The sequence below is a fragment of the Silene latifolia genome, chromosome Y (assembly GCF_048544455.1).
Source record: "Silene latifolia isolate original U9 population chromosome Y, ASM4854445v1, whole genome shotgun sequence".
Taxonomy (NCBI): Eukaryota; Viridiplantae; Streptophyta; class Magnoliopsida; order Caryophyllales; family Caryophyllaceae; genus Silene; species Silene latifolia.
Genome location: NC_133538.1, coordinates 103,501,438 through 103,624,193, shown reverse-complemented (window position 1 = coordinate 103,624,193; position 122,756 = coordinate 103,501,438). Strand labels below are relative to the sequence as shown.

The following is a 122,756-nucleotide window of genomic DNA, read 5'->3' as shown; positions in this document are numbered from 1 at the left end:
TATAATTCAGGTTATATCCATCCAAATCTGCGATGGTCGAGTCAAAATGTCCTTAATCCTACTCCTCCACCGCAGCAACAGGCTTATGTACCACCGCATAAGCAAGGATATCAAAAGCCTCCGCAATATCCGAATCCGCAGCAAGGAAGTTCTTCATCTGGAGGAATTTCAGAAGTAGGAGAGCTGAAATCCATGATTCAAGCTCTCACTACACAAGTGAGTAGGTCGGACCAAGCAACCAATGCTACTATCAAACTGCTTGAGTCCCAAATAGCTCAAGTCGCCGCAAATTAATCTACGAGGCAACCCGGACAGCTGCCTTCTGAATCTGAAAAGAGAAAAGAAACGCTGAACATGATAACATTAAAGAGCGGACTGACTTATTCTGATGCTGATATTGCTGGTACTGATGTTTCTGGCACGAATTCCAATACTACTGCTGCTGACAATACGACAGCCCTCGATCGAGAGGTTTCTGCTCCTCGATCGAGAGGAAATGGAGAGATGGAGCTCGATCGAGAAGCTGCTATAGCTCGATCGAGCACTGCTGCTGGCGAAGTCTCTCGATCGAGTGAGAACTGTGCTCGATCGAGAAACTCTGATGATGAAAATGGTCGATCGAGACCATTGAGCAAGCGTATGATTAATAACGCTTGATTCGTGACACGCATAACGGAGCTCCTATTGAAGATGCTCCATATCCAGGGCGCTTGAAGAGGGTCAAGAAGACGGAGTCTGAGTTCGCTCATTTCGGTGAACTTGTGCGAGGATTGAACGTGAGTGTTCCGTTTATCGAGCTGCTAAAAAAGGTACCTTCATATTTAAAATTTATGCGAGAAGTATTAACGCGTAAAAGGACCATAGATGATGTTGAGACAGTAGCTCTGACGGAGGGGTGTTCTGCACACCTCCAAAATAGAACCCCACCTAAGCTTGCTGACCCTGGTAGTTTTTCGATACCGTGTCACATTGGAGTTCAATTAATTGATAATGCGTTGTGTGATTTAGGAGCAAGTGTTAGCGTGTTACCCTTGTCTTTGGCCAAACGGTTAGGATTCACTAAGTTCCATTGCACTAACATGACGGTCCAGATGGCTGATCGGACCTTGTCACGACCTTTAGGAGTACTGCAAGATATTCCTGTGCAAATAGGAAGATTTCTTATTCCTGTTGATTTTGTCGTGTTAGACATACCCGAAGATAATCACACCCCAATTATTTTGGGAAGACCGTTCTTGCACACTGCGCAAGCGGTTATAGATGTTGGGATGCGCACTCTTATGTTTAGTGTCGGTGGTGAGGAATTGGTTTTCGCTAAACCCGCTACTCATAGGGGTTCCATGCGTGTTTTAGAGTGTCATGCTATTCCTGCGGTCGGTGTTGTTACGCCACCCATGATTGAGTCACCTTCCATCCTCGTTGTTGATGTTGAGCACCCACGTGTTGTTACTCTAGCTGCTACACTTACACCTCCGCCTCGGAATGAGAGCGATAAGGAGGACCGTGCTATTGTTGTTACTTGTACAGGACCTGGATGGGGAGCTTTGGCGCTTGACCAAGGCGAAATGAGCTCCAATGTTGGAATGGGAAAGGGCGACGGTGGCAATATGACTCGTATTCTAGCGGAAGAAATAAAGCTGGGACATTCGTCGGAAAGTGGTACTTATGTCTGGAGAAGGAAGTTGGAAGTTACCGCAGCTGAGGGTAACTCCGTTAGCCAGAGGCCTAGCAGAGGCCTGAAGGACTTAATTGAGCTATAGCCGGGTTTGCAACCCCGTGCAAATTGTAATAGACAATAGATTTTTGAATTCCTTTTTTTTGTTTTTTTTAAACTTCTTTATTTACGCTGGACACTAAGACTATAGACATTTTTAGCGTAGAAGACAATTGTGAACTGTAGACAGTTTGCTGGTATTTTTGGGATGTTTTTACTGTCAATTTTGCAGGGACAGAAAGCCGCACTCAAAAGATGATACATTAATATGCGTGCTACCAGGAAAAGACCTCGATCGAGGGAGTCATATCTTGATCGAGGGGATTTTTGAAGAAAAAGAGCTCGATCGAGGGAGTCAATTCTCGATCGAGTGAGCAGAAGACCAAGGGACAGCCACCTCTCGATCGAGAGGTATGAATTAACTCGATCGAGAGGATCTGAGAGCTAAAGCTCTCGATCGAGAGACCTGAAGCTCGATCGAGAAGCTCCACGGGTATATAAAGGGAGTTCCTTTCTCGATCGTCCTCTTTATTTTACTCGACCCCGATTTCTTCACTCCTGCAATTTTCAATTGATCAATTACCTTGCAAATTTGATTTTTCAATTTTTCAATTGATCAATTACCCCCCATTTACACCAGGTGCGGAGGATGTGGCTGGAGACGACGATTAGAGGTTCCCCTAATTTGTTGCTGGTTTGGGGAAGCCGTCTTGTGAGTACCGTCTTCCTTTCTTTTTCCATCTTTGTATTTATTTATTGTATTTTAGGAGCATGTATTAGGTTTGCGTACCCCATCTCCCATTTTGCTGCTGTTAGTTAGTTGTGAAGACAATGAGGACATTGTCTGTTTTGGTTTGGGGAGGGTATATGCATCCTTTTGCGTCTGCATTTGCATTTTGTTTTGCATTCACGTTTACTGCTTTATGTTTTTGCTTTTCATTTAAAAAAAAAAAAAAAGAGAAAAAACAGAAAAATCAAAAATATCACGTTTACTTTTGCATATAGTTGAGTCGGATTGGAGTTCTTTAATGATGACATTGCGCTATTGGTCAAACGTGCCATTCCTTGCCTTTTCACAGTTGCTTAGCAAGAATAAAAAGTGATTTCTCAAATTTTGTTGTGGAATTTACTACGGATTATTAGACTTGACTCGTAATTTTGGCAAACTACTTATATATTCTGAGATTTAGAGCCATAACTGGTGACATTCATGACCAGTTTTTATAGGAATTGAGAGTAGTTACTCCCCACACTTCATTGTATTGCATGTATATGAGTTTTGATTTCTTTTTGCCTACACGCATGGGTTTGTGGTCGGTATCACGTGTTTTGAGAACTATTGCATCTCCCCTTTTCTCGTTTTGCCCCATTAACTCCACATTAAGCCATATCTGCCAGTTGCCTTAACTACACCCCATACTTAGCCTACCATTGTGCCGAGCTAGGTAGTAGTAGAGGAAATTGTTATATTTGTACAGTTTATGGCTCGTTTTGTACTGTTGGAGTGAGTATTGATGAGAAATGTTGGAGTACGCTGAAGTTGGTGCTCGATCGAGAGCTTATATGGTCGATCGAGCCATTGATGGTCCTAATAGTCCTCGATCAACATGTCCATGTGGTCGATCGAGTGGATTGGAGTTGGAACCTCTCGATCGAGTGGCATCATTCCTTGATCGAGAGGGTTTGTCCTGTGTCAGCCTTTAAAAAAAATCGAAAAAGAAAAGAAAAAAAGAAGAGAAAAAAAAAAGAAAAAAAAAAGAAAGATGTTTCACTCCTATGCTTTATTATAATCATATGAGGAGTATTTTCAGTGAGTTTTGTGCCAAATGAAGAGCACTTCTGCTTAATTTTGATGGATAAGAGATGGATATGTTCCATTTGGTTCTGTTAGGGTGCTTGCTTGATCACCTATACCTTCACATTTCCGAAAAATGTTTTGCCTATTCTTACCCATTGCCTCACTTTACCATAATTTTGTAAGCTCTCGGCTGTGACGGACCTCGTTTGGTTGGAATGTATGTGTACGGTAGCTAGAATTGTCTATCATATTAGTTGCATGCATGTTTATATAGGTCGTAGTTTAAGTGAGCGTCTATTTTTCTTTCTCTCTTACATATAATGCTTACCTTGTGCTTAATTGAGAGAGAGTGACCCGGGAGAGTCCAGTTTTGAAAGTCTTGCAAGTTCAAAAGTTCAACTATTTATGAGATATGTATAAATTCGTTTGCTTTGTTATTGCGCTATTAGTAGTTGACTCTTTTGCATTAAATCGGTTTGAGTAAACGGTTTCAGCTTGTCCTAGTTTTTGTTCCTTTCCATTTAGCTCATTAGTTAGTTGCATTTAGCTTGCTTGAGGACAAGCAAAGGTTTGGTTTGGGGAAGTTTGATGTGTGCATTTTACATAGTCTTTATAGGCCATTTATGCACACATTTCTATGCTATTTTAGTAGTAATTTGCTACGAATATGCCCCGAATAGTCTACTTTGAGTTCTCTTGTCATATTTGCAGGTATGAGCCAGAAAGGAGTAAATCAAGCCTAAAACATGTCCCTAGGCATGCATTTAGGAGATGAGTTGAATTGGAGCTTGGGAACTATTGATTTGAGATGCGCGCGGAAGTAAAGAAGCTAGGCGAGCAAAACAAGAACTCCAAATTACGAGTGCTTAATTCAAAGAGCCATATCTAGAGTTCTACAAAATATAATCAGGTGATTCCAGTTGGATATGAAAGCTTATCCTCTTAGCTTTCTAACGCCGCAAAAATCGCTTGTTTCCGATATGTAACGAAGAAATGGCAGCTGTTTGAAGTTCGGTGCGCGAAGCAGGAATTACGCGCTGAGAAGTGCTCGATCGAGAACTATTTCTATTCGATCGAGAGCCCATTTGATCGATCGAGCAACAATCTTTGACGGGCTTTGCCTGTTTTGTTATTTAGGTTTAGCAAGTCATTATTTTGTTATAAATAGGCTTGCACGCCAAACACATGAGATACACATACGGGACTGGAGCTCTTCTCCAGTTTCGACCCTTTCTTATTCCGGATCTTGAAACTCTATTCTATTCTTAATTCATTTCGGTATTTTCTTCCCCTTCTTTTATGATTTATTCTTTAATTATGCATTGCTAATTCTCTTGCTAAGACAATAGGGGATCCATGATTTTGTTAGATTAGTAATCAATTTATTATGATAATGCTCGTATGATTTATGTTGTTGTCGCTACATTTAATTGCTATAGTTTAATTGAGTCGACACAATTAGATTATAAACCCTAGTAAACCTCGTCCTAGATCGAAAGATTGGATAGGGTGAGACTCGTAGCGATACATTAGGGCACGGTAGTGAGGGCGAAAGCTAAGCTATTTGTGTTTTAGGGCGAATTAAGGACCGAAAGGTGACGTTCGTTACCCCTTAAATCTATTTGCTTGACCTTAGACCTAGATTGCTAAACTGATTAATCATGGTGAACCGACTGTCTTAGCTATCCCTCTTCCCTTGCTTTTCTCTTACTCTCTCGAACTCGTAGTTTAGAAAACCAATTATATAAAACCCCCACTTGTGACCGAATAAACGAACCGTTAAAACAGATATCTTGCCTCCCTGCGGATCGACCATTATTACTACCTTTTAGTAATTTGGTTTTATAAATATTATTTTTGATACTAAAACGACGGTATCAGCCAGCTAAATTGAGAGATAAGTTGGGTTATAGAGCAAGAAGATGTTTGTTTTTGGGCTATCCTTTTGGGAAAAAGGGGTATAAACTGTATGATCTAGAGAAGCACATTGTCTTTGTGAGTAGAGATGTGATTTTTAGAGAACATATTTTTCCCTATAGACAGTCCATTCTCCATGATAATCTTGCTGCTTCTGATCTTAATAAACCTCTTTCTAGCCCTGGCACTGTCCCTCATAGAGTCAAGTCAGGCAGTTCACTCCAACAATTCCAAAATATATGGAGTAACCAAGGACCTGACAATGAGGATCCTGCTGACATACCTGACACAGCAGATACACAAATGCATAATTTTTTGCATAACTCAGTAGATACTGAAGAACAATTACATAATGTTCCTTCTCCTACTCCCGATACTGGTTCTTTTAGCCAGATTAATGGTCAGTTACATTCTGATCTGCATAACACTTCTGATCATAGTCAGTTAATCTCTGACAATGACATACTCAGAAGGTCTGACAGGGTCAGAATCCCTTCTTCCAGATTCAAGGATTTTCATTGTCCTGTGAACAAGAAGGTTTCTAGGAACAAAGATAAACACACTAGTCTACATGCTAGTGTTCTTGAAGAGCTTCCTATTTTTGATTCCTCTTATTTGGCCTCTCTATATAATGTTCTATCTGAACATGAGCCAACTAGTTATACTCAGGCTAGTAGGGATAAGAGGTGGTTAGAAGCCATGAAGAAGGAATTGGATGCCCTAGAAGCAAATAGGACCTGGGTACTTATAGATCTCCCTCAAGGAAAGAAAGCTATAGGATCCAAATGGGTGTATAAAATCAAGCATAGAGCAAATGGGTCAATAGAGAGGTTTAAGGCAAGGCTTGTTGCTAAGGGTTATACACAAGTGAAGGACAAAGACTACAAGCACACTTTTTCTCCAGTAGCTGTAAGGACACTCATTGCTTTGGCTTCTGCTAAAGGCTGGTTATTACATCAATTGGACATAAACAATGTCTTTCTTCATGGCTACTTAGATGAGGAATTTTATATGCTACCACCACAAGGTTACAAAACTGCTCATTCACGCCAAGTTTGCAAATTACAAAGATCCTTATATGGGTTAAAACAAGCATCAAGGCAGTGGAACATTGAATTAACCAAATACCTGTTAAGTTTAGGCTTCATTCAATCCAGACAAGACTATTCCTTGTTTACAAGGGCAAATACTGATTCAAGCTCTTTTCTGGTTGCCCTGGTATATGTATATGTTGATGATGTGATTTTGACTGGAGACAATCAACAAGAGATTCAACAGGTGAAAGATGGACTTGATGCCACTTTTACCATCAAGGACTTGGGTTTGATGCGCTATTTTTTAGGTTTGGAGGTTGCAAGGAATGAGTCAGGCATCACTATTAACCAAAGGAAGTATACCCTTGATATAATCAAGGATTTACATATGGAAGTATACCCTTGATATAATCCAGCAAGCTTTCCTTTACCAAAGGGTCTCAAGCTCAGCAAAGACCAGGGGGAGTTACTTGAGGAACCAGAATCTTACAGAAAGTTGATTGGACGTCTGTTATACCTCAATTTAAGCATGCCAGACATCTCCTATGCTGTACAGCATTTAAGTCAATTTCTGACTGAACCACGAAAGCCTCATATGCAAGCTGCTATTTATGTGGTAAAATATCTCAGACACAGATAATCCAGGCCTGTTCTGTCAACAATCTTCACCTTAAAGCCTATAGTGATGCAGATTGGGGTCAATGTGTGTTTAATAGTAGATCACTAAGTGGATATTGCATTTTTTTGGGAAATTCTCTTATTTCCTGGAAAACTAAGAAGCAAAGGACTGTCAGCAAAAGCTCTATCGAGACAGAGTACAGATGCATGTCATACACTGTCAAGTGAGATGGTGTGATTGGAAAGGCTTCTTGCTGATCTGGGTGTCAAAGTACAGCAGCCAATTGACTTGTTCTGTGATAATGTTGCTGCTGAACACATTACCAGAAATCCAGTGTTCCACGAGAGGACTAAACACCTTGACATAGATTGTCACGTACACAAGAAGGGTTCCTCACAACTAAGCATGTGAGATCAAATATGCAACTAGCTAACCTAATGACCAAACCTTTGGGTACTCAACAACACTCTTATCTTTCAGAAAAGTTGGGTATGCAGTTTCTTTCCCCAAGCACAGCTTGAGGGGGGATATTGAGCTAAGTGTCATCTTGAGCTTATGTCCAACTTGAAGGGGGCGTGTTGAGATAGTCAAGCTGGAGTTAGTTACACTAACCTAGTTAGTATTGCTTAACTATAGTTAGTGAAGTACTTAGAGTAATAACAGAATTGTGTATATATACTCAACCAAACTCATAATGTAATTTAACATAACTGAATAATAACAACCATATTCTATTTACTCTTGGTGTATTACTCTCTAGATATTTCTAAGTTTGCATCAATGGTGATCAAGAAGTTCATCTTCTTCACAGTCTCAAATTCAAATTTTGAAAGTCTCTTTTATAAGCCCAATTTAGCAATCAATATCTATATATCTATCTATCTATATTAATAAAAAAAACTTTTTTTCAAACGATTACAGAGAATCCAACTTTGTCGAAATACCTTCAAGTCATATGGATAGATTTGTTAAAATAACTAGATAGAATTTAAGTTAGATCCCACGATTTATGTAAAAGCTTAATAACTACTCCTATGATAAGATAAAGTTTGATTTGTGTTTTTATGCAACTATGAAGCTGATATAGACAATAACAAGTATACATTAACCGTAACCCTTGTATAAAGCCAACTTCTTATTCTCTTAATTTGCATATTCTAGATCTTCCATATTTTTTGTTTTATACAGAGTAGTGATTGTTTATTCTGTTATTTAATTTCTTGACCTGCATAATTTATTTAGCAATCTAATATACAATTCTACTTCTTTAATGTTATTAATTTAGTGAAATTTATATGTTTGATTACAGGAAAATTTGAATTGATGCCCACATCAATATACTCAGCTATTAAGGTTTGTTACTTTATTCATGATTATGACACCTTTTTCAATTGTTCAAATAGTTGTTTCTCATGAAATTATTATAGCGTTTTACACAATAAGACGGTCTATTTTTATTTAAAAAAAAAAAAAAAAGATTCATTTAATACATATTAAATGAGTTTTCATTCTACGCAATGAGACCGTCTTACCGGGTGAGACCGTCTCACACTATAACTATTGTTGTATTTCAGGATTGACTATATGTGTACTTATTTTTGATACATCCAGTTTTTATTAGTAGGTTGGATGGATGGAAGGAGTAACACTCAATATGATGACGTAGAGTAAACAAATGGAATTATGCTAAAATACGGGATTGGCCATGATTTTGAGAATTATTTGAGATATACGAGAAGCGAGAAGTCGAAAAAAAATCATATTATTGCAATCTTAATACAAGAAGGAACTTTTTTTGCCTTTGGGTGGATATTTTAGTAACACTTTCTCTAATTCTTCAATGAATAGGGTAGATTAGTAGACTTATTTTATTGAGAAGATATTGTTGCTTTTAATTGCTTCCTTTTTATGCAGTGCAGATCTTCTGTCCTATTTTGTGTCTCATCTTGTATTTCCATTTCTATTATCTTATGTGTGATGTGTCAAGATCTTAAGGTAGTGGGTGGAACAGGTGATCTCAACTGCTTTTTATGTTGGTCATTGACTATTACGGAGTACAATATAACCAAACCGATTTAGCTTTCTCAGTGCCAATTTGCCTATAACTACGATTAATGTCAATTTCCCATAAAATAGTTTATAATTTAATTTTTTTTATTTTATATTACAATTTGCAAGATGATAATTGTTTTCAAGCGGTCTACTCTCAAACAATAAAAGAATCCAACTACAATTAACTACACTATAAACTCGAGAATTATATTGTTAGCAAACCAATGTTAAGAGTTGTACACAAATCAAGTGTTTTCTCCGGTTTAGATGTTGAATCTTCAGTGGCACTAGGTTCAGTTTTAAACAATATGAAGAAAATAACTTGCAAGTATAATGATCAAATCCCTACCCTTTAAAAAGAGAGGACTTGGTGGTACTGTAGCTATGAATAGTACCACCCAAATTTTCCCCTTTGCCATTGATCTCGCCCCTTCAAATCTTATCCCTCCATTTATCTATCATTCACAGCCACTCCTTTATATTTTTCTCTGCTAACTCTCATCCACTCACAAAGAAAAAAACTCAACTAAAAAAACCAATCTAAAATCTCCTCTATGCACAGGCACTCCCGAGTCCTCACTCCTCAAAAATTCATCGACCTCTCCAGCTAAACTCAAATCGAAAATATCTTTCAAAGGTATGTTCTCTTTTTGCGATTCGAATTCCATTTTTTGTTGTTTATCAGTTTGATTTCGCTATTCATAGAGTATTATACTGATTTTTTTCAATTTTGGTTGTTTATTCAGTTTGATTTTGTTAGTTTTAGGGATTTTTTGTTGTTTATCAGATTGATTTCGTTATTCATAGAGTATTATACTGATTTTTTTCATTTTTTGTTGTTTATTCAGTTTGATTTTGTTAGTTTTAGGGTATTGATTTACACATTTGTTCTGGATTCCTTTATTTGTGGGTGGCCAATATTAGCAGTTATCAATGATTTCGTTTTGGGTATGTAGGCAATAACATCGCATTTCGGCTCGGGATCGTCATCACACTTCAGCTACAGGTTTTATTCTCATCTCGAATGAGAGGTATTAAATCCATACCCTAATTAATTACTATATTCCTTTTTTAATTCCTTTTTATTTCTATTATTGTTGTATCCTGCGGTTTTTGGTTGCTTATCGGAGGTGGCTTTGATAACTAGGTTGTTGTCGTTGTGGTTTAAGTTGTCTCGGCTATGCAGTTAGAGGTTGAGCTCTTAACAGGAGGTATTGGTTCTAACCCTACTTAATTATTGATGTATTCCTGGGTTTTTTGTTGCTAATCAGAGCTGGCTTGGATGACGTCGTTTTTAAAATTGTCTTGTAACCCTTCTTAATTGTTTGGGTTTTAGAGTTTTTGTAAGCGTCATTCCTATTGCGTATTCCCGTCTTATCGTTTACTGTTTTGAGGTTGGTTTTCTAGCTTGGTTGCTTACAGTTTGCAGATGTTCATATGGAAGGCTGTTTTCCATTTCCTGGAAATACCTAGCTCTTGTTTTTTGACGCCTCTAGACTGACTGGGGTTTTGGGTTGACCGCTTCCCCTAGAATAGGTGAGCCATTTTATAGCTGTTGTCTTCCTTTTACTGCTTTTATGGATTTTTAGTTCTCGAAGTGGTCCATGAGGTGGCTGCGGTTTTGCGGGTCTTATCTTCCTTTTATTGCTTTTCGATATTTTCAGGTTTTTAGATTGACAATGCTGTGATTGTTGGTCTATTGGCTGTGGCAGTGAGTCTATCCTCCTTTTATTTCTCTCTCTTTTATATATTTGTTAGCTTGTCCGTGTTGTGTTTGCAGTGCTGTAGAGCGGACGCTTTCGCTGACTTTATAATTTAGGTATAGTGTTTATTATTGTATCTCGTGGATTTTGTTACACAACTCTTTTTCATTTGTCTTTTATTTTATGAGTGTTGGTCTTAGGTATTACGGCTTTGTTGCATCCTTCCACTTCTTTTATTTTTATGTAGATTGTTGTGGTTACAGTTGTTTACGACTGCGGAGTAAGAGCTCAAACTCGGGGCCAACCCTCTACGTCGGTGCTCTACCACTTTCTTGACTAACAGCAGCTTCAGGTTTGTTGCTACTTGTTGTGTTGATTCCCGCGTCACTTTAAAGTCCAAGCTTTTTACCACCTCTTATCATGTTTTATCATGTTTTGCGGCACAGTTGTTGTTGCTTTTCAGGCCTTGCATGAGTTGACTCTCCATTAAAGTTGTTCGTTTGTTTATTTGTATTTCCATTATTGTTATCTTCCTTCTTACTGTATTCCTGGGTTCTTTTGACTCCTAAGCGAAGTTGTAGGCTTCCTTTTATGGCTTTTATATAGGTACATTGCCATTGTTGCGGTTGCAATTGCCTCGTGCTGCGGAGTGGGAGCGTGCCCTTAGAAGACGAGGTATTGATTCTAACCCTAATTAATACGAGTAGTGTTCTACAAAATTACTTTGCGATTTTACGTCTTATCATTTATTTTAGTCTGAGTTTGGTTCGGTGGTGTTTTTTTGCATCAGCCACTGCTCATTGACACACAACTATACACGGACACTCTTGCTGCTGGGATTTCATTGTTGTATGCTCCAAGGCCATTTAATATGAGTATTGTTTAACACGACGTGCTAGAGATATACCACTCACTGGTAAGCTAGCCTTTCCCCATATGATTCTAATTACCATAATCACATATAGTGATGAATATCTTCCTATGCAGAAATGAGTATTTTTTTTTTTCCTATTATGATGCTTATTCACTCTGGTTTTAATTTGCAGCCCTCCGTCATACCCCGTCAAAGTGAGACTCGACTATCAAAAACTATGAAACAGTGTTTTGTGCTTAACGGACTTGATTCCCCCCCCCCCCCCCTCCCAAACTCAGAAGAATTAACATCTTTTCAGATCTCTTGCAGCTACCAAGTTTTTCCAGAGTACAGAACTTGATTGGGCCGAAGCTGCTCTTCAGGTGCATGCAAGGGTACAGTTTGCTGATTCTTTTGATTCATAGAAAAAATATGAACTATCTGCATCTTAATTATAATTTCAATTTTAAACCTGTTTGCAACTCTTAAACCAATTACCACGTGGGAGAGATCGGCAGCTGCTGGTCAGGCATTAGATGGTGTATTACTAGGCGGATGAGGTTTGGCGCGGCGATGGAACCTCTTTTAAGTTATCTTGTATCAGAATATGGAACCACTTCTGCATTAGGTATTGATGCTTTCAAAGCTAAATGAAACATAGAATGACTATAATTTTATAGACTTGTACACTTCTCTGTAAGTATACTACAACGAGGATATTTGCTTTCTAATCTCGTGCTCCTGATTAAGTACTCCTGATTAAGGAGCACTGGCAAATTAGCTTTTCCCCATATGATTCTAATTACCATATTTATATTTAGTGATGAATATCCTCATCAATTACTACTTCATTTAGGTTCACCTTCCTGCAAATCTTACATCACAATCGGTTTTTTTTCTCTTTTTTTTATTCACGGAGGAAATTCAATAGGTAAGCCTATCAAAGTACAACCCGAGCGGATATATGGAACTTCCGAACTACTGCGTCTTTACTTGGTTGCTTTATGCAGATAGCTGCGTTTTGAAAGGTATGGATTACAATCCGAGCTCGTTAAATAAAATTAGTTGTTGATATACTGTTTTTACTTTGATTTTTCCTTTTGATTTCTTTAAAAAAAAAAATCGTTCAAATAGTTCATTGGATGTTGGTAATCATATAGGTTTTGTAAAGACCGTTATATGAGTAATTAGGTCTGCTCTGGTGGTTTACTAACATCATTATGTTTTGAATTCCCTATTATTATGCTTATTGCTCTCTTGGATTTCATCTAATCTTTTACTTTTGATCTTTGGCTTATTGTTTTGCTGAGTATTAGGAGTACTTATTTGTTGAATCACTGAATTAAATACTTAATTTTTTTGTTTTTTTTAATAAACTTAACTGCTTTTATGTTTTCTGATTTGTTTTTTTGGAATTCAGAATATTGATTAATAAGTATTAGCATAGTCGGATCTTGATGATGTTTGGAGATGAATGACAATTTTGGATGATTATCACGAATATTAGTTGGATTGATGACTATGCTTACGATAGCACAGTTTTTCCATATCGAATCGTATCGTATAATTTTTCTATATCAAACCGAATCTTAATTGATATGGTGATTCCTTTTCCAACTATATGATATGATGGTGAACAACTAGGCGTAAGCATAAGGTCTTAAACTGGGACTCTGATATTCCTTTCAAGTTTATCACTCTCATTGACTTTACCCCTTAGCCCTTACACTGCCATTTACATCACCCCCTTGGTTATGTTGTTATTCTTCCACTCTCATGTCTCAAGGTATCAACTTTGGAAATTGAGCTTTAGGATCTATGCTATTTTTCTTTGGTAATTGCATTTTTGATACAACATAGGGTTGATTTAAATGAATATCTAGCTGATGGTTTCATGAAATATACAGAACTAGCCTTTTTCCATTTGCCTCCTCCATTAATTGTTTGACAGATTTTTTTTCTTCATGTTATGTCTTTCGCCACAAACGAGATAAGGTCATTGCCAGGACAAACGTCAAGTATATGCTACACAGGTCACAATTCCAATTTCCAATTGGGTCATTGTCTCTGGTTTAGGATTAGTGTTGAATGTCTCGAGTAGTTAAACTGGTATATGTAAGTACTGAAAATAATGTTTCTTTGCTTTGTGTTTTAATGCTTTTACATTGGATCATGTCATCTTTTCTACTAGAATAAGCAACTTTTTAGAGTTGAAGGTTCTTGTAGATGTTTAATGATTGTGTCATAGAGTGTAAAATTGAAATTGAGGTTTAGGATTTGTGCATAACAAAGTGAACCAACAAAGGCCAACACAAACCAATAACCTAGGTTTTATCATTCTCAAATGCCTTAGTGTCCTTAACATTAGGATATACAGGTATTCATGGTGGATTGATATGTGTCTGGTGATGTTTGATTTGAAGAGGCTCCATAATTTGTGATGCACTAATTTTCTATTTGTCAAGATCTTTGGTTACTTTCTTCACCGTCTTTCTAAGGAGGTTTGTGGATGTTTATTTTCATTTCACTTTTACTCGCAGATACTCAAGTAACTTAGAGTTAGTCACGAGGAGATTACGCAAGAAGCTTTGAGGCAGGTAGTTTTATCAAAATTTATATTTTTCTTTTCTGAAATAAAGAGACGGTAATTGTCACACGTCTTTTTTATGATTGGCTTCTTAAATAGAATTTTATGGTTGATTTGGGTAGCAGTGGAGTCTACTCTACTCCGGTATGAGAAATTCAATGATTGTAGGATGGGCGACGAGTAGAGACCTTGTCAACAGTGTTGGTCAACTTGTATAACTACGGGGTTATCTAAAACTGAATGAAGTGGGTCTTTAACATACGACTAATGATGGGCCTTTTCATTCAAATTATCTCGGCTTTCTTAGATGTCTTAGATGTCTTGTGTCTGAAATTCTTGTTTTAGCTTGTTACGTGTGGAATGTTATGATCTTCTGTTATTTTTAAGGTTTGGTTTTCGGGTTTGGGTCTGATTGTTAAATTCTGAGATGCTTTGATGGATCCAGGATCAATCGAGGAACAAAGTTTTTGATGGGGTGGCGTAATAATTTGTCTTTTAAGACCCGGCTGTTGTAGTTTAAGGTTATAGTGTTTTTAACTTTAAATAGTGAAACTTTAAAAGTCGGGTATATCATGTTAAATGAATGTTGAGTTGTTGCCTATACACAAACAGGGTCTCCTCGTGACCCTTTAGTTTTACTTCGGTTTTCAAAATCTTTTTAATCTTTATTCTCGATTTAAATTCTAAGTTTTTATAAAAGGAATCTGGGCTTCGATTTTAAAACCTATAAGTTTACCTGGCTTTTGTATTATGTTTCACTCCCCTTTTGTTTTTCAATTTTTCTTTTTTTATTTTTTCGCATTTTGAGGTATGCGTTCACCCATGGAGGATTCTAAAGGATGATTCATGTCAGCCGACCGCAAATCAATTTGGAACTAAGGCTCTGATGTTGTTGTCGTTGTTGTTGTTGTCTATTGTTTGCCTCTTATCATGCCACCAATTCGCTTTACTTTTGAAAAATAGCTACTTGTTACTCGCTTAAGAGACGTCGTATCAACATTGTTCAAGTAAGTGTAGTTTCTTAGAAAATACGGTCGTAGCGTTCTTTAAAACTGATTTGTACCGTAGTTTTGTAAACCTCCACAATGTTAGATAAAGGTTGAGTGTTGATTTTTTCGAGTTATAACGGGTGCTACACAGTGCTAGGATGACAAGATACGAACACGTATGTTGTGTTGTATAATAAGAGGGGAAGTGAGATGGAGGGAGGCAGAGAGGAGATAGGAAGGGAGGGGGAGGGAGGTATTGACATGGCATAATGACGTTAAACCTCTCATATATCTGGTACATTTTTAGTTGGGAATAAAGGAATTATTATAAATATAATTTCGTGGCTGAAGTTCGATGGATATTTTTTTTCATGTTGTATATATATTTTGAAAAAATACTTACGATTTGGTGTTTAGAGCTTTTGACGTCACTCACATGAACGTCCCAAATTGAAGAGTTCTTGGGATTTGTCTCTTGGCTTTGTAATGCGCCAGAAAATTATCAATAGGTATGTAGGATTAGGACCCGCTGATGCTTATTATTTAAGTTATTCAAATCGCTCATTATGCATCCCAATGGGTTAGCTTATTGCTTTGTCATGTTAATTATAATATATTCTACTATGTATAGTCGGAGCTTCAGAGGGGCCTATGATATGGTAGGATATACTTGGGAGTACCATGTCAAAACAAACAAGTTAGTAAAAACCGAGCTCCGCTTGCCTATGACTTCACCTGGCATCAAATGGCATCAAAGGGCCTGGTTGTCGCCGTCTTTAGAACCGGAATCCAAGGAAGGCGCTTGAACTTTAGCGTAATGAACCAAACATGACGAACAACCAAATTGCGGGTTTCAGAAAGGGCGAGAGGTAGTTTTAGTAAATTGACCAGGGAGGGGTAATTTAGAATGGAGATCTCTGGGGTGGGCTCGAAAGGGGGAGGGTGGTGAGGTGTGTGTTTGGGGTGATCCGTGGCGTTCATTGTATCGATAAACTTGATTTATAAAAGAACGAATAAATTGTTCTTAGATGTGATCTTTACTTTTTTTTTTTTTTACTTCGCAGAAAGACTACTTACTACATTCAGATTTTTTCCATATCTCAAATTGTGGGCATGCCAATGTTTAAGGTTATCGAATACCAGGTTGTCGGCCATGGAGCACCTAAGAAGGAAAAAAAACTAAGCAGCGAGATTTCCCCCTTCATTTGAAAGTTTTTTTTTTCCGCTTGTTTTAATGTCTAATATTTCCTGCAAGTGTTATTTGTATAGTATTGTTATACGATATAACATTATTTTTTTTGTTTTAACTATTTTTTGTGTCTTAAAGCTGAAGACACATTATGGCACGACCAGTGGTGGCGGGTGGTTTTCGATGGTGGATTTTTGATGTTAATAAAAGGTTTAAGTTGTTTTGGTTTCAATTATTCTGATTCTATGTGTTTTTTTTTACTGTTGTAGAAGAGGCTGGGAGGGGATTGAAACACAAGCATATGGCACTCGCGGATTCAGTTGTCATCTTGAACCAGTCAAACAATCAGTCGCAACATTCCTTTCCTGTATTAAGGTTACTCCTAATTCTGAAGCCCTAACGGCGTAACCAATCTCCCTTCATCGTTAATAATAGCTTGCCCTTATTTTCGGAGTTTTTGAAGCTTCCTCTTAACATTTTTTTGTTGTTTACCCATCCTGAGAGCTGCAGGCAGCCTTCAAGAGTGCGAGGCTGGTTGTGGCAGCGCAACTGAAGATGGCGGTATTGAGGGTGACTTGCGGCGGAGAAGCGGATGCTAGATGTGCGAGTTGATGAGGGTGGTGACAAGAAGTCATTAGTTTCGAGTAGCGGAGTTCTATTCAAATCCAGTTAAGGTACTTAATCCCAAACTCCAGTTTTTTGGTATTATTTTCATGTGGTTTTGGTGTTCACTTGATAGAATCGAGGTGGAAAGATTACGATTTCGATTCGATAATCAGAATATGCTGATAGGTGTTAAACCTGTTCTCCCCTAAAAATCGGTATCACCAATGTTTATCTTGTATATTCATAGTGAGTTTGGTGAGTGATTTAATGGTCGTGAGTACGGGTTGGTGGTAGAGGTTCAGAATAGATGAATATTTTTGATTTGCGTAACTCCTTATCTTAGGAATTATAGCAGTCAGCCAATAGTTTATTAGAGTAGAATCGAAGAGGAGAGGCAAGGAGTGCGATTTTTTGTGGATTTTGTATTTATGAGTTAGAATTACCCTTCATAGTTATTATTACGGACTTGTAGTTAGATCAAGTAAAGCAGGTCCTTTATATCGGGTCCATTACAGTTTTCATTAAGACAATTACGCAAAAGAACTATGTTTTCAGTTTTTTATGCAGGCGGTTTCGACGGACATCCATAATCGGGAGGGTCTGTGTTTATATCGCAGAAGTCGTTTTTTTTACACCTGGGTTTCAGAGCATGAATATCATCAATATTTGCCGAACGAGTATGTGTGGTACCTTATTTAGGTTTTAAATGGCAAATATTATGATATTAGCTCAACTACCTGCAACATCAGAGTTGGTCTTTTTGTAGTACACTAGCATTCCAGGTAACAGAACATATTACTTGATGCATTGAAGTACATAGATATATTTTTTACGTTACTTTGTTATACAGACATTTCTGACCAGTTGTAAGGCAGTTTACGTTTCTACTTCGATGCCTACTAATGAGGTTTGGTAGACGGTTAGTCAAACTGGGGCGCTACATTCTTGATTATAGAGTACTAGACGCATACTTATCATATCATCAGACAATCACAACGGAGGGGGAAAGGCAGGGAGGGAGGAGGTTGTTCTTGGTTTTGCTCATTTTGAGAAAGAGATGTAGAGGGAGAAGGGGATAGGAGGGAATAAGACTGTTGTGGGTATGTTTGAAAGGGAGGGAGATGGAGAGTGGGGGAGTGGGAGAATAGGTGGGATAACATGTGTGCTTGGTTTCATTTATTCTTACTCATATGAGACTAACTAAACTAACTGTATACTTATACTTATCAGATCACTGGGAAATGACCAGTGGGAGGGAAGGTGGGATTAGATGGTGAGAAGCCAACCGAAAAATATAGTTCAGATGGTAGTCAGTTGACATTCTGTTGTGAATTTAGTGTAATTGCAGTTAAAGTAACTATGGTGCATAATGGATAATTCGTCCTTATAAAAGGCCTGGCTTTGCCACTAAATGTTTTTGCTCAGAAAGGTGAGAACTATGCCAAAATGGGTTGCATTTCCCAGTAACATGGAAGTCTGCACATAATTTCAATATGCTCTTTAACGAAATTAGTATGTTATTGAACCCCTGAATGTCCAATTCTTAGCTTAGTTACGGCCTAATACAATGTTGATTTTGCAGCAAACAAGGTAACCATGACATGACACTAGGGGTGTTAATGAGCCGAGCCGAGCCCGAGCTTGGCCTTGCTCGGATTGTGCTCAAGAAACAAAACTCGAGCCGATCTCGAGCTTACCCAAGCTTGAAAAAATGTGCTCGTTATAAAGCTTGCGAGCTTTAACGCGAGCTCGAGCCAAACTCGAACCCAAATCGAGCCTATATAAATATATAAAACGGTTTATTTTTATATTTTATTTCTTTTAATATTTTCAATAACAATTCTCGAAGGTTATATGTAAAAGTATTTGGCAAATCAGCGTGATACAAAATATAATCATGATAAAATATTTTTATAAAATATGAGCAATATCTTATTTAATCACATAAGTTCGAGCCGCTCACGAGTTTTTCAAGTCGAGCCAGCCTTTGCTCGGCTTGACTCGCTAAGCTCTCGAGCCGAGTCCGAGCCCGAGTCGAGCTTTGACCGAGTTTTGACTGAGCCGATCTCGAGTAGCTCGCGAGGTGTCTCGTCTCATTAACACCCCTACATGACACTTATCCCACTGGAAGAGAGCGCGGCCAACGACGTTTTTGATACTCTGGCTAATATCTCCTTACTTATTTAGTCATTTGTGTGTTGTTGGCTTGTTGGGCAGAATGCTTAATTGAAATGTACACATTTTTTATTCTAATAGAAATAGATAATGATACATAGCGAGTGTAATTAGTGGCATGTATTGATGTAGATCTTATGTTAAAAATTTAATAGCAATAGTTGCGCCATTTCCTCTCCTGTTTGTACAATCGTTTATATTTTATGGCCCACTTCGGAAATCCAAGTTATTTTATCTTTTATTTGATTTGTATAATTATCAGATGTATGGAGGATTTCATTATTTACTAGCCTAAACAATGTTATACCTATTTCACGAAGAAGTTTTCCATCTCTTTGTTAGCCACTTTTAATTCTCAACCTCGTTGTCTGTTTTCTACCTTTGATCTTTATTCAATTAAACACCAATATGTGTTATTCCAAATTGTGAGTGTCTTTCTTTTACGTGCTTGTCTTGCATGTATACTAACTACTATGGTCTTTTACGTGCTTGTCTTGCATGTATACTAACTACTATGTTCTACAATCATTAATACCAATGTGTTGACAATTTTCGTTTCTATTTCAATGCCTTCTACAGAGGTTTTATAAACGATTAACCAAATTGGGGTTTCGCGCCCGGTAGGGCTACCGGGCGCGGAGCAACAACTAGTTTAGATAAGTACGAGTAGTAGGATTCTAAAACTTTCTCTTCGATAAAGCCAAATTGCTATTGCTGGCTTGCCGCTAAACCATAAATGGAAATTAATATTGGATGACTTTATTCTAAACTACTAATAACCAGATTACAATCAATATTGGATGCATTTGTCTAGGACAAGAAAACTTATAAAGTGGGTTTATCGAGGTGATTATAAAAGATATGATAGATTACCTTGGTATTTGATGGAATATATGAATTGTGTTGTTTCTCTCATAGGTAAGTGATTTATCATCAAATGATTGTACAAAAATACATAAAGAATACGATAAAGTAGTGATCTCGTGTACGATAAAGCTATCAATATAATAGTAGTCAGTCATACAAGAAATTAAACGAAACGATATTATATCTAGGCCCGTACGACGTACGGGCATTAAATCTAGTCTATCTATATTATTAAAGTAAGCTTTTTTCGAGCGATTATAGAGTTTCCAACTTTGTAAAACTACCTAGAACATATATTTAAAGATAATAACAAAAGATGTACAATTAATTATCTACATTGTATTAAGAAACAATAGCCAAAGTGTAATTATCTTTTATACTCCCTCCAATTTCATTTATCGTTCCCCTTTCTTTTTTACATAAGAAATAAGGGAATCAATTAGGACCACACAATACACATGACCCCACATCAAATTGATTTTGGACCACACAAAGTTGTCCAAAAAAGGAAAGAGTAAACAATAAGAAAAATGGATGAAAAAAGAAAGAGGAACAATAAATGAAATTGGAGGGAGTAGAATATTAATCTATGAGTTTTAGTAGGATAGAATCGTAGAGAAAGTAAATATAATATACTATAAAAATAAAACCAATCACTATAAAAATATTCTATATATATACAACCCATCTTCAAAAAAAATTAAACTACACCTTAGATTGTGATAATATTTTTGTTTTGAGATGTTATTCTGTGCATTAAACCTAATTTTTGCTTTGTATTGCATGTTTGCATCACGTTAATTTTGTCACTCTTACGGTACTTTTTTGAAGTGAGATCTAATGTCCTACTTTTTATATTTTTTCCAGGAAACAATAAAGGGATAAGGGATAGACACATTTAAAAATCGGGAATTGAATCATTGCGACATTTTTTTTCTATCATGGTATCGATGAATCGATGATATTGACGGTAAGTCGATAACTACACCCTCTTATTAAGAATGTCTTTTAAATTATATCGACTTACATATGATTACTTTTGTAGTTGTTATCATGCCTATAAAGAAGTATATCGAGTGTAGAAGTTGGTTACTCTCCATGTCCCAGTCGATTGTTATTATCATGAGGTATAAAAGATGGTAGGAATCAAATTTTATAAAATATAGAAACTAATCTAAAATCTTAATTATCTTATGACCATAAGATTTTACGTAACCATTATGCCTACATGGCTACATCAATACCTATTGAAACTTGAGAGTATAGGGCATTAATGCAATATACGTACATTGCAATTAAGCACAATTCAATGATCAATTTTAGTTATAATAGGATTCAAACTATTTATTTGTTAAATTAAGGACTCTAGAAATGAGATTACTATTTGGTCGGTAGTTTCATGACTTTTTCTTGTGAACACAATTTTATATCCCGTATTTTTTTTTTTTTGTTTGTCGTAGATATTACAGTAGCACAATATGCTTGAGGAATTGAGGATTGATGGCCAAGAAGCAACATGAAGCTTTCCGCCTTCACCAAAGAACAAACCTTTTTTAATCTTTTATATACATATATTGTCCATTTAATCGTATTAGATTCTCATATATATATGTATTGTTCTACAATTAGGTGTTTTTATAGGCACTATTTTAGTCCTATTGTACTTATGAAAGGGATGGTGTAGATTTTAGCTGTTTGTTCTTCATGTTCATTCCATGATAATCATATTCTTCATAGCTAACTTTCTTAATATTCTACAGGAAACTATATTATATTACAGGGTTTTATGAGCGGGAATAACTAATTTAGTAAGTTAAAGTTTATGTTAAATCATGTAAACGGGTCTGGGACAACTTTAATCCAAACGATATAATTACAGTGTATTTGAATTGTTTAATTTTTCTTTTTTAATATGTGATCAGTCATATATTACATGGAATCAAACATGTACGATATTTTATAATGCTCTTATCCTTTTACATCATAACAAAACAAGAACTATATTTCATACTTTCTCCGTCATGGTCATTAAAATAGATAAACAAATGACCGGCACGGAGAAGTACATCTTTTGTCGATCGCTTTTAGACATTGAGATAAAATTAATTAATATAACACTTGATGGTGCATATAAACCCAAAGCATCTTCAAGTTTTCAATAAAAACTTACGAGTGGTATGTTAATTAAGGTTATAAGTTTTCTCACACGACGGGAACAAGTTCCTTTTGTCATTACTCCGTATAATTTTTTGGTTTATTTTTTTTTTACTTGCTTACCGACTATAAACTTTGTGTTTGCATTTCTCAAAGCAATATATATTCTTCCGAAAGTTTATTCTATAAAAGTGCATCATACATGGGTAAATAAACAAATTTATACTAATGGCTGCCTTATTTTGAAAGTTATATTTTGGTAGTATTTCCTTTAATTTTTACATTTCTCAAAGCATATATCTAATATTTCTTTGATTTCTTAGTTCGTGCGGAAAGTTTATGTAAAAATTGATCTGGACTAGACCTGTCAAATTCTGACTAATACATACAGTAATGTATTATTTGTTCTCTCTCAGTTGTAAACAAGTCATTCTTAATGTATAAATTATTAAATCTGTATTATAACTAAAAATAGTTGTAAGAGATTCTAACAAGTGGCCCGTGCATCGCACAGGCATTAAATCTAGTCTATATTATTAAAAGAAGCTTTTTTCGAGCGATTACAGAGTCCAAATTTTACAAACTACTTTCGAAAAATAGAAAATATAAAAAAGTGTGTTTTTATATCAATGGAATTACACGATAAGAAGAGTTTTTAAGGAGTTCAAACTTGTGTTTATCTTGGCCTATAAAAGGAAACTCCTATTAAAGTCAATCCCATCTAATTTCTTTGGGTTTTTTTTTTTCTTTCTACTCCCTCTTATTCCTTATAATCTTCCACATTAGTTTTAGACAAAAATTTAGTGGAATGGTAATATGTGGATGAAATTGAAAGTAAGAAAGAAAATGTGGGGTCATAAATTATTATGACGACAAATGATGGACAAATAAGGAAAATGAAAGATCTTAGTGAATTTGTCGTTTTAGAAAATGTGGAAGATTATAGAGAATAGGAGGGAGTATTTTTTTCGTTGGATTATTCTGTTTATTTGATTATTTGATTGATGGGTATAATATATATTACGATTCGTTAATTGCTATGCTAATATCGTGTTTGCTTATTGGTTACGGCTCCGTATTACGCTATATTACAGTCTTTCTTATCTATTACTAAGTGTGCAATGTGGTTCGAAATTTCAGGTACAATATTAAGTGAATGGATAGCTTGGTTGTTTAATTCATGGAGAGATTTTCATGTTATGGGTACGCTGAAGAATTGTATATCGTTTTTTATATCATAGTATAACGATAATCATAATTTATTTGTTTTATATAAATTTCATTGATAATAATATACTATTATAAATGTACTATAGATAATCATGAGAATTGTATGTCGTTTTTCAGAGTTTGGTTAATAGTATGATTATTATGTTCTTATGACTATATATATCGATTATATTACTCTTTACTTCCAACCTTATCCATCTACACTATTTTTAAGTTACGTTATTTTTATGCCCAATTTTATTGTAAAACTATTACTAATAATATAGTTTATTTTTCAAAGTTTGATAATGTATGTTGATGTTGATTGATTTTTTTTATACGTGTTCGTTATTTGATCATTGATTGCTCGAGTAAGCATGGTACTTGATCCATATTGAATGAAAGCACAAGCTATAGAAAAGAAAAGGTATGACACCAATATATGTTGAGTACTTCTTTAATAAATCTACTGATATACTCCGTTAATGTTTACGACTACGTCTTTAAGAGACTATTTTCACATTATAAAAGACTATGTGACAAGTGTTAACAACTTAACATATAGGGGCGTCTTAAAGTAAAGGGAAGTCCGGTGCATCAAAAAAAATGAGGCCCCAAATATGAATGAGGTTTGTATTGAATTTTATTAGTAAAACTTATAAATTCGGTGGCCGGTTATGCCGCTCGTGATCGTCCGGGGTATTAGACACCCCTTTTAACATGCATACATAATTATAAATCGATGTGCTAAATTATATGGGCAAAATATAGTGATCTACCGTCTTAAAATTGACAGTGTATTTGTTTTTTATTAGTTCCGTTCATGTGGTAGATATATGCATAGACAAAATTCGACGTATATCATTATTATATTTTTCTTTTATTTAATATTGTAAAGATCTTTCATGAACTTCTGAACAAAAATTATTTCGTATTACAATGGAAGTTAAATTCATATCAACAATTTGATGATATTTTATACTCTTTCTAAAGGTACCCATAAATGCAGGGGTAGAGTGTAAAGAATTTATTCATAGTCCATTCTCTACAAGATTGTTCTTGAAGAGGCTTAAATATGAAATCATTGAGAGTATCACCGAAATTTTAACCACTAGACTTCATCCTAGTGAATACGAGAAAAGGATCTTACTTGAACACAAACACTAAAATTTCAACTAACGACATAGACTTACTTTAATGGTGCATACCTTTGCTCTAATACGGAGTAGGTAAAAAATAGTTGTTGCAAATACACTTGCGTACGTATATAATAAAAAGAATGTATCATTTAATATATTAAAGCAGCTGCCACTAACTGCCAAATTTTACACAAAAGCTGAGTTGTCAGCCTCCTGTTAGCCCACCGTATATACCAAGTATAAAATACAGTACAAATACCACGTACAGAGTGTAACTTGACAGTACAAATCCACTAAATAAATATCCACTACGCCATGATGTGGAACTGCCGTACAGTAACTTCCCACTCTCCCTCTTAACTGCAACAAACGTGCATACTGCATCTGACCTAAATTTGCCCCTTCTGATGTTGTCAGGTACTATATATATTCCATCTTATTCTGTCACTCACAAATTTTGCAAAACACCTCAATTTCAACAGTCGACAAAAAATAGAATATGGCACTCCAACTTACCTCAACCAAAATCTCGAAACTGGCAAAGTATGTTCGCAATGTGGAGATCGGTGTTCGTGTTGTTTGCTTATGGAAACGTGAGAATCATAGGAACAAGGGAGAGATCTATGGTATTGAAATGATATTGGTTGATGCAGAGGTATGTACATCTGAATATTAGCAATTTACAATTGATGCGAATCATTACGGTACATCTGAATATTAGCAATTTAGATGCGAATCATTCCGATAAGTTAACGTTTTTGGTATTAAATATCCGTAATTTTCTTGATGAAATGCATCTTTCTAATTAATGTTGAAATAGATCAGTAAGTTCTGCTTATGGATATGACAGTTATAATTTAGCGTATGATGAAATAATGAGAAAAACATTCCATGGTTTTGATTAAATGTGAAAATCAAGTAGTGTAAATGTTTACACCTTTTAAAAAAATATTAAGTTAAGATGAGCAACTTTCAGGTTGCACAAGTAGCATTCATCATTAAGTTGAAAACTATTTGGCCGCAAATAGCAAAGGCTCTCAACCTGTTATAGGGGAACACTTTAAAACATGCTTCAACAAATAGTTTATATTTAGCTACTATTGTCTTTCAAGATAATCCATTATTACGTTTGTGGGAAGTTTTGCATTATCAAATTGTTCAACCCGCATTTCCTCCAAGGCCCTCATAACATCATTGGGCCTATACCAATTCTCATCATTAGATCATTGAATTGTAACCTTCTACCCAATCAATAGAATCACACACTGATTTACAGATCCACATTACCTATTGCATCCCTCTCCTTCGGTTCTGCAAATAGAACATATTAGTACCAGCTTTATTCAAGTCAATTTACAACACAGCATACAATATTTAATTTCTAACATTTGTTATACAATACAATAGGGTGATACCATTCAAGCAAGTATAAGCAAGGCAATGTTGTACAAGTTCAAAAGCAGAGTCACTGAAGGTCGTACCTATAGGCTGGGCAAATTCACTGTTGCGGATAACGTTGGCTACATGACTGGCACCAAAAACCCATTCAGGATTTGGTTCGAGTATTCAACATTTGCCATTGAGACAAATGATGAACACATTCCGAAGTATGGTTTTCAATTCACAAGCTTTGCTGACATTATTCATGAAAATGTCAAGCTAGATTCCTACCTAGGTAAAGATGACCTCTATTTATACTTATGATATCAGTCACTTAAGTTGTGTATCATCCTATGACAATAAATAATTTCATGTATTCACAGATATCATTGAAGAATTTGAGGCCTCACACCCGATTGCTGTATCGGAGAAAGGGAATGAGTGGACTCATATTGACTTAGTCGACAAAGAGTAAATAACTGATGCTGCTATGTTTGTATTAATAATTGAAAACCAAAATTTAAAGTAAATTACCTATGCTAATTTTCCGGTTTTGATAAATGCAGAAATAACATACTACCATTTTATGTATTTGGCGACTATGTCCGACAAGTGAAGAAGATCATTGCTGACTACGCTGGGGCAACAGAAAGGCCAGTGCTCGCAGTACAATGTGTTAGCCGTGCAGAATGGAAGGGTAATTACTAATTAAAAATATTCACTCAAGCCCATAAAAAAGATTATTGTATTAAAACAGGACTAAATGTTTAATGACTTATCTTATATGTCTATGTTTTAGGTGAGGTTCGACTTACTACCGCATTTGAGGCAACACGTATATATGTCAACCCTAATATTCCACAAGTACTAGAGTGCAAGGAGCTATGCAGATCAAGTGGGTCAAACTCAGATAACTCACTTATAACCCATCCAAGCACTGAGGAGGCAACCATTCGCCCAAGGATAACATTCAAGACAATTACTGAACTCAACAACATTGACAAGGTCATACAAACAGTATACTTCTCTACTATTTAGTTTTCTTAATTGCAATATTTAAGTGTAACTCAACTATAATAAATTCACAAATGTAGGCTGGCGTTTATAGCACACTTGCTACTATAACTGAGTTAGACGCCAACTTCAAGTGGTACTATTATTCATGCAAATTCTGCCGCGCGAAAGCAGCTTTAGATGATGATTTATTATGGAGATGCACAAAAGATTACTGCAAGGGCCATCGTGAACCAATGACTGAAGCTATACCTAGGTCCCCTATCATATCTTTCCATTTATGAAACTTCTTAAATTATTACAGAGTTAAATCCTATGAGCTAAAACTTACCTTTTATTTTGTAACTATAGGTTTCAGGTTAGATATCATATCTCAGATGAGGAAGATGCCGGCAGTGTCATAGAGAATGGTGATGAAAACAGTGCTAGGTTGTTGGTCTTTGAGACCCAGCTGGAGGGACATATAAAAAAGACTGCAACACAATGTCTTTCGGACCTGAAAAAGGCAAGAAATCAGACTATATACTTACTGAATGAATATAATAAATTAAAATATTTCTTCTTAATAAATTTATTGTTGAACTGTAGGCCGGTATCAAAGATGGTATTCCCGAGGAACTTGAGGTGCTAATAGGCAAGACGGTGGTGTGCAAAATTGAAGTGTCAAGACGATACAATATCGAGCAGAAATCCAAATGCTACACAGCTCTCTCTATAACAGATGAAAAGGAATCCATTGCATGGTGGAGGGCAAAGTACAAGGATACTAAGGTAAAATTTCTACTAATTTGTACAGCATAATAGTCAAAATTCGTCCTGTTTTTTTGCCGTGTAATCAGTTTATTCTATGTCGTAATAGGAAGCTCAATCTCAGCAAGGTGATACTGACAGAGATTGCATCACACCACAGAAGCGCAAAATTACCGAAGTTATCGATTGTGAATCAAGTGCAAGCATTGAGAAGTCAATTACGGCAGAAGATAATTCCACAAGCAAGGTTCCCGTGAAAATCAAGATAGAGAAGAACTGAAGGAGAATCTTCCCTAAACATGGCAATCACATCTATGCACCTACTTTAATATTTATTGATTAGACGTATTCTACTTAGTATTTACTTATGCTTATTTGGAAAGACTACTTTAAGTTTATTTCTCTGGGTTGTTTAATTTGTTGTAACGTTTCGATTGCCATGGATTAAGTTTATTTCCCTATTAGTTGTTTAATTTGTTGTAACGTTTCGATTGCCATGGATTAAGTTTATTTCCCTATTAAGACAAGTTCTGAAATTTATTAGTAATCTGCAAGTTATCCAAATTTCAAATTTGCACCCTAATCGTTATTTTTATCAATATCAACATTAACATTCGGATTACTTATCATGCTGTCAAGTCTCATAATATTATTAAAAGCTCCCTCTTTTTAAAATCAGTAATAATGTAAAATGCTATTAGTCCTGACATCACGAAAAAGTTGGTGTGACAGAAACTTTTACATAAAGTAGGATATCACGTTGAAATCACATTCAAGTTTAAATATCATAAAAATTATCCCTTAATACTGTTGGAAAACTTGATAAACCACAATCTATGAAATTAATTATTTCAGATTTAATGCATAATCGATTGAGTTTGATGGCAAATTAAAATCGATTCCGTATGATCCATCATAATCCAAAAATTAAAACCGCTTTCAAAACTGTTAAAATTATAACTAAATCGATTCTGTTTGACCTATCGTAATCCAAATAATTGATTTGTTAAACGCAATCTTACCCACAAACGAAATATAATTCCCCAAAGTTCTACGTGTAAAACAAATTGGCATCATTTATATGTGTTAAATGCAAAATTGAGTTTGTTGCTACATTAGATTCCACCTAAAAAATAGGCAAAAAAGAAGTCAAATTCGTCTGAATTTGTAAACATCTTTACTGCATTATTTACAAGCAAACAAGAAAAACGTCATATATTATATTTTAAAACAAAAATATATTGTTAAAATGAGAAACTTATTTTTTTTGTCAACATAGTTTAATTGTACAGGTCAAATAATTTCAAACTGACTTTGCCCTTAACACCACTCTCACATCCACTACTAGGATCCACTACTAAGATCATGGTTAGAAAAAAACTTCCCATCACCTTCCCACTCTTCTATAGTAAATAAAGTATAAATACAGCTATTGAGAAATCAGAAGTCACAAACATTTCAACATCAGTTTTTAAAAACACGAAAATGGCACAGAATATCACCACAACCAAAATATCAAGACTTACACAAAATATTTGCAATGTGGAGCTGAAAGTTCGGGTTGTTTGCTTATGGAATCGAGTTAATCACATGAACAAGGAAGAAATCTATTCAATAGAAATGATATTGGTTGATGAATATGTATGTCCATCTACTTTTTTCTGTGTTATTTTTTTTCCGTATATATATATTATAGATTATACTTGAATCTGCTATTATACATCATTTCATAGGGCCATCTAATTCAAGCCACTATCAGTAAATCACTGCTACACAAGTTTTTGGATACAATGATAGAAGGATGCATTTATAAGTTGGGAAAATTTACAGTATCGGAGAATGTTGGTTATATGACAGCTACCAAGAACTTATGGAGAATAAGGTTTAAGTACTCCACGTATGCTATACTGATAACAGATCCACTCATTCCTAAGTTCGGATTTAGCTTTACTAGCTTTCCCGATATAATCGATGAGCATGTTAAGCCAAATACATATCTAGGTAATACCTATTTATTTTGTTCCAATTTTTAGATTATCATATATATGAATATAAAGATGGAAAAAGATGAAAATTTGTAAATGTACAGATGTAATTGGGGTATTTGAAATGTTGCATCCAATAGCAGTATCTGAACAAGGAAATGAATGGACTCATGTTGATCTAACTGACAAAGAGTGAGTGCACTATTGCATGAATTATTGTATCATTAATATTAGAAAAAAAAATTATTTACAATTACTGTTATTGTTGGTTAAATGCAGCAACAACAGATTGTCATTCTATATCTTTGGAGATTATGTCAAACAAATTATTCAGATCAACAATGATTATGCCAACGGAAAAGAAAGGCCTATTCTGGCATTGCAATGCGTAATACGAACAGAATGGAAAGGCAAGTAATACTTCACATTAAGCGATAACATACAAGTTAAATGTGTGTACTTGCATTAATAATCCAAATTATTGTTTACTATATTTCAGGGACAGTGCGTATTAAAACTTCATTTGACGCGACACGTATTTATGTCAATCCTGATATTCCAGAGGTAATTGAATTCAAGAAAAGAGATGGTGCAAGTGGATCCAATTCAATTAACTCACTTATTACAGCCATAAAATATCCAGAAATTTTTGTTCGTCCAAGACTAATCTTCACAACAGTCACTGAGCTGAACATGAATCAAGAGGTGATAATATTTCTATTCATACTATATATGAAATAACCTTTTTAGTCATAATCACAATAAAATCATCTTATTATTTTATTTATTTATACAGGCTGGCATTTTTAGCGTACTTGCAACAATAACGAAGTTAGACTCAAGTTTCAAATGGTTTTATTATGCATGCAACTTCTGTCATGGGAAAGCAACACTAGGGTATGATAAATTATGGAGATGCTCAAAAAATACTTGCAAGGGACATCATGAACCAATGACTGATGTTATTCCTAGGTTTAGATATGTTCTTCTATTCAAATTTGAAGTACTGGAAATAAATACATATGACGAAAAATATTAATCAGTTTATTTTATGACAGGTTTCAGATAATGTGTCATATTAAAGATGATGAGTATACGAGCAGGCACCTTGAAAATGAAGAGGATAACAGTGCTAATCTGTTGCTTTTAGAAACCCAGCTAGAAGCATATATCGATACGACTGCTGCAGAATGTCTTTCTGAAATGAAAAAAGTGAGCAACTCATTATTTTCCAATATTATTATTTTACCATTAACATGATAATATTAAACAAGTTCATTGTTAAATGTAGGCTGGAATTAGGAGTGGTATACCCAAAGAATTAGAAGTGCTCATAGGGAAACAATGGGTGTGCAAAATTGAGAAGTCGGGCAGGTGCAACAATGACCAGAAATCTAACTATTACACAGCAGCTGTTATATCAGATGATGAGGACATAATTGTTTGGTGGAAAGCAAAATATTATGGCGCCAAGGTTTTACACACAATTTCTTTCACTTTGCTTTTCAAATCAAAAATTTTAAATTTCACGAGAACTAAATATTAACTATTGCATGAATATAGATGAATCACTCAGAGTATTATGAAAGCTACAGTTCGAATATCTCAGAAGTGAGAACCCCACCCAAGCGCAAAGTGTTAGAAATTGCAGATTGTGATGAGTTTGAAAGCAGTGGGAAATCATGTATTTCAAATGAGGTATCCACAAGCAACATCAAGAAACAAAGCAAGTAAAGGAAGAAGCCGGATTATATAGTTGTCTGCAATTTTAGTGACATATTTCATATTTTCAGAGACTATTTTTATGTTATTTTATTCAAGTACGTTTTAATTTAAACCTAGGTAGTTTCAATTTCCGCAATAGTAAGTTATGCAATGTTGCTAGCATGTTCATTAGGCTAATTTGATTTTCTAAGTGTAAGCGCATGTTTAAGACGCAAGCTTTCAAGTATTAAATGAAATTTGTTTTTGATCTTATTGCTTAGACTTCATATATCAGGATGTGGCTATAATTAATAACCAAATAAATGCATCACAGTCCATATGCAATAAAACTGACCATCAAAGCACTTATGCTGAAAAAAAGACTATGCAAGAACTTATGGTGTAAAACAGACCATCAAAATACTTATGTACAAGTAATATGTAATTTATAACAGACATTTGCATGTTTTATAAAACTTGGGAAACTACACAATTGTTTTCAATCACTTGACCAGAGACAACATGATGCATTCTATACACAAATAGATATTTAATAAACAGAGAGATAAGCGAGATGAAAAACTTACTCATAAACTTGAAGTCGATATACATTGTACACCCCAGTTGACAGTCACATTCATATGCACCGTCTGTTTAATAATATCCTTCATGAAAGACGGAATAATTAATACTTGCATTTTAAGTATCTGTAAACTATTTAATCGAAAGTGTAGAGTTCAGCTTAACTAACATTGGCTAATAAATTTTTTTACTTTGTTTAATAGGTAAGTATTGTATAGAATGAATCGTAAGTATACATCGATCCATGGGCCAACTTAAGCAACCCCACTACAACCTAAAACAATACAAAACCCGTGATTGAGCTTAGAGCCCACATCACCAACATTCTGGACAACAGACGCCTGTTTTTGAAAAAAAAAATTACTCAATAAATGCAGTAAAAGGAGAAGAATTAAATTTGATAAGTGCATATTATCCCAATATTTTAATTTGATATACATGAACACTGTAATATTTAGTGAAAAATATGTATTTGATCATCTATAAATGCATTTTTTAAACTAATTTTCACATTACATAAAAAAAATAGATAGTAGGATTGGAAAACAACAAACGCCTGTTTTATACTTAAAAAAATTAATCAATAAATTCAGTAAAAGGAGAAGAATGAAATTTCTAATAATTACCCCCACTAACGTTGATCAAGGCCCCTTATTTTCACAAATACTATCTTACAACCAGTTGTATATTAGCATTGTACACCCGCCTTAAAGTTGTTGAGTTCTTTACACAAAGTTGTCGAGCTATTTTATAAGTTATTGAGCTAATTTAAAAAGTTATTGAGTTTAATAATTATTCCTCTTAAGCTCAATAACTTTGTATTGTAACTCGACAATTTTGTTAGTAAAACTCGACAACTTTATAACAAAACTCGACAACATTGAAAAGGTTGTACATAAACTACATACAACCAGTTGTATAATCTACTAATTGCCTTATTTTAGGCTAACAGTTACAAAAAACCTCCAAAATAAATCACCCACACTCTCAAAATTACATTTTACAACAAATGCTCACATTAAAATCTCAGAAATTCAACAAACATAAAAGCTGAACTTTACTCATACAATCGAATTTGTCAGGTTATCAGATTGAGTTTTACAGTACAATTTAAATCAGTTCTTTGCAAAAGTAAGTATTTTTTCCATAGCTTATTGTGTTCATATCTAAATTTCAATGTTGTTATCGAATAAAGGATATTGAAAGCCTAATTTTCAATTTTATCATCTAACACATCAATTACTGTATGAAGGCAAATTGAAGTATGGAAAGGCGGAATTCGTCAAACTCACAGAAAAATAAAAGGAAGAGAAATTCTACAAACAACCCAGGTATAATCAACTTATTTTCGTTCAAATTTATCTAATTTTTTACATATACTATGTTCATAAAGATTATAAGCTATAAAACATGATATTGTGTTATTACTTATCTGTAATGCTTTCACATGTTGAGAAACCCATTTGCGTTTATGCGATTCCATTGAACTTGATTTAGAGATTGTAACTGTCAACAAAGCAAAATTATTAGACCAAGTTATACTAAATTATTGCACATATGTTACAACCATAATTTTTCCATCAAGTACCAGGATTTACTCATGTGGTTAGAGTACTTATCTTTTAAGCCTTATGGTGATTCCAGAATAAACGATTAGTCATCCGTCTTATTAATTGTATAAACAATTACACCTGCAGAAGACCAAAAACGTAGCCTTTAACAATTGATCTTTTATTAACATATACAATAGACACAAATTTGACAATATTAAATAATATAGATGTTGTTTAAATTATGTAAAATTACCTTTAAATTAAGGTATAGTTGTCAAAAAGCTAGAAAGAAACCAAAAATTCAAAAAAATTACAAAACATCACATATATCAAAAGTACGTTTTAATTTTCTACAGATAAAAACAAATTTTAAAATAAATCCAACATCTTTATAAAAAAAAATCCAACTCAACAGAAATGTCACCAAACCCAATACATCACAAATCTCAGTTAACACATAGATCCATCAAAACAAGCACATAGTGTTTTTTATCCTTCACTAAAATTCGGAAAAATTATAAAATCATCATAAATTTGCGTTTTTTACAATATTTTGTTACATGCAATTACATAATTTGACTTCCACATTCATTTAACCTCAAAATATTGACAAGTAATTCATAAATCTGCATAATTTCGTAATAAAAATGCAGATCCATCAAAACAACCACATAGTGTTTTTTATCCTTCACTAAAATCCGGAAAAATTATAAAATCATCATAAATTTGCGCTTTTTATAATATTTTGTTACATGCAATTACATGATTTGACTTCCATATTCATTTAACCTCAAAATATTGACAAGTTATTCATAAATCTGCATAATTTCGTAATAAAAAATGCAAAAAAAAAATAGTAAACAATGAAAAACAACAAGATGTTCACCTGACCTGATGTTTTTCGTCCATGCTTTATAAAGGAAAGATTGACCAATATTTCGGATTTTCTCCTTTTGATTATCAAATTAACAATGGAGTTGATTAAGAAACCCATTTGAAGATGTAATACTGATGAAATTATTATAAGATCGAGAAATGCAAACAATAAATTGGAGATGATCCGACGGATCTTATATAAGCAACACAAATCATTCGCAGTATTGATGATTTGGTCGAAGGCGAAAAGATATTATAGTACTTTTGAGATATGGATTGGTATGAAGAAAAGTTGGTAGTATTGATGATTTGGTCATATAAGATCAGTATTGATGAAGAAAAGTTGATAAATTAATAGAGTGACGGTCTGAATTATGGATTGGTAGAGAGATATGGGAGTAATATGAGGGAGGCGGTAGGAAATTTCTGGATGTAGTGACTAGGGTTTGTAATAGAACATGGAGTATATATAGTAATTGATATATTGGGCCATATTCATGTTAATATCGGAATGTTGTATGGTTTTTGGGCCAAATTTTTAATTATGTTTGGGCTAAATTTTCGTCTTAGACGATATTGTCTATACGTAGTACATATTCAACTATAACCCATTCGGTCCATAGGTGTACTTGATACATCTAAAGGTATAAGTAACGGTATAGTTCTATTACTTAGTATATTGGTATTGTCGGTATAGTTCTATTACTTAGTATATTGTTATTGTTTATATACAAATTGATGTGTAATTGTATTATGTTTAAGTAGTCTATGCAGGACCACAATCAGCAAGAGAAAGGCGAAAAGCTATTATGTCGGTAAAGAGAAGCAAGGGTAGATCAACAATAAGTGAAGCTGCTAATTTATCGACATTCAATGTTAATAATTCAAATGCCATAATAGAAGGTCAGTTCATATATAATCATTTAAAGACGTCTACTGCAAGTTATTGTTTTTTGTATATGATAATAAATATTTTTCATGTCCATTAATAGAATTTTCATACTTTCAGGTAGTAGCAGTAGTAGCAGAATAGTCGTCTCCAATGAGAACAACCAACAAAATATATCACCTTTTACTCTTGAGACGATAGATTTCACATGCACTGAAGATGAAATCCATATGTCTGAACCTAATGCAGATTCTGAACCAAATATTCCAGGTTTAATTTCATATATCTATGTTATTTAAAAATATTGAACTTACTTAAACAATGAATTAAACGTAAATTTTAACTTCAAATTTTTAACAATTTTATTTCTTTAGTGCATGAACATTATTGGGATATTGGTGATCCAACTTATGAGTGTAAATATTGTGGTGCACAAATGTGGTATGGTGAAAGAGTGCGAAAAAACAGGAATTCTTTGCATCCAACGTTCACATTGTGTTGCTTAGATGGAAAAGCTGAGCTTCCTTTCTTAAAAAAGCCGCCTCAATTGCTAGACGATCTAATTTCTAATCGTCATCCTTTAAGTACGCACTTCATTGATAATATTCGAGCATACAACATGATGTTTGCATTCACGTCGATGGGTGGAAAAATTGATCATTCTGTTAATCAAGGTCGCGGTCCTTACACGTTTAAAATGGGCGGTCAAAATGTTCATCGTATTGGAAGTCTGTTACCCGAAGGTCAAAGCCGTCCTAAATTTTGTCAACTATATATTTATGATACTGAGGAAGAGGTTCAAAATCGTAAGAATGTTTTCAGGTATGTTGTTTTTATTTAATTGTAATATTATGTACATTTTTCCCAATTGTTTATAAAATAATCTTATATTTAAATTAAACTTTGCAGTGATGGCGGTTCAAATCGGTTTAATGATGATCTCATACATTCGCTTCAGCGAATGATAGACGAGAAAAACACTTTGGCAAAAATATTTAGGATGGCTAGAGATAGATTGTCTACCGATGTTGATGGAGAAGTGAGTATTAGGTTGATATCCCGAAGGCAAACAGACGGTAGAACATACAATCTTCCAACTACTTCAGAGGTTGCTGCACTTATTGAAGGAGATATTGGGCCAACAACTGAGCAAAGAGATATTATTGTTCAAAAACAATGTGGCACACTACAGCGAATATCTGAGCTTCATCCTTCCTATTTGCCATTACAATATCCTCTATTATTTCCTTCGGGTGAAGATGGTTTTAGATTAGGTATACTACACAGGGAAAGTTCTCTCAAAGTCAGTAAAAGAAAAAACCCAAGGAATCAATTGACAATGCGAGAGTGGCTTGCATTTCGCATTCAGGATCGTCCATTATCCCGCGAATTTCCCATGATTATGTTGGCTCGCAAATTGTTTCAACAATTTTTAGTTGACGGTTATATGATGGTTGAGTATCAAAGATTGTCCTTCCTTCGACATAATCAGAAACTTTTGCGCGCAGAAACATACAATAATCTTGCTAATGCTGTTAATCAAGGAAATGTTGGCCCATCTTCTGTTGGGAGTCGTATCATTATACCTTCAAGTTATGTAGGAGCTGATGGATACATGCGAGAAAACTATCGAGATACAATGGCTATTTGTAAGTGGAATGGTTATCCAGATTTGTTCATTACTTTTACCCGTAACCGAAATGGTAGGAAATAACAAGATTGGTTTCTAAGAAAGGAGTTAGGGCTGAGGATAGACCGGATATTTGTTGTCGAGTTTTTGAAATTAAACTTCAAGAGTTGATGACTGACTTGAAAGATCGACACATATTTGGACGAGCAATTGGAGGTAAAATTTTAAACTATTAATTCTATTTATTTTACGATCTTTTAATATAATGTTCTCTTTATTTTTGATTCTTCCTAAAATACTGTTTATTGTAAATTAATCTGCAGCGGTGTACACCATTGAGTTTCAAAAACGTGGGCTACCTCATGCTCACATTTTATTGTTTTTACATGGAGATGACAAGTTTCCAGAAGCTTCAGATATCGACAGAGTTATTAGTGCTGAAATACCCGATCCAAATGAACACCCGGAGCTATATAAGGCTGTCGCAGAATTTATGATTCATGGTCCATGTGGCGAAGGATTTCCAAACTCACCATGTATGATTGGTAATAAATGTGGTCGACATTTTCCCAAAAAACCTAACGAGAGGACAACGGTTGATGGTGAGGGGTATCCTATTTATAGAAGGAGAAAAGAAAGTGTTTTGCTTGAGAAAAATGGGGAAACTGTTGATAATGGATTCGTCGTCCCATATAATGCGCAATTATTGTTAAAATATCGGGCTCATATCAATGTTGAATGGTGCAATCAATCAAGGTCTATTAAGTATTTGTTCAAGTACATAAACAAAGGCGTTGATCGTGTGACGATGCAATCCTCTCATAGGCGACGCAATGATGAGAACCCTGAGCAAATCGATGAAATACGAAGATTTTACGACTGTAGGTATATCTCCGCATGTGAATCTGTATGGAGGATATTTTCTTTTAATATTCATTTTCGCACACCTGCTGTTGAACGATTGCAGTTCCACTTGCCAGATCAACAAAGTGTTGTTTTTAATGATGACGATCCCATTGATGAAGTTCTAGACAGTCCGACAATCGGTATGTCTAAATTTTTAGATTGGATGGATTGTAATAAACGCGAGGCTGAAGCAAGAGAATTGACATACAGTCAATTCCCTACTAAGTTTGTATGGAAGAAAGAACTTCGCAAGTGGAGTTTAAGAGAACGTGGATTTTCAATTGGCAGGTTACAGCATGTTACTCCTAATTGTGGGGAGTTGTATTTCATGCGTATAATGTTGAATTTTGCGAAGGGCCCTACATGCTACGAGGATATTAGAACAGTTGATCGTGTTGTATACCCTACTTACAGAGAAGCGTGTTATGCGTTGGGTTTGCTTGGTGATGATAAGGAATATATAGATGCTATTGAGGAAGCAAGCGATTGGGGTTCCGGTGTCTATCTTAGAAGGCTTTTTGCAACTTTGTTATTATCGGGTACTATATCAAGGCCGGAATTCGTATGGGAAAAAACATGGCGTCTACTTTCGGATGATATCCTGCATCGTCAGCGTCGCATTTCAAACAGACCAGGTCATTTTCTCCCCTACTTCCATACATATGTTTATTACATTTTTTTCCGTTTACTTTTAAAAACAAATTTTGATGTTCTTTTGTTTCATTATTTTAATAGTATATAATATTTCACTCACAGAATTAACCCTGACTGATGCGGAGTTGAAGAATTATGCATTGTATGACATTGAAGCATCTTTGCAAAGAAATGGGTCCACCTTACGGAGGTTTGATGGTATGCCATTTCCTGATTCCCTTGCTGCAGTAAATCATGTTAATACATTGCTTGCGGATGAGCTATCATATGACAAAGAATTGTTGCATGAAGAGCATAAGCAACTCATATCCACGATGACGGATGAGCAACGTAGTGTATACAACGAGATCATGGATGCTGTTCAAATTGGTAAGGGAGGTATATTCTTTGTTTATGGCTATGGAGGGACTGGGAAGACATTTATCTGGAGAACGTTATGCGCTGCATTACGTAGTGTTGGAGAAATTGTTCTTCCGGTAGCATCAGTGGTATCATTTTGCAATATTGTTACCCAATGGACGACAAAGCGCATTCTAGATTTGGCATTCCCTCAATCTTTGTTGAGAATTCTACATGTTCTCGAATTAAAACTGGAAGCAGATTTGTCCGAGTTGTTAATTCGAACAAAATTGATAATTTGGGATGAAGCTCCAATGACTCATAAGTATTGTTTTGAAGCTCTTGTGAAGTTTAAGAGACATCATGCGATTTTCAAATAATGTAGACTATGACCACCATTCGGGGTAAAGTCATTGTATTCGGAGGTGATTTTCGACAATGCTTACCGGTTGTTCCTAAAGGTAGCAGGGCAGATATCGTGTTTGCTTCTTTGTGTTCATCTAATATTTGGTCTTATTGCAAGGTAATTCTTTTTTCATAGGCTTCTTAATTGACTACAACTTTTTTCCAGCATTTTTGTTTTCCTCATTATTTATATTTTTTTTGTCATGCAAGGTACTAACATTAACGAAAAACATGCGTCTTCAATCTGGAAGTTCAAATTCTAATGTTAATGAAATCCGAGAATTTTCTGAGTGGATTTTGAAGGTCGGAGATGGTATAGCAGGAGGAGAAAATGACGGAGAAGTTGATATAGAACTCCCCGATGATATCCTTATTAAGAATGTCGACGACCCCATTCTTTGCTATTGTTCATAGTACTTATCCATCTTTTGTTTCTTGAATACCGAAATTGATTATCTTCAAGAAAGAGCAATTCTTGCGCCAACTCATGAGATTGTGGAGACTATCAACGACTATGTGTTGTCCCTTATTCTCTTGATGAAAAAATTTATTACGGATTCGGATGAAATAAGCAAAGAAGAGAGCAATTCAGAGATACACGAAGTTTACTCTACAGATTTTCTCAACTCAATTAAATGTTCAGGTCTTCCAAACCACGAGTTGAAATTGAAGGTTGGGGCATCAATAATGCTACTAAGAAACATTGATCAAAAACAAGGCTTATGTAATGGCACAAGATTGGTCGTAACAAACTTGGGTGTTCGTGTTATTAGGGCAACAGTCTTAACTGGCAGTAATAAGGGAGATAGAGTCCATATTGCTCGGATCACGTTAACTCCTTCTGATTCAACAAAATTTCCAATTAAATTTGAGAGAAGACAATTTCCAATAAGTGTTTGTTTTGCCATGACAATCAACAAAAGTCAAGGACAATCATTATCCCATGTTGGTCTTTATCTTCCTAGACCTGTTTTTAGTCATGGCCAGCTCTATGTTGCTATCTCGAGGGTGACAAGTAAAAAAGGTTTGAAAATACTTATTTGGAACAACGAAACCGGCACATGTAATTTAACTTCAAATGTTGTTTACCATGAAATATTTGAATATTTGGAATAGTATTTGTTGTAAATATATACTATATTTTATTTTCGTAGTATGTAACCAAATATCTGTATGAAATTGCCAATTTTCATAATGTTATTTATGTTACACATCTAATTATTTAGTTATGTACTCATTTAAATATTTATACTAATTATTCCCATAACTTATATTTTGCCTGTGTAAGTAACCGTTTATACACAAACTCATATTATACCCGTGCATTTATGCACGGGTTACACACTAGTATATATATATATACTATTTGCCCTCGGCTCATTATTATTGATATTGCTTTCCTTATTGCGTCCACAATTTTGCTACATTGACTCTCTTATGAATGCTTTGACTGGTTATCTCCTTTTATAATTTAATGTGTCAGTTACATTAGCTACATTATTTATTGTATGATTGAGTTCTTATTACTAGAGATGAATGTCGGAGAACGAAAAGATGCAGTTAAAGAAAATTACAACAATATCAAGTCATTTTGTAAAGTTTATAGTAGCCAGTGAGCATTTGTAGTGTGTGGCATCTAAGAATGTGAATGTATAAGTGTAAGTGTAAATGAGAAACTTTTAGGAGATCTGATGTAAGGAAGTCTAAGGTGGGAGAGTATTAAACAACTCATTTAATTAGAAAGTTTAATTATGTTTAAATTTATATATGTAACTTAAGAGTAAACCTAAATTTTAGGTTTAGAAAACATACCATGCAAAAAAAAGAAGTTAAAAACAAATACACAAATGCATTCTTCTTTGATAGTTAGTTACCTAGATTTCTTGCGATTTCGGGTGAAATTTCATACTTCGTACAAGTTAGACGAGAGGTTAGTAACAGCATTTCTCCCTCAAGCTATTTGGAAAAGCAAATACCATAATTTGATAACACTACATACGTATGTTGCATACTTGCATAAACGTTAAGTAGTACTTCATTTGTCTCCGTCATTTATTTGTTTTTTTATTTGTTTTTTTTTATTTAAGAGTAATATTTAATCAGAATTAAACAAATGGTTAACACAAGACGAGTAATAACTGCGGTACTACTTTATGGAAACATTAATATAGGTTAATAATCAATCTATTTCTCACTTTTGAACTATCTTCTATAAACAGTTTAGTTAATTGATCATTGAGTTATATACATTTTCTTAAATCTTTTCCATGTATAATTTCTGACAGACAATTTAAATTAAGCCTAACTTCACTCCGCTATCACCTACCATTTCATACATGTCTAGAATTATCTTAAAATAAATGGAACAGGGTTACATGCCATTTCGTTTCGCATAACTTATTAGTGGGAGTGAATACGGAGAACATAATTTTAAATTCATGTTTTCGAAAATACTTTGTAAATAACTTATTGTCTTTAAATCCTTATTATAATGCAAAATTGTTATGAAAGATTTTACAAGTGGCCCGTGCATTGCACGGGCATTAAATCTAGTATCTATCTATCTTCTATCTATATTAATAAAGGAAGCTTTTTTCGAGCGATTATAGAGAATCCAACTTTTGCAAACTACTTTCGAGTATAAAAATAAATAAATACACAAATATTATCTTATATTAAGATGATAGAATCTAGATTGGCTACAAACACTATGGAAAACCGAAAGCCTATATATACAACTCTTTCAATCAAAAGCTGAAGGTCATACGGACTATGTCTATTATTATGTGTATAACTCGTTTCGATTTCAGCATTATTTTTATACTATCTACATGAATTATACTATCAAGTTGAGTTTCAGTTATTTTGTGTGGTTTCACTAACCTGATTGTATCGTTGTTGTGTATTTCTGCAGGATTATATAGGTGCATGCCCAATATTAAACATTAGGAGTGGAAGTGTCAAGTAGAGATGTCAATGGATCGGGTTCGGGTCGGGTGAAGCCTCATCCGTCATCCATCCGTCCTTTTAAAATCTCATCCAACCCGTCCGTCATCCGTGAAACCTATCATCCGTCATCCATCCATCAATCATCCATGGATGAAACGGGTGGATCGGGTGATAAACGGGTGTTGTGTATTTATATATTTCAACTTAAAAAAAATGATGATTTTTTTTTCTCTACAAAAATAAAGTTAGATAATTAGTTAGTTTAACTTTTTAGTGGGTAGGTTCACAAAAATATCTATATTGAGAGTAGACAAATATGAAAATTTAAATATTTTATATCTTAATAATGTGTTATATGTAAAAAAAATTAAATAAAAAGTAATAAAATCGGGTGATGGATGAATGTCGGGTGGATGGCGGGTGGAATTTCTTCATCCAACCCATCCGTCATCCATCATCCGTTTCATCCGTCATCCATCCATCATCCATTTAAGTCGGGTTTTCATCCATCTTTTAGGATCGGGTGGATCGGGTTTTGATGGATGCGGGTGAAATTGACATCCCTAGTGTCAAGGGTGAAACATCATGGTATTATTTTCCCTTTATTTACCCATTCATGTTATTTTAATTGGTTTTAAGATTTAGATGTGTATCAAATTAACATTCTTTTTCCTGATTTATTTTTTCGTAAGAGTCTCATGCTTGATGAATTCCTATTAAAAGCAAATTACAGAGTATAAGTTAATGGTATATATATATATATATATATATATATATATATATATATATATATATATATATATATATATATATATATATATATATATATATATATATATATATATATATATATTTAGGATCCGGTGAGAACGAACACTCGGTGAGAACGGTGAGAACAATTAAAATAAACAAAATTAATAACAGAAACCAATGCCCAGACTATACTCCCTCGTCATTTTCCTTTCCACTTAACTCCCTCAACCCAGTCAATTAACCTCACATAACAAACTCCAATTTTCAACAAACCCAAACTTCCCTCACCTACCATCAAAATTCGTGATGCCTCCCTGAACGCCATCGACGACTCCCTGAATGCCGGCGACAAGATTAGTCATCATCAAGTTCCGGATCGTTTTTTAATTCGTATGCTCTTTATCATATAAACATCGTCGACCTATTTCCGAATCACGATCGGCGACCAGTTGCGGCGCCGTTTACAAATTACAATGACCACCGTCGCCACCCTTATTCCCATCCCACATCACCCATATTATGCATCCCAAATCACCGGCAATAACTGATTGAGAACGAGAGAATCGTCGGTCTTAATTCGATTTAAAGCAGAACTAGATGAAGATTGGGGATGAGTTGATTTTGAGGTATGATAGATTTGGAATGTGTAATTAAAAAATGGTTTGGGCGTGCTTATCGTGGATTTGAGAAGTTGGAGATGCAAGATGGTGGTTGTTGCCGGCAATGTCTCGCTCCAGATGTTCCTATAACATCATTGTCGAGTTGTTATTCTTCAATTTCAATGTATGTATCTACTCAAATATTTGATGTACCTAGCCACTGTTTTAATGTATCTAACATAGATACACAAAATTAGTTAATAGGTACATTAAAATTGGTCTGAGATACATCAATATTGACACCAGATACACTAGTTTCGTGTTGCTCAAATTGATTTTGCAGCGAAATCGCTCCACGAAATGGGTCGTCGCCGAACTCATGTATGTTAATGATGGTTCATTAGTTTGCAAGGCTGAGAACTGATTCTATCGAAGGAACGTCTATGTATTTCGGTGACGATACCAATGAAATCGCTGACTAGCTTCTTGCGAATGTTGAATTGATTGGTGATGGTGGTATCGGGGGAAGTTCGCCGGAGATGCTGGGTATCCGCGTTCTCCTTCCATTGATTGGTGATGGCGGTGGTTTCCGGAGGGGAGAACGAATAAGCTCCACGAAACAACGTCAAGTTCACCGGAGAGAATAGGGTGCCGTGATTCATCGCCGACGTAAGGTGGTGATTACTGCTTGTGATTGGTGGTGGTGGTGGTTACTTCCGGCGACTTGTGATGGTGGTTGTTGGAGATGAAAGAGGATGAGGGAAGGTTGGGACTTGGATACAGGAGAATAAACATTTGCGTTCTTGCCTCATACTTCTGATATAGGACGCTTAGATTTTATTTTAATCCTATGGTTAGTGTGTGTTCTCACCGTTCTCACCGAGTGATCGTTCTCACCGGATCCCACCTCTATATATATATATATATATATATATATATATATATATACGCGCACTGGACCTGCATCTTACGGAGTCTTACATTCCGTCAAGGAAGGGAATTCCACCCCTTAAATAGGATATGGGGACAAGCCCAATACCTCTTTCCCAGCTTTCGAATGAAATATAGCCAGATATGTCAAATTTCAGAATAACCAACCTGGCTAACGAACATCATCGACTTCAAAAGAGAAGGGAAGGTGCCAGACGGTATGGCGGTCCCCTACCCGACTGCCTGAGCAAGAGACGACAACAAACGGGCGGCAGTGGACAAAGTACAAGGGGCAGCTGCTTTATTGTATGAAATAAGATCGGGAAAACGTAAGACTCGGCATTGGACTTGGCGCGAAATGCCCTGCTTGGTCCTTGCTGATTCACACGGGATTCCACCCGTTTAACAGGTAGCCCATAAAGCAACTGAAGTACGTACTTGGTGATGGAAAAAAAGAAGATAAATAGATTTAATTTTTCATTATCAAAGGTAATACGGAGTATAAAGAACGGAGTTTGTGTATATTGTTCTTGTGACCATTATCTTTTAGTTACAAAACGCAGTTCATCTTATAGGAACTTCTCGACTTATTGTTATGAGGACTGTATCTTGGCGGCAATTCTAAAGTTTAGAATAGAACTTATTTTATTTAATTTTAATAGATTTATATTCGGTTAAATTTGACATATTCTTCTAAGCAGCAAAACTTAATGTTGGTGTTGGCTCCCAAAAGGACTTGCAAAAAAAGAACTCTTCGAGTATTTGAGTACAAATATTATGTAGACGAATAGACGATTAAGTATTAATAAGGTCGTTTTATAGGATGACAAGTTTCACCTGTATAATTTCCGTCCATATATAAGTTCATGGAAAAATTAAACCATACGAAGAATTTGTGTTAGTTAATTTGAAAGTTTAACTTCGTATAATAACAAACTTACATTGTTAACACATATGTAACAATATAATATAAATAAATAGAAGGGAGAATGAATTTACTTAAAAAAAAGGTTATACAAAGAGTTTTCAACAAGTATGTTAGATATTACACTAACATTACAATTTTACAAATACACATATTATATAGTTATAGTTATATGCATGTACACCATGGTGAACTGATGGTGGGAGACTTTGAGTTGGGATAAGTTTCTCGATATGTAATATTTTACGTAGAAATGTCCAATACTATTTAAAATAAAGTGATTTTAACAAATTAAATAAATAAATGAAAAGATATACTCCGTAATTAGTTTTTAAAATAATAATAGTAATAGTAATGATGATCATGTGTAAGGATAATAAACGGTTGTACAAGAGTCCTAAATATTGTTTACCTAGAGGCTAGATCAAGATGACTAAGTTTCCTCTACCAACTATAAGTCTATAAATATCCATCCATATTATCACACTTGAACTAGAAAAAAATATTTAGTTGTAAATTTTGTATATTTTATAAATGGCATAATAATTACTCCTATCTAACTTGTGCATATATATAGTATCTTTGTAGCCCTTTGTCAAGTGACCATTAATTTGAATCTCTATTTCTTACCAACAAACCCAGTTGGACAGGTCATCCTACAAACGAACAAAATTAGAAAGATGGTATTTAAGGGATGTGGCTATTATTTTAGGATTCTGCCTTTTCGGATACGCATTTTACTCTTTTTATCTACGCCATTAATCTTAAGGTATAACAAAAGATCATATCAAGTGCATAATCAATAACGTTTTCAATATACTTAAAAAATTATGAAAGACTCTAACAAGCGGCCCGTGCATCGCACGGGCATTAAATCTAGTATAAATATATATTTGAGGTTATTTTCGAGCGACGTGGTAGTCTCCAACTTTTTTAAAACACTTAATTAAACTTTAAAATTAATTACTTAAAATTTTTTCGATTAGAATGAGGAAATAATTAATGATTTGCAATTTTCCTATTAGAATTAGAAAATTATTTTTTTAATATTTATGCACTTATTATTTTAAAATAACTTTTCCAACTTTTCTATTAGAATTATAAGATTACTAGGTAGAATCCCGTGCTTCGCACGGTCAGCTTTTATATGCTATTTTTATATCTTTAATTTTAATATTATTAAATCATCATTATATACCTAGAAGTACATACAAATTTATAGATTTAAAATTTTATCATATCACACTATTATTTTATATGGAGTGTATGACAATTTTGATTTATCATATAAACTACTTCATGAATTTTAAATTTATCATATAAAATCTTTTCATATTCTAAACATTATAAACTCGGTTAATTTTGTACCTTTTTTCGGTATCTCATTCACTTTTGTACCTTTTCGTTTTTTATATGTAAAAGCTATCTCATTTTTCACAAATGCATAATATTTTCTCTTTGTTTCCATTACTTAAAGCACGCATCTCTTCTTTTCTTTGTTATTTATTTAAAAAGTAGCGATAAATGATTGATTGGAAATCGACACTCAAAACGTAAGCGTATAAATATCATCAATGTAAAAGCTATTAGTGACTACTGATTACTCCTAAATTCTAGTGACACTGTTTAGAAAATGTCTCGTCAATTTACCTCTAATTGAAGTTACATGACTACTTACTGTAGAGAAGTCAAAACAGAATAATTAGAGTCCTAATTATTCTCCTCTAATTGTGCTAACAAATCATGTGTATAATATCTTTAGCTTATTCCTCTCCTAACTTGTAGAGATTAGTTATTGCATTCACACATTAGCTTGTATTATAAATAGCAATGTAATCCTCCTAATGTAATCATCACAAAATATATACAATTTACATTCTCTATATGGTATCAAGAGAAAGGCTGTATCCTGCCTCCTAAAACCCTCCATTTTTTTTTTTTTTTTTTTTTTTTTTTTTTTTTTTTTTCCGTCCTTCCTACACTCGATCGCTATGTCGGGTGCCACAATCCCTAATCCAAACGATTCTACACATCCTTTTATCCTCATCAATGTGCACTCCATCGTCAAATTTGATGGTACCAACTATCGTCAATGGCGCACCCAACTAGAGTCGCTGTTCGACGGTTATGGCCTTACCTCATTTATTGACGGGACTGCACCACCTTCCAAAACACTTGCTGCCACCGCTGATAAGCAAGCTGCCCCAAACCCGGCGTATGCCACCTGGTACCGGCAAGACCGTTTGCTCTTTTCGGCCGTCTCTAGCACCCTTACCCCCGCTGTCTCCCCTATACTCAACCGTATGGCTACAACTCGTGAAGCGTGGGATGCCATTGCATCATCCTATGCTCGCCCCTCTCGTGGCCATATAAAACAACTCCGCCACAAACTTAAACACACTACCAAAGGATCCTCATCCATCTCCGATTATATGAACCGCATCAAGACTACTGTCGATGAACTTGCTCTTTTGGGTACCATTATCCCAAACGAGGATATTACCGATCAAGTGCTCGAAGGTCTTGATGACTCCTATCAACCGGTCATCGATGCAATTAACGCTCGAGACACTCCAATTCCTTTCCCTGATCTTCTCGAAAAACTAATCAATCGAGAACTCACCCTTGCTCAAACCACGACCCATCCTTCCCCTTCTCTCGATTTTCCTGCCGTCGCTCATCCCACTTACACCCGACATACCACCTACACCCGCCCTAACCATTCCGCTGCCTCCACCAATCCACCAACCGCTGCCTCCACCAACCAAAACCCTCGCAATCCATTCAAAGGCAAATGCCAATGGTGCCATACTCAAGGTCATACCTTAGCCTATTGCACCATCTTTAAGAACCTATATCCTGATATAAAGGTTCCCCCCTATCCTCGTACCACCCCGTCCCCTGCACAAGCCAACCCTACGGCCCTCACCTCCCCCCCTTCCTCCCCCTGGTTGTTAGACAGTGGCGCGTCGCACCATGTCACATCGGACCTTGATAACCTTGCTCTTCACCAACCGTATGATGGTACCGATGAGATAGTCATAGGCGATGGCTCCGGTCTTCAAATTCTCCACACTGGTTCCTCCTCTATTTCCTCTTTTAAACTTCACAATATTTTTCATGTTCCATCAATGCACAAAAACATTATTTCCGTCTCAAAATTTTGTCTTGATAATAATGTAACCATTGATTTTTGTTCTACGTCCTTTATTGTGAAGGATCGTAAAACTGGAGCTGCTTTGTTCACGGGACCAGCCAAGGATGGAGTTTACTATTGGCCCATGTCGTCGCCGCCGCAAGCCCACGTCACTTCTCTTACCACGGCTGACCTACACCATAGATTTGGTCACCCTCATTTCTCTATTTTAAAGAGTATTGTTTCTAGTTTCGATTCAAAAACAATTATTACTAATAAAGATTGTTCATCCTGTCATTTGTATAAGAGTCACAAATTACCGTTTAAACAATCATCACTTAAATCCGATTCACCACTTCATATAATATTCAGTGATTTATGGTCATCGCCTGTCCACTCAATTAACAGCTTCAAATATTACGTCATTTTTGTTGATCACTTCACTAAATTCACATGGTTATTTCCGCTAAAGAAAAAATCCGACACTCACTCTACTTTTCTCGCCTTTAAATCCTTAGTCGAAAAACAATTTAATTCTCCGATTAAAATTTTTTATTCCGACAATGGTGGAGAGTTTGAGAAATTAAAACCCGACTTTGCTAAATTCGGCATTCAGCATCTCACCTCTCCCCCTCACACACCGGAACACAATGGCTTCATGAACGCGACACGGCACATAGTTGACACGGCCTAGCTCTTCTCGCGCACGCCTCCATGCCTTTGCAATATTGGTCGTATGCCTTCCAAATTGCCACATATCTAATAAACCGTATGCCCACCCCCACTCTCAAAAATGACACTCCCTATTTTCGCCTTTTTCGCCAACATCCCAAATACAACAATTTCCATAATTTTGGAAGTCTTTGTTTCCCTTGGCTTCGCCCGTACACCCACCACAAACTCGAGGCCCGGTCCATCGCTTGTGTGTTCATTGGCTACTCCCCATCTCAACACTCCTACCTATGTCTCGACCCTTCTACAAACCGGGTATATAGCTCTCGTCATGTCCGTTTTGTAGACACCACCTATCCCTTCGCCACCTTGTCACCACCCGCTGACCCTCTCCCCACATCAGCCGAATGGTGTGACATTCCCGTCCCTGCCCCTACCCTCTCTGACCCTCCTCAAAACGCACCCGTCACTCCCCCACCTGAACCCACCACCCCTGCCTCCCCGCCTCACCCATCAATTCCCTGTCTCCCCGCTACACCGCTCTCCTCTACCCCACCACCTCCACCACCGCCACCTCCGCCACCTCCCCACCATCATGGAACCCGAGCCTCCCATAATATCTTTAAACCTATCAATAAACTTAACCTCACCGCTCAACTCCACTCTCCCGAACCTACCAACGCCAAACAGGCTCTCCTCGACCCCACATGGAGGACCGCCATGGAAACACAATTCCAGGCTCTCCAAAACAACCGCACACGGGAACTTGTTCCCTCATCCCCGTCCCAAAACATTGTGGGTTGTAAATGGGTCTTTCGCACCAAATACAATCCCGATGGCTCCATCCACAAACACAAAGCCCGACTCGTTGCAAAGGGATTCCATCAACGACCCGGACTTGACTACTCGGAAACCTTTAGCCCAGTCATTAAGCCTGTCACGGTCCGTCTTTTGCTCAGTCTTGCCGTTACCAATGGTTGGCCGCTCCGTCAATTGGATATCAACGATGCCTTTCTTCAAGGCACCCTCCCCGATACCGTTTATATGGCGCAGCCACAAGGTTTTGTTGACCCATCAAAACCGACCCATGTCTGTAAACTTCGCAAGGCCCTCTATGGACTAAAGCAGGCCCCACGGGCTTGGTACAACGAACTACGCTCGTACCTCCTAAGCACTGGTTTCACAAACTCGATTTGTGACACCTCCCTTTTTGTTCTCCATGGCTCTAACCCTCTTTTTGTACTTGTATATGTTGATGATATTATTGTTACAGGTGCTTGCTCTACCAACGTTACTGCCTTCATCTCCGCCCTCTCCGCCAAGTTTTCCCTTAAAGATCTTGGCCCACTCTCGTACTTTCTCGGTGTTGAAGTGCAACCCAGTCCTCACGGCCTGTTTCTTAATCAACATAAGTACACACTTGATATTCTTGCTCGAGCCAACATGTCCGATGCCAAATCGGCTACCACACCAATGGATGCCTCGGTCACTCTAAGTCTCCGTGATGGCCCGGCTCATGATAATCCCACTCAATACCGGACTCTAGTTGGTGGTCTTCAGTACCTCTCCCTTACTAGACCGGATATCGCGTATGCCGTTAACAAGCTCTCTCAATTCATGCATGCCCCTACGGTTTGTCATTGGAATGCACTCAAACGACTATTACGTTACCTAGCTGGCACTCCCTCTCATGGCATCACGATCTTTCGTCAGTCCCCCCTTACTCTTCACGCCTTTTCTGATTCAACTTGGGGTGGTAATCCTAATGACCTCACTTCGACAGCTGCTTATGTTGTTTATTTGGGTCGCAACATTATCTCCTGGAGCTCGAAGAAACAGAAAACAGTGGCCCGTTCCTCTACCGAAGCCGAGTATCGTTCAGTTGCTAATGCTACTGCTGAACTTATCTGGCTCAACAGTCTGCTCACTGAATTGCGCCTCAAAATTCCCCGCTCCGCGGTGGTGTCTTTGCGACAACATCGGTGCTACAAGCGGTGCAAATCCCGTATTCCATTCGCGAATGAAGCATCTTGCTCTTGATTATCACTTTGTCCGAGAAAAGGTCCAAGCTGGTTCCTTACGCGTTGTTCCTATCGCTAATGATGATCAACTTGCGGACGCACTAACAAAACCTTTACATCGGATTCGGTTCGATATGCTTATGTCCAAGATCGGACTTTCCCCGAGGCCGTCCATCTTGCGGGGGGATGTAGAGAAGTCAAAACAGAATAATTAGAGTCCTAATTATTCTCCTCTAATTGTGCTAACAAATCATGTGTATAATATCTTTAGCTTATTCCTCTCCTAACTTGTAGAGATTAGTTATTGCATTCACACATTAGCTTGTATTATAAATAGCAATGTAATCCTCCTAATGTAATCATCACAAAATATATACAATTTACATTCTCTATACTTACTTCACTTATGAGTAATACCTTTGTTCGACAAGCTACATGCAAATCAGAAGCATATATAAAATGCATATCTACATTCTACATTTAGAAAGTTTCTAAATGTTACTCGTAGTTCTTAGACTTTATAAAAAGCATTAGACGCCCTAATTCTGCATTAGGACACACTAAGATTGTCATTCATTCTCTCCCTCAACTAATAATTACGGAAAAGTAAAAAGTCACCAATGATTTTTATGTAGACGCAACAATGCAGGTATTCGTATAGTACAAATAAATACTCTTTATAATAAGTTGGTCAAAGTGTGTGGGATAAAAAATTTATATAAATTAATTAGTTGGTGTTCTTTAACAGATCTTCAAGAGAATTTGCTCATTTCTTCGTAAAACCTTACGTTTTTGTGTTCAGCGACATACTCCGTATTTAATTCGAGTCCTTTTGTAATCTATTAAGTTGGACAACATCGACTGTGAGTGAATTGCTTAACAACGGGTAAACGCTCGCATGCATTCTTCACGATTGAACAACAAAAATAAATGTAATAAAATATTGATGTACTCATTTCTAATTGCAAATTAAAAGGACATAAATAATATGTAGACATAAAAATTTTGTGGTATCCAATATCTCAACTTTTGTTCTACAACATCACTTATTTTTACAATAGAGAATACAAATCTACACATACTCAATATAATTGATATAAATAATCAACAAAAAATCACCTATTTATATTTGGCATGGTAGGTTAGGTCATGTGAATGTGGATTATATTAAAAAACTTAGAACTATGAGTTTAATTCCGAGTTTGACGAGTCAAGATTTCTCTAAATGTGCTAGCTGTGTTGAGGCTAAGTTTACAAAGAAACCTAGTAAACCTGTGACTACTAGGAACACGAGTCTTCTTGAATTAATTCACACCGACCTAGCTGACTTCAAAAATGTTGCAAGTAGAGGTGGCAAGAATTATTATGTTACGTTTATAGATGATTGTTCTAGATACACCCGTGTCTATTTGCTTAAGACTAAAGATGAAGCTGAACACTCTTTTATAAACTTTAAGAATGAAGTTGAGTACCAACTTGTGAGAAAAATTAAAGGGTAAGATCGATAGAGGTGGTGAGTATAAATCCAGTTATCTAGTGACTTTTGTCTCATAAACGGTTTAATACATGAGACTAGTCCACCTTATTTACCCCAATCCAATGGTGTAGCTGAACGTAAAAATAGAACCTTAAAAGAAATGATGAATGCTATGCTTTTAAGTTCTGGCCTATCTGACGATATGTGGGGGGAAGCTATACTTTTTCGCTTGTCACATTCTTAACCGTGTACCTCATAAGAAAATTGACAAGACCCCTATGAGATTTGGAAGGGCTATCCTCCTAACCTAAGTTACCTTAGAGTGTGGGGGTGTTTGGCTAAAGTGGGCTTACCTGATTTTAGGAGACCTACCGTTGGACCTAAGACCTATGATTGTGTGTTTATAGGTTATGCTCAAAATAGCTCTGCTTATAGATTTATGTCTTTGAGTGACCGTTCTATATCTGAGGCTAGAGATGCCGAATTTTTTGAGCATGTTTTTCCTTTTCATAAAACTGTTGTACCATCTCCTAGTTTACCGTTGCATCTTCGATATGTCTTCACATGCTAGTGCTAGCACTTACATTGATGTTTTGTTGAACCTAGAAGAAGTAAAAGACCTAGATGCCCAAAGAACTTTGGTGATGATTATGATACAACTATGTTGTCTGAACTAGGATACACTGTTTGTGCTAGTGATGAGTTTGTTTGACTTTTTTAATAGAAGATGACCCAAAAACTTATAGTGAGGCAATGAAATCCATTGATGCTAATTTTTGGAAAGATGCTATTAAAAGTGAACTTGACTCTATTGTGTCAAATCGGACTTGGGAGTCGACTCGATTTACCTAAAGGTAGTAAACCCATTACGAGTAAATGGATCTTTAAAAAGAAAATGAGACTTGACGGTACAATAGAGAGGTTCAAAGCTAGACTTGTAGTTAGAGGCTTTACACAAAAGAAGGGTATTGATTATTTTGATACTTACTCTCCTGTGACCAAAATTTCGACTATTAGGACTCTTGTCGCCTTAGCTGCTATTCATAACCTTGTTATACATCAGATGGATGTTAAAACTGCCTTTTTGAATGGTGAACTAAGGGAAGAGATCTATATGTCTCAACCTGAAGGTTTTGTGATTGAGGGTCAAGAGAGTAAAGTGTGTAAACTGAACAAGTCACTCTATGGACTGAAACAAGCACCTAAACAGTGGTATGAGAAATTTAACAACACTTTGATAAGTAATGGCTATGTGGTTAACAATTCTGATTCATGTGTTTATTCAAAAGTAATAGAATCTGATTGTGTGCTTATATGCCTTTATGTTGATGACATGTTAATACTTGGTAATAATTTAGAGGTGATAATTAGAACCAAAGATTTTTTGTCATCACATTTTGAGATGAAGGACTTAGGAGAAGCTGATGTTATCCTAGGAGTTAAGGTCATCCGAAACCCCAATGGAATCTGTCTAAGTCAATCTCATTATGTTGAAAAAGTGTTGAGAAAGTTTAACTGCTTTGATGATGTGCCTGCTAGAACACCCTATGATCCTAGTGTACACTTGTGTAAAAACTTGGGCAAGAGTGTTTCCCAAGAAGAGTATGCTAAAATCCTAGGTAGTGTGATGTTTTTAATGAACTGTACTCGACCAGATATTGCTTATGCGAGTTAGTAGATCGAGTCGTTATACACATAACCCTAGTAATGAACACTGGAATGCTCTTCGTCGTTTACTAAAGTACTTAAAAGGAACAGTAGACTTATGTTTGCATTATAGTAAATTTCTTTGTGTTAGAGGGATATTGTGATGCGGCGGGTTGCGGGTAACGATGAGATCTGTTCTACTAGTGGTTATGTCTTTACCATGGGTGGAGGTGCTATATCGTGGAAGTCTTCTAAACAGACTTGTATTGCACGCTCTACCATGGAATCTGAGTTCATAGCTCTTGAGTTGGCAGGACAAGAGGCTGAATGGTTGAGAAACCTTTTAGCTGATATACCAGTATGGGGCGGACGGCTAACACCGGTCTCCCTACACTGTGACTCGCAGGCTGCTATTGGTGTTGCAAAGAATAGTGTCTACAATTCAAAGAAGAGACACATTCGAATAAGGCATGCTGCAGTTAGACAACTCCAAGACAACGGAGTGATTGCTTTGGACTATGTGAAGTCCGAAAACAATCTTGCTGATCCCTTTACTAAAGGGCTGGCTAGGAGACTAGTCGTTGATACGTCGAGGGGAATGGGGCTTAAGTCCTTAGGTCAAGAGTGAGACTTGACTAAGTCTAAAGCTTCTATTCCTATGGCGTTGTATGATTCATAGCCTTAATGGTGGTGCTTTTGAGACGCACTTGATGGATCATACACCAGGTTGGACTTAGGTCCTTAATGACTCACGTGAGAAGTGCTGTTGAGAAGCACTTGAGCCACCTATGCAGGTGTGATGATCACAAGACTATGAGAAGTCATGTGAACATGTCTGCCAATACCAAGTTAAACGCATTACTCTAAAAAGAGCGCGTTGCACTTTCGTGAACGATCTTAATCGAAGGTATGATATGTGTTGTGGGGGGTATCGACTGAAGCTCAGCTAGGAATTCAAATCGCAAGATATTCTCTCGCTGTAAGTAAGTTGTTTCCTCATTTCACTAAAGTGTCAATTCAAATCGAAAGATATTGATACCTAAGTATCCAATCCTTCCTTTACCCAGGAATTTCTTTTTCTGTCTCGGACGCCCCTAGTGGGGGATTGTTGGAAATAGGGGCTATTTTAGCCAAGAGTGTTTTTTCCAATTGTCCCACATTGGTGAGGAATGGAGTGATTTATGTGTTTATAAGTGTACTCACTCCTTACACTATCACTAGTGGGTCAAGGGAGCCTTTTGTAAAGGTTTGCGAGGTGCTTAATTCAGCTCGCACACGCGCGCGCGCGCTGGCCCGTGCCCGAGCCCGGCCCGGCCCGGATCCGGATTCGTGATTCGTGATTCGGGATTCGGGATTCGGGATTTGGCAATCGCCTGCGGCGGGCTTGGCCTATCTTTTTGGGCCGGATTCCTTTGCAGTTGTGTTGTGAGAATAAACTGTCTAAGTTCATTCTCACATGTGTCTTATTGATTCAGTCAATAAGACTGTTTAGTGGGTGAGCCTTCTGCTCCTGGTTTTGTGCGGTTGACTGCTGCATTCCAGGGAGCACGATTTTGCTCTTAACCGCCTCTGCTTGGCTATATAAGGGCCTCACTTCCTCTATCAGAAAACACAAAAACTCAACTCTCTTCTCTCTCGTCTTCTCTGCTCTCTCATAAAATTCTGGGTACTGATATTTTCTTCGTTCCAAGTCTCACGCCCGAGTGGGCGGAACTGCGTGGGGACCGTAGTGTTAACCTTGGGAACTACCGGCACTAGCCGATCGCCACCACGGTCGTACCGGAGAAATAGTTTTCAAGGCAGTGGTTTATACACGGCACTACATTCGGTTTTTCTCATCGCTTATTTTTCCGTCTTCGACTTGGTATTTCCTTTCTCCTTCCGTTTCGCATTGTTTGAATAACAATTTGAAAACTATTTAGTTCGTTGTAACTATGTCTGGTTATATCGAAAATTGTTCTGATATGTCGAAATCGGAGTCTTTAGACGGTCACAATTATAAGCGCCGGTCCCGAAATTATTGATGTATTTCGAGCAGCTAGAAATTGATTACGTTTTATTTAGTGACCCGCCTAAGCCTATCACCCCTACTGATGCTGAGAATACCCCTCCTCCCTCTAAAGATGTTAAGTCCAATGAAGAGGATATTGCAAAATTTGTTAAGGACAACAAAACTGCTAGGTGTCACATTCTGAATAATATGACAAACACCTTGTTCGATTTATTTGCTGTTAATAAATCGGCTAAGTTTATTTGGGAGGCTTTAGAAACCAAGTACGGGGCTGATGACGCGGGGAAAAAGAAATATGTTGTGGGAAAATGGTTGGGATTTCAAATGGCTGACGGGAAACCTATCATGGATCAAGTCCATGTCTATGAAAACTTATGTGCTGATGTTGTGAATGAGGGCATGAAACTTGATGACATCTTTGTAGCTAATGTTCTGCTAGAGAAATTCCCTCCCTCCTGGTCTGATTACCGAAACCAACTTAAGCACAAAAAGAAAGACCTGTCCCTTAAAGAACTTATAGGACATATGAGGACCGAGGAGGCTAATCGCCTTAAAGACCTTCCTGCTAGCTAGTCAATCGTGGACTGTTTCTTCTTTATTCTTCTTTGTAAAAGCTAATCGGTTGAGTATGGTGGTCCGTCTTATCTTGAGAAATATAAGGGTAAGGGTAAGGCCAAGGTTGGTCAGGGTAAGAACCAGGGTCTGGCTAAGAAGAATGGTCCCGGGAAGCATACCAAACCGGTTCCTAAGATTGAGAAAGCGCCAAGGGTCCTATTGTCTGCTATGTGTGCGGAAAAGTGGTCACAAAGCCTGCCAATGTTCGAGAAGAAATCTGCTTGAGGCCAATGTTCTGTGATCTGATGATGTTATTTTGTGGTTGTGGAAGCTAATCGGTGGGTAATGTTCTTGAATGGGTCTTGAATCTTTGGAGCTTCGAGACACCTATGTCTTGATAGGGGTTTATTTGCGAGTTCGAGGAAGTTCTTTGATGGGGAATGCGTCTACATGGGTAATTCTTCATCTGCAAAGATCACTGTGCAAAGGCAAGATCTTTCTCAAACTCACCTCGGGAAAACACTTGCTCTCAGTAATGTTTTATTTGTACCCTCATTGCGTCGAAACCTTGTGTCTGGTGCCTTATTAAACAAAGCTGGTTTGAAACTTGTTTTTGAGGCTGACAAGGTGGTAATGTCGCGTAATGGGGAATTTGTGGGCAAGGGTTATCTTTCTGGGGGTCTTTTTGTATTGAACTCTGATTCTGCTATTAATAATATTGCATCTTCTTCTGCTTATATCGCTGAGTCTATTGATATTTGGCATGGTAGGTTAGGTCATGTGAATGTGGATTATATTAAAAAACTTAGAACTATGAGTTTAATTCGAGTTTGAGTCAAGATTTCTCTAAATGTGCTAGCTGTGTTGAGGCTAAGTTTACAAAGAAACCTAGTAAACCTGTGACTACTAGGAACACGAGTCTTCTTGAATTAATTCACACCGACCTAGCTGACTTCAAAAATGTTGCAAGTAGAGGTGGCAAGAATTATTATGTTACGTTTATAGATGATTGTTCTAGATACACCCGTGTCTATTTGCTTAAGACTAAAGATGAAGCTGAACACTCTTTTATAAACTTTAAGAATGAAGTTGAGAACCAACTTGACAGAAAAATTAAAAGGGTAAGATCTGATAGAGGTGGTGAGTATAAATCCAGTTATCTAGCTGACTTTTGTGCTGCAAACGGTTTAATACATGAGACTAGTCCACCTTATTTACCCCAATCCAATGGTGTAGCTGAACGTAAAAATAGAACCTTAAAAGAAATGATGAATGCTATGCTTTTAAGTTCTGGCCTATCTGACGATATGTGGGGGGAAGCTATACTTTCTGCTTGTCACATTCTTAACCGTGTACCTCATAAGAAAATTGACAAGACCCCCTATGAGATTTGGAAGGGCTATCCTCCTAACCTAAGTTACCTTAGAGTGTGGGGGTGTTTGGCTAAAGTGGGCTTACCTGGTTTTAGGAGACCTACCGTTGGACCTAAGACCTATGATTGTGTGTTTATAGGTTATGCTCAAAATAGCTCTGCTTATAGATTTATGTCTTTGAGTGACCGTTCTATATCTGAGGCTAGAGATGCCGAATTTTTTGAGCATGTTTTTCCTTTTCATAAAACTGTTGTACCATCTCCTAGTTTACCTGTTGCATCTTCTGATATGTCTTCACATGCTAGTGCTAGCACTTCTGTTGATGTTTCTGTTGAACCTAGAAGAAGTAAAAGACCTAGATGCCCAAAGAACTTTGGTGATGATTATGATACAACTATGTTGTCTGAACTAGGATACACTGTTTGTGCTAGTGATGAGTTTGTTTCAGCTTTTTTAATAGAAGATGACCCAAAAACTTATAGTGAGGCAATGAAATCCATTGATGCTAATTTTTGGAAAGATGCTATTAAAAGTGAACTTGACTCTATTGTGTCAAATCAGACTTGGGAGCTGACTGATTTACCTAAAGGTAGTAAACCCATTACGAGTAAATGGATCTTTAAAAAGAAAATGAGACCTGACGGTACAATATAGAGGTTCAAAGCTAGACTTGTAGTTAGAGGCTTTACACAAAAGAAGGGTATTGATTATTTTGATACTTACTCTCCTGTGACCAAAATTTCGACTATTAGGACTCTTGTCGCCTTAGCTGCTATTCATAACCTTGTTATACATCAGATGGATGTTAAAAGCGCCTTTTGAATGGTGAACTAAGGGAAGAGATCTATATGTCTCAACCTGAAGGTTTTGTGATTGAGGGTCAAGAGAGTAAAGTGTGTAAACTGAACAAGTCACTCTATGGACTGAAACAAGCACCTAAACAGTGGTATGAGAAATTTAACAACACTTTGATAAGTAATGGCTATGTGGTTAACAATTCTGATTCATGTGTTTATTCAAAAGTAATAGAATCTGATTGTGTGCTTATATGCCTTTATGTTGATGACATGTTAATACTTGGTAATAATTTAGAGGTGATAATTAGAACCAAAGATTTTTTGTCATCACATTTTGAGATGAAGGACTTAGGAGAAGCTGATGTTATCCTAGGAGTTAAGGTCATCCGAAACCCCAATGGAATCTGTCTAAGTCAATCTCATTATGTTGAAAAAGTGTTGAGAAAGTTTAACTGCTTTGATGATGTGCCTGCTAGAACACCCTATGATCCTAGTGTACACTTGTGTAAAAACTTGGGCAAGAGTGTTTCCCAAGAAGAGTATGCTAAAATCCTAGGTAGTGTGATGTTTTTAATGAACTGTACTCGACCAGATATTGCTTATGCAGTTAGTAGACTGAGTCGTTATACACATAACCCTAGTAATGAACACTGGAATGCTCTTCGTCGTTTACTAAAGTACTTAAAAGGAATAGTAGACTTATGTTTGCATTATAGTAAATTTCCTGCTGTGTTAGAGGGATATTGTGATGCGAATCGGGTTGCGGTAACGATGAGATCTGTTCTACTAGTGGTTATGTCTTTACCATGGGTGGAGGTGCTATATCGTGGAAGTCTTCTAAACAGACTTGTATTGCACGCTCTACCATGGAATCGGAGTTCATAGCTCTTGAGTTGGCGGGACAAGATTTGAATGGTTGAGAAACCTTTTAGCGATATACCGGTATGGGGCGGACGGCTAACACCGGTCTCCCTACACCGTGACTCGCAGTCGCTATTGGTGTTGCAAAGAATAGTGTCTACAATTCAAAGAAGAGACACATTCGAATAAGGCATCTTTGCAGTTAGACAACTCCAAGACAACGGAGTGATTGCTTTGGACTATGTGAAGTCCGAAAACAATATTCTTGATCCCTTTACTAAAGGGTGGCTAGGAGACTAGTCGTTGATACGTCGAGGGGAATGGGGCTTAAGTCCTTAGGTCAAGAGTGAGACTTGACTAAGTCTAAAGCTTCTATTCCTATGGCGTTGTATGATTCATAGCCTTAATGGTGGTGCTTTTGAGACGCACTTGATGGATCATACACCGGGTTGGACTTAGGTCCTTAATGACTCACGTGAGAAGTCTTTGTTGAGAAGCACTTGAGCCACCTATGCAGGTGTGATGATCACAAGACTATGAGAAGTCATGTGAACATGTCTGCCAATACCAAGTTAAACGCATTACTCTAAAAGAGCGCGTTGCACTTTCGCGGAACGATCTTAATCTGAAGGTATGATATGTGTTGTGGGGGTATCGTTGAAGCTCGGCTAGGAATTCAAATCGCAAGATATTCTCTCGCTGTAAGTAAGTTGTTTCCTCATTTCACTAAAGTGTCAATTCAAATCGAAAGATATTGATACCTAAGTATCCAATCCTTCCTTTACCCAGGAATTTCTTTTTCTGTCTCGGACGCCCCTAGTGGGGGATTGTTGGAAATAGGGGCTATTTTAGCCAAGAGTGTTTTTTCCAATTGTCCCACATTGGTGAGGAATGGAGTGATTTATGTGTTTATAAGTGTACTCACTCCTTACACTATCACTAGTGGGTCAAGGGAGCCTTTTGTAAAGGTTTGCGAGGTGCTTAATTCAGCTCGCACACGCGCGCGCGCGCCGTGCCCGAGCCCGAGCCCGAGCCCGGCCCGGATCCGGATTCGTGATTCGTGATTCGGGATTCGGGATTCGGGATTCGGGATTTGGCAATCGCCTGCGGCGGGCTTGGCCTATCTTTTTGGGCCGGATTCCTTTGCAGTTGTGTTGTGAGAATAAACTGTCTAAGTTCATTCTCACATGTGTCTTATTGATTCAGTCAATAAGACTGTTTAGTGGGTGAGCCTTCTGCTCCTGGTTTTGTGCGGTTGACTGCTGCATTCCAGGGAGCACGATTTTGCTCTTAACCGCCTCTGCTTGGCTATATAAGGGCCTCACTTCCTCTATCAGAAAACACAAAAACTCAACTCTCTTCTCTCTCGTCTTCTCTGCTCTCTCATAAGATTCTGGGTACTGATATTTTCTTCGTTCCAAGTCTCACAGTTCCGAGTGGGCGGAACTGCGTGGGGACTGTAGTGTTAACCTTGGGGAACTACCGGCACTAGCTGATCGCCACCACGGTCGTACCGGAGAAATAGTTTTCAAGGCAGTGGTTTATACACGGCACTACATTCGGGTTTTTCTCATCGCTTATTTTTCCGTCTTCGACTGGTATTTCCTTTCTCCTTCCGTTTCTGCATTGTTTCGAATAACAGGGGTGAGTGCGGGCCCCTTCAATAAAGAATGCTTGTGAGAGGGTGGCACCCAATTTGGGCGTCACCCGGTGGCGCCCTATCACTATCCATTTATATTATTACCTATGTACCCCTTGCACAATTTCACTAATCCCTGAAGATGCAATATTGACTTTTCGCGTATCGTCATTACTATGGAAATTTAAACCTGCCTATTACCACATACAACCTATTTGTTATTTTCCCCAAGTTCGTCATTCTGTATCGCTTATAACTTGAGGACCATAGTAAATAATATATGAAAATGACCATTATGAGTAATATAGGATTCTTAAACTAAAATATCAAGAAGAATAAAAAACGTGGTGGTATATAATGAAAGTCAAAAACTTGGAGCACAATATTTATATGCATGGTAAGTTGGTAACTTTGAGGGACATGCATTTTATAAAATTATCTGATACATTTGATCTGTGTTTATACAATGAATATGAAGTATTTGTTCAGAAACTACTTTGTAGTATCGAAAAGGGTAGAGTTACACCAGGTGTATGAAGGCTCTCATACACCACCAATAATAACGCGCCATTTGTCCAACTTAAAGAATCTGATTTAATCTAATTAATCCCTTGATTCCTTCATTAATTACCCTCCCTAATTAATGTCCTCGGTTTTGCCATATATTTTATTAATTAAAAAAAACTTCCCTCCTAATTTATATTTAACTGTTATTTATTATTAATATTTTTGTGTATTTCAATATTTATGTATGCATTTGTATACCATATATTTATACTGAGGCGGATACATTAATTAATACGTTATATTTGTACGTTTTGCATATACGATATTAATACGTTATATTTATACAATATATTTTGTATAATTATTTTCGCTGATTAATTTTTATATGTATTTTTCGTTTTAACTTATTATTGAATATATTTGCGTTCTGTATTTAAAGGTTTTATTTTTTTATTATTATTATTGATAAATTGTTTTTGCATTTTATAAGGCACTGTTTTTACGTTAAATTTTTTTTGTTTAATTTCAAAATATTAAGTATGAAATTAGTGAGTTAAATAAAAAAAATAAAAAAAACAATTATTTATGGTACAACTATTTTTAATTTATTTTTAAAAATTCTAAAAATTTATTTTTTAGTTAAATAAAAAAAATAAAAAAAATTTTAAAAATTTATTTTTTAATTTTCTTTAAAAAAAACTATTGGACATAATTATTTAATAAAAAATTCTTAAAAAAACTATTTTTATTTAAATACTTTTTTTTTTACAAAAAGTACACAGAAAAAACTTGTTAATAAAAAACATACCGCAACAAGGTTCGAACCTTGGACGTCTGGTTAGAAAATTATGTATCTTACCAACTGTGCTACGAATTGTTTCCGATAATCTATAAGTTGTTATTTTTATTTTGTAATGATTAAGAAGATGAAAGGTCGTTAGGGTTTTCCCCACCTAACTTGCATTTGGCGGTAAACCATGCATTGATTGTTTTTTTTGGAGGGAAATATTGTATTATAAATATAGTCATTCCCTCCAATTTTTAATTAATCCAAAGTTCATCTTCCCTACTAAATTAATTTAACTATCCTAAAGTGAAATAAGAAAAATGTCGGAAGAGAGGAAAGCCCATGCAAGAGACATTGTTTGCACGAGGTTGTTCATGAGAGAAATAATCAAGCAAGTTGGTCCTACAAATGTCCAAAATGCTTTAACGAGAGCTAGTCCGGGTTACCATGGAAATACTTTCCTTGTCGATTTATTTGAGGAGGAATTTAATATGCTTAATTGGGGTAAATTTGAACTCGACAAAATGTATTGGAAGAAAATTGACGATGGGATAGAGATGTTAGCTACCCCTAAAGTTGATTCCTCCATTGTTAGGGTGGAGGAGGTAGAGGAGGACGAAGTAGTGGAGGTGATTGAGGTTATAGCAACCCCTCCTAAGCCGAAGAACTCCGGTAAAGCTATGGGGAACTCGCCATGCACAAAAACCCCTGATATCCTCCCTTCAAAGATGTCCAAGAAGAGGTTCGGGAGGACTCGTCCAAGAAGGCTCAATTCTAAGAAACTTAGATTTGATTCTTGTGTTGGTTGTAGTCATTAGGTTTAGTTTTTAAATTCATTTGTTGTTGTTTTTTTCCCTTTGTACGTCGTTTTTAATATTAATGAAAGTAATTTTCTTTTCATATTACCTTTCTTTTAATTTAATTGTCCTTATAAATTAAAATTAAAAAATATAAACCAAAAAGGGTGTTTGTTATCATACTCGATAAAATGGAATTAAAAAAAAATAGTGTAACTCTTACTATTCTCCATAAAATTGAATTATTAACGTTTGTCTTCCCTATGCATCTTAATTTATTTTCTAGATTTCGAAAAGGCAAGTAGATTAAAATTATTAATGACCAATTATATTATTAAAAATAATAGTAAATAATATATATCTTAATTTATTTACATGTTTTTAAATAATTGAAAGTAAATATTTTATGTAATTCGTAGACTAAAGTAACATATTAATGCCGAAACATATTTTTAAATGTTAGTTTTATTAAGTTAAAATATTAAAATATAAATTTTATTATTGAAAACATAATATAAATATACAGTTACATTAATAAAGTAACATATTAATATAATAAATGAATATAAAAAACAAGTTTTAAAATATTAAAATATTAAAACAATCGTTAAATTGATATTAAAATATAAGTTTTTATTTGTTATGAAATAAAAAACAACAGTTAAATTGATATTAAAATATAAGTTTTTATTTTTGTTGTGTTTAAAAAACAACGATTAAAAAATGAATGGTTTTTTATGTTACTTAATTTATTTTGTTTATTAAGTTAAAATATTAAAATAGAAATATAATACAAATGTTCTACATAGCTTGTCGCGTTGATGATCATCTAAATTTTAGTCCATCATGGTTTGGTTAAAATAAATTTTTAGGGTTTATTTGGGTTTTAGGGTTTATTTGGGGTTTAGGGTTTATTCGGGGTTTAGGGTTTATTTGGGGTTTAGGGTTTATTTGGGGTTTAGGGTTTCTAGGTTTTTTAGGAGTTTTGGGTGTATAGGGTTTATAGGGTTTATTTGTGGTTTTAGGGTTTTCAGCCATATGTACGATCGTATGTGTAATACGTAAGGTTAAGACTTAACGTTTGATCAATATGAGTTTATATATGATTAGAACGGGATAATTGATTAAGATACCTATGTCTTATGGTTTAAGATGTTATCGATCGTGCATTGCTATTGAGTAATCATAGCAATATACGATCAATACGAGTTTAGATACCAATGTATTATGGTCCTATGTATTATGGTTGAAGATGTTATCGATCGAACGTTGCTATTGACTAATCATAGCAATATACAATCAATACGAGTTTAGATACCTATGTCTTGTGGTTTAAGATGTTATACATCGTACATTGCTATTGACTAATTATATCAATGTACGATCAATACGGGTTTAGATGCCTATGTTTAAAATGTTATAGATAAAACGTTGCTATTGACTAATCATAGCAATGTACGATCAATACGGGTGTAGATACCTATGTCTCGGGACGTAAGACCTAAGTTAAGTTGTTATCAATCGTATGTTACTATTGACTAATCATAGCAATGTACGATCAATACGGGTGTAGATACCTATGTCTCGGGACGTAAGACCTAAGTTAAGTTCGATCGATCCTTCTTACGTGACTATCAGAGGACATACGATTTCAGGAAGGACTTGGAGAGGGAGATCGGGGCCTTAGAGGCTATTTTGCCTTCTTTATCTTAGAAATTAGTTTTATTTTTTTTCCTTAATATTGTAACCTTTAATTTAGTTTTAGTTTTAGTTTTTATTAATTTAGTTTTCCTTAATATTGTAATCTTTATTTTCCTTAATATTGTAATTATAATCTTAGAAAATTTTGTCTTTTAGTATTCCGATGTGTTTCTTTAATTTTCATTGCATTTATTAATGAACCACCACATTTTATTAATTTAATTTTATTTAGTTTAATTTAATTTAATTTATTCATGTTATGGTTCACCAAAGGTCACCATCCTTGTTATAAATACGAGGGGAGTTAAAAGAAGAATCACCTTTCTCCCTAACCTTTTCTTACTCATTCACTTTATCTCTCTTTATTTTCTCTCTAAAAACTCAGATTTTTTGAAATGGCAGTCGAAATTGCAGGCCTTAACGATCTTATGATTGGATCTATGAGTTTTTTGGAAGAACAAGTTTCCTGTCTCCGTGAACAGGAGTTGAGGGCGATGAAGATGGTGGTCGGGGCGATTAAAATTCGCAACGATTGTTATGCAAATGGAGAAGGAAACGGATGGTTTCATCAAATCCGTGTTGGGTACTTATGAAAAATGTTGCAAACTTAGGGAAGAATTTGAAGATGATATTAAGATTTTACGATCCTTACTTAATAAGGATTAGGCTTAATATTGTACTTTTTTTAAGTTTATCTTAATAATAATAATCTATTTTCGTTCTTACATTTTGTCGTTTAATTCTCTACTATTTGTTTTTTTAGTATAAATTTGATTGTTAATTTTGCAACTGAAGAGACATGCATGTGGGTAATGAAAAAGGATCTTCATAGTTTTATAAAATATAATACAAACCAAAGGATCCGTCTCGTACATGAGACGCCGGTGATTAGGGTTTCCAACCGAGGCGTATTATTCATAGTTTAATTGAATTCATTTGCGGCGGTGGAGTTTCCTCAAAAATGTGGGGTCGTAGGAGACTACGACCTAGGGAGACTATCATAAACACACCTCAACAAGAAGGTGACATTAGAGACCCCCGATGCAAGCGAGGGAATGGCGAGAAGACGTATTGTCAAAAGGACAAAGAGAAGGAGAAAGACAAATGATGAGGATCCGACAACCACTACGCTCCCCCCAAATACGAACCCAACCCGACATGTTCCAAACGATGATGCTTCATCCTTTATGAGTGGCTTTAGTGGTACACAAAATACTCCACGTTTTACACCGTCACAAAATACTCCGACGTTCTCCCAATCGCAATTTAGGTCACAATATTCAAATTCTCAATATTCTCAATATACAAATTATAGTCATAGGTTGTAAATAGGAAGTATGAATTTTTTTTTTGTATATCATTTGACTTCTTTAAACAAATAATGTATGATCAATCAAAATCAATGACTATTTTCCTTAATTCATTTTCACAGTATTGAGTATATGTCTTCAAGTATTAGAATAGCATTCGGTTAACTTGTGCAAAATTATGCCAAAAACAAAAAGAAAAACACACAAGAGGATTCGAACACGAGACACTTAGTAAGGAAAGCATGAACCAAACCACTGCACCCACTAACTTATACTGTCATGTACAGTCCTATATATATATATATAAGGTCTTTTTAACTTCCGGTCATGGATATTAGCAAATACTTCTTATAACTTAAAAAAATAAAATATTTATCAATTTAATTAAAATTTTAAAATAATGTGTATAAAAAAAGACATAACTTACTCATACCCACATAAGCAAAAAAAAAAAAAGTACAATGAAAATTAATCATAAAATAAATTTAATTTAAAATTTAAAATTTAAAAAAAAAATAATTTAAAGAAATTAAATATTAAAAACAGTGTGTATAAAACAAAACATTACGCAAAAAAAAATTACAACGAAATTTAGATATAATTTAAAATAATATAAGACAAAAGAAAAGGTATTATATGAAAAAATATTAATTGAAAAAAAAATTTAAAAAAAAAAATTAACGCAAATAATGTATTTTCGTAAATACATAAACATACATATAAGGAATAATCATACCGTATAAAGAAATTGATACAAAGACGTATCAATTAACCGTAGCGTATACGAGAATTTGTGTACGTATATTAGAGGTATACATAAATATACGAAATATTAAAGGTATATACTGTATACATAAATACTAAAAATAATAAAAGGTATTAGTAATAAATAAGACTTAAATATAAATTAGGAGAGAAGTTTTTTTTAATTAATAAAATATGTGGCAAAACCGAGAACATTAATTAGGGGGGGCAATTAATGAAGGAATCAAGGGATTAATTAGATTAAAAAAGATTCTTTGAATTGGACAAGTGGCGCGTCATTATTGGTGGTGTATGAGGGCCTCATACACCTGGTGTAACTCTACCATCTTCCTTGTAGTATAATGAAAGTTCATGCATATATTTCCTTGGTAATGATGCATTTAAGATGGTAGTATTTGACATTTTTCGGGAGGAATACATAGACTTCATATATACTCATTACTCAACTATTTTTATGTAGTCTAGATACATTTAAGATAGTTGATGTCTTGGAAATATTACTATGTGGTACAATTCGGCCTTGCTTCTATTTTTTATTTTTTATACTTATGTACAGATATAATCTATAAGAAAATCCTCCCAAAATAATGTTGTGTACCTCGCTCTTATAAGTATGTAATTTTGCTCATTATTCCACGTTATAAAAACTTATCTTTTAATACTTATTTTTATTAATTAATACAATGGTTTTTACAAATCATTTCGGTGATGGATTTAATGGTTTAAGTTTATAACTTTTTCAAAATGTTGTCTTACTTCAATGTAAAGTCTGGTAAGACACTAGGGATGGCAATGGGCCGGGTTGGATCGGGTTTTGCTAGATCCAAATCCGATCCATTTACTTATTGGATCACAGATCCATATCCATACCCGATCCATATCCAAAATTTAAAAATCCATACCCGATCCATTATACTTTTTTCAAACCCATACCCGCTCCAAATCCATACCCGATCCACTACATAATCCAAAACGCAATACGAAACTTGATTTGACTACATAAAAATTTAATTTTATATAAGAAAATTTAAATTTCAAGGTTAGTAAAGCCTAAATTTTCAATAATATCCACTTGGATCGGGTTCGGGTATAAATGGATCGGGTTTGGATTTGGTTCGGGTTTTCCAATAGTGGATATGGATTTGGGTTTTTAAATAGTGGATCGGGAATGGGTTTTTAAAGAGTGGGTTTGGATCGAATTTTTTCCTTCGGTTCGATTCGGGTTCGGTTCGGTTTGGGTCATAATTGCCATCCCTATAAGACACTCACTTAATAATCGATACATATCAAAATATTTTAATAAATATAATGAATATTATACTTAATTGAAAGCATTTTTCGTGACAAACGTAATGGTTTAGATTTTTTATCAAATTTTTTTTTTATAAACTTCGAATCAAGTCATGATACATATTTATCTAATGACATAATAAACTATAATTAATACTCTGCTGATATTTATGCCGCATTTATTATGATCTTATTTAATGTCGAGCTGTAATAAATGCTTGTAATTAAGGTTGAATACGCCACGTGGCGCATCCACAGCGTTTCAACCCAGTTTTATATATATATAATATATAAGATATATAAGATTTCTTAATATTCATGTTTATTTATATATATGAAAACTTCGATATACTATAGAAAAAAAAACACTTAGATATATTCATAGTCTCCAATTTTATACGCATTATTCAATATGGTAATTCACCACATAAAACATCTGTACGCTCAAATTTTTTTTACACACTTAAAATAAAATTAAAAATTAATATAAAGAATAATATAAAAATAATGTTTAATTCACATATATAAAATAATATAGAAATAGAGTTTAATATTGTAATTATCTAAACATCATATTTTAAATATTATATCTTATAACTTAATAATAGTTTAAAGTCTTTGTAATTAATCCAAGCGACTTAAGTTTGTTTAGTACTAACTTCTCTCGAGAATGCAAATGAATTCCATAGCAATTCTATCATTCTAAAAATTTTGTTAAATGAGTTGATTAATTCCTATGACAAGCTGAATTGATCATTACACGATCCATTATTCATGGTGAATTTTATGATTATCAGAGCCAATTTTATTTCATCATAATAATTTCTCGACCCTCGCTTGAAATTTTGCTATAATTGCATAATCGCCTATATCATTCTAACATCTAGATTATACTCCCTCCATTATTCTTTATATGTCATTTTAGGTAATTGATAAATTTAGTCTTTATATGTCGTTTTGCTTTTTCTATGCACTCTTTTTTTTTAGTGGAATTGCAAATTAATTATGGGTCATTAATTTCATTCCATACATTTTTTTCATTGGTTGACAATAAAGAAATTCACTATGTATTGTAAAGAACTAAGCATTTTGCTCTTTGCAAAGCTTTATTGGCTAAATACATATTGTGTAAGGTCGTTTTAGCCTTTATTGTGTGAAGATGATTGTACGTAGGACAATTGTAATACTAACATAATTTGATTTACGATTACTATTGCTAACTTGTGATTTGATTAGCTAAACTAATTGACATTTGGATAATTAATATGTAGATAAAAAAAACATTTGAAAGAAGGAGTGCACGCACACACAAACATATTTGGCGAAAGATCGGTGTCGCTAATAGAAATAGAATGATTTTCAACTCTAAAATCAAATTCACACAAAGATAACGTAGCGATACGTAATTTATATAAAAAGAAAACATAATCAATGAAAAAATTCGGTTAAACCAATATTATTTATTAGTATGATTTGCATAAATAGTTACACAACACAAGTAAAGTACTATGTATCGTATCGGTAGTATAGTTTAGGAAAATAATATCATAGGCCATATCATATATCTCATATTAGTTTATCTTCGACGCTTCTACGTAATAAAGACATGAAATAAGTAAAAAATAATGTAAATAGATACAGATTATAATGCTTTTGATGGGATCTCTCAAAATAATCATATAGTATGAAAAAAGATAAATAGAAGTAAGACAAATATAGGTGAATATCATCTTTATATCTTTATCATTATTTCACATACCCCACATTAATATGGTATAATTATTATTTTATTACCATGTAAAAACTAATGAAGTCTTTACCTCAAGTTGTTGCCTTTTTATTACCGTGAATTGATTTCTTCTAATTTGACAAAATTTCATTAGATTTCAATTCAAATTGGACCTTCATGACCACTTGGACGGATTATTCTCTCTCCCTGTTTGTGGATAAATGTTTTCTTAATCACGTTTCTTGTTTATTTGTTCAAATTGTAAAGCCAAGTGGATTTTTTTTATTCGGTTTGATCAATTAGAAAAACATCTTAAAAATATTATCAAACGACATTTTCAAGGAAATTTTAATAAAAACAATTTCAAACTTACACTACCTTTTCATAAATATTCCAAGTTTTAACAACCCACGCGATTGCACAGGACATGTCTCTAAAGGACATGTCTCTAAATGATCTTGGGCAATCCAACCAATACCCACCAAAAGAGCAAACGGCTACATTCTTTTTGTGCCATGGGAAATCAGGAGGGGCGTAATAGATTGGTTTAATAGGTGTTTGAGGTCAGGTTTTAAGAGTGTTGGCAATAGACCAAGAAGAGCAATGCACATGAATAGAAGAAAGTCAATGCGGGTCCAGGGGTTTAGGGGCTTAACACTAAGTAAAAGATCAGAGTAAATCAAGACGAGTTAAAGTGATTAAGGTTTTAAAAAAGTCTAGGATGAAGGTCAAACTAAAGGAGTAGAAGGTAAGCGGGAGCTGACAAACGAGGGACATACCCACACAATATGGATGATGCTCTTAGAATAATGGTGACACATGCTAAAGAAGGCGAAACAGGCAAAACTCGAGAGGAGAGACTAACATTATGTGATACCCCCACCAAGCAAGCTACAAGAAAAGAAAATTACGATGCTTGGTACATGTGGAACATAATCATTTAAGGTTCGCCATGAAAAGAAGGGTAAGGTGAGGGTAAGAGCACTATTTAGAATAAGAGAAGCCTAAGGAGAAACTTTTAAAGTAGCACCGAGAGTTGATATAACAGTCACAATAGGGGTAAAAAGAAATGGAGTAACAAGAATATTTTGATGATGAAAAAAGAGCACATTAAACTCATTGTAAGAAACGTTTTAAGAGACATTAACAATAATAAAGAAATGAAACACATGGTTGAGGTGAGGAGGATAGGTCCAAAAGGAAGGAATCTAAGAGGCTTAAGGTCATACTGCATGACTGCATCTACATTAGTCATTTATCATACTTTAAATTCAAAGATCAAAAGAGATGAGGCGTGTACATGTTGTATGTAACAAATGCAATGTTAAACGAATTAAAATAGAAATAGATTGTCATTTTTTGTTTTGTTTTACGAATTAAACTTCTCCAAACTACTATCTAAGGGAAAAATGTGCTATCCAATAAGTGTCGATTAGTTTAGTATTAACTACTATCTAAGCAATATTTATAGTTAATCAAATATGTTAGCATTAAAATTGATCTATAGTCCCCTTTACACAATTAAGGCTAAAACATCCTTACGCATTTTACATTTATTAGACAATTATTTTAGAATCCGTGCAACGCACGGGCATCACACTAGTAAGGTAATAGATGAGCGTATCTATTAAAGTTCAGGGCGTGAGTTAATTCACGTTGGGAGAGGGTTATTAAGGTACAGACCATTGAGCGAGTTTCAACACAATTCTCGATATGTTACTTTACCATAGAAAAGAGGAGTTGCCAGTCTTGTAAACCATTTTGCACTATTCCCAATAATCAAGAAATAAAAGAATAGTGAGTCATGAACTCTTTCCTCTACTGGAAATGAAAACTAATGTGGAAAAGTAAGCTTACGAAAATTTTGAACCAACTTCAAAATTGGTTCCATAATACAACATTACGGCAAGGCTTCAAGGGCTAACAAATAGCGGGGTAAGGGGAGTCGGATGTAGCTGTAATCCAGTGTATCCTAGTAACTCGTGATGAAAATGGAGTGGAAAATTGCTGAATGATTGTTACTTTACAAATTACAATAAAAGAAGGGCAGCCACCTTAGAAAATTGCGTGGAAAATTTCAGTGTACTCCAAGGGCGTTTGACTTTCAAAACAATTATCTATGTGTCTGCAATCATAAATATAAGGGTGAAACTGTTGGAAATGATGGCTTTCTACAGCAACTTTCAACAATTGCTTTTTGGTTGTTTGACATCCCACATCGGTGGAATATTGCTTCCACCTTTGCTTTTTATATCAACTTGTCCTCTTTTGGTTAAGTGAGTGGATCAAAGGGGCTTTTGTTGTAAGTCTTGGGCCTGTGGGTTTGGGTCCAAACACACACACGCGCGCGCGCCGGCCCGGCCCGGCTCGAGCTCGGGTTCGGGTAGAGCACCTGCGGTCCCCTTTTACCTTTTTGCTCTTGTGTGTAATGGGATGTCTACATTCATTCTGTTTGGTGGTTGAGTGTGTTGATTTGGTCAGTCAAATGAGACTGTTAGTGCCTGCGATTAAGGAGCTTAATCTGCCCACTGACTCGGTCTTGACTGCTGCTTTTGTGGGGCGGTTTTTCATGTGCTGTTGCTCTATTTTTACTATAAATAGAGCAACCTGTTTCACTTCTAAAACACACAAAAAAAAATCAACTCTCTTCTCTTCTCTACGTCTTCTCTGCTCTCTAATATTTCTGGGTATTGCTGATTTTATCGTTCCAAGTCTCACAGTTCTGAGTGGGCGGAACTGCGTGGAGACTGTAGTGTTAACCTTGGGGAACTACCGGCACTAGCTGATCGCCACCACGGTCGTCTTAGGAGAAATAGTTTTCAAGGCGGTGGTTTATACACGGCACTACATTCGGGTTTATTTTATCTTCGCTTATATTCTCATCGTGGTGGTATTTCTATTCTCCTTACATTTTTTGCATCTTTCGAATAACAATTTGAAAACTATTTAGTTGCTGTAACTATGTCTGTTATGTCGAAAATTGTTCCTGAATTGGCGAAACTGGAGTCTTTAGACGGTCACAACTATAAGCGCTGGTCCCAGAAATTATTGATGTATTTCGAGCAGCTAGAAATTGATTACGTTTTATTTAATGACCCGCCTAAACCTATCACCCCTATTGATGTTGAGACGACCCCTCCTGCTGCTAAAGATGTTAAGTCTAATGAAGAGGATATTGCGAAATTTGTAAAGGATAACAAAACTGCTAGGTGGCATATTCTGAATAATATGACTAACACCCTTTTCGACTTATTTTTTGTGAATAAGTCTGCTAAGTTTATTTGGGAGTCTTTAGAAACTAAGTATGGGGTGATGATCGTTGGGAAAAAGAAGTATGTTGTGGGAAAATGGTTGGGATTTCAAATGGCTGATGGGAAACCTATCATGGATCAAGTCCATGTCTATGAAAATTTATGTCTTTGATGTTGTGAATGAAGGCATGAAACTTGATGATATTTTCGTAGCTAATGTTCTGCTAGAGAAATTCCCTCCCTCTGGTCCGATTACCGAAACCAACTTAAGCACAAAAAGAAAGACCTGTCCCTTAAAGAACTTATAGGACATATGAGGACCGAGGAGGCTAATCGCCTTAAAGACCTTCCCGCTAGTCAATCGTGGTTTCGTTCTCTTTATTCTTCTTTGTTAAAGCTAATTTGGTTGAGTCACGGTGGTCCGTCTAATCTTTGAGAAATATAAGGGTAAGGGTAAGGCCAAGGTTGGTCGGGGGTAAGAACCAGGGTCTGCTAAGAAGAATGGTCCAGGGAAGCATACCAAACCGGTTCCTAAGATTCAGAAAAGCTGCTAAGGGCCCTATTATCTGCTATGTCTGCGGAAAACCGGGCACAAAGCCTACCAATGCTCGAGAAGAAATCACTTTGAGGCCAAATGTCAGAATCGATGATGTTATTGCATTGTGGTTGTGGAAGCTAATCTGGTGGGTAATGTTCTTGAATGGGTCTTGAATCGGAGCTTCGAGACACCTCTGTCTTGATAGGGGTTTATTTGCTGAGTTCGAGGAAGTTGCTGATGGGGAATGCGTCTACATGGGTAATTCTTCATCTGCAAAGATCACAGGCAAAGGCAAGATCTTTCTCAAACTCACCTCGGGGAAAACACTTGCTCTCAGTAATGTTTTATTTGTACCCTCATTGCGTCGAAACCTTGTGTCTGGTGCCTTGCTAAACAAAGCTGGTTTGAAACTTGTTTTTGAGGCTGACAAGGTGGTAATGTCACGTAATGGGGAATTTGTGGGCAAGGGTTATCTGTCTGGGGGTCTTTTTGTATTGAACTCTGATTCTGCTATTAATAATATTGCATCTTCTTCCCGCTTATATCATTTGAGTCTATTGATATTTGGCATGGTAGGTTAGGTCATGTGAATGTGGATTATATTAAAAAACTTAGAACTATGAGTTTAATTCCGAGTTTGACGAGTCAAGAATTCTCTAAATGTGCTAGTTGTGTTGAGGCTAAGTTTACAAAGAAGCCTAGTAAACCTGTGACTACTAGGAACACGAGTCTTCTTGAGTTAATCCACACCGACCTAGCTGACTTCAAAAATGTTGCAAGTAGAGGTGGCAAGAATTATTATGTTACGTTTATAGATGACTGTTCTAGATACACCCGTGTCTATTTGCTTAAGACTAAAGATGAAGCAGAACAATCTTTTATAAACTTTAAGAATGAAGTTGAGAACCAACTTGACAGAAAAATTAAAAGGGTAAGGTCTGATAGAGGTGGTGAGTATAAATCCGTTATCTAGCGACTTTTGTCTGCAAACGGTTTAATACATGAGACTAGTCCACCTTACTTACCCCAATCCAATGGTGTAGTTGAACGTAAAAATAGAACCTTAAAAGAAATGATGAATGCTATGCTTTTAAGTTCGGCCTATCTCGACGATATGTGGGGGAAGCAATACTTTCGCTTGTCACATTCTTAACCGTGTACCTCATAAGAAAATAGACAAGACCCCCTATGAGATTTGGAAGGGCTATCCTCCTAACCTAAGTTATCTTAGAGTGTGGGGGTGTTTGGCTAAAGTGGGCTTACCTGATTTTAGGAGACCTACCGTTGGACCTAAGACCTATGATTGTGTGTTTATAGGTTATGCTTAAAATAGCTCTGCTTATAGATTTATGTCTTTGAGTGACCGTTCTATATCTGAGGCTAGAGATGCCGAATTTTTTGAGCATGTTTTTCCTTTTCATAAAACTGTTGTTCCATCTCCTAGTTTACCTGTTGCATCTTCTGATATGTCTTCACATGCTAGTGCTAGCACTTCTAGTGATGTTTCTGTTGAACCTAGAAGAAGTAAAAGACCTAGATGCCCAAAGAACTTTGGTGATGATTATGATACAACTATGTTGTCTGAACTAGGATACACTGTCTGTGCTAGTGATGAGTTTGTTTCAGCCTTTTTAATAGAAGATGACCCAAAAACCTATAGTGAGGCAATGAAATCCATTGATGCTAATTTTTGGAAAGATGCTATTAAAAGTGAACTTGACTCTATTGTGTCAAATCGACTTGGGAGTTATCGATTTACCTAAAGGTAGTAAACCCATTACAAGTAAATGGATCTTTAAAAGAAAATGAGACCTGACGGTACAATAGAGAGGTTCAAAGCTAGACTTGTAGTTAGAGGCTTTACACAAAAGAAGGGTATTGATTACTTTGATACTTACTCTCCTGTGACCAAAATTTCGACTATTAGGACTCTTGTCGCCTTAGCTGCTATTCATAACCTTGTTATACATCAGATGGATGTTAAAACTGCTTTTTTGAATGGTGAACTAAGGGAAGAGATCTATATGTCTCAACTTGAAGGTTTTGTGATTGAGGGTCAAGAGAGTAAAGTGTGTAAACCGAACAAGTCACTCTATGGATGAAACAAGCACCTAAACGGTGGTATGAGAAATTTAACAACACTTTGATAAGTAATGGCTATGTGGTTAACAATTCTGATTCATGTGTTTATTCAAAAGTAATAGAATCTGATTGTGTGCTTATATGCCTTTATGTTGATGACATGTTAATACTTGGTAATAATTTAGAGGTGATAATTAGAACCAAAGAATTTTTGTCATCACATTTTGAGATGAAGGACTTAGGAGAAGCTGATGTTATCCTAGGAGTTAAGGTCATCCGAAACCCCAATGGAATCTGTCTAAGTCAATCTCATTATGTTGAAAAAGTGTTGAAAAAGTTTAACTGCTTTGATGATGTGCCTGCTAGAACACCCTATGATCCTAGTGTACACTTGTGTAAAAACTTGGGCAAGAGTGTTTCCCAAGAAGAGTATGCTAAAATCCTAGGTAGTGTGATGTTTTTAATGAACTGTACTCGACCAGATATTGCTTATGCGAGTTAGTAGATCGAGTCGTTATACACATAACCCTAGTAATGAACACTGGAATGCTCTTCGTCGTTTACTAAAATACCTAAAAGGAACAGTTGACTTATGTTTGCATTATAGTAAATTTCTCTTTGTGTTAGAGGGATATTGTGATGCGCGGCGGGTTGCAGTAACGATGAGATCTGTTCTACTAGTGGTTATGTCTTTACCATGGGTGGAGGTGCTATATCGTGGAAGTCCTCTAAATAGACTTGTATCGCACGCTCTACCATGGAATCTGAGTTCATAGCTCTTGAGTTGGCGGGACAAGAGGCTGAATGGTTGAGAAACCTTTTAGGCGATATACCGGTGTGGGGCGGACGGCTAACACCGGTCTCCCTACACCGTGACTCGCAGTCGCTATTGGTGTTGTGCAAAGAATAGTGTCTACAATTCAAAGAAGAGACACATTCGAATAAGGCACGCTGCAGTTAGACAACTCCAAGACAACGGAGTGATTGCTTTGGACTATGTGAAGTCCGAAAACAATCTTGCTGATCCCTTTACTAAAGGGTGGCTAGAGACTAGTCGTTGATACGTCGAGGGGAATGGGGCTTAAGTCCTTAGGTCAAGAGTGAGACTTGACTAGGTCTAAAGCTTCTATTTCTATGGCGTTGTATGATTCATAGCCTCTATGGTGGTGCTTTTGAGACGCGCTTGATGAATCATACACCAGGTTGGACTTAGGTCCTTAATGACTCATGTGAGAAGTGCTATTGAGAAGCACTTGAGTCACCTACGTAGGTGTAACGATCATTAGACTATGAGAAGTCTTCTGAACACATCTATTAGTACCGAGGTAAACGCATAACTCTAAAAGAGCGCGTTGCACTTTCGCGGAACGATCTTAATCTGAAGGTATGATATGTGTTGTGGGGGGTATCGACCGAAGCTCAGCTAGGAATTCAAATCGCAAGATATTCTCTCGCTGTAAGTAAGTTGTTTCCTCATTGCACTAAAGTGTCAATTCAAATCGAAAGATATTGATACCTAAGTATCCAATCCTTCCTTTACCCAGGAATTTCTTTTTTCTCTCTCTTCGCCATCAGTGGGGGATTGTTGGAAATGATGGCTTTCTACAGCAACTTTCAACAATTGCTTTTTGGTTGTTTGACATCCCACATCGGTGGAATATTGCTTCCACCTTTGCTTTTTATATCAACTTGTCCTCTTTTGGTTAAGTGAGTGGATCAAAGGGGCTTTTGTTGTAAGTCTTGGGCCTGTGGGTTTGGGTCCAAACACACGCGCGTGCGCGCCGGCCCGGCCCGGCTCGAGCTCGGGCTCGGGTTTGGGTTTGGGTAGAGCACCTGCGGTGCGGGCCAAAGGCCCCCTTTTACCTTTTTGCTCTTGTGTGTAATGGGATGTCTACATTCATTCTGTTTGGTGGTTGAGTGTGTTGATTTGGTCAGTCAAATGAGACTGTTAGTGCCTGCGATTAAGGAGCTTAATCTGCCCACTAACTCGGTCTTGACTGCTGCTTTTGTGGGGCGGTTTTTCATGTGCTGTTGCTCTATTTTTACTATAAATAGAGCAACCTGTTTCACTTCTAAAACACACAAAAAAAAATCAACTCTCTTCTCTTCTCTACGTCTTCTCTGCTCTCTTCTGGGTATTGCTGATTTTATCGTTCCAAGTCTCACAGTTCTGAGTGGGCGGAACTGCGTGGAGACTGTAGTGTTAACCTTGGGGAACTACCGGCACTAGCTGATCGCCACCACGGTCGTACCGGAGAAATAGTTTTCAAGGCAGTGGTTTATACACGGCACTACATTCGGGTTTATTTTATCTTCGCTTATATTCTCATCGTCGGCTGGTATTTCTATTCTCCTTCTGTTTCTGCATCTTTCGAATAACAGAAACAGCACAGAGACTCCTCTCTTCTATGTGTCTACTTCACAATAGTCGAGGAATTTGTGACTTAACATGTCTGAACTCTGTTGAAGCCAGCCTTGGACTGGAGGAGGCCTTACCCAAAAATTACTCGAGTAAAACCAAGTTTAAGAAGAGAAAAAGATTTGCCACATGATGAGAAAACAACCTTAATAAACATAATCCAGTTGTTTACCTTGAGGGGTCCAGCAGTAACATTAGCTTCAGCCTCGAGAGAGGTGAGCAAAATTGCCTTGTCAGCAAAAGCTCTGCCCAAGTCTTCTGCTAGCTGATAAGTCTGATGATGAAAACAAGAAATCTCTTCATTAGTACACGGTCACTAGAGAGGAAATTCAGTTTTTAAGTCAAACGCCTAATTGTCCATACATAAAAAGTTTATTTATTACATGAGAAGTACATCTAATGGAAGGAACAATTGATAACATCTGCAGTTTAGTATTACTAAGGATTCGTCCTTTCTTTTAGGAGGACCATAGCACAACCGTTCCTGTCTCTTACGGGGTCATGTCATATTAAAAATAAGATCAATGATAACAAGATTGTATTAGAATTTCAACAGCAATGTCATTCTTCTTGCCACGACTGTATTTCATTTTTATGCCCAAGACTTCTCTTGATGTGTTTGCAAACCACATCTATTAATGATGCCGATTTAACAAAAAATGAACTAGCTAAAGTTCTAAGCATGCCAGATAAACAAAATCTTCTGTAAATTGCATTTATGGTGCATCATTTGGTCACATCACCTGATGATTATTTCTGTACAGACTCCTTATTCCTTGGTACTAAATTATGATACAATGAAAGTGAAGGAACTAATTAAAACTTAATTATTTTATGAAGTAACAGCAACTCAAAACACTTTTCGATAGGGGTCAGCGGGGATAATGTAATTTATAATTAATAACACGAGGATAAAGCTGCGTATACACTTTTCAATAGGGGTCAACGGGGATAATGTATAATTATTCCTTTCTGACTTATACCTATTATCTCCAACAGAACAATGGCAAACCACACACAGAAAAAGAAGCAAAGATAGCTGAGAAACTCACCAAAACAAAAGCTTGCTCTTTACTTTTTCCCTTGTTTTTGTTGTGCTGAAACTTCTGCTACAAAACGATTTAGCAGATCTCTCTCTCTTAGGTAGAATATATCAGTCTGAACCAGAAAAACAGGGCATAAGTTGTTGCGATTTTATTAAATGATCAAAGGAAGACAATTTTAATGTCACTTGAACAAGTACCTGAAATTGGCAACTTCTTAAATCAGAACTTGTCAGCTGAGACGGAATCAGAGGGCTAGGACCGTTCATGTGCTCCAGCCACAATCCTTTAAATGGTCGTTTCAATCTTTGAAATGCCATACATTCCCCAAATAGGGCTTTGCTCACCTTTAGATGCATAACACATGCACTTCAGTTAAGTAACTAGGCCCCAATGATAATATGAGAAACAACATAATTGATATTTATACTGACAGCATAAGCAATTTTTATTAAAAAAACAGGGGGCCTGTCGCCCACTTAATTTTAAAAAAAGTTGGTTCAAGAACTGTTGCCAGTCCTTTCAGATTTTTGGGAAAATTTCCCAGTACGAGAGATACGCTCATAACATAGCAGAACAATTCAGTAAGAAAATCAGATGTAAACAAAACGTCTACCTGCTGCATGAGTACATTATTGTCCCCTTCAAAAGTTAACTGAACGTCATACTCGCCTTTCAAATGGCCCACACGATTTTCAGTCTTCAGACCTTGCCCTCCACAGGCTTCCCGACACTCCTGCATATAACAAATTAAAGAGCCAATCAGTTTAGCCATGAAAAGCAAGATACAGAAATTCCGTCTCTTCACTGAGGATGCTGACCTGAAGTGTTCGCATGTTATGCCACGTTAGAGTAGCTTTAAGGGCGCTAGAAACAACATGAATAGTCTTATTTGTTTCAGGTGTCCGTTTCACATATATTGATTTCAAATAGTTACCAGCAAAACTCATTGCATATCTGCCATGCAAAACAAAAATGTTAACAAATTACCAAGTTTTTGCATATATACTGCACACTATGCTAAGTTAGAGTAGCAAATGAACATTCCATTTTGGTTAAGTCTAAACCATCCCACAGCAGCCCCACTTGGAGGAGCCTCTTGGAGCAGTAAGGTAATGTGATGTTGAGAAATTTAAGAGCGCTTAGCTTCAAGCAGGTCAACAGCATTACTCACTGCCCTAAAGTTTCTCTTCTATGATGAGACCAGGGGGTCGGACATATGTAACTTTTTCCTACTGTTGAAAATACTAAGAAGCTGATGGCTTAAGTCTTTGCAATAAGAGGCAAGAGCCGGCGCTGGTGGCTTGGGTAATCAAGCAATAGCACTTCAGGCTCATTGGGTGAGAGAGAGAAAGCCCATCTTGAGAATGAGTACCTTGTAGCAGTAGCTAAACCCACCTGTTTAAAAAAGTCAACTACTTGAACAAATTCACCTTCAGTTTCACAAAAAAAAAAAAAAAAAAAAAAAAAATCAAGTTGAGTATCACAGTGACTGGCATTGCATTAGTTACCTTTGCTATGTAAAGAGCACTGACTGCAATGTTGACACGACCCAAAGTTAATGGGGCAAGGAAAGCAGCAAATCTCTGAGAATAAGAGACACCAACATAACATCAAATTAGACAAATGTTTATATCAAATTTTCATACACATCGCTATTCAGAAAGGCGCCTAGAAAAGAGAAATAAAATAGCAACAAAATGCCAATAAATATACTTTCAGATAATAGCCAGAGAAGAACCTGATCTGGATTGTCTATTGCACTGAGGTATTGACCATCAGGGGAAACATCAGCAACAGAATTCAATAAATTCTCCCTAGGGATGCAAAGATGATCAAACCTACAAAAACAACAAAATATAGAACTTGATATCACTTAGATAAACTAAAAGCAGGGCTATTTATCATAAAACCATCGTTAATTACCATATTCGCCCATTGTCAACACCATTGAGTCCAATCTTATGTCCACAGTCAGCAATGCGTACATTTGGACAGACGTTTCCATCTTCATCCCTGATTTGTGCTATGAATGCATGGACCCCTTGATCTTTCCCATTAATGTTGAGTTGTGAGAAAATGATTGTATGAGTTGCATGCTTGGGAACATAACAAAACCAAAGGTAAGCATATGGTAAAAAGCAGCAAGAAACGGATAATTAAAGTGAACTGGAAACCTAAGCACATGAAAGGATCATACATTAGCGGCTCCTCCAATCCAGTACTTCTGAGCTGATTCACAAGGAGTGTTAATAACAAACTCTTCAGTATTAGGATCATAGGTAGTAACTGTTTCGATCCCTCTTACCTAGTATCAGCAAAAGGAAAATCGGGAAGACACATGTTAGACAACAGAAACTGCACAGAAGGATAACATCTCCCCAACACCTTAATGAATTCCGACTGTGGCAGCAACAATGATTACCAAAAGAAGCTCACAAACAGCATCTACTTACATTACTTCCATGTCCCAATTCAGTCATAGCAAAGCATCCTTTCACCCCATAGTCCTCGGTAACTTTCAGCCATTTGTCATGATGACGCTTTGTGCCAAAAAACTGAATTGCACCACCCCTGAAATTCATGATGGATAAATTTCTGATAACGAACCAGTATGTGCATGCAAGAGACCGTGTCAAGATAACACACAAATGGTATTCAAAAGCTAGAAAACAGATAAGATAGGTATGCTGTTCAGTTTTTCTTAGACACATTACTCTATACAGAGATACAATTCTCAGGAGTTCTGTGTCTACTATATTCCCTACCGAGAGGTGGAATGGCACAATAAAGCATGTCAAGATACAATTTGTAAGATTTTTTTAGGCTAACAAGTAAAATAAATTTGATATGAATGCTGTTTTGTTTTCTTAAAATGTTTCCCTCGACTCTCAAGAGAACTGCTAATATTCTGAGTCTTGTATCTGCTTTAACTTAGTTTCTTCAATCAATTATCTTTTCCCTTGTTATCAGGAGGAGGCATTTTGGGGATGATGATAGTATACATCGAGGACGCAAAGGAAAAGTTGGACATGAACTGATTCATCAACACACACTTACATCCCTCACATGAACCAAATCTGAGATATTTCAGGAGTTATATGACAAACATGTTCATGAATATAATTAACAGCACATGTATTCATGAACATAATCAGCAGCGCTGTAATAGAACATAGCTTGTAGCATGACCCATGTCTTCTTGCATGTTGGTAATTTAAGTGTAATTACCGGTTCATTTTAGCGTACTCAGGTTTGGTTCGTAGATGGGTAAGTTCGTTATAATATAATGTAAGTTCGGGTAGTACGGAGTGTACACTTGCATAATTATTTATGAATTTACGGAATAGTTTTCATTTGAACAACTATGACGGGGGCTTGGGGCAATGCCGGGAAACTTTGACGGGTTTTAATTCCCACAATAGACATTTAATATGTCGGAATTTGTGAAAAGTTACTACTCTTCACAAATACATCCCCCTACACCTTTTCATATCTATATAAATAGAATGGGGTTGAAGATGTTTGGAATAGAGACAATATGATCTTCTGCATCATTGAACAAAAAACACAAACTACTCAAAAATACTTCTTAATTATATCTCTGTATTCTGTGCCGAATACAGAGGGCAACCGTCTTATCTCAATAGAAAGTTCGATACAACCCAGGCACTAAAGTAAGGGTCGAATTGTTCTATTAGGAAAGCATAGCGATTCGGTGCGGTTTTCATTATTGTCTTTTCAGTTCGTGTACAATTTCCTAACAATCTAATAGAACAATTCTGAAATCTTTTAAGATGACGAATGGTAAGGAAATGACAATGAGTTTTTACATTTTGGATTTACTATGGGATCGTTACGCGAGAAGTTGGGTCATGGAATCTCAATTATGACGATAATTTACATTCTTGGTGCGTGGAATTATTTACAGAGTACTTCTATTGATCACATGGCAGAATAAGATTTGGTGAAGTCTGATGCATACGATAAGTTTCATATAACTTACTACTATGCTTTATGTGATGCTTGATAGACATTGAAATTTGACTGTTTGTCAACTTTGTTTATACTCAAAGAGTAACAACTAACAAGTCGGTTACACCAATTACCATTGAGTAACAAATCAAAGATTATAATATGATAATAATACTATTGCATAGGCGTATTAAATGCAATTTGTTAATTTTGATAAAAGTGAATTGATCGATCTTAAATAATGTGTGGAACTTTAACTATATTTGTTGTAGTATGCATTGTTGATCAATTGTTAATGTTGTTGATACATGATTCGGTCGGTAAAATGCCAAAGAAGCGAGTACTTATCCACCCATGAACAATGCATCATGATCTATATTTCAACATGTTTGTCTTATGAACCTCTGCTGGTTATGTTATTATTTAAGTAAGTTTTGTATCTTAAATATCATCTTTATGATGGTTATGGTTATTATCTCAAAGAGGAATTTATGAACGATAATGATTTACATGGATGCATTAATGATTATTTGCAGGATGTTAGAATATTAATTGTATAATTAATGTGTCCTGTGAAGCCGTATTGTGCAGTGGGTAATGCAATAGCAACTTTTTGTTTATACTTGAAATGCACATACATACATCTTGAAAATGACATGACATTATTTACATCAAAGTTTTTATGAAGTAAGGAATTATGATGTTTGGTTTTTCTGTTTGCAAATGATTGTATAATAAAGTAACTATTACTCCGTAGTAGTTAACTAATGGTCATGTTAGGCATCAAAACAAGTCTACGACTTTTTGTTTTCCCATGCATAAAGTTTAGTATGCATAATTTTGTTGAGTTGATTCTGTAATGGTGTTTATAATTGTCAACCATGAATAGTTGGAGATTATAGCTACTACTGGATATGGATTTTATTGTTTTTGTAACAACTTGTTTTGATAGTAATTTATTATCATTTGTAATGGGTAAGAGGGTAATCTCTTTGTTGTTTTGCAATTCATATAAGTTGAGTTCTATCAATTATATGACTTGTGTGTGTATAGTATAACAATAGTGGTGTACAACTGAATGTACAAGGTGAGTGTGAATGTCTCAAATGTATCCTTTTTTATATGATACACGGTAATGCGAAATAGAGCGGTATAATATAGTTGCTCGCATGGCTCATTAGCAAGTGTATTGGTTTTGGATGGTGTCAAGTTTGGGCTCATGTTGACTTGAGACACCCAAGGTTGGTCAAAAGAGAAGTTGGAGAATCACCCATGAAAAGGGACATATTTTGTGTTAATTTTTGTCTCTTTGTTGTTAATCCTTGTTATTTTTTTTTTAGGACAAGTTTAACGAGATGGGTTTTAGTGGCGATCTTGATCAAGAGTTGTTAATTGGTCATGTGTGTTAGATATCTTTTTGAATATGTTTGATCAATTATTTTAAAAATAATCATGGTTTTTATTGCGGTTAATATGCGAATAAAATTTTGCTCACAAGCATGGATATTAGAGTTATTAATGTTTTATTTATGATTGATCATCAATGGTTTTAATAATCATGTTAAAATTGATTATGAGTTATCATGTATGTTAACTATGTTGAGAAAACTTTGTTTTTGTTGATCGGTAGTATGTTCATATGAATGTTTGTAGCGTTTTCATTTTGCTTGTGTGCTAGTTATTATACTAGTACTATTTTCATAAGTTTTTATTATTATATGGTGTAATATAATGGATGAAAATGAGTCCTATGGAGTGGGAATGAGTGTATTATATAAGTTCCTTGGATGTAATATACGGAAATGTGGATATTGAGCGGTAACATATTGATATACATATATGGCTTGATAGCGGGGGTGTATTAATATAGGCGGTATTAAGGACCGTTAAATGGTACCTTAGGTAGCCTAATTTCAAGGAAGAGATGAAACTTACCCTTATAGGATATAAATATTAAACTTATGTTAAATCTCACATTGATTATTTATGTGAAATAAACATGTAAGAGATATTTATGAAATATAATGTTTTGATCAATGGATATTTGATCGGTGATTTAATATGTAGTTTGTGTGCTAATTGTTTTGTTATAATTGTTTAACATGCTAATATCTTGTCTTGTTTAAAATATTTTAAATTTTGATTATGTAATTGATTTTACCATATAATCTCGAAAGGTGGTTTGTGATAACCATGGTGAGATTATGGAGTCATGGTGGTTTAGCCATGTGTTTAGCCATGTAAGAGGTGAATTAACTATATTGAGTGTACAACAATTAACAAGTCTGTAATAGAGTTGTCATTTGTTGTAGGATTAATGACAAGTCGATCTTTGACATAGAACAAAGAATGATTTACCTTATAAAAGATGGTTCTGCCATCATATTCTTCTATAAAGGAAGACATGGGCCGGGGGAGGTAATTTGATCCTTGATACTAGGATCTAGAGTGAGAATATGATTATTATTCTCCTGTTAATATTCTCTAAGAGTCGAGTATGATGCTTTTATCCAATAATTAAAGTGATATCATAACTCGAGGTTCACAAGGCCTTATAGAATTTGCAATTGGAAATTGAGTAAGAATGTTAGTGATACTAATACTCATGTTTGGCAAACATTAGGCAAGTGTGAAGGTATAAAGTAAACCAGAATTATGGTTTGTCCTATGTCATTTTCCTTCGGTTATAGAGGGATAGTATATATATGCAAATTGAATTATCAATGTAGAAGGTTATTTTCTACTAGTGGTAATGTATTTTACTTGGGTAAGTATCATGAGTATATGGACTTCCAAGAAGCGAATTTGCATTATAAGTTTGACATTGGAGTTGGTATGCGTAGTATTAGCATATAGCCGGTTAAAAGGCTAAGTATACGTAGCTGAAGAAAATAATCTACGATGTTCCTTAAATTATTTAATCAATTTCATTAATATAATTTTGATAGTGAATAACGGTGCGCACCGGGGTGTTTGTTATAACATAATTTGTGGACTATCATAAATGGGAATTGATATTGGTTGTTTTGTGAGATCTCATTTTTAGTTGATCACTTTGCATAAAGGGTTAATTAGGGACTTGGTTATAAAGTCGGTTGACGGGATGAGACTAAAACTCGTATAAGATCCTTGGCAATAGGATACCCAATTCCCCTCTAATACAATGTTAGAGGCTGAATTCAATGTGGAAGGCCTATTGTTAAGAGATTGAAGCACACAATAATTTATATCCCGATGTGTGTGCTTAGACTTGCATGTTGTAAGGTTGATCTTTTGAAAAAGTGTGTTTGCAAGGACACGATGAAAAGAATCAACATATATGAACATGAAGTACAGTAAGCTTCAAGGAGTATGGGTTTGACTCGATATGTTCATGAATAGATATGGGACACTAGGCTTGTAAATAAGTGTCGGTTTCGTAATTTTAGAAGTAAATTAATTTATGTGTGAGTTATCTTCATGTATTCAAAATGGGTAGAAAGGGTTCAATGCTTAGTCACACCCCGATACTCGAATATTTGGAATGTGTAATTTCACTATGTGGAAATTCAATCTTCGTGACATTTTCATTTATGCATAAATTGGTATGTTTGTTAACTTATTTAAAATCTTGAATTACGCTTAAATGGGGGAGGAATGTTGGTAATTTAAGTGTAATTACCGGTTCATTTTAGCGTACTCAGGTTTGGTTCGTAGATGGGTAAGTTCGTTATAATATAATGTAAGTTCGGGTAGTACGGAGTGTACACTTGCATAATTATTTATGAATTTACGGAATAGTTTTCATTTGAACAACTATGACGGGGGGCTTCGGGGCAATGCCCGGGAAACTTTGACGGGTTTTAATTCCCACAATAGACATTTAATATGTCGGAATTTGTGAAAAGTTACTACTCTTCACAAATACATCCCCCTACACCTTTTCATATCTATATAAATAGAATGGGGTTGAAGATGTTTGGAATAGAGACAATATGATCTTCTGCATCATTGAACAAAAAACACAAACTACTCAAAAATACTTCTTAATTATATCTCTGTATTCTGTGCCGAATACAGAGGGCAACCGTCTTATCTCAATAGAAAGTTCGATACAACCCAGGCACTAAAGTAAGGGTCGAATTGTTCTATTAGGAAAGCATAGCGATTCGGTGCGGTTTTCATTATTGTCTTTTCAGTTCGTGTACAATTTCCTAACATTGCAGCATGCAGATAAGTAGTAACTTTGCGATCTTTCCTAAAAACTAGAAAGGCGGGCTAGGTTCTTCAAAAATGTGTGTTAGCAGTTTGATGTCTTCAAGGCTCCTTATCCCACTTTTCTACAAACGCTATCTTGAGCGACAAAATTTGTTTATTCGTTTCAAAAAATTACCAAAAAAACAAATGTAGTACATCGTATTTCATCATAGTCAATATCCTTTGGTAAAATTCAAATGAGACCCTCATCAACCTTTTCAACCTCAATTGACTCTTAATCACTAGAATATTCTTCACGGACAATCCCATTAACACTTGAAAATGTAAGCTAAGCTTTGCTATGGCCTATAAGGCCCGAGTAAATTCAACCAAATGGAAAAAGAACGTGACAGACAGTGAACTGATATAACTTGGCTTGACAATCTACCCCACTGGCAGAATGCATCTGTCTGGAAAATCGAAGAGGATGACAAAAGATAAAATCAACATGGAACATTACAGGATCGAAATTATGTAATACTCTGTATAAACTAACAAACTCATTCACTAATTACAGCAGAGCCAGATCATAGTATTCAAAGATCGGTAAATTTCAAACCCCAGGAACCCGGAAAACCGACCATACATACAGCTAGGGGGTGAGCAAAACCGGATATCCAATACGGTTTTGGAAACCGTATCAGATATACGGTTTTTTAAATCTCATTTTTTAGTATCCATATCCGATACCATTTTTCCGTATATACGAAAACCGTATATCCGGTTTTTCCGTATATCTGCAAACCGTACATCGGGTATCCGATTTTCAGTCTCACTTATGTAATTTAATATATTTTTTTTCTTTTCTATGTGTGATTGTTGGTTTTATTCGTAACTTAAAAGTGTTTTAAAAAGTTATAAGAGTAAATAACTTATAAAGTTTAATACTAATAAGCTTTAATAAGCAACATATTGGATATTTTGTGATTTATGTATATATTTTAATATTTTATTCTAGAAAAAAGGCAACCGTATCAGATACCGTATATCTGGTTTCATATTTTGCCGATCCTTATCCGATACGGTTTTTAAAGAACCGTATCGAATATCCGGAAATTCGTATCGGGTATCCGGAAATCCGTATAATTAAATTCGTATAGCGTATCGGATACGTATAATAAAACCGTATCGTATACTCAGCATGCTACATGCATTTCCATTCAAAAGGTCCAACTTAGGAATATTTCAGACATAAAGTCTCGAGTTCCTGAGTATTTGGCTATTAAGGACAAAGATGGCTACGCACTCATTGTATTATCTCACTGGATCTAAAAATTGCCCGTTGGCATCATCCAGCTGCCCAGTAATTCAAGATCACTAATTTTTTCAGACACTCTGAATCAAACATTCAGCTCTAACAACTAAACAGGATGACTAAAGAGCGCAAAACCCAACAATGAATCCCAAAAAATGGATTGATCACAACACCAAAACACTCCTTTCCACCAATGCAATCGAATTTAATATTAAAAAGTTACCACAAGAAGTACTGAGCACCCACCAAAACAACAAGAGAGTGATCATAAACTGAAACAACATCATGAAAAGCAATCTTTTTCAGCTCAATTTCAGCTCCTCTCTCAGTAATCCACCCTTTAAAAGCCCCATGATCAATCAAGTATCGCAACCGCTTTCTTGTCATAACTCTCTGTTGTTCCATTGACTGGTTATAGTCAGGGGATACAAACACCCTGCTCCCTACCTTCCTAGGATTAAGCAAACTAGATTGGGAGATCAAATTGAAGAGGCAATCACGGTCCTCGACATTGTGCATGTCAAGAAGTGATCTCATTTCTTTGGTGTCAAAAGTTATGGGTTCAGCAAGGTGGGGATCAGAGTAAGTGGAACACGGTGAAGAACCCATAACTGAAAGAAAATTAATGAGTAGGAAGTTGGGTCAGAGAATCGATGATCAGTGGTGAATAGTGATGTTGATGATGATGAAGTGGGAAAACAAAATGATGGATACTTCTAGTAATATACATGGATGTTGATGGAGGTAGGTACAACATGTAGTTGGTGGCGATGTACAACAGATTTAACTCCCTTTCACGTTTGACAGGGAGATGTACTGAATAAACAAGTCCTTTTATGTACCCAAATAAAAGAAAAGAAAAAAGAATGATTCCTTTGGCTACAAATAAAAAAACCTACTTTACTAGAAGTAATACTTTAATCTCCAATACATTATGTAGCTATTGCAGATATCTTTTAATCTCTCTACTGTAATTTGAACTCGTCAGCGCAAAATTGATGTTAAAGAACATCGTCAGATCCGTTGACTAACGAAGTTTTTTAACTATACGTAAAATATTGTGCTTGGAGGAAAATTAAGTTTAGAAACAACCTAATACAAGAATAAACACTGAAAGTAAGATTCGTTAATCGAGTTTACCTGTTTCACAGTTTTTCATAGAGTAAAAATGTAACAACAATCAGGGATTAATTCCGGAATTGTTGTACACAATTGAAACAATTGCAGAAATTCTTGAGAACAAGAAAAGAATTTGGACAATTGATTATTAATTGGTAACTGATTTTTACAGAGAGATTACAGAGAGAATGATAGAAGAAAATGTGAGTGTAAATGATTGAATGCCTTATTCTAAGTGTAGAATGAACTATTTATAGTAAGAAGCATAACAACTTTCTAACCACCTAGTAACAAACTCCTAACCATCTTGCTGACGTGTCCAGTTAGTTAGATGGTTTGTTACAATACATTCCCCTTTTTAATGAAGCTTGTCCTCAAGCTTAAGAAATCTGAATTGCAGGAAACCTCTTTATGAAATCATCTGACAGTTCCCATGTAGCATCCTCAGTAGTGCCATTAGACCATTGCACCAGAAAATATACAACTGCACCACTGCCCTTCCTCACCATCTTCCTTTCCAAAATAGCTATAGGTTCTGCCCTTAGTTGTAGGTCGTCATCAAGCATAGGGACCACACTAATGATTGGCACAGTACCATGATGTTTCCTTAACTGAGAAACATGGAACACAGGATGAATTTTAGAATGTTCAGGTAACTTCAGCCTATAAGCTACCTTGCCAATTCTTGCAGACACTTCAAATGGCCCAAAGTACCTTGGTGAGAGTTTCTGACAACTCCTGTAGACCACTGATTGTTGCCTATATGGTTGTAATTTGACATATACCAAATCTCCCACCTGATATTCTTTGTCAGTCCTGTGCTTATCACTTTGACTTTTCATCCTGTCTTGAGCCCTTTTTAAATGAAATTTCAACATTTGAATGCATTCCTCCCTAGCATTTAAGCTCCTATCCACTGCGGCTACTGTACTATCACCATTAACATAAGGAGTATGCAATTGAGGTGATTGCCCATACACCACTTCATAAGGAGTTGTCCCTATGGCAGAGTGAAAATTAGAATTGTACCACCACTCAGCCAATGGTATCCATTGTGCCCAATCCTTAGGTTTTTCCCCTGTCATGCATCTAAGGTATGTTTCAAGGCATTTGTTAACTACCTCTGACTGTCCATCTGTTTGGGGATGATAAGCAGAGGACATTAATAAATCCACCTTTTGTAGTTTAAAGAACTCTTGCCAGAATTGACTTATGAAGATCTTGTCTCTATCACTTACTATGGACTTGGGGTTCCCATGTAATTTGAAGACCTGATCCAAGTATACCCTTGCCACATCAGATGCCTTGAAAGGATAGAAAGTGAGCATATTTACTCAATCTGTCTACTATCACCAAAATCGTGTCTTTCCCTTGTGACTTAGGAAGACCCTCTATGAAATCCATAGAAATATTAACCCAGATTGCCTCAGGTATTGGTAATGGTTGTAGGAGACCAGCAGGTGCTTGCAATAGGTTTTTATTTTGCTGACACACCCCACACTCCTTAAATCCATTGCCTCACACTCTTCTTCATATTTTTCCAATAAAACATCTCTGACATTCTCATGTATGTAGCATGAACACCAGAATGTCCTCCAAGAGAAGAATTGTGCATTAAGGCACAGATTTCCAATCTCAGGTCAACATCAGGACCTATAACCAATCTTCCCTTTCTCACCAACTGATCATTCTGCCATTGGAATTTGGTATTTACAGTAGGATCATCTTTAAGGTCTTGTATCAGTTGTGTTAGTTCAGGGGTCTGCCAACTATCTTTGATCCTTTGTAAGAGATCAGTTCTCACTTGAGATACTAATATGGTCAATAATTCAGCCTCTCCTACTCTAGAAAGAGCATCAGCTACTGTATTTTCCTTCCCCTTCTTGTATTGCACTTCATAATCCAACCCCATCAACTTGGGTAGGCATTTGCTCTGAAATGAGCTTGTTATTTTCTGCCCCAGCAGATACTTTAAACTGAAGTGATCAGTTTTCATGATGAAGTGTTGGCCTACCAAATAAGGTCTCCATTTATCAACAGCTAATATTAAGGCTAGCAGCTCCTTTTCATATGTAGATAGAGACTTATGTTTGTCAGCCAAGGCCTTGCTTATAAAAGCAATAGGATGACCCTTTTGAGTCAAGACAGCTCCTATGCCAATATCGGATGCATCGGTTTCTACTTCAAATTGTGAGTTAAAATCGGTAAGGCAAATCGGGGCTCTTGTCATTGCTTGTTTCAAGGTTTCAAAAGCCACTTCGCCTCGGGATTCCATATGTATGCATTTTTCTTGAGTAGATTAGTTAGGGGTTTACTGATGATCCCATAACCCCTAATGAACTTCCTATAATATCCCGATTAAGCCCAAGAATCCCCTGAGTTCCTTAACTGACTTAGGAGGTGGCCATTTGAGCATGGCTTGTATTTTGGTAGGGTCAGTAGCTACTCCTCCCGCAGACACTATGTGTCCTAGGTATTCCACATGGTCCACTCCAAAGCTACACTTACTCATCTTAGCAAACAACTGATGCTGTCTCAAAATTCCCAATGTATCCCTCAAATGCACAGTATGGGATTCAATATCAGGGCTATAAACCAATATATCATCAAAAAACACTAATATGAACTTTCTTAAATGCTCACTAAAGATGGAGTTCATCAGTGACTGGAATGTTGAGGGAGCATTGGTAAGGCCAAAAGGCATTACTACAAACTCATAATGCCCTACATGAGTTCTAAAAGCAGTTTTTTGAATATCCTCCGGATGCATTCTAATTTGCCAATATCCAGACCTTAAATCTATTTTGGAAAATATGCATGAACCATGTAACTCATCTAGTAATTCATCAATAACTGGAATAGGGAATTTGTCCTTGACAGTATTTTTGTTTAACTCCCTATAATCCACACAAAACCTCCATGTACCATCTTTTTTTTTAACCATAACAACAGGAGAAGAAAATGGGCTTTGACTAGGTCTGACCACACCAGCTTCCATCATTTCCCTAGTAATTTGTTCAATGGCATTTTTTTGTATCATAGGATACCTGTATGGCCTGACATTAATGGGTGGTATTCCAGGATTGAGGTGAACCCTATGATCATAATTTCTATGGGGTGGTAACTCCTTTGGTTCAATGAATAAATCACCAAATTCATGTAAAACCTTCTGAATTTCAGGAGGTACAGTAGATACCTGATCATGTGCCAATAGTGGTGAGGAAGTAGGTTGAACTTGAATGGCAAAGAATTGACCCTTATCATACTCTCCCCCTTTGCTCAGTTCAGCAACCATTTGCCTACCAGAGATCCACTTTAGACTGCCTTTTGTGATACCCCTAAGGACCACCCTCTTCCCTTGATACATGAATTCTATCTTCAGCTGGTCAAAATCCCATACCACTGGCCCTAAAGATGAGAGCCATTGGACTCCTAACACCATTTCACACCCACCCAAAGGCACAACCATTACATCAGTTGTGAACTCAATTCCATGTAGTAACCATTTGAACCCCTTACACACTTTTGAAGTCATAAATTTTTCCCCATTGGCAACAGAAACTTCTAGAGGATATGTTGTTGTGATTTTACAGCCAAGCCTTTGTGCAGTCTTTGTATCACAAAAATTATGTGTACTTCCAGAATCAATGAGGATGTAGACAGCAGTATGCTTGACCCTGCCCTGTACTCTCATAGTCTGATCAGAAGTATGACCAGAGATGGCATTCAGAGAGATCATAGGTTGTTCTGTCCCCATGTCCTCCACTTCAGCTTCACCTTCCCCCCTGAATTCAGGTGTATCCAGGATTCCAGGGAAGTCTAATGTATCACTGTCCTCCTCTGGCTCCATAGGCACTAACACAATATTATACAACTTCCCTTTACAAGTGTGACCAAATGTGTATGGTTCATCACACTGAAAGCAAAGATTTTTCTTCCTTTTCTCCTCAATCTCAGCGGGAGTTAATCTTTTGTAGTTTGGTTTTGTGGGTCTTGGATAAGTGTTTGATTTCTGGAAAGGTTGTGTGAATTTGGTATTATTATTGTTCTGATAACCTGGATTGGTGAATCTTTGGGCATTTTCAGATGTAATTCTGTTTGGGGGTCTGTCAAGCAAAGGTCTACTCACAGTTCTTGCTGCTGCCAGACTTTCTTCCTGACATCTAGCTAATTCTACTGCTGCAGCTACTGTATCAGGTTTTAATGCTCTAACGAAAGGCTTGATAGTAGGTTTTAGACCACCAATGAAACTATCCAAGAAATATGACTCAGGTAATAATGCATTCCTCTGCTTTGAATCAATCCCCTCAAATTCTCAAAGACATCAAGATAATTTTCCAAGGACCCAGTTTGTTGAAGCTTATTGAATTCCTTCACAACATTACTTCCCAAATTTTCTTTGAATCTAGCACACAAATCCAACACAAATTCATCCCAATCTACATTTAATCTCATATTCATATAACTGTGCACCCAAGACTCAGCTTTACCCACCATATACAAAGAAGCAAGATTGAGTTTCTGATCATCAGCAACCTTACACAATTCAAAGTATTTCTTGCATTTTTTAACCCAAATTCGCGGATTACTTCCATCAAAAACAGGGAATTCAACTCTGGGATTAAAATTGAAATTGCGAGTGTTTTGTTGAGGTATACCTTCCCGAGTTCCACCATTATTGTTGATGTTATTCCCATTGTTCTGCAGTCCCAAGAGCAATTGTTCAATTCTCTGGTTTTGCTCCCGCATCAACCCCATTGAATCCTCCATTAACTTCATCCTTTCCTCCATTTGAGCTTGTAATTGAGCCACTGTTAGCTTAGCCAGTTTGAATCGATGTTTCCCAAGTTAACCCAGAAAAAGAGCTTGAAACCCTAGCTTTAATGGCGGAAATTATAGAGATATTCAGGACTGAAGTCTCTGATACCAATTGTAACAACAATCAGGGATTAATTCCGGAATTGTTGTACACAATTGAAACAATTGCAGAAATTCTTGAGAACAAGAAAAGAATTTGGACAATTGATTATTAATTGGTAACTGATTTTTACAGAGAGATTACAGAGAGAATGATAGAAGAAAATGTGAGTGTAAATGATTGAATGCCTTATTCTAAGTGTAGAATGAACTATTTATAGTAAGAAGCATAACAACTTTCTAACCACCTAGTAACAAACTCCTAACCATCTTGCTGACGTGTCCAGTTAGTTAGATGGTTTGTTACAAAAAACCTAAAATATACTCCATAGTTATAATGGTTGAACAACACAATGTAGCTACCACATGTTTGACATATTGTTTGGTAGGGGGCATGAGGTATTAATTTACTACTGGTCAATCGGGGACCATCCGACCATGTATGGAGCAATCAAATTTATGAGGTTATTACTAGTACTCCATCTTCTAGATACTTAGACCCATACAACTCAGAACATTGAAATTATCAATCAAATGAAGTAGTTATTTAAAGGGTAACCTAATCTGATTAGCATACGAAGTAGGCACGTAGTATACAATCAATATGACATTTCTCCAAAATATTCTGCAGGCCGTTTAGTCAATCAAGATATAATAATCCCTCTATCCCGGTCATTTGTTGTCATTTTTCATTTTGGGTGTCTCAGTCAATTGTTGTCCTTTCTATTTTAAGAATAAACTTGATGAGTAATTTGATCATTCACACCCAATTTGTTCCACTTGTCATTAAGTTATTGGCCCACTTCCCTTTCCTTGGTCTTTGTGCCAAAACCAAAGGACAACAATTGACCGGGACGGAGGGAGTAATATACTATAGAGTACCTATTTTACATTCACATACCCAACTTAATTAAATACGGAGTAGATCATACCATTTGTTAAAAGTATAAGGTAATCTGATGGGGCATATTCTGCACCCGCTGACCGAGTCAACATATTGAGCAAGGTCAAAGCCAAAAGACAACAAGTCAAAGGAAAAGCGACCTAACAACGAAGCACAGTCGGCTTTGTCACTGGGTTTCGGCTCGCAAGAACTAGCCGGCCGAGAGGCATATCCACGTACTCACATCCAGTCCCCTCGGCATGGAGTCAACCAGGCCTGCCGGCCTGTCATGGGTCCCTCGGCCGAGGGTAAGACAGTCTTTCCACCTGCTATGCCACTTGGCCACTACGTGACAAAAGGTGAAAGTCTATAAATACTCCACATCTCTCATTGAGAAACGAACTGAAATAATCTGGTATAAAATCCCTTATCTCTCTACAATATACTTTGCCAAGTTAACATACAACTTATCTCTCTAAGTTTACTGACTTGAGCGTCGGAGTGAGCACGCTCGGCCCCAAGCCGAGCCCTCAGTTTTTTCATCTTTACAGGAGAGAGTGAAAGGAAGAGACGAGCAACGACATCATTCTACAAGCCCAAGTGGTCACAATCCTGCTCCGGAATTACACCCGGAACAATTGGCGCCGTCTGTGGGGATAGATACTAAAAGCTAGTCACCTACATCAAAAAAAAAAAAAAAAAAAACCCATTCAGCGAGCTAAGCAGATGTCAAAGCAACAAGAAACTGTGAGTGAAGGAACTGCATTCTTCCAGGATGACACGTTCCGCACTCGAGATCGGCGAGTCCCACCGGGCCGAGTCACTGACACGGCGTACGGGATGCCGAAAGAGCCAGAAACACCGCTGCCTACCGACCAAATCACTGTCATGGGATATGTGGTCGATGCGGCCAAATTAAAGCTATTCCTGGACCTGATGGGTAGCACGCCGATTACCCCTGTCACGACGACGGTGACAGCAGCGCATCCACAGGTAGAGGTGGCAATCGGGTCAGTCGGGTCGGGTTTGGGTCGGGTCACGTCGGGTCGGGTCATATCGGGTTCGGGTCATATCGGGTCAGCATACCCTTTCGGGTCGATTCGGGTCGGGTTCGGGTCGTTATCGGGTCGGGTCATTTCGGGTCAGATGATGTATCGGGTCGGGTCGGGTTTGGGTCGGGTCATTATCGGGTCCGGTAACTTAATCGCATTACTATAATTTTTTTACCATTAAATTTAGTTTTTAACCTATTATTTGGTTTAATTAATCCATTACTAAGTCAAACATATCAATCTAAACACAAAATCACTTTCATTTTGATCAAAATTAAGCTTAATAATTGTCGGGTCATCAATTAATCGAATTCGATGATCGGGTCGGGTCAATATCGGGTCGGGTCAGGTCGGGTTCGGGTCCAGCGATAATCGGGTCGTGTCGGGTTACGGGTCGTCATCGGGTCGGGTCGGGTCGGTTTCGGGTCACAATATTTTCGGGTTCGGGTCGGGTCGGGTTTGCTCGGGTTCGGGTCGGGTCACTCGGGTCGGGTCAGACTTGCCAGCTCTATCCACAGGTGACCAGGGCCCATAGAGTGACCGAACAACTTGTCCGGCGATACAAGAGAGCTGGGCATGGTAGAACGCCGCAGAGCCGTGGTGCGATGGGCACTGAGTCCTTCCCCACTCGGGGGAGGACAGCGTCGCCGCGGCAACAACGAGGCCACCCGGAAGGAATGAAAGAAGTCCGACTCACCAAAGTCGGACAACAAGCCCTTCCCGCCAGAGGGAGAGAAGCCGGACTAAGGTTGCGAGGAGCCGATCGCCGCGTGTCATTCGACACGTGGTCGATGACCCCTCGCACCTATGTCCTAGAGATCCCCGTGCCGACTAAGTCAAGCCGCCGCCCTTATCATACAAAGGGGATAGCGACCCAACCGACCATGCCGAGGCTTTCGAGTCGTACATGTCGGTATGGGAGCATCCTGATGAGGTGTGGTGCCGAGTCTTCCCAACGACCCTGCATGGGATGGCTCAGAGTTGGTACAAGGGGCTACCTAATGGCTCGGTATACTGTTATGCCGATCTGAGAGACAATTTCATAGCCCAGTATGCTTGCAACAAGAGAAGGGCCGTGGAAACATCGGATCTCCTGACTATCCGACAGGGGGAAGACGAGTCCCTCTGAAGCTACGTGAAAAGATTCGACGCTAAGGTTCAGCAGATCCGTGAGCTTAACACCGAACTGGCGGCCTTCACACTAATGAAAGGCCTCCCGAAAGGCGAGTTCAAAAACGAGCTGATCAAGTGCGAAGACCTCAACCTAGACTCCGCCAGAAAGATGGCCGACCGAGCCGTAAAGGTGGAGGACTATCACAAAACCTGGGTAGGCCACAGTGAAGCTGGGCACCCAGAGAGGAAGAGCCGCCGGGACAACGTAGATGAAAGTCGCCGTGACGGGAATAGGTCATGGCTCGAGAGATTTAATAGGAAAGCTTGACACTCGGCGGGCGCCGGGGTGGGGGGGGGGGGGGGGGGGGGGTGGGGGGGGGGTTCGGGACCATATAACCGAAGTGGTACAAGTAGTCTCACCCCCTAGTCGCCTCTCCACCGAGGTCTTTACCCTAAGCAAGAATGAGGGACGAGAAGTGGGCAAGGCCCCCCAAGGCGAGGAGGGACGGTGGACGGAAGCCGATTTTGCGAGTACCACGGCCACACGGCCACTGGCGACAAGCGTCGACATCTAAGGAACGCCATCGAGGAGCTAATCCGAAAGGGGAGCCTCGGTAAGTATGTAGTGGAGGCCCGGGAACAAGCGCCGACGGGGCGAATAGAAAATCTGTCTTCCAACGGATGGGAGTAATCCAGGTTGTCATCGGGGGAAACGAGAACGGTGGGTCAACTAATGGGCACAAACGGACTGAATGAGTTATACCAAGCCATCAACTTTGTGCCCAAAACAGCGATCCCCGCTTCCACCATCCCCGATATAACCATTGGAAAGAAGGACTACGAGGGAGTCGTCGCCCGCACAAATGACCCGCTTGTAGTCCACCTGGATATAGCCAACCACTTGGTCAAAAGGTGCCTAATTGACACAGGCGCCTACACGAACATCATGTTCAGGGAGTGCTTTCTTAATCTCGGTCTGAAAATTGGAGACCGAGCCCTCGCACTAACCCGCTATACGACTTCTCGCGGGCCGGCCTGGTACCCTGGGGTCAATCGGGATCTGCCGGTGATGTTCGCCAAGCGGACGCGGCTAAAAATGTTTTATCGAGTTCGTGGTTATCGATGGTTCGTCTGCCTACAATGTTCTCATAGGCCGAGTCACTTTGAGCGAGGCCGATGCAGTGATGTCCATCCGGGCCCTGACATTGATGTACGTCTCAGACCGGGGGGAAGCGCAAAAGCTCGTCTCAAAGGACGAGAGAGATGAAATAGTCAATATCTAACTGTCGGCCAGGGGGTGAAACATGCACTCCCTCAAAGTGGCGAAGAAGTCGGAGAAAGGGAAGAGCCCATCCTTGCAGCAGGAGGGAGATCCGATGAACACTAACGTCGGCATGGTCGAAGAAGCCGAGACCGAGGAAGTGGAAATTGACCCGAGCGCACCGCGCGTCGGTGTCGACCTGGAGCCATAATTCGAGTGATCTCCTAGACCTGCCGAGGAAGAACAAAGATGTCTTCGCATACTCACCGCCGAGATGCCGGGCCTGAGCGGGAGGTGATCGTTCACAAGTGAACATACTCTCCACCGCTCGGCGGTCAAGCGAGAAGATGAGGAACTCCTCGGCCGAGAAGGATGAGGCCATCAAAGCTGAAGTAGACAAATTACTAGCGGCGGGCTTTATCATGCCTTGTACTTACCCTGAGTGGCTAGCAAATGTTGTAATGGTGAGGAAATCGTTAGGGGCGTGGAGGATGTGTGTTGATTTTACCAATCTTAATAAAGCGTGCCCTAAAGATTGCTATCCCTTACCTCGAATAGATAGTTTAATTGACGCCACGGCAGGCTACACTATGCTAAGCCTGCTAGACGCCTTCTCAGGGTATCATCAGGTATTCATGGCCGAGGAAGACATGCCTAAGTGCGCATTCATCACCATTCACGGCACATTCATGTATAAAATGATGTCGTTCGGTTTGAAGAACGCTGGCGCAACTTACACTAGGTTGGTGGACAAAGTGTTCCAAAATCAAAAAGGGCAAAACATCGAGGCTTACGTCGACGATGCTATTGTAAAAAGCAAGTCTGACAGCGAGCACTTAGCCGATTTGAGCGAGACATTTTGTTCACTAAGGAAATATAAAATGAAGCTTAACCCAAAGAAGTGCAACTTCGGTGTCCGGGCCGGCAAGTTCCTCGGCGTGCTTGTCAGCGCCAGGGGAATTGATGCCAATCTGGAGAAAGTCCAAGCAATACTAGACCTACCGGAGCCGAGAAATCGAAAAGATGTTATGATGCTGACCAGAAGGATGGCGGCTCTCGCCCGCTTCATCTCTCGGTCGGCCGACAAGAGCACTCCGTTCTTTAAAGTGCTGAAAGGGAATAAAAACTTTAGCTGGGGGGAGGAACAGAGCACGGCTTTCAGGCAACTGAAAGCCCACCTTCTGACACTACCGACCCTGTCCAGGCCGACGGTGGGGAAGACGCTATATCTATACTTAGCAGTTACCTCGACCACGGTCAGTGCCGTAATCATCAGGGAAGAAAATAAGCAGCAACACCCATTTTACTTTATCAGCCATACACTGCTGGCCACCGAAAGAAATTACCCACTAATCGAAAAGGCAGCCCTCGTCGTCGTCGTTGCCGCAAGGAAGCTGAAACCCTACTTCGACGCACATCCCGTGACGGTCTTAACCGACCAGCCATTGGAGAAAGCATTAGAAAAATTCGAAAAATCCGGCAGACTTATCAAATGGGCAGTGGAGCTCTCCGGCTTTGGCATTCAGTACAAGCCGAGGCCTTCGATAAAGGGGCAAGCTCTTGCAGACTTCCTGGCCAAGTGCACATATCAAGAAGAATCACATCCCGGCGTGTGGGAAGTGTATACCGACGGGTCCTCCACGGCGAACAGCTCAGGAGCCGACATCCTTATCATCAGCCCTAACGGAGACGAGTTTGAGTACGCCTTGAAGTTTACCTTCTCGGCCTCAAATAACGAATCCGAATATGAGGCGGTGATAACTGGAGTCGAGTTAGCTAGAGCTGCCGGGGCGGAGCACATTGTGTTGAAAACAGACTCACTCTTAGTGACTAATCAAATCCGAGGAGAGTATGAGACTCGAGACGATGGGATGGTAAGGTACCTGGAAAGGGTAAAAGCTGACACCTCAAAATTGAAATCTTTCCAAATATAGTGCATCCCCAAGTCTGAGAACAACCGAGCCGACGCTCTCTCAAAACTCTCCAGTTCAAGCATAAAAATGTCGGTCGAACGTCTTTGGTGGATATCGGGAATGCTAAAAGCATCACCGAGACCGTCGACATCTTTGGCGACATCGAAGCCGAGACGACGTGGATGACTCGATAATGAAATACAAGCTGACAAAAGAATTGCCGGAGGACCGCAGATCTGTCTCGAGAAGATAAGAAGGATCGCTGCAAGGTACTTAGTGTTCGAAGGAGAATTGTACTGAAGGTCCGTAATAAGACCACTCTTGAAATGTGTCGGCCCCTGACGCGAGCTTATATCGACAGAGATTCACGAAGGCATCTGCGGACATCACATGGGGCGAGAACGCAAGCCCACAAAGCTCTCCGAGCCGGCTACTTCTGGCCTACCATGCTGAAAGATTCCAGGGCAAAAACCAAGAAGTGCAAGAATTGTCAGATGCATGCTCCGGTAATACATGCACCTTCCCGAGACCTGCAACCAGTACTTAGTCCCCTACCATTTGCATAGTGGGGGATGGATTTATTAGGACCATTTCCGATGGCCTCCGGAGGAAGGAAGTACCTGATTGTCGTCGTTGACTACTTCACCAAATGGGTCGAGGCTGTTGCGGTACCTGCCAAGACCACGGCGGCCGTAAGAAAGGTGATTTGGGAGAACGACATAACTCATTTTGGGTTACCCCAAGTCATTGTATTTGACCACGACCGAGAGTTTTGGAGCGACATGGTGATGAATTGGTTGAAAGAGCTCGGTATCAAATTTGCATACTCCTCCGTCGCCACCCTCGAACTGGCGGGCGGCGGAGGCGACTAATAAAACAATGCGAACGGGTTGAAGAAGAAGGTTGAAGATCTAAAGGGAAGATGGGTGATGAACTACCGGCGTCCTGTGGTCCCTTCGAACCACGGAGAAAGAAGCAACGAGGTACGATCAATTCCACCTAGTCTATGGGTGCGAGGTCCCCGCCAATTGAAGCGGCGGTGCCGGCATTCGTAACGCAAACCTTTAACCCGATCGAAAATGAAGAAGGCCTGAGAGCCTCCCTAGACCTGGTCGAAGAAAGTCGAGATACGGCACGGCTCAACTTGGCAGTATATCAAAACCGAATGATAAGAGCCTACAACCGTAGGGTCCACAAAAGGGACTTGAGAGTAGGAGATCTAGTCCTGAGAAAGTCGGCCGCAACCAACAAAGGAAACATCCATGGTAAGATGACGGTCAACTGGGAGGGACCCTACAAGGTGGTTGAAGAAATGAGGCCGGGGACATACCGGCTGACAGACATGGAGGGTGTGCCTCTAATGAGCCATTGGAACACAGACAACCTTAGGAAATATTTCGTATAGCGGCGGAGGTGTCCAAGACCGTTGTGGTCACACCAACGCGTGATTATATCTTATGAAGAGTGATCCAAGTTTTCCATCGAAATACTTGTCCCCTCCGTAGTCGTACCGAAGTAGACGCCACGGCCAAAGCCGGGCAGTCACTACAAAAGTAGTTGATACTCGCGAAAGCGACCAACATGCTTAAGAACGTATAAGTACAGTTGAGAACGCAAATCTGACTGCCACGGCCAATCCGGGAGTGGCAGAGGAAGCGATCAATATGTCTATAGATACGAATGCAGTCGAGCCGTAACTCCGATTGCCTCGGCCAAAGCCGGGAGTGACGGGTAAACGACCGATATGCTAACATGTTTACAAACAGTTGGGAAGCACAAATCGACCGCCTCGGCCAAAGCCGGGAGTGGAGGAGGAAGCGGCCGACATGCCAACATGTTCTTGAGCAAATTGGGAAACGTGAATCTTGCTACCTCGGCTGTTCGGGTGCGAAAGGACACGACCAATATGCTAAAACGTTTAAGTACAGTTGAGATACGCAATCTAATTGCCTCGGCCAAGCCTAAGGTAAAAACGAAAAAGCGCTCAATATGTTTAAAAACGTAAGAAGACAACTGAATGGAGGATGAGATCAAAGCCTCGGCCAAGCCGAAGGCAAATAAACAAACTTCATTAAAAATGTTTACAAGTGAGGCAAAACAAAGTCGACGGCCGTCCCCATAGAGATAGCCTAAACACAACCTACCGAAGTTTAACAAAAAAAGAAGGAACAACAAAAGATTACAACATTAAGACATGAAGCGCCAAAAGGATGGCAGGGAGTAAAGGCTCAATAGTTGGCCCCCGAACAGCTGAAGCTGTCAGGAAGGGCCGGGTGAATCTCGGTGACGACCGCCCGTCTCCCTATGCTTATTCTTTGCTCGCCACCGGGCAAAGCGTGGCAAAAGCATCACCTGTGATGGGCGGCCGGAGGACGACTTGGCAGCTTCACTTGCCTTTGCCCTCTCAGCCTCCTCTCTAGCCTCCTTCACCTTATCATCATGGGCCGCCTTGGCCGCAGCAGCCTTCGCCGCCTTCGCCTCGGCCGCGGCCTTGGCCTCCGCAGCAGCCGCCTTCTCATCCAGAAGCCTGTCAAAATCTTGCCACGGAAAGGTGCCTTCAGGAAGGAGCTATTTAATCGCATCCCTGGTAGCATCTTCAGCTTGGTCCCGGTACCGGGCACACATTTCAGGGATGATGACGGTTTTCAGCATCTCAATATCCTTCTCCCTATGAGCAAGGATAGCTTTTGTGCCCTTATGCTCCTTCGCCTCGGCCAAATGCAGGGACTTCCATCTTTCCCTCTGCTCAACCATGGCCTTATAACCACCCTCAAGCTTGTTTCTCTCCTCCATGACTTAGCGGCATCAGCCAACGCAGACTCAACCTTAGCTCTCTCGGCCGGGACCACCTTCTCAGCGTCCTCCTTAAGCTTTCGCTCAGCGAGGAAGTCCTTCATGGTGGCCAGGAAGTCCTTCATGGTGGCCAGGAAGTCCTTCTTCGTCCTCTCGGCCTCCTTCCTAGCAGCGGCAAGCTCAAGCCTAAGCCGTTCGAGCGTAGGGGCAGTTTGAGCCACGAGCTTTTCTTGCTCGATAAGATGAGTGCCGGCTAGTTCAGCCCACTTCACCAGCCTTTTGGCCAACCTTATACCGTCCGCCTTGAGCTGAACGGAGGAAACCTTCTCGGACGAGGAGTCGGCGGCGACATTTTTATCGCCTGTCTGCACAGGGTGCTTCTCCAATTGTCGTTCGGTGAGAACAACGGTTGTGACAGGCGATCTATAAAAACCCGGACAAAGCGTCCATGTCAACATTCATCGACATATCGAAGCTTTGTCATCGGAATGCATAAGGAACTGCTAAACCGAGCCATGGGCTAGATCCGTACCGATCCTGGCCTTCTTGGATTGAGGGGTGACCCCTCCTCTCTCCCCGCCTCGAATAACAGCGCGACGGCGAGCGTTGTTTCTTTCCTCTTATTTGAAGGAGGAGGACCCTCCAGAACGGTGATGTCCTCGTCAACATTGACGACCACCTTATCCTTTTGGACTGCGGGGATTGGAGATTGAGTTGGAGTTGACGTTGTAGCCGCCGTAGACGTTATTTTTGGTCTCCGGCGCGGCACGTTACTGCCAATCTCCGCTTGAGTCGCCTCCACATCCATTGCCTTCAACGCCTGCTTCATGAGTTCGTGCGGGGCCTGTCTGCGATCACGCGGCGCGGCCTTAGGGTGCAGCTCAACAACTCTCCCGTCCCGGTCAAGTCCCAACTTGTTTAGGATGGAGACAGAGAGATCCCGGCCAAATCGATCTGCAAAAAAACAAAGCAGGAGTTAAGCAAAAGAAGTAAAACGAGGCTCAAATACAGAAGCATAAAAAGCAAAGGTGGGCCTCATACCGACCCCACTCATTCTGGCTGAGGGCCAGTATGAGGCCGACGTGACAAAGCGGCTCGTCTTGAAGGACAATCTGTGTCGGAGGCATCCATCCCTTCGGCGTGCCATCCCTCTCAGCCTCGAACATGCTCATTGCCCGCACTTCGTCGTCCTTAAGATAGACCTTCTTGGCGTCCATCTTAATCTTATTACGGGAGACATATCTTTCATGCTCCCCCGGACTCTCACACCGCAAATTGAATTATTTGGAAGGACCAAGGGCGGTGGATAGTCCTCCGGAACCTCGACAAATACCCACCGCCCCTTCCGGTCTTTGCGGGATGTCGGCTTGAGACGGTCACATAACCCGGCTCGGTGCACGCATTGTACCACCCCGTGCCACCTAGGGTAGACAGCCGAAGATGGTGGAGCCGGCGGAAAAGGTTCACCGTTGGGGCCTCCCCTTTAAAGAGACAAAACCATACAAAGCCAATAATCGTCCTAATGGCCAACGGATGCAGTTGTGCCACGGCGACATTCATGGCTTTGATTATGGCCGCGACGTGTTCATTAAGAGGAAAACGGAGCCCATACTCCAGATGCCTAATATATACGCCTATACAGCCTTCGGGAGGGCAACAGATCGCTGATCACCCTCGGGGACAATAATTCTATACCCCCTGCCGAAGGAGTAATGGTCTTCAAAAAGTTCAGGCCCGGAGACACTAGCGAACTTGTTCGTCCAAACACGATCGGGTTTAATCGAGCAGGCTTCGCCGTGCCACAAGTAATGCGGCCTCTCTGAGTCAGATTGGGTCTTTTCATCATCATCAAAATCCTCCAAAAATTTCTCATCAATTTCAGGAGAAGGCGACTTGCGACCCCCGAACCCTACCGGGGTGACAACCAGTGGCTCCTGTTCATCAGGATGCGGCGGTTCGCCCCCCGGAGTTGAGGTACTAGGCAGAGCATCAGCAGCAGACATGGTGGCAACAATTAATTAACAAATAAAAGTTGGGGAAGAATTTGTTTGTTTACCTTGAAAGAAAGTGTTACGCCGAGTAACGCTTCGAAAATTAGAGAGAGAAAACGCTTCGAAAACTAGAAAGAGGAATTTTTTTGAGAAAAAGAAGTTTGCAGGTCAAAATGAGGGGCATACTGCTCTATTTATAGAGCAAAGCCCATTCAGTGGACCAATCAGCACCAGGCTACGTGTCAAGCATGCAGCCACGAAATGTCAATCGACATACAGTGACAAATCTTCTTTGACACGCTCCTTGGTATCTACTTGCTAACGGCCAGCTGATCAACAAAGCTTGGCAGCACCGGCCGGGGGCAATCAAAAGCACACGGCACTCTTAACCTTGGTCTCGGCCAGTGCCATTTCCTTTTCCACATTCGATGTCCATTACACAACCATGTGGAGGGGGGATATGGTACGGCCTGAACAGGACCAAGCCGAGGAAGAAGTTCGACATGCGCAGAATACGCTCAACACGCATCGAAGGTCCATACCACGGCATAGACTACGCTGGGGGAAAATTGATGGGGCATATTCTGCACCCGCTGACCGAGTCAACATATTGAGCAAGGTCAAAGCCAAAAGACAACAAGTCAAAGGAAAAGCGACCTAACCGACGAAGCCTGTCGGCCTATCACTTGGGTCTCGGCTCGGCAACTAGCCGGCCGAGAGGCATATCCACGTACTCACATCCAGCCCCCTCGGCATGGAGTCAACCAGGCCTGCCGGCCTGTCATGGGTCCCTCGGCCGAGGGTAAAACAGTCTTTCCACCTGCTATGCCACTTGGCCACTTGGCCACTACGTGACAAAAGGTGAAAGTCTATAAATACTCCACATCTCTCATTGAGAAACGAACTGAAATAATCTGGTATAAACTCCCTTATCTCTCTACAATATACTTTACCAAGTTAACATACAACTTATCTCTCTAAGTTTACTGACTTGAGCGTCGGAGTGAGCACGCTCGGCCCCAAGCCGAGCCCTCAGTTTGTTCATCTTTACAGGAGAGAGTGAAAGGAAGAGACGAGCAACGACATTATTCTACAAGCCCAAGTGGTCACAATCCTGCTCCGGAATTACACCCGGAACATAATCAATTACGGAGTATTTGTTATTCTTTTTACTTTTAAAGACCTATCATAAACATCGTAATTTTTACTATAAAGATTTTCCAAAACAATCCGTCACGATAGACGCAACCGTATTGTAAAAGCATAGTGATATCTATGGTTGTCCAAGTGACCAAGTGTAACCATAACCAACCCGTAAGTTTAGTGGATGGCATTCGCTTACTGGCTTCCTGCTTCGTCATTAACTAACCACTAATTTGATTAACCTAAACAAATGACCGTAACACGGTAATAGAACTCGTCAAAGCCCGCCACCGATGAAATGCCGACTAAAACTCCCGCTCACTCTCCACAATTATCTATGGCAACCACTCCGCCAAAAAATACTTTGAATTAATCATTTGTTTACCTTTGAATAAAATAATCCTTACGAAAAATTAAAAAAAGTAAATAAATAATTACGACAAACGGAACAAAAAGAAGAGAGACGTAAGTACCAAAGGAAGAAATGAACACCAAGCTTAATAGCAAGAGAATGATCATAAACAGCAAAAATCTCATTCAACGCCATCTTCCTCAACTCATCCTCAACTGTATCACTAGTAAGCCAATTCTTAAACACACCGCGATCACGCAAATACTCAATCCTCCTCATCGTAATCTCGCGTTGTTGCTCCATGGATCAGTTATAGTCCGACGAGACAAAAGTCCGACCACCGCGTCCGGCGGCGTTGAAGAGATTATCGGAGCTTTTGATGATGAGGTTGTATAGCCAGTCGCGGTCTGCGAGGTTGTGCTCGTCGAGGAGGGCGCGCATTTCGGCGGTGTCGAAGGATGGCGGTGTTTCGGTTAGGTCTGATGAGATATATGAGATGCACGCGGCGGCGGTGATAGCAGCGGCGATGGGTGGTGTGGTGGTGGCGGTGAGGTGGTTTGTTATGATTTGGGTGCGGTGGAGATATCGCTCCATTTTTTTTTCTTGAAAAAGAGAGATAAGTACAAGGTTGGATTTTAATGAGTCCATTTTTGAAATAATGGTCAAAAATAAAATATTTGTCGTTTTTGGCCGGTTTTGAAAATATTTGTCAAAATGGTGTTCACGTAGGCTCGGGATTTCTAGACCTGAAACACGCCACTACTAATGGCGTGTTTTGTGAAGGAAACACGCCATTAGCAGTGACGTGTCTTTAGAACAATTTTTTTCCTCAACTGTCTGAACTTTAGAAGAAAAAAAAAATTACACTAGACACGCCATAGGGGGTGGCGTGTTTCCCCTCCGAAACCCGCCATTCCCAATGGCGTGTTTGTTTTAGTCTATTTTTTAATGAAGTTTCTTTCCCTATTCATTATAAACACGCCATTGGTAGTAGCGTGTTTTAGGTCCAGAAATCCCGAGCCTACGTGGACACCATTTTAACAAATATTTTCAAAACCGACCCAAAACGACAAATATTTTATTTTTGACCATTATTTCAAAAATGTATTCGATTTTAATTGATTTTTTTTATTGGGGAGAAAAGACGAGGGAGTAGGAATGTGACCAAGTGAGTGGGAAATTGGAAGAAGCAATTAAGGCCTCGTTGGATTCATCTAGGAATTAGATTAACACCGAAAAATGCAATTTATGTTAATTATTTTCCTATATAAATTCACATGAATTTGGAAAATTTGTTTGGTTGCGGATATAGGAGTTGAATTTCACAGGAGTTCTAAACTACCTGTGGGGGATTAGGTAATCCAACTCCTAGAAATATTGAATGCCTATATTTTGCAAAATACGCGGGGAATGTTACAAAATGGTTATGGGAAATTGGGAGGGTTAGGTGATAGGAATGGACTATATACGGATATGTGAAGGAGGTGAAAATCTCTCCATTTCCTAAAAAAAAAAGTAGAGATTTTATTTTCTTTTAGTAGTTGATAGAGTAAAAAGTGTCGAGTCAATAAGGCCTTCTTAGGCCTAGTGTGGTTTAATTTAAGGGTCTTTTTGTCGGAATAAAGAGCTAGTCTTCCCGTCCCATTGTTTGTCGTGATTAATGAGTTTTAATTCATGTGTGGAGCATTGTTTTGAGAGGAAAGTTCGGAACCCCGAGCAAGAGCCTCTAGCCACACTCCTAAGCAATCAATCAAGTGAAGACGGTTACACGCGAGCTAGCATGGGAGTTGACATCCCCTTGGTGAAAAGCATGGAGGCCAATTGATGAAAGGATAGTGAAAAGAAAGAGCAATTTTGGAGCGGAGATCAGTCCAGGATGCAGCCTGCGTCTGTTGACGCAAGCCTGCGGTGGATGACGCAGCCTGTGTCCTCCTCGGCCTTGAACCATTGATCATCCGTCTTTAATCATTTTGTGGAAGCCCAAAATCATGTTTAACCTAGATCGGAGTGCAGCCCTATATATAGTTCATGTTTTGAAGACCTAGATTATCATCTCATTATTTAATAATCTCAAAAACTTGTATGAGAGAAAAACTTATTATTTTGGAGAAAGTTGTAATCTTTAGTTGGATTTTGATGTCAATCTTTCCATTAACCTTGGATTCATCTATGGTTATTGAAGGCTAGACCCTTTAAGCTTGGTGTAATTTGGAATTCTCTACTTCCTTTAAGTTTTGTAAGAACTCCTTAATCTTTCTTCAATAATTATTTCATTTCCTTTTGTTTGCTTGTTTATGTTTGATGATTGTGTGTTAAGCTAACCTTGCATATTATTCATCTAACTATTGCAATCTCTAGCCTTATGTTCACATCTATAGAAATATATGAAGCAAACTTGTTTTGTTATGAATTTGTTGTAAAGTTTGTAACTTTATGGGTAAGGTTTGAAAGTTAGTCTTGGGTTATTTGGTTTAAGCTCTCACAAGTTAATCCTAGCTCTTTCATTTGGCTTTGTTCTTCATGCTCTTATGTATTATCCCTTGTGTGGTTTTCATTTGGGAAAATACATGAGTAGAATTGTTTTCTTATAGCTTAGGAAGGAAATTCTTACCATCTTATGAAAGTAGTATTAGGTAGTTATTGAAGAAAGAAAAGGGGTGTATTTGTGGCTTAAGGAGTAGTGTTTGACCAAGTTACACCAAGTTCTCCCTAATATTGAATCTTTGCATATCAAGTGTTTGTTGATTTGTCTCTTAGAAAAGTTCACATCTTTAGTTTTGTTATGTTGTTTCTCAACCAAATTTCCTCTTTTATGTCAATCTATTGTTGCTCATTGTGAATATCCATTGTTTGTGATTAGCTTAGCTTAATTTGTTGAGTCTAAATTATCATTAGTATCTTAAGTAGTTTACCATTCAAGTTTTAGTTATATATTAGACCTTCTATTGGGTTCGACCCTTACTTATGATATACTACTATTCTTAATTGCATAGTGCAGAGTTGAGTTTGGTTTTATAAATTGTTAATTTGATAGTTAATTCTAGTAATAACGACAACCTAGTTTTTACATATCAAATTTTGGCGTCGTTGCTGGGGAAGGCAACGTAACTAGAACTTGAGTTGTGATTTATGCTTTGTTGTTCTTATTTTCTTGTTATTGTTAAAAGTAAGTGGTAGTTCTAATCTATCTTGTTTAGTGTAAAGGTTTATGCCTAGGTCCCAACAAGGTAGTGAGTCCACTCCCGACGAAGAAGACGGTTTTGGAGCATATTCTTGGTTATTCACCAACCCTTGGTATCATCGACCTCAAAGGGAAGAGCAAGTTGAAGTGGAACCATCCACACCCCTTTCGGTTGATCCAATAGAAGTAGAATATCCACCAATGGCTAATGATACAAGAACCATCCGAGAGCTCCGGGCAAGAAACTATGATACTCAACCCTTATGCATTGCCTACCCACCCATGGAAGCTAATGCAAACTTTGAGTTGAAGGGCTACTTTATCCACAATCTACCCAAGTTTCATGGGCATGCGGGGGATGACCCCAACCGTCATCTCTCCAAATTACACATGATGTCTGAGGGTGCTATACCAAATGGTGTCACGGAAGATCAATTTAAATTGCGAGCTTTTCCATTCTCTTTACTAGATGCAGCAAAGGATTGGCTATTCTACCTTCCACCGGGTACAATTAGTACTTGGAAAGCCATGAAATCGGCATTTCTTGAAAAGTACTACCCCGATTCAAGACACAACCATGCTAAGAAAGCCATCACTTCTCCGGAACAAGATCCAAGTGAAAGCTTATATGAGTATTGGGAAAGGTTCAAGAAGTTGGTTGCCCAATGTCCATACCATGGGCTAAGTGGTGACGGCCTATTGGTGAACTTTTGTGACGGTCTTACTCAACAAGACCAAAGAATGGTGAATGCCGCTACTAGTGGTGGAGTTGACAACTACTCCGTGGCGGAAGCAAATGAGATTATAGAGAGATTATCCGCAAGCACAAGAAGTTATGGAAGAGGAGGCCGGGGGTCAAAGACTCTTAACTCAATTGAAACACCCCCTCCTTCCAACCAAAAACTTGAGAAGACCGTGAATGATCTCACCAAAATGGTAGCTCAATTAATGGGAAACAATCAAGGTGAAGCATAAGGATCCAATGCGGAGTGCAATTATTGTCAAGGTCCACACCCGGTGGAGTCTTGTCCCGTCACGGAAGAACAAAGGATAAGCAATGAGAATGTGAGTGTCATGATGCATGGTAACTATAATTCTAGAAATCCTACTGGGGGAGGATACTACAAATACGATCCAAGTGGCAACACTTACAATATCGGCTCAAGGGACAATCCAAACCTTAGTTGGGGAGGGGATACCTCAAAGAGTTTCCAAAATGGGCAATTCAACCATTTGAGGAACCAAAATTCACAAGGTCCAAACCCAAATTACCAAAGAAACCAAAATTTTCAACAAGGAAAGGGAGGGTCCTTCCAATTTGGGAATCAAGGTCCTCAAGGCAACCACAAAAAATTTCAACAAGGAGGAGGTCCCTCATCTCAAGGAGAAGATGACTTGTCAACTAAAGAAATGTTTAAAATCCTTGTTAAAGGGCATGCCGAAACAACAAAGAGGTTTGACAAAATGGATGCCGATAAACTTGCAAGGGATGCAAGGGTGAAGAATCTTGAAATCCAACTTGGCCAAATTTACCAAGAAATTGCCAAGAGCAACCAAAAGAACTCTACTTCAATCCCTTCTACCACATTTCCTCCAAGAGAGAATGCAAGTGCCATGACCTTGAGGAAAGGGAGAACCTTAGAATCTCCCGTAAAGAAGAAGAGAAAGGCAAAATCAAATGAGAGGGTTATTGACATTGAAGTACAAGAGGAGGAAGAGATTGTGGTTGACAAAGCAAAGGAGTCACCATCCAAAGCTAGTGGGGAAGAATTGAAAAGTCCATTGAGCATGGACAAAGGAGAGAAAGAAAGCAACAACATCGATGATCATATTGAAGAAATCGTGAGAGAACATGTTGTAGAGGTACCTTTTCCTCATGCTCTCATACATTCTAAGAGGTTTGAAAGAGACGAAGATCTCTACGAAACCTTTAGGAAGTGTGAAGTAAACATTCCCCTACTCAATCTTTTGAAAGGTGTCCCAAGGTATGCAAAGTTTCTCAAGGAACTTTGTACGCCTAGGAGAAACACAAGAAAGGGAACCCAAAAAGTAAGGGTAAGCGAACACGTCTCCGCCATATTTATAAAATCACTTCCCAAAAAGTGTGGCGATCTAGGGATATTCACTATACTATGCTCAATTGGGGAGAAGAGTTTCACCCATGCTATGTTAGATCTAGGTGCCTCAATCAATGTCATACCCTACATACTTTATGAGACCTTGGGACTTCCACCTTTGAACAAAACCGACGTAGTGATCCAACTTGCGAGTCGCTCAAATATTTACCCAAAGGGGATGGTGAAGGATGTGTTGGTAGAGGTGACCACTTAACTTTCCTAGCCAACTTCTATGTTCTTAATATGAAAGTCGACTTGAGGGCCACTCCGATCCTTTTGGGGAGGCCTTTCATAAAAACCTCTAAAACCAAGATTGATGTGTCTAATGGGAACCTCACTATGGAATTTGATGGAAAGAAACTCACATACAACATCTATGATGCTATGAGACAATCTAGTGATTCACATTTATGTTATTTCTTGAACATCCTTGAACCAATTGTCTCACAAGTATATAATTTGTGTCAAATGGACCCTCTTGAGGTTGCCCTCACTAACAATTTGGACCAAGAAGGTATGCGTGTAGTGTTGTCTCATGATGTGCAGGAGTATACCGAAGCCTTGGACAAGTAAAAAAGTCTTGAAGATGGGGAAGAATTACCCAAAGAACAAAATGAAAGTGCACGATCCAGCCTAGGACGCAACCTGCACCATACAACGCAGCCTGCGTCAAACGACGCAGCCTGCATCCCCTCACGCAGCCTGCGTCCTCCTCGGGTTTTAGCTGAAACTTTAGCATATCAAGAGCATAAATTACCTACACCCTTCCTCCCCCTAGAAGCCAATCTTGAGATACCATTACCCTCCATCATAAAACCACCAAAACATGAACCAAAACCCCTTCCAAATCACCTTAAGTATATTTTCGTGGGAGAAAACAACACTCTTCCATTGATTATCTCAAACCAACTCAAGAAGGAGCAAGAGAAGAGATTGGTGACCATGTTGAAAGATCATAGGGAAGCTTTTGGGTGGAGCATCACCGATATCAAGGGGATAAGTCCAAGTACTTGTATGCATAAGATTCGATTGGAGAAAGAGGCAAAGCCCGTGAGACAACCTCAAAGAAGACTCAACCCACCCATGATGGACGTCGTGAAAGAGGAAGTCATCAAACTACTTCAAATGGGAATCATCTACCCCATTAGTGATTCAATGGGTAAGTCCTACTCAAGTTGTACCAAAAAAGGGTGGGGTGACGGTAATTAAGAATACCCAAGGGGCATTGATCCCCACTTGTTTACAAACGGGATGGAGGGTATGTATTGATTATCGCCGTCTCAACCAAGTCACTTTGAAGGACCATTTTTCCCTACCCTTTCTAGATCAAATACTAGAGAGGTTAGGAGGAAAAGAGTATTATTGTTTTTTGGATGGGTACTCCGGGTATTTTCAAATCCCTATTCACCCGCAGGATCAATCCAAAACAACTTTCACTTGCCCATTTGGTACATATGCTTACCCTCGTATGCCTTTCGGATTGTGCAACGCTCCCGGAACTTTCCAACGTTGCATAATGAGCATTTTCTCCGACTATGTGGAGCGCATATTGGAAGTCTTCATGGATGACTTCACCATCCATGGAGACTCCTTTGAGTCGTGTCTAGACCACCTCGCTATGGTCCTAACACTGTGTATAGACTCTCACCTCATACTAAATTCTGAAAAGTGCCATTTAATGGTGAGTAGTAGCATCGTGCTAGGACATATAGTGTCAAAAAGAGGGATTGAGGTGGATGCGGCAAAGGTGGATGTGATTAAAAGCTTGTCGTATCCATCTAATACTCGAGATGTGACACCCTCTTTCATTGCGGAAAAGTAAACACATAATTCTAGATAAAAACTGCATGGATATGTTTGTAATAAGTTCATTTGGGTAAAAACCTGTAATTTTTAAAACCTGAACCTGTTATAAAAATATCCAAATGGGAAGGTGTCAAACATGCAAGGTCTAATATAAATCTCATAAATAAAACATCGCTAAAGTCGCGAAACAAAGTTATACAACCCAAATATGAAAAAGGGAGACATATGTCCCTAAAACGTATATGACATAAAAAGTGTTTAAGGGTCACAATAAAATAAAGCCAATCTAGGTCCCAAGGTTACTTTGCTCGCTAGCTCGTCCATGTACCCCATATATGCATCACCTACCTGTCAATCGCATTTTATACAAATACGAAAGCCACAGTCAGTAGGGAGTAACTCCGAGTTCTCCCAGCCACGAAATGTCATAATTAATATAACATGTAAACATAAGAATATGAATATGAATAACACATAGCCTTAGCATATAGATGTTAGACAATCGTGCTTATCATGTGAACAACAATATAACAACACGTAGTCCTAGCATGTGAATACTAGACCGACTCATACTTCACTATCAGGTGAATCACATAACATCCAGGAATCCAAACTCTATCAACCATAGCCAGCTTGCATCTCACCTTCTATGATTTATAGAATCATCAAACAAGAAAGGACAATATATCTAGAGACAGGCATAAGTTCTTAGGACAGTCAATAGTCACTCTGTAACTCGAGTCTATACCACGAGGTAAGGTAAACACCCTAGTCCTAAACCTGCGCAGACCTAGCGACATGCGGAAAACTACCGCATCCAAGACCCATGATCACAACACATGAGTACCCCTAAGGAGTCCACCAAAGGGTTCGCTAGTACTTAAGCTGACCACATACTTCTAAGAGTACGTTAGGAGGTCATACCCTAACTTGGATATAAGCCCACCAAGCTAAGACACAAAGGCTATTAAGCTGTGAACATACACTCGTTAAAGACTATAAGGGCCTATCTATGACGAAGGCCGAAATACTCACCTAGGACCTAGTCCCAGCTTGAATACTTTAGCCCACACCACACAAGACAAGTAAGACACCCAATTAACCATAAGAGGGGCAAAGAGTCCAAACTTGCACACACACAAATGATCATACACACCCTAGCATATGAAAGACTACGCAAGAGCATATTCAGCTGACAATCCAACAATATCTCCAATATCAATAATAATCCAAATTCCAGCTAACCAACAGTACCATAATCCATGAGAACAAGCTAAAATTGCAGAGAGGCAACAAGACTCAAGCATAAGGCATCCAAAGCATCCAACAACCAACATGTGAAATGATAATTACAAACATCAAGGCATAACATAAAACATCCAATAACAACCAATCTCACCTCAAAGACAAACCCTCGACCCGAGTCCCGCGACGGGTCATTGGTCAAATCGAGGCTGACCGGTTTAAACCTAGTTTGACCAAACTCATTCGGTCAAACTGGCCCAGCTCAGAGTCTTGGCCCATTTTGGCCCAAATCACAACATTCATTACAATATCATTCTCATGCAATATTCCAATTTCTATCATGTGAACACTATCAACATAAAGAAAACATTCCAACTTACAAAATAACTAATTCCACAAAATTCTCGCATAATAAAATAGCATAAATAACCGTCTCACACAAGGGTAAACTTTTCCATAAATTTTTAATCGATAAAACGACGCCATTTACTCATACGGACTTCGAATTGAGTGATTCAAGAGGCTAAACCACCTAATTTTTCGATGCCGTTCAATCTGTCATATTTTTGGAAACATTGGAAACCGTCTCGGTCCGGTACTGATGCGTTCCAGCCAAAACACGGACTTGTCACAACACATAATTCCTCATCCAAATTTGTTCCAAACAATAATATACAAATGGGTAACATACATTAAAGATAAGCATACTCATCTTACTCCATTCATTCATTTATCAACAAGATCGTTTCAAACAACAACAAACAATAACAAACAACAACAAGCGACAACAAACAACAACAAATACAACTACTAATGTGACATTAATTCGTCGAGTGACTTGGAATAGTTACCTTAAGCTAGAAAAAGAGAACAATAACACTTGAGAAAGAGCCCTAGAAACCGAAATCACTCATCATCTTCTACAATATATGAGTCACCTAACTCATCTTCAAATCCTTCACCTATAAGAACAACAAAAACACAATTATTAAGCTTAAATTCGAAACCCTAAAAAGATGAGCCTTATACAAAAATTGGGGGAAATGAAAATAAAACTCACTAGTAGATGAGGATTGAAGAGAGGATTCCAAATATATAATTTTTATGAGATTTGGTGGAGAAATGAAGGATTTATGGTGGATTTAGGGATTGTAAGGAAGGTTTTTGAGATGAATTTGGTGTTTGATGAAAGGAAGAGAGAGAGTGAATTATGGAGGAAATGAGAATTGAAAGAGGGGACAAATGGGGGTAGTTGGTCGGTCCAAATGGTGTGGGAAGGTGGTCAATTGTTTACGTTTTGGGTTCGCTTCGACGATAATTAGAAATATTCGTCGAACGCGATTTCCGAGAATATTAAAGTTCTTAAACACGATTTTACTAAAAGATTAAGTACTCATATGCCCAATATCCAAACTCATTTACCCAACGACCGTAAGAAATGGGAAAATCCCAATTTTACGACTTTTATCCGAAATCTATTTTATCAAAGGAAAAGGTTTAAATATAGTTTAAATCACTTTTAAACATTTCTAAACTATCAAAAATAATTACATTTCTTCAAAATAAATAAGATTATATTTTATCAAATAAATTTTATTTCAAATAAATTAATATAAAATTAAAATAAATTAAAATATTACTTTTAAAATATAATAAAGGTCTTCAAATTTACGGGGTGTTACACGAGATGTGAGGTCGTTCTTGGGACACGCGAGTTTTTATCGAAGGTTTATAAAGGATTTTTTCAAAATCGCTAACCCCTTGTGCAAACTCTTGCATAAGGATATGGAGTTCGTGTTTGATAATGATTGTAGGAAAGCATTTGACTTGTTGAAATAAAGCCTTTTAATGGCCCCGATCATCCAAGCACCGAGGTGGGATAGGCCATTTGAGATCATGACGGATGCGAACGATTTTGCCATTGGAGCCGTGTTGGGGCAAAAAGAGGACAAAGCCTCTTATGTCATTCAATATGCTTCCTCCCTTCTCAACGATGCCCAAAGGAATTACACTACAACCGAGAAGGAATTCTTGGCGGTAGTATATGCTCTTGAGAAGTTTCGGTCGTACTTATTAGGGGTCAAAGTTATTGTCTACACCGGCCACAAAGCCATCACTCAACTTGTGAGCAAGAAAGACACCAAACCGAGGCTTATGAGGTGGGTTCTTCTATTAAGTGAATTCGACATTGAAATAAGGGAGAAGAAGGGGTCGGGAAATGTCGTGGCCGATCACCTTAGTCGGCTACAACTTGATGAGCAACAAATGCAAAGAATAGGGGTAGTTGATGGAAGTTTGCCTCATTAATCCCTTTATGCATTGAGGATGACGGAACCATGGTATTCCAACTTGCTGAATTACATGGTGACTAAGAATTTCTTACTTCTTTGTCATCAAGTCAAAGGAACAAGATTAAAGCCGATGCCCGGTTTTACATATGGGATGATCCCTATCTATAGAAGATGTGTCAAGACCAAGTTATCCGACGATGTGTGCCGGGTGTGGAGATACTAATAAGTAGTATTTTAGTCGTTTTTTACCCCGCATTTATATCTTATTCCGACTCATTTTGTGTGCTTAATTGTCTAATAAGCTCATTTAGTTACTAATTTATAATAATTAGTCGTATTAATTTATTGTTAATAATTAATTGTATTTATGTATAATATTAGTATTATTATTATTATATTAATTTAATGTGCAGGCAAGACGGGAAAGTGAGGTGGAAGAGCAAGGCGGGATATGAGAAGAAATGGCGGAGGTGAAAATAGGCCAAATCATGGAAAAATAAACTAAGTAAAAAAGCAGCTGGTAATTTCAGACGGTCTTTGCTGAGCTTTTACTACCACCTCCGGCCACCGTGGCAGCCACCACTCACCACCACTGTGTTGGGGTTGGTGTCCTTAACAGTTAGTGCAAGGACTTATAAATCTCTAAAAGGATCAAAGGGTATACTTTGTATCATAATCAGTTGATCCACGTTTATCAATAACGGTTGGCTTGCTAGATAAGTTTGACGTTATTGTCATACAGATGGCGGTGATCAACTGGTCCCTAAAAGTCACACCTATAGGATACGTTTTGAGTGATGTGACGGTATGAAAATACAGTCATGTAGATGCCAAATTTGACTAACCAGTTAGTCTGAGTTATTTGACTAATAATTAGTCAAAATGTGATGTTGAGATATTATATTTAATACGGATTAAATATCATGGGCTAAAAGCGAATTAACTGATTAATTCGTAAAATTAAATATAAGCGTTTTATATTTAATTAAATGTATATTGAATATAATTATACAATACTGTTTTGTCGGACATGTATTAATAATTCAACTAACCCGTATTATTAGTTGATGCCTTAATTTCCGATAACCGATAATGATTTATAATGAAAACGCGTCGTATACACTTAGCAAGCTATGGACCAGGACCACGAGTTTAAGTGAAGAGGAAATGAAAAGCCCATTTCCCTCCTCTCACTCGGTTTTGGCGAGACTTACATAGACAAAAGGGGAGTTTTCTCCTCTTGTCTAACCTAATTCATTTTGCTAAAAAATTATTAGGGTTTTGGGAATTGTGCCTCCCGAATTCCGGATCTCTCATCCAACACAAACTCACAAAACAATCCCCTCGATATTGCAAGGCAATTAGGGGATTCTCTCTAGCACAAGGGCATTACTCGGACATCTTGGGTGCAACGATTAGGAGGAGATCTAACTTGATCTCTCATTGCCTTTTGCACTAGGACCGAAGGTTATTTCTATATCTTTATCGTTTCATTATGTTTTTCGTTTTATGACTATAATCACATGTAAATTTTGCGTTATAATCCTATAAAGAGAGGGTTTTATACGGATATTACCCCACAAGTGGTATCAGAGCGAGGCCACGTAAATTTTTCTATGTGATTTTCATGAAACGAATTTTGAATCGATGATTTTTGATTAAAATTTGTCACGGCAGAATTTTTTTTTGCACGGCTAATTTTTTTTTGGTTCGGCTGCCATTTTTCTCTCGGCATTTTTTTGTTTGTTGCAATTTTTTTTGCCTTGGGATCCGTGTAATGATTACACGGTGATGGTTGTCGATTGTTTTGTTTTCATTTTGATCTTTGCATATTGTATTGTAATCGATATTCATTGCAATATGTTAAAGATTTATCAAAATGATTGCATAAAATTTCGTGTGGCAAAATTTTTTTTTTAGGGGAAAAAACCGTGTGGCCTTCTATGGCCTGTTTTTCTGTTTTTTTTTGCATTGATTTGCGTGCCACACAATTTTGTTAGATCGTTCGATCTCTTGTTTTCAATCGTTCTTCACATGTTGTAATTTTAACCGATAATTATTGCAATATGTTGAAGATGTAACAATTGTAGTTTGATTTCTATACGGATTAGATTAAAATTGCAATTGTGTTTTATCAAACCGTTTTGTTTTGATCTCTTATTGCTCACGTTTTTGAGCCGAAATTTTTTTTTGATTCCTTTGTTGCTCACGGCAAACAGCAACAATTTTTTAAAAAAAAAAAAAAAAAAATTTCTGGTACTGTTCACGTTCAGCAGTACAGAAGAAAAAAAAAAAAATTGTTTGTTTTTTTTCTTTCGGCCTTTGTTGCATAAAACGTTTTTTTTATGCTCTCGCTTGTTAGTGAAACGGTTCACCCACGTAAAATTATGTTACTTTAAAATGATTTATAGCAACGGATTATCTCGGATTAAAATTAACTTGACTAAAGCGGTTTTGTCATATAATTTTAATTATCTTTGGTGGTTTGGATAAATTTAACATAATTACGGAATTATGTCACGAATAAATTTAAATTTTAGTTGATGCATTTTATTTATCGTTCTTGTTTTATTTGAATGCTTTTAATTACGTATTTATTTATTTTTGCAAACGGTTGTAATTTAGTGTGGCCTTAGTAGAACGTGTTACCGCAATGATGGAACACGGTCTTGGTTGTATTTTGAGATCTCGTATCTCCATTTTATTTTTATTATTACAAGGTTTTATTTAGAATGTAAATAGGTTTACATTTGTAAATTTTAATTGTAATTTTGAGAAGACTAAAGATGGAGACCGGATGCTCACTCCCGCTACATGGACAAAGATGGAACATCAAGACAAGCTTTTCGGGTCCAACGGTGGATTCCAAAGTTGTATTATGTTCTTTTTACTAGGATAGGCCACACTAGGAATTTTTATTTACGTATTACATTCATTTATTTATTTTTCGTAACGATAATATGCATCATATTCCGCCTAAAAACCAAACCACCCAATTATTGCATGAAAACTGACGCATATAGAGGTCACGAGTTAGTTTTCTTTGACATTCTTATGTCACACGTTTTTTAAGCCATCACCCAAATTAATTCATTCACGCAGACGCTAGTTATTCGTTCACTTAATATGAATTATAATTTAGTTGATGGGATCTTCCTCGTATAAACAAAAATTGAGAACGGTCTTTATAGGTCAAACTCCAATGAGTCCCTTCTTCGTCGGTAGGCATAATATGACCCCTTCTACGTCGGGTAAGTTGGAACCGATTGACCTATTTTATCTCAACACTATGGTCACTAAATGCGATCCTGTGACTATGGTGGACTATAGATAGGATTTACGGAAATCTATCGACCAAGAGTTCTTCCGGAAGAATTAGCTAAACAGTTGGCTTATCAATTTACAGAAATTGAGTCTTGGGATCACTTGTATCATTCTTGAGGGAGATCAATTATGCAAGTGCATTGAGTCTACATGTTAAAATGAATTTTAAATAGACTTAAATCACCTCGATGAGTTGCTTATTTCGTTTTGTTTTTCTTTCTTTTTCAGTGTAGATCACGTTCTTTAAGCGCAAATAACAAATGGTGGTTCTTTGATAACCCAATGCCAAGTGCCACATTGGACCGTGAGTCCGGCCGGATCTTCATGAATCGGATGAATCGGTCTACTCGGCGAAGAATGATGGATCCAACCGGAGGCGGGAGGCGGCATTACGGAATCTGCCGCTGGCGACGGAAGCTCAAATATCTATTAGAGCCCCTCCCGCAAACCCCAGTCCCACGGCTAGAGTCTTTGAAATCACCAAGTTTAATGATTTTACGTATGGAAGCGGGTGCGATTAAAAACGTACTCATTTTTGCAATGGAATCCAATTTGCGGAAACGCTTCATAGCCCATGGTGCAAACAAGATTTTCACCACGCTCACCAAGGAATTCTCGAAAGCACCGAGAATCGTGACCTATGAGCATACCACTCGCTTCTTTGATGCGAGACTCCAGAAGGGCCAACCAGTTAGCCCACACATTCTCAGCATGATTGAGAATGTCGAGAAGCTGGAGACCTTTGATTGTAAGATCAGCGAGAACATTGTGATCGACCGCATGCTTCACTCACTCCACGATGGTTTTTCGCAATTTAGAGCGAATTACTATATGAATGATTTGAAGAAAAGTCCCCATGAACTGCACTCCCTTCTCGTACAGACCGAGAAGGACATGAAGTTCAGTGGGAGCAATAAACAGGATGTTCTCGTTGTGACAAACAAGGGAAAGGG

General features: G+C 37.7%; 3 protein-coding genes, 2 long non-coding RNA genes and 1 pseudogene across 5 annotated transcripts; 3 read left to right on the top strand and 3 right to left on the bottom strand.

The window, feature by feature from the left end:
- The first annotated feature begins 25,057 nt into the window (after nt 1-25,057).
- Nucleotides 25,058-28,246, top strand: LOC141627325 (replication protein A 70 kDa DNA-binding subunit B-like). Its single transcript, XM_074440638.1, has 9 exons — nt 25,058-25,260; nt 26,013-26,280; nt 26,369-26,456; nt 26,552-26,682; nt 26,785-26,990; nt 27,080-27,255; nt 27,351-27,504; nt 27,588-27,770; nt 27,859-28,246. The coding sequence occupies exons 1-9, from the start codon at nt 25,105-25,107 to the stop codon at nt 28,027-28,029; spliced, it is 1,533 nt and encodes a 510-aa protein (XP_074296739.1). The 5' UTR covers nt 25,058-25,104; the 3' UTR covers nt 28,030-28,246.
- Nucleotides 25,476-34,742, bottom strand: LOC141627326 (uncharacterized). Its single transcript, XR_012536897.1, has 6 exons — nt 34,465-34,742; nt 33,449-33,711; nt 32,026-32,103; nt 30,842-30,932; nt 27,331-27,495; nt 25,476-25,916 (listed from the first exon to the last, which is right to left on the bottom strand). It is a non-coding gene; the product is annotated as an uncharacterized LOC141627326 (long non-coding RNA).
- A 516-nt stretch (nt 34,743-35,258) lies between these two features.
- LOC141628648 (uncharacterized) lies at nt 35,259-39,247 on the top strand. Its single transcript, XM_074441756.1, has 6 exons — nt 35,259-35,352; nt 35,459-35,608; nt 35,713-36,160; nt 36,248-36,987; nt 37,292-38,509; nt 38,610-39,247. Exons 1-6 carry the CDS (start codon nt 35,259-35,261, stop codon nt 39,245-39,247), a joined length of 3,288 nt encoding a protein of 1,095 aa, XP_074297857.1.
- An 8,890-nt stretch (nt 39,248-48,137) lies between these two features.
- LOC141626982 (uncharacterized) lies at nt 48,138-48,859 on the top strand. The gene is made up of 2 exons (XR_012536544.1): nt 48,138-48,506; nt 48,647-48,859. It is a non-coding gene; the product is annotated as an uncharacterized LOC141626982 (long non-coding RNA).
- A 29,902-nt stretch (nt 48,860-78,761) lies between these two features.
- On the bottom strand, nt 78,762-90,191 carry LOC141627459 (acyl-coenzyme A oxidase 3, peroxisomal-like; annotated as a pseudogene).
- A 2,574-nt stretch (nt 90,192-92,765) lies between these two features.
- LOC141628647 (uncharacterized) lies at nt 92,766-95,212 on the bottom strand. The gene is made up of 2 exons (XM_074441754.1): nt 94,767-95,212; nt 92,766-94,671 (listed from the first exon to the last, which is right to left on the bottom strand). Exons 1-2 carry the CDS (start codon nt 95,210-95,212, stop codon nt 92,766-92,768), a joined length of 2,352 nt encoding a protein of 783 aa, XP_074297855.1.
- Between the last annotated feature and the right edge of the window lie 27,544 nt (nt 95,213-122,756).

What these genes read in the sequence shown, in the direction of transcription:
- LOC141627325 (XM_074440638.1), top strand. Translation starts at nt 25,105, where the DNA reads ATGGCACTCCAACTTACCTCAACCAAAATCTCGAAACTGGCAAAGTAT. An exon ending in TGATATTGGTTGATGCAGAG is followed by an intron (nt 25,261 to 26,012) that starts GTATGTACATCT and finishes ACAATACAATAG; the next exon opens with GGTGATACCATTCAAGCAAG. An exon ending in TAGCCGTGCAGAATGGAAGG is followed by an intron (nt 26,683 to 26,784) that starts GTAATTACTAAT and finishes TCTATGTTTTAG; the next exon opens with GTGAGGTTCGACTTACTACC.
- LOC141628648 (XM_074441756.1), top strand. Translation starts at nt 35,259, where the DNA reads ATGTCGGTAAAGAGAAGCAAGGGTAGATCAACAATAAGTGAAGCTGCT. An exon ending in TTCAAATGCCATAATAGAAG is followed by an intron (nt 35,353 to 35,458) that starts GTCAGTTCATAT and finishes TCATACTTTCAG; the next exon opens with GTAGTAGCAGTAGTAGCAGA. An exon ending in TCGCATTTCAAACAGACCAG is followed by an intron (nt 38,510 to 38,609) that starts GTCATTTTCTCC and finishes TTATTTTAATAG; the next exon opens with TATATAATATTTCACTCACA.
- LOC141628647 (XM_074441754.1), bottom strand. Translation starts at nt 95,212, where the DNA reads ATGGAGGAAAGGATGAAGTTAATGGAGGATTCAATGGGGTTGATGCGG. An exon ending in AATAAGCTTCAACAAACTGG is followed by an intron (nt 94,672 to 94,766) that starts GTCCTTGGAAAA and finishes TTTCTTGGATAG; the next exon opens with TTTCATTGGTGGTCTAAAAC.